The sequence below is a fragment of the Oncorhynchus nerka genome, linkage group LG11 (genome assembly GCF_034236695.1).
Source record: "Oncorhynchus nerka isolate Pitt River linkage group LG11, Oner_Uvic_2.0, whole genome shotgun sequence".
Classification (NCBI taxonomy): Eukaryota; Metazoa; Chordata; class Actinopteri; order Salmoniformes; family Salmonidae; genus Oncorhynchus; species Oncorhynchus nerka.
In genome coordinates this window covers 62999790-63143968 of record NC_088406.1, presented here as the reverse complement: position 1 = coordinate 63143968, position 144179 = coordinate 62999790, and the positions used below count along the sequence as shown (strand labels likewise).

Sequence of the window (144179 nt, the reverse complement as noted above, 5' to 3'; positions counted from 1 at the left end):
TTCACAGATATTGCAGAGCATTTGAATAAAAACATTATTTTTATACAGAACTCCAGAATAACACGACTGCTACTACGACTACCAACACAATGACAGCTGCTCCCACAATTCCCACATATTCCCACACAACAACCACTGCAGCTGCTACGACAACAACCACAGCCATTACAACAACAACCACAGCTGCTCCCAAAACAACAACACATGATCCAACAACAACCACAGCCACACCAATGCCATCTACAGCTGTGGCAACGAAAAGTACAGCTGTGGCAACAACAATCACAGCTGCAAACGAAACAACCACATCGGCATCAATGACAACCACAGCTGTAGCTCCGACAACCACAGCCACAGCTCCGACAACCACAGTTGTACTCACAACAACCACAGCTGCTCCCACAACAACCACAGAAGCACCCACAACAACCACATATTTTCTAACAACTACTACAGCAATTCCAACAACCACAACAGCTTCCTCTTCAACAACCACAGCCACCTCAACAACAACCACAGCTTTCCCCACGACAACCACAGTTGCTGCTACTAAAACAACAGCTGCGGATTCAACAACAACAGATGCACCCACAACAATCCCCAAAAAGTTGACAACAACTACAGCAGCTCCCAGAACCACCACAGCTTCCCCTACAACAACAGCAGCTGTACTCACAACAACCACAGCATCTACCACAAAAACTACAGTAACTGCTGCTACGACAACTACAGCTTTGGCTACAAAAACAACACTTTCTCCAACAAAAATCACAGCAGCACCAACACCGACTACAGCTGCTCCCACAACAACCACACTGCAGACACAAGAAGAAGAGCTGTACCCTCAAAAACCACAGCGGCACCCAGATCATCATAAGCTGAAACATCAACATCATCAGGGGCAACAACACCCTAAACCATGCGAACAACCAACAACCACAGTCGTCCCCACAAAAACCACAGCTGCTCCAACAACAACCACAGCTGCTTCTGCTACGACAACTAAAACTGTAGCTACAACAACAACAGCCATCCAAACAACAACAACAACAGCTGTTCCCACAACAACCACAGCTTCCCCCACAACGACCATAGCTGCTGCTACGACAACAACAGCTGCAGCTACAACAACCAAAGCCATCCCCACAACCACAGATGCTCCCGGAACATCCACGTCTACAATGACAACCACAGCCGTAGCACCGAAAACCACAGCCAGCTCCACATCAACCACAGCTTCCCCCACATCAAACACCGATGCCGCTACGACAACAACAGCCGTCCAGCCAATATCCATAGCTGCTCCCACAACAACCACAGCTTCCCCCACAACGACCATAGCTGCTGCTACGACAACAACAGCTGCAGCTACAACAACCAAAGCCATCCCCACAACCACAGATGCTCCCGGAACATCCACGTCTATAATGACAACCACAGCCGCTGCACCGAAAACCACAGCCAGCTCCACATCAACCACAGCTTCCCCCACATCAAACACCGATGCCGCTACGACAACAACAGCCGTCCAGCCAATATCCACAGCTGCTCCCACAACAACCACAGCTTCCCCCACAACAACCATAGCTGCTGCTATGACAACCAAAGCCATCCCCACATCAACCACAGCTTCCCCCACATCAAACACAGATGCTGTCAAGACAACAACAGCAGTCTCCCCAACATCCACAGCTGTTCCCACAACAACTACAGCTTCCCCCACAACAACCATAGCTGCTGCTACGACAACCACAGCTTTTTACACAACAACCACAGCTTCACCAATGATAACCACAGCTGTAACAACGATAACCTCAGCTTCTGCTACAACAACAACACCTGTTGCCCCAACCAGTGATTCCACTGACCCTCCAACAGCAAATGAAGGTGTACTTATTCTGCATTTCCGGCTGAATAGTACATTTTTGGAAGCCTACAAAAGTCCACAGTCCAATGAGTACCTTAATTTGGCTTCAAATCTGACATCTGAGGTAAATGTTGATAATGGACATAAGTACAAATCTTTAAATGGACATTTATAACAAAACTTGATTGTGAGTTATATTTACTATTTTTCCTGTCCTTTTAATGCTTATTGTGTTCACTGATATTTTTCTACAGTTGAATCAAGGATTCAAAAGAATATATCCTGTAATCTTCCTCAGATGCATCATCATCAGTTTCTGGTATGTTGACTTTCTTTTTGGTCCACATTTATGCAACTTACTTATTTGCAGATAGACAAAGTGTATTAGTCCCATGTATTCTTTAAAAATACTAATTTCGCTATTACTCCTACTAACAACAGTAATACATTTTATTGAATTTCACATCAATTCTGTTCTTTGGTATTTAGGTCTGGTTCTGTGGGTGTGACAACTAACTTGATCTTCACAAGCCAGTCTGTGGTCCCTGACGTTACAAATGTAGAGGTCTCCCTCAAGATTTCCATCGACACGTTCACAGTCTTCTTAAATGTTATTATTGGCAGTATCAAAGCTGGTAAGGATTCATCTAAACTCAACACATAATACAATTCAAACACATTAAGGGAGAAAGAGTAGTTGTCCGAGTTGTCTGGGACTGTGGTGTTCGGTTACCAAACAAATTTAATTCAGCACATTTAACAGATATTGCAGAGCATTTTAATGGTCGTAATAAAACAATGTTTTATACAGAACTCCAGCAAAGCACGACTGCTACTACGCCTACCAACACAACGACAGCTAATCCCACAATTGCCACAGCTTACCACACAACAACCACAGCGGTTTCTACAACAACCCCATCCATGGCAACAACAACCACAACTGCTCCCACAAGAACAACTGCTGTTGCTACATCAACAAAAGCTGCAGAAACAACAACCAACCTCCTGCCCACAACTACATCTGCTCCAACTACAATCACAGATTCACCCACAACAACTACAATTGCTCCCACAACCACAGCTGCTCCCACAACAACCACACCCCTGTCCACTGCAACTAGAGCTCCTGCTACAACATCCGAAGCCCTTCCCTCAACTTCCACAGCATCTCCAACAACAATCACAGATTCACCCACAAAAACCACATCTGCTCCCACGACTAAAGCAGCTCCCACAACCATAATAGCTTCCATTACTACAAGCACAGCTTCCCCCAAAACAACCAAAGCAACATTAATGACATCTACAGCAGCAGCTATGACAAGTACAGCTGTAGCTACAACCACTACAGTTGCACTCACAACAACCACAACCACAGCGGCTCCCATTACAAACACAGCTGCTCCCACAACAACCACATCTGCACCACCTACAACCACAGCATCTCCAATAACATCTACAGCAGAGGCTTCAACAAGTACAGCTGAGGCCACAAAAACTACAATTGCACCAACAACAACCACAACTGAACCACTGCCCACAACAACCACATCTGCTCCCACCACTACAGCAGCTCCCACAACCATAATAGCTTCCATTACTACAAGCACAGCTTCCCCCAAAATAACCGCAGTGACATTACTGACATCTACAGCAGCAGGTTCAACAAGTACAGCTGTAGCTACAACCACTACAGATGCAGCCACAACAACAACAACATCCGAAGACCTTCCCACAACAACTGAACCCCTGCCCACAACAACCACAGCTCCTGCTACAACACCCGAAAACCTTCCCACAACAACTGAACCCCTGACCACAACAACCACAGCTCCTGCTACAACATCCGAAGACCTTCCCACAACAACTGAACCCCTGCCCACAACAACCACAGCTCCTGCTACAACATCCGAAGACCTTCCCACAACAACTGAACCCCTGTCCACAACAACCACAGCTCCTGATACAACATCCGAAAACCTTCCCACAACAACTGAACCCCTGCCCACAACAACCACAGCTCCTGCTACAACATCCGAATACCTTCCCACAACAACTGAACCCATGCCCACAACAACCACAGCTCATGCTACAACATCCGAAGACCTTCCCACAACAACTGAACCCCTGCCCACAACAACCACAGCTCCTGCTACAACATGCGAAGACCTTCCCACAACAACTGAACCCCTGTCCACAACAACCACAGCTCCTGATACAACATCCGAAAACCTTCCCACAACAACTGAACCCCTGCCCACAACAATCACAGCTCCTGCTACAACATCCGAAAACCTTCCCACAACAACTGAAACCCTGCCCACAACAACCACAGCTCCTGCTACAACATCCGAAGACCTTCCCACAACAACTGAACCCCTGCCCACAACAACCACAGGTCCTGCTACAACATCCGAAGACCTTCCCACAACAACTGAACCCCTTTCCACAACAACCACAGCTCCTGCTACAACATGCGAAGACCTTCCCACAACAACTGAACCCCTGCCCACAACAACCACAGGTCCTGCTACAACATCCGAAGACCTTCCCACAACAACTGAACCCCTGCCCACAACAACCACAGCTCCTGCTACAACATCCGAAGACCTTCCCACAACAACTGAACCCCTGTCCACAACAACCACAGCTCCTGATACAACATCCGAAAACCTTCCCACAACAACTGAACCCTGCCCACAACAACCACAGCTCCTGCTACAACATCCGAAGACCTTCCCAACAACTGAACCCCTGTCCACAACAACCACAGCTCCTGATACAACATCCGAAAACCTTCCCACAACAACTGAACCCCTGCCCACAACAACCACAGCTCCTGCTACAACATCCAAAACCTTCCCACAACAACTGAAACCCTGCCCACAACAACCACAGCTCCTGCTACAACATCCGAAGACCTTCCCACAACAACTGAACCCCTGTCCACAACAACCACAGCTCCTGATACAACATCCGAAAACCTTCCCACAACAACTGAACCCCTGCCCACAACAATCACAGCTCCTGCTACAACATCCGAAGACCTTCCCACAACAACTGAACCCCTGCCAACAACAACCACAGCTCCTGCTACAACATCAGAAAACCTTCCCACAACAACTGAACCCCTGCCCACAACAATCACAGCTCCTGCTACAACTTCCGAAGACCTTCCCACAACAACTGAACCCTGCCCACAACAACCACAGCTCCTAGTACAACATCCAAGACCTTCCCACAACAACTGAACTCCTGCCCACAACAACCACAGCTCCTGCTACAACATCCGAAGACCTTCCCACAACAACTGAACCCCTGCCCACAACAACCACAGCTCCTGCTACAACATCCGAAAACCTTCCCACTACAACTGAACCCCTGCCCACAACAATCACAGCTCCTGCTACAACTTCCGAAGACCTTCCCACAACAACTGAACCCCTGCCCACAACAACCACAGCTCCTAGTACAACATCCGAAGACCTTCCCACAACAACTGAACTCCTGCCCACAACAACCACAGCTCCTGCTACAACATCCGAAGACCTTCCCACAACAACTGAACCCCTGCCCACAACAACCACAGCTCCTGCTACAACATCCGAAAACCTTCCCACAACAACTGAACCCCTGCCCACAACAATCACAGCTCCTGCTACAACATCCGAAGACCTTCCCACAACAACTGAACCCCTGCCCACAACAACCACAGCTCCTGCTACGACATCCGAAGACCTTCCCACAACAACTGAACCCCTGCCCACAACAACCACAGCTCCTGCTACGACATCCGAAGACCTTCCCACAACAACTGAACCCCTGCCCACAACAACCACAGCTCCTGCTACAAAGTCCGAAGACCTTCCCACAACAACTGAACCCCTGCCCACAACAACCACAGGTCCTGCTACAACATCCGAAGACCTTCCCACAACAACTGAACCCCTGTCCACAACAACCACAGCTCCTGATACAACATCCGAAAACCTTCCCACAACAACTGAACCCCTGCCCACAACAATGACAGCTCCTGCTACAACATCCGAAAACCTTCCCACAACAACTGAAACCCTGCCCACAACAACCACAGCTCCTGCTACAACATCCGAAGACCTTCCCACAACAACTGAACCCCTGCCCACAACAACCACAGGTCCTGCTACAACATCCGAAGACCTTCCCACAACAACTGAACCCCTGCCAACAACAACCACAGCTCCTGCTACAACATCCGAAAACCTTCCCACAACAACTGAACCCCTGCCCACAACAATCACAGCTCCTGCTACAACTTCCGAAGACCTTCCCACAACAACTGAACCCCTGCCCACAACAACCACAGCTTCTGCTACAACATCCGAAGACCTTCCCACAACAACTGAACCCCTGCCCACAACAACCACAGCTCCTGATAAAACATCCGAAGACCTTCCCACAACAACTGAACCCCTGTCCACAACAACCACAGCTCCTGATACAACATCCGAAAACCTTCCCACAACAACTGAACCCCTTTCCACAACAACCACAGCTCCTGCTACAAAGTCCGAAGACCTTCCCACAACAACTGAACCCCTGTCCACAACAACCACAGCTCCTGATACAACATCCGAAATCCTTCCCACAACAACTAAACCCCTGCCCACAACAACCACAGCTCCTGCTACAACATCCCAAGACCTTCCCACAACAACTGAACCCCTGCCCACAACAACCACAGCTCCTGCTACAACATCCGAAGACCTTCCCACAACAACTGAACCCCTGCCCACAACAACCACAGCTCCTGCTACAACATCCGAAAACGTTCCCACAACAACTGACCCCCTGCCCACAACAATCACGGCTCCTGCTACAAAATCCGAAGACCTTCCCACAACAACTGAACCTCTGTCCACAACAACCACAGCTCCTGATACAACATCCGAAAATCTTCCCACAACAACTGAACCCCTGCCCACAACAACCACAGCTCCTGCTACAACATCCGAAGACCTTCCCACAACAACTGAACCCCTGCCCACAACAATCACAGCTCCTGCTACAACATCCGAAGACCTTCCCACAACAACTGAACCCCTGCCCACAACAACCACAGCTACTGATACAACATCCGAAAACCTTCCCACAACAACTGAACCCCTGCCCACAACAATCACAGCTCCTGCTACAACATCCGAAGACCTTCCCACAACAACTGAACCCCTTCCCACAACAACCACAGCTCCTGCTACAACATCCGAAGACCTTCCCACAACAACTGAACCCCTGTCCACAAGAACCACAGCTCCTGATACAACATCCGAAATCCTTCCCACAACAACTGAACCCCTGCCCACAACAATCACAGCTCCTGCTACAACATCCGAAGACCTTCCCACAACAACTGAACCCCTGCCCACAACAACCACAGCTCCTGCTACAACATCAGAAGACCTTCCCACAACAACTGAACCCCTGCCCACAACAACCACAGCTCCTGATACAACATCCGAAATCCTTCCCACAACAACTAAACCCCTGCCCACAACAACCACAGCTCCTGCTACAACATCCCAAGACCTTCCCACAACAACTGAACCCCTGCCCACAACAACCACAGCTCCTGCTACAACTTCCGAAGACCTTCCCACAACAACTGAACCCCTGCCCACAACAACCACAGCTCCTGCTACAACATCCGAAAACCTTCCCACAACAACTGAACCCCTGTCCACAAGAACCACAGCTCCTGATACAACATCCGAAATCCTTCCCACAACAACTGAACCCCTGCCCACAACAATGACAGCTCCTGCTACAACATCCGAAAACCTTCCCACAACAACTGAAACCCTGCCCACAACAACCACAGCTCCTGCTACAACATCCGAAGACCTTCCCACAACAACTGAACCCCTGCCCACAACAACCACAGGTCCTGCTACAACATCCGAAGACCTTCCCACAACAACTGAACCCTGCCAACAACAACCACAGCTCCTGCTACAACATCAGAAAACCTTCCCACAACAACTGAACCCCTGCCCACAACAATCACAGCTCCTGCTACAACTTCCGAAGACCTTCCCACAACAACTGAACCCCTGCCCACAACAACCACAGCTTCTGCTACAACATCCGAAGACCTTCCCACAACAACTGAACCCCTGCCCACAACAACCACAGCTCCTGATAAAACATCCGAAGACCTTCCCACAACAACTGAACCCCTGTCCACAACAACCACAGCTCCTGATACAACATCCGAAAACCTTCCCACAACAACTGAACCCCTTTCCACAACAACCACAGCTCCTGCTACAACATCCGAAGACCTTCCCACAACAACTGAACCCCTGCCCACAACAACCACAGCTCCTGATACAACATCCGAAATCCTTCCCACAACAACTAAACCCCTGCCCACAACAACCACAGCTCCTGCTACAACATCCCAAGACCTTCCCACAACAACTGAACCCCTGCCCACAACAACCACAGCTCCTGCTACAACATCCGAAGACCTTCCCACAACAACTGAACCCCTGCCCACAACAACCACAGCTCCTGCTACAACATCCGAAAACCTTCCCACAACAACTGAACCCCTGTCCACAAGAACCACAGCTCCTGATACAACATCCGAAATCCTTCCCACAACAACTGAACCCCTGCCCACAACAATCACAGCTCCTGCTACAACATCCGAAGACCTTCCCACAACAACTGAACCCCTGCCCACAACAACCACAGCTCCTGCTACAACATCCGAAGACCTTCCCACAACAACTGAACCCCTGCCCACAACAACCACAGCTCCTGCTACAACATCCGAAAACCCTCCCACAACAACTGAACCACTGCCCACAACAACCACATCTGCTCCCACCACTACAGCAGCTCCCACAACCATAATAGCTTCCATTACTACAAGCACAGCTTCCCCCAAAAAACACAGCAACATTAATGACATCTACAGCTGTAGCTACAACCACGACAGATGCAGCCACAACAACCACAACCACAGCTGCTGCTACAACAATAACAACAGCAACAACACCCAAAACCTCGCCTTCATCAACCACAGCTGACGATACAACAACAACAACCATAGCTACAGCAACAACACCCAAAACCTCACCCACAACAACCACAGCTGCTCCCACTACAAACACAGCTGCTCCCACAACAACCACATCTGCACCAACCACAACCACAGCATCTCCAATAACATCTACAGCAGAGGCTTCAACAAGTACAGCTGAGGCCACAAAAACTACAATTGCACCAACAACAACCACTTCATCTTCCACAACAACAACAGCTGCTCCCACAACAACAACTGCTGTTGCTACAACAACAAAAGCTACAGCAACAACAACCAATATCCCGCCCACCTCAACCACATCTGCTCCAACTACAATAACAGATTCACCCACAATAAACACAATTGTTCCCACAACAGCAGCAGATCCACCAACTGAAGTTTTTCCCACAACCACAGCTGCTATGACAACAAAAGCTGTATCCACAACAACCACAGCAACTCCAACAACAATCCCAGCTGTTGCTACAACAACATTTGTGGCATCAACACCCAAAACTCTACCCACGACAACCACTGCTGCTCCCACAACAAACTTAGCTGCTCCCGCAACAACCACATCTTCACAAATCACAACCAAAGCAACACCATCTAAGGCTGAGGCTTCAACAACCACAGCTGCATCAACAACAACCACAGTTTCTCCCACAACAACCACAGGTGCTCCCACAACCACAACAGCTTCCCTTACAACCACAGCTGTTTCCACAACAACTACCGCTATCCCCATAACAACAGCTACACCCAAAACAACCACAGCTGCTCTCACAATAACCACAGCTGTCCCCTCAACAAACACAGCTGATCAAACAACAACCACATTTACACAGATGACAACTACAGCTCCTGTTAAAACAACAGTGGCTCCCACAACAACAGGAGCTCCCACAACAACCACAGTTGCTCCCTCTACAACAACAGCTGCCATTACAACAACAGCAACAACAAAAGCTTCTGTAACAACCATCACTACTAGCCCTACCACAATTACAGCTAACCTCACAACAACCACAGGTGCTCCAACGACCACCACAGCTGCATCCACAGCTACCACAGCTGCATCCACAACCACAACATTTGCACTAACAACATCCCCAGCTGCTGCTATGACAACAACAGCCACCCCTACAACAACTACAACTGCTCACACAACAACCACAGCAGTGCCAACATCAACCACAGCAGCTCCCACTACACTCACAGCTTCACCATCGACAACCACAGTTGCTGCAAAGACCACCAACACCCACCACACAACAACCATAGTTTCAGCCACAACAACCACAGCTGCTGTAACTACCACAGCTACAGCTGCACCAACGTCAACTACAGCTGCTAAGACAACAACAACTGTTTCCCCAACCACCGCATCCACAAACCCTCCAACGTCAAATGAAGGTGTACTTATTCTAATGTTCCGGTTGAACCGTACGTTTATGGAAGCCTACAAAGATTCAAATTCCTTGGATTACATTACTTTGGCTTTAAATGTCACAACTGAGGTAAAAGTTGATCATTAATATAAATATTGAAATGGACATATACAAAAATATCTTGCTTGAGAGTTATTAGTAACTACGACACATTTTTTGTCCTTAAAATACTAATTCGGCCCTCTGATATCTTTCTACAGTTGACTCGAGGATACAAAAATGTATATCCTGTGATCTTCCTCAGATGCATCATCATCAGTTTTTGGTATGTTCAGTTTTCATTTTGGTCCATATTTCTACAAATTACTTGCAGCTAGAACAAGTGTGTTATTTACGTTTACCATGATTTAATCATACTGATACTACTACAACCAATAATAATAACTTTTATCCCATTTCACATACATTCTACTTCTTTGATTTTTAGGTCTGGGTCTGTGGGTGTGACAACCAACTTGATCTTCACACGCCAGTCTGTGGTCCCTAACGTTACAAATGCAGTGGAATCCCTCAAGACATCCATGAACACGTCCACAGTTTTCTTAGATGTTATTCCTGGCAGTATCAAAGCTGGTAAGGATGAATCTTAACACAATAGTTATGAAAATTCGTACAGTACAGATGATTGTTTGAATCAATATTCCCGTCTGTGTTGTTTTTTATGCTCAAAGCTTATTTACCAGCTCTGGTTTCATCAGTTGTGACCAAATTACATCATACTTGAAACACTGTACCTCATTTAAAGGTCTATCTTTTCATTTCATAACCATTTCAATCATGGTAGTCTCTTATAAGACTATCTTTACCCGTAGATGTGAGCAAAAATGATTCTGGTTCTCTGGTTTGCATCACTGATTATTTGAATCAGGAATGGAGAACTTTGATGGAGTTGGGGGCAACAAAAAAACGTGAGAGGTTGCAGTGGCTGGTGGGTCTTCATACCCACATGCCACATTTGCCATTGGGCGTAACAAAATTGTTACAATTGCAAGTTTGCTGCAAATGTACACATTTTGCCATGGGACAGATCGTTTTTTTAGAAGTTTTACACCTTGTATATTCTATTATTCTAACGCTCAACAGTAAGTTGAGACCCTGACTGAGTCCCTAAATATATATACTGTGTATATATCTACAGTGCATTCAGAAAGTATTCAGACCCCTTGACATTTTCCACACTTTGTTATGCTACAGCCTTATTCTAAAATGCAGCAGTGGGGTCAAACTGTAGAACCCAGTTCTTACATTTGATTATAAACAGGGATTTTATCAAACAAAAGTGGCTACATTTTATGTCTGGGACACTCAGGATGACAAATCAGAGCAAGATTAATGAATGTAACTACATTTTCTACCTTCAGAGGTGAATGTATCGAACCATGTTCTATGATAAAAGTGTTTTGTTGTTGTGGACTATCCTCAAAATAATAGCATGTAATTTTTTGCTGTAATAGATGCTGTAAATGGGACACTGCAGTTCGATGAACAACAATTTAAGATTTCTGCCCATATTAGACATGTCGATGTCTCGGATTTGGCTTTTGTTTACAACGTCATTCTAGTCACATTATTGCATATTGAGCGAAAACTGTCCCAATTTAGGGACACCGATCCCATAGAGGTTAAATCACTTTTTCCACCTGATCAATCTTCACACAATACCTCATAATGACGAAGCAAAAACGGGTGAAGAAAGTTTTGCAAATGTTTTAGAAGTAAAACACTGAATATTACATTTACATACGTTTTCAGACCCTTTAATCAATAATTAGTTGACGCACCTTTGGCAGCAATTATAGCCTCGTGTCTTCTGGGGTATGGCTCTACAAGCTTGTCACACCTGCATTTGGAGAGTTTCCGCTGCTGCTGAAAAACATCCCCATAGCATGATGCTGCCACCACCATACTTCTCCATAGGGATGGTGTCAGGTTTCCTCCAGACAAGACATTTGACATTATGGCCAAAGAATACAATATTGGTTTCATCAAACCAGATAATCTTGTTTCTCATGGTTTGAGAATCTTTAAGTGCTTTTTGACTAACTCCAAGTGGGCTGTTTTACTGAGAAGTGGCTTCCTTCTGGCCACACTACCATAAAGGCCTGATTGGTGGAAAGCTGCAGAGATGGTTGTCCTTCTGGAAGGTTCTCCCATCTCCACAGAGGAACTATAGAGCTCTGTCAGAGTGACCATCATGTTCTTGGTCTCCTCCCTGACCAAGGCCCTTTTTCCCCTGATTAGTCAGTTTGGCCGGGCAGCCAGCTCCAGGAAGAGTCTTGTTGCTCCAAACTTCTTCCATTTCAGAATGATGGAGGCCACTGTGTTCTTAGGGATCTTCAATGCTGCAGAAATGTTTTGGTACCCTTCCCCTGAGTTGTGCCTAGACACATCCCTGTCTCAGAACTATACGGATAATTCCTTCGACCTCATGGCTTGGTTTTTGCTTTGACATGCAGTGTCAACTGTGGGACCTTATATAGGTGTGTGTTTTTACAAATCATGTCCAATCAATTGAATTCAACACAGACATTTACATTTACATTTAAGTCATTTAGCAGACGCTCTTATCCAGAGCGACTTACAAATTGGTGCATTCACCTTATGACATCCAGTGGAACAGCCACTTTACACTTCACAGGTGGACTAAAAGTTGTAGAAACATCTCAAGGATGATCAATGGAAACAGGATGCACCTGAGCTTAATTTCATGTCTCATAGCAAAGGGTTTGAATACTTATGGAAATAAGGTATTTCTGTTTTTATTTTTACATTAAATATCTAAAAACCTGTTTTTGATTTGTCATCATGCAGTTTTGTGAGTAGATTGATGAGGGAAAAAAACTGTTAAATCAATTTTAGAATAAGCCTGTAACGTAACAAAATGGGGAAAAAGTCAAGGGGTCTGAATACTTTCTGAATGTACTGTATAATATACTAAAGAGATGCTGCTGGACACCAGTTGATCATCCCTGATTTGGATAAATCATTATTTTGTTCAGGTGGTCTACAGCATATCTTTTATTTTTTTGCAAGAATCTAGACTTTGGGAAGGCTTTGCAGAGGCTTTTAAATGGTCAAAATCTCTTTTTTTTTTTTTTACAGAACTCCGGAACTCGACGACTGATGCTACAACTGTTGCTACGACTACAACTACGACTACTGCTACGACTACTGCAACCACCACGACAGTCACGCCAGCAGCAACCACAAACACTACAGAGGGTTCACATACCTCCAGCAGCGCAATGGCAAGAAACAGACCTCAAGAAATGGTCACTATATTACTTGCTTCAATACTGATCTATTTCTTCTGAACAGAATAACTCTACGACTCAATTAAACCCATTAAGCTGATAATGTAATGAAGCTAATTCTGCCACAATACCAGAAAATGTATCATTGTGAAATTGTGTGATGTTTTGCTATTTAATATTTACATTTTGTTTGAGTATATTGCAATAGCTTATGAATAATGTAAAATCATTTAAATGAAATTAACCAATTAAATTATGAAATAAGCATGTAAACCTAATTGTCTATTCTGTCATCTATATTTTTCCTTATTGTAACCCAACTCCAGCCATATGTTGTAATCTTTGGAAATTACTTTGAAAACCCTTGAATAAATATTGCCATATAAAACCATATACCAATAAACATGTATTAACAAATAGCCTTTAGATAGTTGATGTATTGTAATAACACTGAAATAAACTAAAATGAATCTTATCAATGTTGTTGCAGTCTACATACTACATTATACAGACTGTACTCATCTGAGATATTGAGTGCCATGAACATGAAAATGTTCAACAGTCGGTAAATCACTAAATTGTACATTTCTGAAATGCCTGACAAACAAAATATTGTCGGGAGGAAGTATCAGCAAGTGAGATCTCATAACAGATATACACTACCTTCAGGAAGTATTCACATCCCTTGATTTTTTCAGAAAGAAAATGTTACAGCCTATTTAAAATGTATTCAATTAAGATTTTGTGTCAGTGGTTTACACACAATACCCCATAATGTCAAAGACAAGTGACGTTTTTTAGACATTTTATAAATTAATAGAAAAAGAACATCTGAAATGTCTTAAGTTAATAAGTATTCAACCCCGTTGTTATGGGAAGCCTAAATAAGTCCAAGAGTACACATCTGCTTCAGCCTTGTGATGTCTTAAGGGTCATACATTTCCCCTTAAAGCCACTATGTTTAAAAGAAGAGAAATTAGGGATCTTTTTCAACTTGACATTTTATGACTTTTCCTAGACTGACCCCAACATTAGAAAAAGTGAAGCATTGTCTTTGTTCATATTTCCATGAAAGCTGAACACCACCAGGGTACAAAGATTGTCTTAGGGTCCCAGGTTATAAAGTAATTTACACACTGTGGTGAAACACCAAAGGGATCTCCTCTGTGTGTCTCCCAACCCCCCCCCCCCCCCCCACCCGTTTTTGAGCCTCCAGAAACATCTGAACTACCTGACTGGACACAATCACCTGAGTATGCCACCAGCTCACCTCCTAACTCAACCTCCTGGTACCAAGAAACTCCTGCTCCACCCCTCAACGACACCTCTGAGGAATGGGAAAAACTGTTAGAATCATTGTTGCTAGAGTAATAGGCTCTGTCATAAACAGAGGCCCATATATGCACTGTAAGAAAAGTGTTTCCTGTTGTAAGATGTGCCATCACCCTCTCTGCTACTGGAAAGGATGACTCAATATGCTTCAGGAAAGAGCGACTCGAGATCATGGTTAGTCTGAGACGATGGGACGAGCAGCGGATCCGGTGCAGAGAAACAAAAGGTATAAAAAGAGAAATTGCCATTACTTTGGCGCTGACTTCTTGAATTCTGAATTCATTTAGACAACCATTTGAATTCGGGTAATTGCCACCTGACTCAAATTATCTATAGATTCTAACTTGCTGTAACTCAGGTTTGTGCCGCTTACCTATCGGACAGTTGTACTTGTCGCCATTTGCCCTGTGCTCGGTTTATCTTGATGCAATAATATCTTAACTGATTGAGCTCACCATTCCGGCTGGGTATTTTCGCCACAGACACTGCGGTAGATCAACGGTGAACCTCTGATCTCTCCAGACTAACTTGAATCTCGAAATTTAGGTGAACCACCGATCTCTCATAGGAGGAATCGATACCGAAACTAAATTCTCAGAACTCTGACCGATTGAAACTCTGCTCCTGATCTCGTGGGTCTCCTCGTCATCTCTCAAAGGTAATTAAAAAGCTATTACAAGCATTAATATAGAGATAAGTGTCATCATTGTACCAGGCTTTATAGAGCATTAAGGCATTGGCATGTTTTTGATTAACGATGTGTGTGACCAAGTAACAAATTGTGTATTTTGAAGTGTGTTTGATTGTAAAAGACAAAAAAACTGAGTGTTTCCAAAAATAAACGGTAGTCTTGCTTTGTCGCGAGTATACGCCCTCCCAAGACAGTTAACGGCACGGGAGATAACAACTTTGACACTCCCCTCTACCGGGACACTGGAAACGGAGACCAATACTCTGTGATTGAGTGAGTTACCATTAAAAGACAAAGAGGAAGGTGCGTCCAGTAGTGATTCATTAATTGTCTTATCGATATATCTAAGTTTTATTATCCAAGCGATACATAGCCGATGGGCAGAGTAGCGGGACTAAGTTGACTAAAGGTCTTCACACTTTAAACTAGATACATCACAGAAGGGAAATACTCAACCTGAGGGAAATCATATAGAGACTGGTAGGACTAGTGCTTAATAACAACTCAAGGATCAATTAGTGGTGAAACAAAGAGTCTAGAGGATAAACGTGGGGTACACACATCCCAGCTAGAGCTAGACCGTTGAGAGTGACAAGGCAAAAGACCTCCCTGCGCGGACAACGTATCGATATAGCAAGAGAGGCAGGGCTACGCGAGCGGTCCTGGTTATACCGAGATCACCTGAAGTATCTATAGTGCCCTGTCCAATCCAGGGAACGGGACGCTAACCACCTCTAGCACCCCGCTGCCGGCCAAGGGGCGGGGCTGAAGGTTTCGTATCGCGACAACACCACAATAACCACAAAGACACACACACGCACTGTCACGCCCTGACCATAGTTCCTTTTTTATGTCTCTATTTTGGTTTGGTCGGGGTGTGAGTTGGGGTGGGAATTCTATGTTGTTTTTCTATGTTTTCTTTTCTCTGTGTTTGGCCTGGTATGGTTCCCAATCAGAGGCAGCTGTCTATCGTTGTCTCTCATTGAGAACCATACTTAGGTAGCCTTTTCCCACCTGGTGTTTGTGGGTAGTTGTTTCCTGTTTTGTGTTTTCATCTTTCAGGACTGTTTCGATTTTCATTTCTTACATTCACTTTGTTATTTTGTATTTTCGTGTTCTGTGTTAATAAATGATCATGGACACTTACCACGCTGCGTTTTGGTCTGATCCGTCCTACTCCTCATCCGATGAAGACGAAGATCGTTACAGAACTACCCACCACCAACGGACCAAGCAGCGTGGTAAGGAGGAGCAGAGGGTTCGGGACTCCTGGACTTGGGAGGAGATACTAGATGGTAAGGGACCCTGGAGTCAGGCTGGGGAATATAGCCGCCCGAAAGCTGAAATGGAAGCGGAGATATGAGGTAAGGCAGCGCAGCACGAGAGGCATTTTTTGGGGGGCGACACACAGGCAGATTGGCGGAGTCAGGCGATAGACCTGAGCCAACTCCCCGTGCTTACCGGAAGCAGCGTAGTACTGGTCAGGTACCGTGTTATGCGGTGAAGCCCGGAGTGCTATAGGCCAGCCCCCCGCAAGTGCCATGCGAGAGTAGGCATACAGCCAGGGCGGATTGTGCCAGCCCAGCATGTTTAGTCTCCGGTGCGCCGTTTCGGCCCAGGGTATCCTGCGCCGGCTCTGCGTACCGTGTCTCCGGGGCGCTGGAAGGGTGCTGTTCGTCCTATGCCTGCTCTCCACCCGTGCCGGAAATTGAGAAATTGAGATTGTGTGCTACTGATTGAACTCAGGCAAAACTAAAACTTTCTTGTGCATGTGCAGCATCTCCCCTCCCCTCCACAGACAAAAAAAAATAATCAGAAAAAACAAAATTCAGACAAAATAAACATTTCTTGAAAGCATTGTTTATTAATGGGGAATGCAGTCAGAGGCTATAAAGGTGCTGCAGATGACCGTCCCCAGAGTTCTCTCTTTCCTGAAGCCATGAATGCAAGTCTCAGTGCCTGATTTTTTTCAGATGTCCATGAGGAACAAGAGAACAATGATTTAGAAGAGGAGGGGGTATCTGGAGAAGAAGATCGGGAAGAATACTACAACCCAGAGCACGATGCATCATCATCAGATGAAGAGGAAATCCTCCAAACTGAAAGAGATCCATTTTTGTCAAAGAACAGCACAATAACATGGTCCTTGTCGCCATATGACAACCAGGGCATGATGGCAGCACAAAATGTCATAAGGATGACCCAAGGGCCCACAATACATGCATTTGCCCATGCTGAGGACATAGCCTCAACATTCTACATGTTCATCACAAAAGCCATTGAAAAAATAATCCTGGGGATGACAAATTTGGAGGGTTTCCGTAAATATGGAGACAACTGGAACAGGATGGATGAGATTGACCTGCATGCCTACATAGGGCTGCTACACTTAGTGGGTGTGTATAGGTCCCGAGGCGAGGCTACATGTAGACTCTGGGATGCAGAGAGTGGAAGGGCGATTTTCTGTGCTATGATTCCACTGAAAGTCTTTCAAACTTTCTGAAGAATGCCACGATATGATAACAGTGAGTCAAGACCCAACGGCAGACTCAACAGCCTTGGTTTCTCAAATGACTGCCTCGCCAGGTTCTCCAACTACTACTCAGACAGAGTTCAGTGTGTCAAATCGGAGCGCCTGTTGTCCGGACCTCTTTCAGTCTCTATGGGGGTGCCACAGGGTTAAATCATCGGGCCAACTCTTTTTTCTGCATACATCAATGATGTCGCTCTTGCTGCTGGAAATTCTCTGATCCACCTCTACGCAGACGACACCATTCTGTATACTTATGGCCCTTCTTTGGACACAGTGTTAAATAACCTCCAGACGAGCTTCAATGCCATACAACTCTCCTTCAGTGGCCTACAACATCTCCTAAATGCAAGGAAAACTAAATGCATGCTCTTCAACCGATCGCTGCCCACACCTGCCCGCCCGTCCAACATCACTACTCTGGATGATTCTGACTTAGAATATGTGGACAACTACAAATACATAGGTGTCTGGTGAGAATGCAAACTCTCCTTCCAGACTCACATTAAGCATCTCCAATCCAAAATTAAATCTAGAATCGGCTTCCTATTTTGCAACAAAGCATCCTTCACTCATGCTGCCAAACATACCCTCATAAAACTGACTATCCTACCGATCCTTGACTTCGGCGATGTCATTACAAAATAGCATCCAAAATTCTATTTAGCAAATTGGATGCAGTCTATCACAGTGCCATTCATTTTGTCACAAAAGCCCCATATACTACCCACCACTGCCACCTAAATGCTCTCAATGGCTGGCCCTCGCTTCATATTCGTCACCAAACCCACTGGGTCATCTATAAGTCTTTGCTAGGTAAAGCCCCGTCTTATCTCAGCTCACTGGTCACCATAGCAGCACCCACCCGTAGCACGCACTTCAGCAGGTATATTTCACTGGTCCTCCCCAAAGCCAATTCCTCCTTCGGCCGCCTTTCCTTCCAGTTCTCTGCTGCCAATGACTGGAACGAACTGCAAAAATCACTGAAGCTGGAGACTCATATCTCCCTCACTAGCTTCAAGCACCAGCTGTCAGAGCAGCTCACAGATGACTGCACCTGTACATAGCCCATTTGTAAATAGCCCACCCAACTACCTCCTCCCTATATTGTTATTTATTTTGCTCCTTTGCACCCCAGTATCTCTACTTGCACAATCATCTTCTGCACATCTACCATTCCAGTGTTTAATTGCTATATTTTAATTACTTCGCCACCATGGCCTATTTATTGCCTTACCTCTCTTATCCAACCTCATTTGCACACACTTTATATATACTTTTTCTACTGAATTGTTGACTGTCTGTTTCTTTATTCTATGTGTAACTCTGTGTTGTTGTTTGTGTCGCACTGCTTTGCTTTATCTTGGCCAGGTCGCAATTGTAAATGAGAACTTGTTCTCAACTAGCCTACCTGGTTAAATAAAGGTGAAATTAAAAAATTAAAATAAAAGACCTTCAAGACATGTGAGAGACAAACTGGAGGCCTTAAGAGAGGTCTGGGAGAAGTGGGTGGAGCTTCTGCCATACCTCTACAACCCTGGGCCTGAAGTAACAGTGGATGAGCAACTGGTTCCATTCAGAGGTTAATGTTTATTTTCATATCTGTAATATAAGTAATTTTCACTGTTAATTTGATTATGTATTGCTGTAATATCATTGATTTAGGGGATTGTATTTTGTGACACGGATACTAATTACTGATAGTAATCTCTTTGGTCAAAAGGTTGCTGTCCTTTCCGGCAGTATATGCCCAGTATGGCATCAAGATATGGGTGGCCTGTGACGCACAATCCAGCTACACTTGGAAGACGTAAGTCAACACAGGGAAGCCGACCAGTGGAGGCCCAGGGAAGAACCAGGGGATGCAGGTTGTGCTTAATGTGACAGATGGACTGAGGGGGCATAACGACAATTTCTTCACCTCTTATGACTCAGCCAGCAGCTCCTGAAGAGGAAGACCACCATGGTTGGCACAGTTAGAAAAAACAAGCGTGACTTCCCCCCTGCATTCCTTGCAACAAGGGGGAGAGAGGCATTCTTATCAAAATTTGCCTTCACCCCCACCACCACTCTAGTTTCTTATCTCCCAAAGAGGAACAAGAATGTGGTTCTCCTGCGCACACTGCACACAAAGGCTGAGATCAGTGATTTTGAGGACAGGAAGCCAGCCATTGTCCTGGACTACAACCATAAGAAAGGAGACTTGGACAACCTGGACAAGGTGATTTAAACTCACAGCTGCAGGAGGATGACTGCCCGCTGGCCCCTGGACATCTTCCATAACATCTTTGATGTGTCCTCATACAATGCCTTCGTGATATGGAACAAGATCAACCCTACCTGGATGCCTGATAAGCGAAACAAGAGAAGGGTGTTCCTGGAGCAGCTGGGAAAGGCACTTGTAACCCCACACATTCACAACGGATCGCATCCCCCGCACAGCAGCCTCTCACCTGTTCAGGTGGCTGAATCTTGTCTTGATCCACCTGAGGCTGCAGCTGGGGCAGGCAAGAGGAGGAGATGCCAATTCTGCCCCACAAGGAAGGACTGTAAAAACAAATTCTAAGTGCTGCACATGTGAGAAATACATCTACAAAGTCCATGCACACACATTTGCATACTGTCCTACATGTGATAATTAGAGTTGATTGATTTATGTTCTTCACGTTTTTGTTTTGTATCTATCATCTTATTTTATTCTTATTTACTGTTGTTGTTTATACACCTTGTGGGTGGGGGCAATGGATAACAAAATGGGAGAAGACTTTTATTTTGTAGTAGAATTCCTCATTGTAGAGTATATAAGAATATATCACTATATTGCCAAAAAAAGTTCAAGACTGTTATTGTTACTGTTCAATAAAATGCATTCAAAACTACTTTCTTTGCTACATTCTTAGAAAATACAAGTTCTATCTCTTGCAAATAAATGTGTATGTTTACACCTATACAGTACCTTTAGCAATAGTAATAATAATATACCTCTACTTTAGTAAAGAAAACAATTATGACAGGTTTGTAATTTTTAATTGATTTTTAATTTCACCTTTATTTAACCAGGTAGGCAAGTTGAGAACAAATTCTCATTTACAACTGTTACCTGGCCAAGATAAAGCAAAGCAGTGTGACAAAAACAACAGTTAAACATGGGATAAACAAACGTACAGTCAATAACACAATAGAAGAATCTGCAAAAAAGAGTGGTGTCCACTGATTAAAAGCAGTCTTTCTGCATTGTGAAGAGGGAAAACCCAGACATTCACAAATTTTGTGATGAACGACATGCAAAATAGATTTAAAACCTCATACCTTATGATGACTTTTTTGGCTGTTTTTTCCATCTATGAAGGTGTTATTTAATGTGTTCCTATGGGCTATAGTCGTAAAGGCCAAATTCAATATTCTATCAAATATATTTTATATATTTTTGGTATAACTAAAGGAGTCTACAATTCAAAATCAAAGCTAAATTACCATTTAATTTATTGTGAATGTAATTTATTTGGGTAACAGACATATAGTACAAGTCAAAAGTTTGGAGACACCTGCTCATTCAAATGAAATCAAATCAAATTGTATTTGTCACATGCGCCGAATACAGCAGGTGTAGACCTCACATTGAAATGCTTACTGACATACCCTTAACCAACAATACTTTAACAAGTTAAGAAAAGAAAGTCTTAAGTAAAAAATGAAAAATAAGTACAATAATTAAACAGCAGCAGGAAAACAACAATAGTGAGGTTATATAAAGTACAGGGGGAAGAGGTACAGAGTCTGTGTGTGGGGGCATGTAGGTAGAGTTAAAGTGACTATGCATAGGTAATAAACAGAGAGAAGCAGCAGCGTAACAGAGGGGTCTGGCTAGCCCTTTGATTAGCTGTTCAGGAGTCTCATGGCATCAAATGAAATAAAATAAAATGTTATTGGTCACATACACATGGTTAGAAAATGTTCATTCAAGTATAACGAAATGCTTGTGCTTCTAGTTCTGACATCGCAGTCATATCTAACAAGCAATCTAACAATTTCACAACTACCTAACACACACAAATCTAAAGGGGTGATTGAGAATATGTACATATTATTACATGGATGAGCGATGGCCGAGCGGCATAGGTAAGGTGTAATAGATGATAAAAAAATACAGTATATGGAGCTGAAGTCGGAAGTTTACATACACCTTAGCCAAATACATTTAAACTGAGTTTTTCACAATTCCTGACATTTGATCCTAGTAACAATTCCCTGTCTTAGGTCAGTTACAATCACCACTTTATTTTAAGATTGTGAAATGTCAGAATAATAGTAGATAGAATGATTTATTTCAGCTTTTATTTCTTTCATCACATTCCCAGTGGGTCAGAAGTTTACATACACTCAATTAGTATTTGTAGAACTGTCTATAAATTGTTTAACTTGGGTGAAACGTTTCGGGTAGCCTTCCACAAGCTTCACACAATAATGTGAATTTTGGCCCATTACTCCTGACAGAGCTGATGTAACTGAGACAGGTTTGTAGCCTCCTTGCTCGCACACGCCTTTTCAGTTCTTCCCACACATTTTCTATGGGATAGAGGTCAGGGCTTTGTGATGGCCATTCCAATACCTTGACTCTGTTGTCCTTAAGTCATTTTGCCACAACTTTGGAAGTATGCTTGGGGTCATTGTCCATTTGGAAGACCCATTTGCGACCAAGCTTTAACTTCCTGAATGATGTCTTGAGATTTTGTTTCAAAATATTCACAATTTTCCTGCATCACGATGCCATCTATTTTGTGAAGTGCACCAGTCCCCCCTGCAGCAAAGCACCCCCAGAACATGATGCTGCCACCCCCGTGCTTCACGGTTGGGATGGTGTTCTTCAGCTTGCAAGCCTCCCCCTTTTCCTCCAAACATAACAATGGTCATTATGGCCAAACAGGTCTATTTTTGTTTCATCAGACCAGAGGACATTTCTCCAAAAAGTATTGTCTTTGTCCCCATGTGCAGTTGCAAACCGTAGTCTGTCTTTTTTTATGGCAGTTTTGGAGCAGTGGCTTCTTCCTTGCTGAGCGGCCTTTCAGGTTATGTCGATATAGGACTCATTTTACTGTGAATATAGATAATTTTGTACCTGTTTCCTCCAGCATCTTCACAAGGTCCTTTGCTGTTGTTCTGGGATTGATTTGTATTTTTCGCACCAAAGTATGTTCATCTCTAGGAGACAGAACACATCTCCTTCCTGAGCGGTGTGACGGCTGCGTGGTCCCATTGTATTTATACTTGCCTACTATTGTTTGTACAGATGAGCGTGGTACCTTCAGGTGTTTGGAAATTGCTCACAAGGATGAACCAGACTTGTGGAGGTCTACAACTTTTTTCTGAGGTCCTGACCGATTTCTTTTGATTTTTCCAAGATGTCCAGCAAAGAGGCACTGCGTTTGAAGGTAGGCCTTGAAATACATCCACAGGTACACCTCCAATTGACTCAAATTATTTCAATTAGTCTATCAGAAGCTTCTAAAGCCATGACATTTTCTGGAAGTTTCCAAGCTGTTTAAAGGCACAGTCAATTTAGTGTATGTAAACTTCTGACCCACTGGAATCGTGATACAGTGAATTATAAGTGAAATAATCTGTCTGTAAACAATTGTTGGAACATTTACTTGTGTCATGCACAAAGTAGATGCCCTAACCAACTTGACAAAACTATAGTTTGTTTAACAATACATTTGTGGAGTGGTTGAAAAACAAGTTTTAATGACTCCGACATAAGTGTATGTAAACTTCCGACTTCAACTGTATATCTTCAAAATATGTAAATCATTGCAACTTACAGTGTTGCTATAATTTGAAACAGTATTTGATAATGTTTCATTTGCATGTATGATTCTATCATTTAATATCGTATACTTGTCAAAATGCCTTTATGCCACTAGAGTCAAAAGATGAGATGCTTTCAAATTAACATCAACATGGATTTGTTCAGGAATTTGAAGAATCTGGGATTCTTGGCTGATGAAACAGCAAGCATGTTTTAATATTATATCAGGGAGGACAGTGAAATTGTACTATTTTGGTTTCTTTTTTCCCATAACTCAAATCATGTCTTTATTTCAGTTCTCACTCTAATTAGCGGAGCCACAACCAAAACTCCCACGGCAATTACAGAAACACAATCAGCTTCCACAGCAACCACGTCTGGGTCAACATTATTTGGTTCTCCCAACTCACTTACTGGTTCTACAGTGACATCTTCTGGAACAAGTTCAGTATCAACAACAAATCCTGTAGACTACAGCAACCGGTTCCACAGCATCAAATGCACCATCCACTACAACAACTGGTGCTTCGGCAGCCATCACTAACATAACTACAACCCATGTTAGTTCAGCCACAACAAATGCTGCTTCCACTGCAAAATCTCCTCCTACAACTTTAACCTCTACAATTGTGCTGGCAGACTAAACAGCAGAGCCCACTGGAGAAGAGGGGTCACTGAAATTTGAATTCAGAATGGCGCTTCCCTTCATAAGTGACTACATTTACATTTACATTTAAGTCATTTAGCAGACGCTCTTATCCAGAGCGACTTACAAATTGGTGCATTCACCTTATGACATCCAGTGGAACAGCCACTTTACAATAGTGCATCTAAATCTTTTAAGGGGGGGTGAGAAGGATTACTTTATCCTATCCTAGGTATTCCTTAAAGAGGATTCAGACAGTTTATTCTGGGCACCTTATTCATCCAAGCTACTCAATACTACCCCCAGCCATAACAAGTTTTAAAGCACCTCACCTGAAAATAAATACGACATCCCTTTGACTGTATCTTTTTATACAGGAGTGGCTCAGTGATTGTCGACATGACACTTATTTTCAAGAATGAGACTGTGGTTCCAAATGCAACCAGGGCAGAGCAGGGATTGACTGAATCTCTGTCTCAGGGGAACACCTTCCTCGCTGTTGATAAAACCTCTATTACTGCAACTAGAATAAGCCATCATTGAGAACCCCGTTGTCAATGTCATCACTTTCAACACTGACACATGACACTTATATAGAGTAGATTTCTATGAGTTAACTTCTGTGGTGTTACAGGGACTACAGCTACAGCTGCCACAACTACCAAGGCCACCCCAGATGCTCCAACAACAACCACAGCTTCCACCACGACAACAACAGCTGCTGCCACAACTACAGCTGCACCAACAACAACTACAGCTGCACCTACAACAACTACAGCTGCAGGTACATCAACCACAACAGCACTCAAAACAGTCACAGCTGCCCCTATAACAACCACAGCGGAAGCTACAACAACCACAACTGCTGCCACAACAACAGCTACTTCCAAATGAAACACTTCTGCAGCAACAACAAACACAGCTGCTGCTACGACAACCTTAGCTGGTTCTACTACCACAACAGCTGCTCCTACAACAACAACAGTCGCAGCAGCAACATCTACATTTTCTCCCACAACAACCACAACTACAGCAGCAACGACAGCAAATGAGGGATCACTGGGAATATGATTCAGAATGATCCATACATTCCTAAGTGACTATTTGGACTGGTCCACAACCGCATTTCAGGAATTGGCAGCAAATGTGACCAAAGAGGTGAGCAACCCTTCCTTCTTTGAACAATAATGTGTCTGTGGTTTCACAGTTGAAATAAAGGATGGAATTATTGACACTAATGTACTTTTTTAAATTTCAGGTAAATCGTGGATACATAATAATATATCCTTAATATGAAAGAATATGCGATATAAGGTGCATGGTGAATGTTTCCACACCCTTCGCACAGTTTAAAACATGTTAAATTAAATTAAATTAAAATCTAACAATAGACACAATTGGGATTTTCCCACAGATCTACCTAAATTAACTCCACACTTTCAGAGTGAAAGAGAAATTATAGAAATTTTCTCACAGTAATGAAAACAAACAAAGTATTGATTGCCTAGGTCTTCACACCCCAGGGTTCATATTTGGTGGAAGCACCATTTGGCAGAAATTACAGGTGTGGAATTTTTTAAATAAGATTACATCAACTTTTGCAGAAACATCTAACCATTGTTCTCGGCAAACTTGCTCAACCTCAGTCAAGTTAGTTGGGGATCACTGAAGTCTTGTCTTTGATTTTTTTAAGACTAGCCCACTCAGAAACACAATTGTGTGGAAACCCATTCTGGTGTGTATTTGGCAATTTGAGTAATTGAAGCCCTGAAAAATACAACTACTTTTGATCCTGACTAACTCTCCAGTCCCTGCTGGTGACAAGCATACCCATGACTCTGATTTTCAAGCAGATTTAAGTCTGGACCTAGACTAGCACCCTCAGAAACACTCAACACCATGTGGAAAACCATTTAGTAATTTAGCAGACACTCTTATTCAGAGTAACTTTTACAGTTAGTGAATTCAGGTACGAGAACCACAACTCACAGTCATAGTAAAGAAACCTTACACCTGCCTCGGTCTTGTGAAGTGTATGGACGCAACCCAGTTGTTCATTCTAAATGTCCCATTGCCATACTCGCTGACAACGTTCTTATCCCTTGCTTGCTAGCAAGCCAACTATGGCTAACTTACAGTCACGTCATAAAGTACAGCCAGAATACCAACAAAGTATTTGCATTTGTTTAAATTGCTTTCTATTGACATCCATAACAATGAGCTAATGAGGTGCGATTTTGCCTGGCAAAGAAAATGTGCTTACTCGTCAGGACACTGTTGTTCAGAGGAGCTAGTGAACAACACAGCTAACATAATCACTTCAAACTGAAGCTGGACAGATGGCAAACTAGCTGCACTTACCTTTTTCAATTGACATTTCTTTGTATATATATCCATGAACTGATTTTGACTGGCTGAGAAAAGCTGCCTGTCTGTCCGTCTCGTCCCTACTCCCGACATGTTCATTACTATGGGACAGCTGGAGATCGAATTTGAAAATTGAAACAATGTTGCAAATGTTGGAGAGACAGAGAGCAAGGGTTTATACAAATCTCCGCTGTTGAAAACTAAAAGAAATGCCTAAAAGAAATGTGAGATAATGTCTAGATGTTTTTTTATAGTGGAGATTAAGTTTGTAAATTGCTTGGCTGGACTGAAGAGATAGTTGGATGGAGCAGTCAGATAGAACAGAGTAAATAGGCATTTTAAGGTCATAGATTTAGCCAGCGGTAATTTGTGGAATAGACACTGTCTGGAATTCGATTTTAACCAATCAGCATTCAGAACAAGACCCACCCGTTATATAATTACACAATGGCCTTGTTGCAATCAACAATTATGATTTGGAATGGAGGCCAGTGTCAAATCAACAATTATGATTTGGAATGGAGGCCAGTGTCATACAGGCCAGTAGGCCTACTTAGAAGTGCCACATCAAGGGTGTGCAGACCTACACAATCAATATATATATTTGGGTTTTTTAAAGCACATTTCTATAATTTTAATTTTGCTTACAAAGTGTGGAGTAGCTTCATTTAATTAATAGATTTTTAGATTTTAATTTAAGGTTGCGCAATGTGAAAAGCTTTTGAAGGGTGTGAAGACGTTCTTGGCATTCTATAATGAAAGAATCCTACTGTGTCTGATGTCCTTTCTTGCTTTCACTTGGTAACCTTCTTGATTGATTTGGTAGATAAACGTGAAGGAGATTTTGGTCACAAGTTTACTTGGCGACAAGATCATTTAATGTGATATTATTGGATTAGGAAACATTTCTCTAAACTGGTGCAATAACACCGTTTTTTGGAGAGGAATTTTGATGTTTGAGTGTTTATTACTGTTTTGTAGTTTAACACGAAATTCTGTCAAATATCAATATTGATGACAAAATTATGAAACATATAGATTTTTGTTGTTGTTGTATATATTGTTTAATTGTGTTAATATTTTGTTTTGATGGATTTGAATTGTTAAACTGTTATTTTTGAAGTTCAGATGTGTGTATAAAGTTTGCACATAAAAAACAATTGTGTTTAAAATGATGAAATGCACAAATATTATCATGACAATGAAATTAGTTGGATAATGATAGATAACTCTATAAAGTAATGCTATAAAATCTAAATCATTAAAAAATCCTAGCATTCTTACACGAAATTCAGTATCTTGCATGTCAATTTCCACTCACCTGAACTTCTTGAAATAATAAATTAAGTCCACATAAAATTATACTCCCAAAGGGTCACAAAGTTATTGTCAGCAGGTATACAGGTCCAAAAGTAGCGCATATCCTCACTCTATCACCTCACGATCATTACTGTCAGTATGGCAGGAGAACCCAGGTATGCTGAATATGAATCTCAGACCATATTTACAGCCTTAATATTTCAATTGCTGATCCACTGGTTGGGTGGCCTCAATGTCAGCCCTTTTGTGTTGTTAGAATGTTCTAAACATTACTCCACCCCGGATAATCCATCTACCCTGCCCCAATGTGCAAATACATCATCAGTGCCATCCGCCTAAATGTTGTTTTTGTTCATTGTCTGATTGCAAAAGAGGTATCGGAACGATTTGCCTTACCAGTTATACCACAAGATAATTGCTTTCTCAGAGACACGTGTGCACATTAATCATGCAGAGGAGTACACAATGCATTCTTTCATACAATATAATAAAATACAATATATATTCAAAAGTATTTCGACACCCATTCAAGTTAGTAGATTCACCTATTTAAGCCACACCCTTGCAGTCTCCATAGACAATCATTGGCAGCAGAATGGCCTTACTGAAGAGATCAGTGACTTTCAACATGACAAGTCAGTTCATCAAATTTCTTCCCTGTTATAGAGCTGCCCCGGTCAACTGTATGTGCTGTTATTGTGAAGTGGAAACATCTAGGAGCAACAACGGCTCAGCCGCAAAGTGGTAGGCCACAGAACCTCACAGAACGGGACCGCCGAGTGCTAAAGTGCATACCGTGAAAAAATAATCTGTCCTCGATTGCAACACTCACTGCAGAGTTCCAAACTGCCTTTGGAAGCAACGTCAGCAAAATAACTGTTCGTCGGGAGCTTTATGAAATGGGTTTCCATGGACGAGCAGCCGCCCACAAGCCTAAGATCACCAAGTGCAATGCCTAGCGTCGGCTAGAGTGGTATAAAGCATGCCACCATTGGATTCTGGAGCAGTGGAAACGTGTTTCTCTGGAGTGATGAATCTCACTTCCTCATCTGGCAGTCCATCGGACTAATCTTGGTTTGGCAGAGGCCAGGAGAACACTACCTGCCCGAATGTTTAGAGCTAACTGTAAAGTTCGGTGAAGGAGGATAATGGTCTGGGGCTGTTTTCATGGTTTGGTATAAGCCTCTTAGTTCAAGTGAAGGGAAATCTTAATACTACAGCATACAATGAGATTCTAGACGATTGTGTGCTTCCAACTTTGTGGCAACAGTTTGGGGAAGGACCTTTCCTGTTTCAGACAATGCCCCCATGCACAAAGCAAAGTCCATACAGAAATGCTTTGTCGAGATCGGTGTGGAAGAACTTGACTGGCCTGCACAGAGCCCTGACTTCAACTCCATTGAAAACATGTGGAATGAATTGGAATGCCAACTGCAAGCCAGTCCTAATTGCACAAATTCAGAGCCCAACCTTACTAATGCTCGTGGCTGAATGGAAGCCAATCCCCACAGCGATGTTCCAACATCTAGTGGAAAGCCTTCCCAGAAGAATGGAGGCTGTTATAGCAGCAAAGGGAGGGACCAACTCCAAATTAATGTCCATGATTTTGGAATGAGATGCTCGACGAGCAGGTGTCCACATACTTTTGGTATGTTATGTAAAATACGAGATTTACAATCATGCATACTGCACATACACTTTACCTCTTAGTTCTCATAACCCATATAGGTGCTGTAATTGCATGTTCACAACCACCACAAGTTTCCAAGATCCGTTCTTTTAGCATTACCTAGTTGCTTAATTTTCCTTTTAAGTATGAAAGTCACAGCATAGTGGTTGCATTAGAAAAATAGATAACTTGTCGGTTTCAAAAATGAAATGGTGTCACTAGGCCTGGATTTCCTGGGTGTCAGCCCCAAACCTGTTGATGGTACAATAAAAACGAATACAGTATTTGATTAATTTTAGTCTGACGAGTTTCCATAACCATGCATCACTTGCGCTATGCATTATAAAAAAAGAAATTTGCTGACACATTTTTCTGACAAAAATGAACAGTACAATATCCTGCACTAGGCAGTAGCAGGCACTGCAAGGAGCCCATGGAGTGATGTGGTGCCTGCTGTGATTTGTTGAGATTTCACAACGCACTGGACCGGTCAATGTCCCTTGGCAGCTCCCGCACCAGTTAGATGTCAATGTCATCACTCAGCAAAACGCCTGTCACTTGGTCAGAGCCTGTAGCATAATACAGAGCAAATATTGATATTCAGAACTTCTTCCTAAAGAGAGCAGGTTGAGCATTAGCAGGCAGCAGTGAATGAGGTGGAGAGGGCAGAACAGAGCTGTTTCCAGAGAATGTAATGTTAATTTCTCTTCCATAATCTGTGTCCAAATGAGAGAATTTGGCAATACGTCCAACTGGTCTCATAACTGCAGACCATGTTTATGGCATCGTGGGGCGGCGGTTAGCTAATGTCAACATTGTCAACAGAGTGCCCCACTGTGGTGGTGGGGTTATGGTATGGGCAAGTGAAAGCTTCAGATAATGAACACAATTGCATTTTATCAATGGCAAGTTAAATGTGCAGCGATACAGTGACGAAATCATGTCGTGCAATTTGTCCGCCGCCATCATCTCATGGTTCAGCATGATGATGCACAGCCCCATGTCGCAAGGATCTGTACACAATTCCTGGAATGTGAAAATGTCCCAGTTCTTTCATGGCTTGCATACTCACCAGACATGTCACCAATTGAGCACGTCTGGGATGCTCTGGATTTACGTGTACGACAGTGTGTTCCAGTTCCCACCAATATCCAGCATCTTCACACAACCATTGAAGAGGAGTGGGACATCATTCCACAGGCCACAATCAACAGCCTGATTAACTCCATGTGAAGATGTGCCGCGCTGCATGAGGTAAATGGTGTAAACACTAGATACTGACTGCTTTTTTGATCCACGCCAATATAATTTTTAAGGTATATGTGACCAGTCATGTGAAACCCATAGATTAAGGCCTAATTCATTTATTTCAATTGACCGATTTCCTTATACGAACGAGAAATCATTGAAATTGTTGCATGTTGTGTTTATATTTTTGTTCAGTGTACATATTTAAGGTGACAAACTGACAACCAGATATTTAAGTTGGAACCGACAAAATGAAATGAAGTTCTTACAACCTATTTCATTCTACAACCTATTTCATGCTTGGTTCTAGTCTGTTATTTTCATATAGACTGTGTAAGTATTTGTAAAAAACGACCTTATTAAATTTGTGTTATTATATAATTCAGTTTTTATTTTTGTTACTCTTTATTAATTTAGCTACTTACCTTTTCTTTTGTTGTTGCATTGTTGAGAGGTGAAACTGCAAGTAAGTATTGCACTGTCTACTCCATGTTGTATATAATGTGATATTAGACAATTAAACAACCTTTGGAATTGAACTTTGAAGGGAAGGGGGAAAGCAAACATAAAGAGAGTGTAAAAGGTAGTCAACTTTGTGGTTAGATTGTAAGGGAACTGTTGCTGAGCGATTAGTTATTAGTCAGTTCGGCTTTGGTCAGATGTTTTAAAAATAATCTCGTTTTTCGATTTCGGTTTTGATAATAAAATAAAATAAATAAGCAATATGCATTGTGTGGATTGAATGCTGTAACAACACAGAATAAAGCAATTAATATAAGTCCCATCCTGGTAGTGTCACGTTCTGACCATTGTTCTGTTATTTTATTCTTTGTTTTAGTATGGTCAGGGCGTGAGTTGGGGTGGGCGGTCTATGTTTGTTTTTCTATGTTGGTTTTTGTGTTCGGCCTTGTATGGTTCTCAATCAGAGGCAGGTGTCGTTAGTGTTCTCTGATTGAGAATCATACTTAGGTTGCCTGGGTTTCACTTTTGGTTTGTGGGTGTTTGTTTCCCTGTGAGTGTTTGGGCCACACGGTACTGTTTCGGTTTTGTATATTTCACGTTTATTATTTTGTTCCAGTGTTCAGTTGTGTTTTTGGAATAAATCAATATGGACACTTACCACGCTGCGTTTTGGTCCGATCCTTACTCCTCCTCAGACGAAGAGGAGAAAATCCGTTACAGAAACACCCACCACAAGAGGACCAAGCAGCGTGGTTTCGGGCAGCAGCAGCGGCCGAAAACACAAGACTCCTGGACTTGAGAGGAGATTTTGGACAGCAAGGGACCCTGGGCACAAGCAGGGGAATATCGCCTCTCTAAAGCAGAGCTTGAGGCAGCGAAAGCGGAGAGGAGCCGGTATGAGGAGGCAGCCCGGCAGCGCGGCAGGAAGCCGGAGAGGCAGCCCCACAAATTTATTGGGGGGCACATCGATCCAGGTGCCATGAAGCCGGCTATACGCATCTGGTCTCCAGCGCTGCCAGAGCCTTCCTCCTGCCCAGCACTGCCAGAGTCTCCCTTCTGTCCTGAGCTGCCAGAGTCTCCCTTCTGTCCTGAGCTGCCAGAGTCTCCCCTCTGTCCTGAGCCGCCGGAGCCGCCAGCCAGCCAGGAGCCGCCGGAGCCGTCAGCCAGCCAGGAACCGCCGGAGCCGTCAGCCAGCCAGTAGCCGCCGGAGCCGTCAGCCAGCCAGGACCCGCCGGAGCCGTCACCCAGCCAGGAGCCGCCGGAGCCGTCAGCCAGCCAGGAGTCTCCCGCCTGTCCGGCGCCACCGGAGTCTCCCGCTTGTCTGGCGCTACAGTTTGGGCTTGATCTGATTTCGCTCTAAAGAAACTGCACACTGAGCTCACAGAAAAAATATATATTAAGTGGAATTAAAAGCTTTTTTTTTAGAATGTGAAATGTCAGAATAATAGTAGAGAGAATAATTTATTTCAGCTTTAATTTATTTCATCACATTCCCAGTGGGTCAGACGTTTGAATACATTCAATTAGTATTTGGTAGCATTGCCTTTAAATTGTTTATAACTTCAATCAAACATTTCGGGTAGCCTTCCACAAGCTTCCCACAATAAGTTGGGTGAATTTCGGCCCATTCCTCCTGACAGAGCTGGTGTAACTGAGTCAGGTTTGTAGGCCTCCTTGCAGCGCACACGCTTTTTCAGTTCTGCCCACAAATTTTCTGTAGGAATGTGGTCAGGGCTTTGTGATGGCCACTCCAATACCTTGACTTGGTTCTTTCCTTAAGCCATTTTGACACAACTTTGGAAGTATGCTTGTGGTCATTGTCCATTTGGAAGACCCATTTGCGACCAAGCTTTAACTTCCTGACTGATGTCTTGAAATGTTGCTTCAATATATACATATACGGTTGGGATGGTGTCTTCAGCTTGCAAGCCTCCGCCTTTTTCCTCCAAACATAACGATCGTCATTATGGCCAAACAGTTCTATTTTTGATCTTTGTCCCCATGTGCAGTTGCAAACCATAGTCTGTCTTATTTATAGCAGTTTTGGAGCAGTGGCTTCTTCCTTGCTGAGCAGCCATTCAGGTTGTCGATATAGGACTCGTTTTACTGTGAATATAGAACTTTTTGGACCTGTTTCCTCCAGCATCTTCACAAGGTCCTTTGCTGTTGTTCTGTGATTGAGTTGTACTTTTCGCACCAAAGTACGTTTATCTCTAGGAGACAGAACGCATGTCCTTCCTGAGCGGTATGACGGCTGTGTGGTCCCATGGTGTTTATACTTGCTTACTGTTGTTTGTACAGATGAAAGTGGTACCATCAGGCGTTTAGAAATTGCTCAGTTTCTAGATGGCTATACAGCTTCCAAAATAAAGGAAACTTTATTACATTAGGGATACAAAGTATGTCAATTGTTTTGAGATCTGGTGACTGAGGAGGCGATGGCACATGGTTCACATCGTGTTTATTTTCATTAAACCATACAGTGACCTATTTGATGGTCGGATGACATGACAGAAAGGTATGTATTCTCAAAAATGAGAAGGAAGATATTTGTATTCAAGTCTGATATGATGTGGTATCATAAGGGCGTTTTGGGTGAAGATTAGTGTTAAAATAATTTTAACAGTTAAATGCATGAATTTGGTGCACTTTGAGATGAACATTAAGACATTAGAACATAGAGAGATTACATAAGTTTCCTGAAATGTGCAACTCCCCCCTGCAACAGCCAACACTGCCAGTACTCAATTACAGTAGCTACTGTGGGTCTCTCTACTCTGGAACACTCTTGACTCTCTACTTTAGAACATATGCATCTACAGTGTATTGCCAAAAACCTCCTTACCACTCAACAACTTCAAACAAACTCTGACCTGCCCAACGAGCCAAACTGGTTGAAGGTGATCACTCAAGTCTGGGCTGGTCTCACCCAACCAGATTGTTCATGGAAAATTAATTTACTTTCAATCAAAACCTAAGATTATTCAGTTTCACTGAAATTATTTCAAATATCTGTGAACTACTGTGTGTTTAATCTGCATTTAAAAAGGTACAATCTCTGATACTATAATCCCGCATTGTAATATGAAAACACATAAAATCCTTTGTTAACCAAACCTGAGTAAGGCCTACATTATGCCTCTCTATTAATTATTATAGTTATTCATATGTTTTGTATTAATGTATTTAGTTAGTTATAATGAACAAAATGATAACCACAATTTCAATGATTTTTATGAATTACAATTTATATAAGGAAACCAGTTAATTGAAATAAATGCATTAGGCCCTAATCTATGGATTTCACATGAGTGGGAATACATCTATGCATCTGTTGATCACAGATACCTTAAAAAAAGTTAGGGGCTTGGATCAGAGAATCCCAAACAAGCTCAATGAGTGACATGTCTGGTGAGTATGCAGATAATGGAAGAAATGGTACATTTTCAGCTTCCAGGAATTGTGTACATATCCTTACATAACGACCCGTCGATTTGAATAGGGGCGTGCGTCCCTCAGTTTCCTGAAGTCAGATCCTTTGTCTTGCTGACTTTGAGGGAGAAGCTGTTGTCCTGGCACCACACTTCCAAGTCTCTGACCTCCTCCCTAAAGGTGAGCTCATTGCCGTTGGTGATCAGGCCTTAACGATGGTGTTGGAGTCGTGTGCGGCCACGCAGTTGTGGGTGAACAGGGAGCACAGGAGAACCCTAAACAAATGCACAGTCACACAAACGCAGACAGTGGTGCGAGCTAGGAGCATTTCAAATTTCCGAAATAGTCAGAACAGCAGAGACAACAACAGCAGCAGCAGCAACCCCCCCCCCCCCCCCCCAAAAAAAAAAACCCATCAAAAGGCAACAACAGGAGAAGAGGAACGGCGACAACAGAGTGTAGAGGCACCAGATGGATCCGACATCTGTGTTTAATGCCACAGGAAAGAGAAAGAGGGAAAGAGAGAGGGGGGGGGGGCTGTCTGATTGTGCCTCCATACACCGCAGAGCAGAGCTGTGAATGGGAGATGGGGCTGTGTGGGGTAAGTTAAATAAGTGAATGGGTTTTGCTATGGTAAGCAGAGCAGTGATTTCCTGGGCAAGGAATGGTACACACACATCTAGAAAGGTTATTTGAGGAAACATTGTTTGTTTCCCTTATGTTTGACGGTAGAGAGGAATGCAGATAAAGAGAGAAATAGACAGAGAGAGAGAGCGGGAGAGTGAGAGAGGGAGAGCAAGGGAGAGTGAGCGAAATAGAGTAAGCGAGAGAGAGAGAGAGAGCAAAACAGAGAGAGAGGAGCTGTGCGTTATCATGCCGAAACATGAGATGACGACGACGGATGAATGGCATGACAATGGGCCTCAGGATCTCGTCACGGTATCTAAGTGCATTCAAATTGCCATTGATAAAATGCAATCGTGTTCATTGTTCGTAATTTATGCATGCCCATACCATAACCCCACCGCCACAATGGGGCACTCTATTCAAAACGTTGACATTAGCAAACCGCTCACTCACACAAATCCAACGTCTATGGTTGTGAGGCTGGTTGAAAGTAATGACAAATTCTCTACAACAATGTTGGAGGCGGCTTATGGTAGATACATTAAAATGAAACGATCTGGCAACAGCTCTGGTGGACATTCCTGCAGTCAGCATGCCAACTGCATACTCCCTTAATACTTGAGACATTGTGTTGTGTGACAAAACTGCATATTTTAAAGTGGCATTTTATTGTCCCCAGCACAAGGTGTACCTGTGTAATAATCATGCTATTAAATCATCTTATTGATATGTCACACCTATCATGTGCATAGATTATCTTGGCAAAAGAGAAATGCTCACTAACAGGGATGTAAACACATTTGTGCACACAATTTGAGAGAAGTACTTTTATTTCAGCTCATGAAACATAGGACCTACACTTTAAATGTTACATTTATATTTTTGTTCAGTGTAGTTATTTATTGGTATTCAATCTGTGAAACTGTTGATTTCATCCTGAAAGTGAGGGTCAGTTATAGGACCTAATCATTTCATGATGCTTAAAGCACACTACCGTTTTAATCCAACCTACCATATTGACTTCACACTAAATCCTAAACCTTTAATCCTTGTATTATGATGGTCCTTACGCTGGTTGTCTGGTGTTCTGGTGTGACCGTCTATAAGTAACTCAAGGGAGTGCTCAGGAATTTATACATTGTTTTCCGGAACACCTCTTGCGACTAAATGAAGCAGATTGTGAATCTTCCTTCCTCTAATGAATAGAAACTGGAATAGCCCGTTTTGTAGCATGCCTCAGATGGTAATACCAATGAAATATATTCAAATCTCAGTAACCAAATCACAGGTGATATTGATTCTTTGGAAACACTTTGTAATTTTGGTGATAAGCCATTATACTTATACAGTTGAAGTCGGAAGTTTACATACACTTAGGTTGGAGTGATAAAATGTCATTTTTCAACCACTCCACAAATGTATTTTTAACAAACTATTGTTTTGACAAGTTGGTTAGGACATCTACTTTGTGCATGACACAAGTCATTTTTCCAACAATTATTTACAGACAGATTATTTCACTTATAATTCACTGTATCACAATTCCAGTGGGTCAGACGTTTACATACACTAAGATGACTGTGACTTTAAACAGCTTGGAAAATTCCAGAAAATTATGTCATGGCTTTAGAAGCTTCTGATAGGCTAATTGACATCATTTCAGTCAATTGGAGATGTACTTGTGGATGTATTTCAAGGCCTACCTTCAAACGCTTCTTTGCTTGAAATCATGGGAAAATTAAAAGAAATCAGCCAAGACATTAGAAAAGAAAGTGTAGACCTCCACAAGCCTGGTTCGTCGTTTGGGTGCAATTTCCAAATGCCTGAATGTACCATGTTCATCTGCACATACAATAGTACGCAAGTATAAACAAAATGGGATGGTCATACCGCTCAGGAAGGAAGTCTCCTAGAGATGGACGTACTTTGGTGCGAAAAGTGTAAATCAATCCCAGAACAACAGCAAAGGACCTTGTGAAGATGCTGGAGGAAACAGGTCCAAAAAGTTCTATATTCACAGTAAAACGAGTCCTATATCGACATAACCTGAATGGCCTCTCAGCAAGGAAGAAGCCACTGCTCCAAAACTGCCATAAAAAAGCCAGACTACGGTTTGCAACTGCACATTGGGACAAAGATTATACTTTTTGGAGAAATGTCCTCTGGTCTGATGAAACAAAAATAGAACTGTTTGGCCTTAATGACCATTGTTATGTTTGGAGGATATAGAGGGATGCTTGCAAGCTAAAGAACACCTTCCCAACCATGAAGCACGGGGGTGGCAGCATCATGTTGTGGGGTGTGTTGCAACATCTCAAGACATCAGTCAGGAAGTTAAAGCTTGGTCGCAAATGGGTCTTCCAAATGGACAATGACCCCAAGCATACTTCCAAAGTTTTGGAAAAATGGCTTAATTAAAAGAACAAAGTCAAGGTATTGGAGTGGCCATCACAAAGCCCTGACCTCAATCCAATAGAAAATTTGTGGAAGTGAAAAATCGTGTGCAAGCAAGGAGGTGTCACGATCATGATGAAAGACGGACCAAGGCGCAGCGTGATTTGAGTTCCACATACTTTTAATCCAATGTGAAACAACAAAAACAATAAACAAACACCAACCGTGAACAAACACAGCACACCTCAGCACTGAACAAAACAATATCCCACAAATGCAGGTGGGAACAGGGACACCTTAAGTATGATCCCCAATTAGAGACAACGAACATCACCTGCCTCTAATTGGGAACCATACTAAGAGCACCAACATACAGTGAGGGAAAAAAGTATTTGATCCCCTGCTGATTTTGTACGTTTGCCCACTGACAAAGAAATGATCAGTCTATAATTTTAATGGTAAGTTTATTTGAACAGTGAGAGACAGAATAACAACAACAAAAATCCAGAAAAACGCATGACAAAAATATTATACATTTATTTGCATTTTAATGAGAGAAATATGTACTTGACCCCTCTGCAAAACATGACTGAGTACTTGTCGGCAAAACCCTTGTTGGTAATCACAGAGGTCAGACGGTTCTTGTAGTTGGTTACCAGCTTTGCACACGTATCAGGAGGCATTTTGTCCCACTCCTATTTGCAGATCTTATCCAAGTCATTAAGGTTTCGAGGCTGACGTTTGTTTGGCAACTCGAAACATCAGCTCCCTCCACGGATATTCTATGGGTTTAAGGTCTGGAGACTGGCTAGGCAACTCCAGTACCTTAATGTGTTTCTTCTTGAGCCACTCCTTTGTTGCCTTGGCCGTGTGTTTTGGGTCATTGTCATGCTGGAATACCCATCCGCGACCCATTTTCAATGCCCTGGATGAGGGAAGGAGGTTCTCACCCAAGATTTGACGGTACATGGCCCCGTCCATCGTCCCTTTGATGCGGTGAAGTTGTCCTGTCTCCTTAGCAGAAAAACACCCACAAAGCTTAATGTTTCCACCTCCATGTTTGACGGTGGGGATGGTGTTCTTGGGGTCATAGGCAGCATTCCTCCTCCTCCAAACACGGCGAGTTGAGTTGATGCCAAAGAGCTCCATATTGGTCTCATCTGACCACAACACTTTTACCCAGTTGTCCTCTGCATCATTCAGATGTTCATTGGCAGACTTCAGACGGGCATGTATATGTGCTTTCTTGAGCAGGGGGATCTTTCGTTGTAGGATCTCAGTCCTTCACGGCGTAGTGTGTTACCAATTGTTTTCTTGGTGACTATGGTCCAAGCTGCCTTGAGATCATTGACAAGATCCTCCCTTGTAGTTCTGGGCTGATTTCTAACCGTTCTCATGATCATTGCAACTCCACGAGGTGAGATCTTGCATGGAGCCCCAGGCCGAGGGAGATTGACAGTTATTTTGTGTTTCTTCCATTTGCGAATAATCGCACCAACTGTAGCCCATTCCAGCCTTGTGTAGGTCTACAATCTTGTCCCTGACATCCTTGGAGAGCTCTTTGGTCTTGGCCATGGTGGAAAGTTTGGAATCTGATTGCTTCGGTGGACAGGTGTCTTTTACAGGGAAGCAGGGTAGCCTGGTGGTTAGAGCGTTGGACCAATAACCGGAAGGTTGCAAGTTCAAACCCCCGAGCTGACAAGGTACAAATCTGTCGTTCTGCCCCTGAACAGGCAGTTTACCCACTGTTCCTAGGCAGTCATTGAAAATAAGAATGTGTTCTTAACTGACTTGCCTAGTTAAATAGAGGTAAAATAAAAATACAGGTACCAAACTGAGATTAGGAGCACTCCCTTGAAGACTGTGCTCCTAATCTCAGCTCATTACCTGTATAAAAGACAACTGGGAGTCAGAAATCTTTCTGATTGAGAGGGGGTCAAATACTTCTTTCCCTCATTAAAATGCAAATCAATTTATAACACTTTTTACATATGTTTCTCTGGATTTTTCTGTTGTTATTCTGTCTCTCACTGTTCAAATTAACCTACCATTAAAATTATAGACTGATCATTTCTTTGTCAGTGGGCAAACGTACAAAATCAGCAGGGGATCAAATACTTTTTTCCCTCACTGTAGAAATGAAAAGACTAGAACACCCCCTAGCCACGCCCTTACCCACAACACCATAGAGAACCAAGGGCTCTCTATGGTCAGGGCGTGACAGGAGGATCCAAACTGACCTAAAACAGGGGATTTTTACAAGGATTAAATGTCAGGAATTGTGAACAACTGAGTTTAAATGTATTTGTCTAGGGTGTAATTTAAACTGACTTCAACTGTACATGTTTGCAACTTCCATCAATACTTATAAATGTTTAAAGTATTTTAGAAAACGTTGCTTATGAATTGTAATGGTTATCATGCTTAGTACATTTTTGCAAATGTTTAAACATTTACACAAATACTGAAATGTCTTAATTATGCATTACTATTTTTAAAAGAGTATTATTGTTTATTGTCATTCTATATGAATTAAATCTCTTTCTGACTGAACCCCTTTTGATTTGAACGCAACCTTCAATATGTTTGCCCATGGTAGAAGTGGTCAGATTGTGACTGATTCAAAGTTCACCCATTTTACACCCCCCACCCTACCATGAGACATATGTCTTCATTACTAAAAAGATTGGGTTTGGTTGAGTTTAATTTCATTTGAAAGCTTTTAAACAAGGTTGTCAAACTGTTTTATAATTTCTTGAAAAATAGTTGCAGCCATTTCTATCATTTAAGAACTTACTGTGATTTTTTTCAATGATAATTGAGAAAAATAAACTAAAATAGCTACTAAGAAAAGAGACATTTCTCAAGGAAGAATTTTGATAAGTCTGTCTGGGAGTGTGGAGAGTAAAACTGAAAACTAGCTGTTATTGACTGAGAGGTTTGGAACTCTCATTCTAATTGGTCTATTAGCTAAAGCTCCCTCCCGCCTAAACAGGCGGTCTTTTAGAGACGGCTGGAAGCTGAAAGTTCACTGGTTTGAATCCCGAGTCGACTAAGTGAGAAGTCTATCGATATTCCTTTAACCCTAATTGCTCCCGTAAGTCGCTCTGGATAAGAGCGTCCGGTAATTGACTAAATTACATCCCACACTAAAATGGCGTTATCCACAATTTCACAGTATTATTCAAACCTCATATTGTGGGAATATACTGAACAAAAATAAAAACAACTTCGAAAGTTTTTGTCCCATGTTTCATGAGCTGAAATAGAAAATCCCAGTATTTTTCCATACACGCAAAAAGCGTATTGGTTTCAAATGTTGTGCACATATTTTTTTACATCCCTGTTAATGAGCATTTATTTGTTTGCCAAGATAATACATCCACCTGATAGGTGGGGCAAGAAGCTGATTAGACAACATGATCATTATACAAGTGCACCTTGTGTTGTGGACAATAAAAGGCCACTCTAAATGTGCAGTTTTGTCACAGAACACAATGTCACAGATGTTTCAAGTTTTGAGGGAGCGTGCAATTGGCATGCTGACTGCAGCAATGTCCAACAGAGCTGTTGACAGAGAATATAATTTGAATTTCTCTCTAGGATTTGGCAGTACATGCAACCAGCCTCACAACCACGTGTAACCATGCCAGCCCAGGACCTCCACATTTGGCTTCTTCACCAGCGGTATCGTCGAATATACAGCTGAATAAACTGTGGGTTTGCACAACTGAAGAATTTCTACACAAACTGTCACAAACCATCTCAGGGAAGCTCTTCTGCGTGCTCATCATCTTCACCAGGGACTTAACCTGACTACAGTTCAAAATCGTAACCGACTTCAGTGGGCAAATGCTCACCTTCGATGGCCACTGGCATGCTGAGAAGTGTACTCTTCACCCAATGAAACCCGGTTTCAACTGTACCGGGCGGTTTACTGATGTCAACATTGTGAACAGAGTGCCCCATGATGGTTGTTAGATTATGGTATGGGCAGAACACACTGGCAGTGACACAGAATGCCCAGCAGCACAGCTGATCAGACTTTGTTAACGTAAGACAACACTTTGAGCATTTTTTTGCTTGAGAAATACAGCACCAAACACCTTAGCTAGATGTAAAATTGTGCGACTAAAACCAAAAACATCCAAATGAGTTACAGATATCTTGAGTTACCTTTGATTCATTCTGATTATTTGTTGGAAGTGATACTGGCTTTGATCCTACGGTGTCTCATGGGGGACAAACATCACTAACTGCCACATCAAACTACACAAAGACTGATCTCTTGTTTTTCTTAATGAGCAACAGAGGAATTGGTGCGTTCCGTCGCCCCTATATGTTTTGGCATTCAGGTCCAAAAAGTCACTTTCTTACCACTTCTACCATGGCTGGAAGGTTTTGTTCAAATCAAAAGGGTGCGGTCAGAAAGTCATTGAAATCACAGGGATCTACCCTGATGATAGTGATTCTAATGTGTTACTTATGCTCATTGCTCACTTCAGAGCCCTATGTAAAACAGTTCCCCAAACTTCCACATTTAATCATTATCCTATTGATATAAAGACCAAAAGAGGTAACACTTTACATTACAGTATGGGTCAAAGTGGTAACTACATGGTAATACTAAATTACATGTAACATGGTAACAACACCTAGCTACAATGTAAATATTATTTACCCAGATTTTAGTATAGTATATTATTGTTTCAGCGCAATCAACTTTGTTGTAAGTGACACGTTTTATGCAAATTGTTTTACCATAGTTTCAAAAGCTTAATGTCTGTTAAGTGCATGGTTGCAATAACGTTTGATTGTATAACCTGTATCTGCAACGTCAATAGCAGGCGTGTATGATATCTATTTTCCCTGCTTCAAATGCGTCACTTGCCTATGAAATCCCTTTTTCATTGTGAACACAAAAATGCTCCGTGACAGCGGCATTGAGGCACGGAAGACAACCTGTTTGGCGGAAATCTTTTCATCGGCTACAGTGTGCTTTGTAATTAACACAAAATAAAAATAGAAACAAGAAAGAAAGACACAATGGATAGAGACACTCTAGCCGATCTGAATGATCGGCTATGAAAATGCCAACTAACATTTACTCCTGAGGTGCTGACCTTTTGCACCATCTACAACCACTGTGATTATTATTATCTGACCCTGCTGGTCACCTGTGAACATTTGAACATCTTGGCCATGTTTGTTTATAATCTCCACCCAGCACAGCCAAAAGAGGACTGGCCACACCTCATAGCCTGGTTCATCTCTCGGTTTCTTCCTAGGTTCTGGTCTTTCTAGGGAGCTTTTCCAAGCCATCCTGCTTCTACACCTGCATTGCTTGCTGTTTGGGGTATTAGGCTGGGTTTCTGTACAGCACTTTATGACATCAGCTGATGTAAGAAGGGCTTTATATATCCATTTGATTTATTGATTGATTGATTGATTGATTGATTGATTGATTGATTGATTGATTGATTGATTGAATGGATGGAATGAGTGAGTGAGCAATTATTATCTCCTAACATCCCAGTCACAATGCGTACTAGCCTTGCTGTTAGATTTACATTGGATAGGCTATTTGACAGGACAAAAAGTCTGCAAAAGAGTTTATCAACTTTCTTGTCCCAGCCTTTTTTAGCTTCTGGAATAACATTTCCCTTTGTTTCAGACTGTAGCCTCAGCCTCTAATTTGTCACGACTTGTAAATCGACCAAAATATGAGTGGTTGGCGTATGGCCCTTTACTTCCCTTCCAAAATGCAAAAATATCAGGATAACAAAAGGATTTCCATGTAAAGGACCCATGAGCAGCAATGTGATGTTCATAGGATCATGTCAAATCGGGTGTCATTTATAACATATCTGCGCCCAAATCTGGCTATATCGGTCCACTAATACAGGACTAGTAAAGGCAAGCTAAAAACCCTGAAAGACAACTGGAAAACTGCTCCCCTCTATCAACTGCCTTTTCCCCTCCACTGTCATATCATGCAAAAGGTTTCTGACAATCTCACGGGCGCTTCATATCGGTGACCCAGAAGTTGATGAGGACAATGAGAAGATGAGAGGCACAGCAAGGTTTGATAGGCTCTTCAAAATAAAACCTCTCTACCCCAGCATCGTTGATGCCTGCAAGACCTATTTTCAGCCCGCCCAGAACCTGTCCATCGATGAGAGGATGGTAGCTTAAAAGGCCAGAATTGGCCTAAAACAATACATGCGTAACGAACCAACTAAATGGGGTTACAAACTAACTTTTGGCTGATTCTGTGTGTGCATACACGTGCAATTTTTTTTGTTTATGAGGGGAAGAGCAGTTTTGCTACCGGTAAGGGACTTAGCTATGACTCCGTTATGCAGTTATTCGATTTTCAACTCCTGGGGAAGGGCTACAAACTTTTTGTGGACAACTTCTACACAAGCCCTACCCTGTTTGCAGACCTGAGGGAGCGGGATGTGTGGGCTTGTGGCACCATTCGGACCAACAGAGTGGGCTTTCCGAAAACAAAGGTAAATGACATGCCTAAGCGGGCTGAGCGGGGGTACCATGAGATGAATTCGCCAAGATGGCCTGCTCTTTGTGAAGTGGATGTATACCAGAGAGGTGGTCATGTGCTCCAGTATCCACAAGTCCTTCAGTGGAGATCACGTCGTCAGGCGTGTGAAGGGCGCTACTGGGGCATGGACCATCAAAAATGGCCAGATTCATCTCTGCAGGCATGAATGTGCCTCAGGGCAAAAAGGACACAGTAGGGAGGCGTCGATGTGCACTTTGTCACAGGAAATGCCCCATCACCTGCACCACCTGTTCAGTAACCCTCTGCTTTACAGCAGAAAGAGACTGCTATTGGGCATGTCATCAGAAGCACAATATTGTATAGAGGACTGAGGGTCTTCACAATATTGTACATTATACATTGAATGTGTGAAAATAGTTACCCTTGTTATTGAATTTTTTTTCAAATTTTAATATTTTTAATTTAAAAAAAATTTGGGGGGTGTGTTAGAATTGCATTTGAGTATTTTGTAAATAGTAATTTACTTGTATCACTGTATCACTGTACCACTGTACCAATTCGGCCACTTGGTACAAGGCCCTTCCTCGTTCACCATTCATGACTCCGTACTGCTACTTCCTGTTTACAGGCAGAATCTCAAACAGGAAGTGACTTGTGCCATTGAGAAATGGTCATCAGAATCGGAGATAATGCTACAAGACTGCTTGACAGCGCATTTTGAAATATGCTCACGTTCCGCCAATTATGTCGACGAGCTAACAACCTCCATCACTGGTTTCACAAGGAAATGCATCGGCGACATTGTACCCACAGTGAAGGTCTACTTCTTCGCCAATCAAATGCCTTGGATTAACAGAGGTTTGAGCAAAGCTAAAGGACAGGGCTTCCAAACACCAGGCTGTTGCAGATAACCCTGAGGCTGTGGCTGAGGACAGGAATAAGTACAAGAAGTCTCGCTACAACCTGATCTGATCTGCTGATTAGCTGATCTGGGACTGAACCCGTACCTCTGCAACTGTATCCGGGTCTTCCTGACAGGCTGACCCCATGTGGTGAGGGTAGGCAACATCACCTCCGCCACGCTGACCATCAACACGGCCACACTAACTATCCCCTCCTGTAATCCCTGTTCACCCACGACTGTGTGGCTACACACATCCCTGTAAACACATGACTCCAACATCATTATTCATTTTGCTGACAACATTATGGTGGTTGGCCTGATCACAAATGACGATGAGATAACCTATAAGGAGGAGGTCATTGACCTGGCAGTGTGGTGCCAGGACAACAACTTTCCCTCAACGTCAGCAAGACAAAGAGCTGATCGTGGACTAAAGGACACGGAGGGCAGAGCAGGCCCCCATCAACATCGAAGGGGCTGTAGTGGAGATAGTCAAGAGCTTCCTCGGTGTCCACATTACACACACCAACACAGTCGTGAAGAAGGCATGACAATGCCTCTTTCCCATCAGGAGGCTGGAAAAATTTGGCATCGACATTCAGATTATCAAAACGTTCTCCAGCTGCACCATTGAGAGCATTTTGACTGGCTGCATCACCCCTATGGTATGGTAACTGACTGGCCTCTGATTGCAGGGCTCTACAGAGGGTGGTGTGTATGGCTCAGCACATCACTGAGGCGGAGTTTCCTGCCATCCATGACGTCTATACCAGGCAGTGTCAAATGCCCTAAATATTGTCAAAGACTCCAGCCACCCACGTCATGGACTGTTTTCTCTGCTACCGCATGGCAAGGGGTACTGATGCACCAAGTCTAGAATTAACAACACCCTGAACAGCTTCTACCCCCAAGCCATAAGACGGCTAAATAGTTGTTTTCCTTTTCACATATGCTGCTGTTACTGTTTATTATCTATCCTGTTGCTTAGTCACTTTATCTCTATTTATACAGTGCTGTGAAAAAGTATTTGCCCAATTTCAAATTTTTGATACTGAATGTTATCAGATCTTCAACCAAAACCTAATATTACAAAAAGGGAACCTGAGTGAACAAATACCACAACAATTACATACTTATTTCATTTTTTTCAAAAACTAAGTTATGCAACACCGAATGCCCCTGTGTTAAGTTAAAAAGTACACTCAATAACTGGTTGTGACACATTTAGCTGCAATGACTCTAACCAAATGCTTCCTATAGTTGTTGATCAGTCTCTCACATCACTCTGGAGGAATTTTGGCCCACTCTTCTGTGCAGAACTGCTGTAACATTTGTGGGTTTTCAAGCATGAACTTCTCGTTTCAAGTCCTGCCAAAACATCTCAATTGGGATTAGGTCTGGACTTTGACTAGGTCATTCCAAAACTTCAAATGTGTTGCTTTTTAACCATTTTCATGTAGACTTGATTGTTTTGGATCATTGTCTTGCTGCATGACCGAGCTGCTCTTCAGCTCACAGACGGATGGCCTGACATTCTCCTGTAGAATACTCTGATATAGAGCAGAATTCATGGATCCCTCTATTAAGGCATGTCGTCCAGGTCCTGAGGCAGCAAAGCATCCACAAACCATCCCACTTCCACCACCATGCTTGACCGTTGGTATGAGGTTCTTACTGTGGAATGCAGTGTTTGGTTTTCGCCAGGTATAATTTAACCCGAGGAAATCCCAGGACCTTACTTTTTTCACTATCAGTCACCTCCTCACCCTACAGATTTGCCGAGTTTGAAAGGTTAAAAATCAACACCATCCGACAGACTACTGTATCTGTCACGGCAGATTTCCTCATCTTCCTCTGTAGAGGTGTAGCAAGGATCGGACCAATACGCAGCGTGGTAGGTGTCCATGTTTTTAATAGGGAAAAAACTGAACACACTTTACAAAATAACAAACGTGGCAAACCGAAACAGTCCTATCTGGTGCAGAGAAAACAAAGACAGGAAACAATCACCCACAAAATACCCAAAGAATATGGCTGCCTAAATATGGTTCCCAACCAGAGACAACGATAGACAGCTGCCTCTAATTGAGAACCAATCTAGGCAACCATAGACATAAAATCCCCTAGAAAGGAAACAGCCCCATAAACTTACAAAACCCCTAGACAAGTCATACACCCTAGATGAGACAAAAACCATACATCACCCATGTCACACCCTGGCCTAACCAAAATAATAAAGAAAACAAAGAAAACTAAGGCCAGGGTGTGACAGTATCTTCCAACCTTAGCCCCACTCCGTATCTCTCCTTCAATGGCCACATTAGTCCGGTCTGTAAAACATAATTCTTTCACCTGAACAACATCTACCAGCTAAGATCCTCTCATCAAATCTGACGCAGAAAAGCTAATCCATATATTCATTTTCTCCCGAATTTATTATGGGAACACAGTACTTGGACATCTGCCTGTAAATTAAATTAATAAACTACCGCTCATCCAAATTAGTTCCGCAAGGATTCTGACACAAACAACAAAGTCTGTCCACATCACTCCTATCCTTGTTGATCTCCTGTTCCTCAAATAATTGACTATAACATTCCCTACCTCTTCTATAAAGCCCTAAACGGCATCGGATTTGGGGGTGGGGAGTGGAGGGGGAGTTTTTGGGGGGGGCTGTGGTAGGGTCTCGGATGGTTGAGGGGCGGCTCTCGGGGGAACTGTGGGGGGATCTTGGATGGTTAGTGCCTGGAGGTTGTGAGTTTGGGACGGTGGCCGAGAGGCTGCTGGTTCGGGTCCCCGATTTGACTTAGTGAGAGATCTGTCATTGTGCCATTGGGCGGGGCGCATGACGTTGGTAGCTCCTTTGGGTTGCTCTGGATGGGAGTGTCTGCTAGATGACTGAATGTAATGTCAATGTTGAGCTACGTCACTTCAGGTAGATTGTATGTTTTAAAGGATTGGACCCTTTTTTTCCATTTTCGTGACCTACCCAAATCTAACTGGCTGTAGCTCAGGACCTGGAGCAAGGATATGCATATTCTTGATAACATTTGAAAGGAAACACTTTGAAGTTTGTGGAAATGTGAAATTAATGTAGGAGAATATAACACATTAGATCTGGTAAAAATAAAATATATTACAAACAAAAAAACGTGTTTTATTTAAATGTTTTTTTTTCATCATCCTAGAATGGCAAGAGAAGGCAATAATGTATTATTGCATTTAAATTCCAGATTGATCCAATGAAGCATTTCAATACTGGATAATATTTTGTATCACATCTGCCCAATTAGACATATTCGATTTAATTTCCAATTAATGTGCAGTTGTAATGTTTTTTCTGACAGAATATAATTTTACAAGATTGGGCATGTGCCAATTTGATGGATTAATTGTACATAGGGTGCACTATGTAACCTACTGAAGGGTACCTTTTTAATTGTACATAGGGTGCACTATGTAGCCTTCTGAAGGGTAATGGTGATATACACTTTATTCAGAAAGTATTCAGACCCCTTGACTTTTTTCGTATTTTGTTACATTACAGCCTTATTCTAAAATGGATTTAAAAAAGAATCAATCTACACACAATACCCCATAATTACAAAGTGTGCATTCTGTTTCCATTGATCATCCTTGAGATGTTTCTACTTGTGTGTAGATTGTGTAGATGAGTCCACCTGAGGGAAACACCTGAGGGAAATTCAAATAATTGGACATGGTAGCCTATAGCCTACTAGAGTGTAGGCTATAGGCTATCAAATGGTATGACATCTAGGCCTTATATTGTGATTAAATGGAGATATACACTGAGCATACCAAACATCATGAACACATTCCTAATATTGTGTGAATTGTCTCAATTGTCTTAAGGCTTAATAATCCTTCTTTAAAATTTCTTCAAGATAGTGTCTATTTTTACTCAGGACCATTATACGCATATAATTAGTAGCATTGGATAGAAAACATTTTGAAGTTTGTAGAAATTATTAAATAATGTATGAGACTATAACACAATTGATATGGTAGGACAAAATCCAAAGAAAAACCAACCAGAATGATTTTTTTGAGATCTCATGCTATTATCATGGAGAGCTATGGGTCCTATGCAATTCCAGCTCCCAGATTGCAATTCCTAGGCCTTCAACTAGATGTCAACAGTCTTTGTTCAAGGTTTCAGGCTTGTTTCTTCCCAAACTAGGGAGAATTTTGAATTTTGTCAAAGTTGAAAATCAGTCGGTGTGCACGCGGCGACGAGGACGCGCACTTGCTAATTTTACTTTTATGTTGAACATACTTCTTTCCATATGAAATATTGTAGTTTATTTACATTTTAGGGTACCTGAGGACAAAAAAAAACAATTTAGTTTGACTTGTTTTAACAAAGTTTAGCGGTAGCGTTTTGGATTCCTTTGTCTGCAAGTTGATTACTGAAATCGATGGCGCCAACTAAACTGACTTTTTGGCATTTGATTAAAGAAGGATTTTATCTAAGAAAACAACCATGCATGTAGTAGCTTGGACCCTTTTGGATTGCAAACAGAGGAATAATTTCAAAAAGTATGTGATTATTTAATCACAATTTGTGATTTTATGAAGCCTGTGCTGGTTGAAAAATATGTTCATGTGGGCGCCGTCCTCAAACAGTCACATGGTATGCTTTCGCTGTAATAAATCAGACAATGCAGTTAGATTAATAAGAATTTAAACTTATTACCGATAGATGAAGGCTAGGCGTCCCGCTAGCAGGACACCTGTCGACCAAATCCGTTGTATGACTTAAATGTTTAATGTTACGATTATTTATTTGAATTGCGGGCCCTCCAATTTCACCGGATGTTGTCGACAGGTGTCCAGCTAGCGGGACACCTAGCCTTCTTGTCTCCTACCCTTCATCTACACTGATTGGAAGTTACATCAATAAGGGATCATAGCTTTCAGCTGGATTCACCTGGTCAGTATGGCATGGAAAGAGCAGGTGTTCATGTTTTGTATGCTCAGTGTAGATCGACCATTTAGAAATATTCTAATTTTGGGGGGTTTTACAGTGCAATTAATAATGCAGTTGTTATGTTGTTTTTGAAAGAATATAATTTTGGGGTGTAGGTGAATTTAATGGAATCCGGCCCGTCAAGATCAGTCACAAGTACAAATGTGCTGCTGTCAAAGTATCTTCTTTAATTAAGGGGTGAGTCAGTGTCATTCATGTTCAGAACATTATAAGCTCCTGAGTCATCCATGCATTTGTAACATAGTCTACCTACAGTAACATAGTCAACATCGTATCTACACTAGGGAGTGTCCTATTTGTCACAAGACAGTTATTCAAAAAAGCAATTTAGAAATTTGATAAATATGGACCATATAATGTAATGCCACAATTCCCTTTCTCAAGCAGTTCATTTAAGTCTAAGACATTTGATTAATTTGACTCCACACTGGACACACACACACACATTGTGAAAAAGATGTTGAATTGTCTGTACACAGTGGGCTGATAATTTACTTTCACAACAATAATAATTTTACATTAATCTATTTGCAACACATTATAAAGCGTGTGAGACAAAGGAAGTTTGACCGCTTCTAGTCAGTTTTTATTCTTGCAATGGCTCCATCACCACCCGTCAACTTACACTGCATGACCAAAAGTATGTGGACACCCATTGAAATTAATGGTTTTGTCTGTTTCAGCCACACCGCTTGCTGACAGGTGTATAAAATCGAGGACACAGCAATGCAATCTCCATAGACAAACATTGGCAGTAGAATGTCCTGTACTGAAGAGCTCAGGGACTTTCAACGTGGCACCGTCATTGGATGTCACCTTTCTAAACAAGTCAGTTCGTCAAATTTCTGCCCTGCTAGAGCTATTCTGGTTAGCTGTTAAGTGCTTTTAGGTGTAAAGTGGAAACATCTAGGAGCAACAATGGCTCGGCCACGAAGTGGTAGGCCACACAAGCTCACAGAACGGGACCGCCGAGTGCTAAAGCGTAGCGAGTAAAAATCGTCTGTCATCGGCTTCAACACTCACTACCAAGTTCCAAACTGCTTCTGTAAGCATAAGAACGGTTTGTCAGGAGCTTCATGAAATGGGTTCTCTTTCAAGTGTTCGTTTTGGTATTTCACTTATTACACAACGTATTCATCAGAAGCCTTACTACAATACGCCAGCCATGATTGGCTGGATGTCGAGACGTGTGCTTTGGGGAAGGATGTCCTTCCTACCCTATAAAGGGCCAAATGCAGCTTCTATGAGTAATTCAAACACATCTTCTCACTTTTCATCATGAAGCTTACCTTGACACGACTGCATTTTCCTGAAATAGCTAAACTGTCCACAGACGTGAGCTTACAACTCGCTCGCCGGGCACTATTCTCATGATTGTGCGGTGGTGACTATTTTCCTTTCCCTTCAACATAGCTAGAGAAATATTGTTTGAGGTAGGAACGGGTAGACCTGTGACACGGCTAATCCGTTCACGATCAAGTTAGCTGTATCCTAACAGTGACTAGTCGTCGGAAAGCTAGCCACCACGCCAGCTGGCTTTAGTTTTTTTTACTTCAAAAAGAAACGTTTTTACTAGCTACATCAAGCTATCTTTTCTAACCTGTCCTTTCGGAAACGGAAACTGATTGGAGACGGAATCATCGGATGGAGACATCCTTCATCCCCTCAGGCCAAGCCTCCTGCCGGGGAATCCAAAACCGAACTTGGTGTGGACCTGCAGGACATGTGCAAATGCACTGCAAAACTGGTGATTCCATGATCCAATGCAGTAACAGAGACCATGTCCCGCTACGAGGGTAAGATGCTACCCAAAGCCAAAATAGGCAGCCAGGCAATTACTATCATTGTTCCTAGAATGCCTGGAGGAGGTTACCCATACATGGAAGTACACCTGTTTTCTCCAAGAACACTCCAAGGTGGGTCAATGTTGGAATGTGTTGATATGAAGGGGATTGGACTGGCCCCCATTTCCCCCATAGAACCCCTGGTGGCTTCTCATCTACACCCCAGCCAGAAGTCCTCCATGACCTTGACTGGCCCCACCTTACTAAACAAGTATGAGCGCTTCCAGTCCCTCTTCAACGAAGGTCTACAGGTTGGTCGCCACAGCGGTGAGGGCTCTCAGTACCGCCTCCATGCTCTCGGCATACCAAGCTGAGCTACAGGATGAGCTAGCGGTCACACCGGAGCCTGGTCTATGGGATGAGATCTATTTTACCACAGACCTTAATCTGCGTCTGCTCAAAGCTGCTGTCCAGGCGTCAGGGAGAGCCATGGGACTCTAAGGAGAGATCTTGATGGCTCAACCTATCCTCGGTGTCTGATAGTGTGAAGCTGAACATCCTGGATGCTCCAGTAGACCCTAAAGGCCTTTTCTGTCCCTTCTTTGAGATGATGCAGACGTCTTTGTCCGGACAATTAATATTGTCATAAAATGGAGATACAGCAAGGCAGTTAATAAATGTTTTACATGTTTCTCTTTTTATAAGACACAATTAATGTGCATTTTGACTGTCGTATTTGGCAGAATCTAATTTTACAAGCTTGGGTGTTTGCCATTTTGAAGGATTCATTGTACATTGTAGCCTACTGTAGGGTAATGGAGATATACAGTGCATTCGGAAAGTATTCAGACCCCTTGACCCTTTTCACATTTTGTTTCTTTACAGCCTTATAATAAAATTGATGAAATTTAACATGTTCCTCATCAATCTACACAAAATACTGCATATTGACCAAGTGAAAATAAGGTTTACATTTTTTTTGCATTATTATTAAAAATGAAAAACTGAAATACCTTATTAGTATTCAGGCAAGTAATTGAGCTCAGGTGCATCCTGCTTCCATTGATAATACTTGTTTCGACTTGATTGAGCCCACCTATGGGAAATTGAAATGATTGGACATGATTTGGAAAGCCACAAACCTGTCTATATAAGGTTCCATAGTTGACAGTGCATGTCAGAGCAAAAACCAAGCTATGACCTCGAGGGAATTGTCCATAGATCTCCGACACTTAATTTTGTCGAAGTACACATCTGGGGAAGGGTAGCAAAACATTTCTGCAGCACTGAAGGTCGCCAATAACACAGTGGCCTCCATCATTCTTAAATGGAAGAAGTTTAGATTCAACATGACTCTTCCTAGAGCTGGCCGCTCTGCCACACTCTGCAAGTGGGGGAGAAGGCCCTTGGTCAGGGAGGTGACCAAGAATCCTTTGGTAACTCTAACAAAGCTCCAGAGTTTGTCTGTGGAGATAGGAAAACCCTCTCTGCAGCACTCCACCAATCAGGCCTTTATGGTAGAGTGGCCAGACGGAAGTCACTCCTCAGTCAAAGGCACATGACAGACCGCTTGGAGTTTGTCAAAATGCACCTAAAGGACTCTCAGACCATGAGAAACAAGATAAGATACTCTGGTCTGAAGAAACCAAGATGAAACTGTTTGAACTGAATGCCAAGCATCACGTCACGTCTGGAGGAAACCTAGCGCCATCCGAACGGTGAAGCATGGTGGTGGCAGCATCATGTGGTGTTTTTTTTTCAGTGGCAGGGATTGGGAGGCTAGTCAGGATTGCGGGCAAAATGAACGGACCAAAGTAGAGATCCTTGATGAAAACCTGCTCCGGAGCACTCAGAATCACAAAGTAACATAAAGGTTCACCTTCCAACAGGAAAACAACCCAAAGCAAACAGCCAAGACAACACAGGAGTGGCTTCGGAACAAGTCTCTGAATATCCTTGAGTGGCCCAGCCAGAGCCCGGACTTGAACACTATCGAACATCTTCGTAGAGACCTGAAAACAGCTGTGCAGTGACTTTCCCCATCCAAGCTGACAGAGATTGAGAGGACCTGCAGAAAATGTGAGAAACTCCCTAAATACAGGTGTGCCAAGCTTGTAGCGTTATACCCAAGAAGACTTGAGGCTGTAATCACTGCCAAATGTGCTTACACAAAGTACTGATTAATATGCAACACTTATGTAAATGTGATATTTCAGTTTTTAATTTTTAATAAAAGCTTGCCAATTTGATGGATAATTATACATCTTTATGGCTCTATGTATCTTATCGTCGTGTAGCCTACAGCCTATTATGCCTATGCAAATGGTGTGACAACTAATACTGTGATTAAATGGAGATATAGATAGACCATTTTAAACAATTGGAATTGTTTCTGGGATTATAATGCACAATTCATGTGTAGTTATGTCATTTTTGACAGAATACTATTTTTAGGCGTGTGCCAATTTAATGGAATTCAGCTTCCAAGTTCAGTCAAACGTGCTATTGTCAGGCATGTCTTTATTTTTAGATCAATTGTTTTATTATACATTCAAGCTATAGGCAAAACACAATTAGATTGTCAGCCCACGTCGGACATAAACCATGATTATCAATAACACAATTTACATGTTAAATTCATAATACATGGACCTAATAAATGCATGGGCCTAGCAAGCAACAATAGATGCTATGCTAACTGATTCCACTATTGAAAGGAAAAAATATATAAAAAAATAAACCTTACATGATACCCAACCTTTTCCTCCCACCCAAGTGACCAGTTTGATTTAACTCCTTATAGTAAGAGACCTAACAATCTCAGCTGCATCTGACCACGTTGTTAAAAGTATTTCATTAGTGCCATGCGAGCCAGCAGTAGAAAAAGAACAATATCCAAAAAAGAGAGAACCCATTACAGCCATGTCAGAATATATGGAGGCTTCCATCTTAAAGGGCAATTCCACCCCTTTTCAGCTTCCTATTCATTATCTCCAGCGTCAAACCAGTGCCTCCATATAGTGCATTCGTAAAGTATTCAAAAAGTACTGTTTCCACATTGTGTTATGTTACAGCCTCTAAATTGGATAAAATGAATGTATTTCCTCATCAATCTACACACAATACCCCATAATGACAAAGTGAAAGGGGTTGTTAGACATTTTTGCAAACTTAATAAAATATATTAAGTAAATGTGATATTTCCTTTTTATTTTCAATAAATGTGCAAAAAAAATCGAAAATGCTGTCAGTCGTGTGTATAGGTGGCAGGGAAGTCAGGCGCAGGAGAATCAAACTAAGTGTAATGAAGTTATTTAATAACGATAAATGAAACATACTCCAAACACTAAATGTAACCAATAAACAAAGCGGGTATGAGGACCCCGTTGCGCACCAATACAAAAAACAACACAACACTGAATAACAAATCTCTGACAAAGACATGAGGGGAAACAGAGGGTTAAATAGACTCTCACAGTGCAGGTGCATTTATACGGAGACTTGATTACACACAGGTGGATTGTATTTATCATCATTAGTCATTTAGGTCAACATTGGATCATTCAGAGATCCTCACTGAACTTCTGGAGAGAGTTTGCTGCACTGAAAGTAAAGGGGCTGAATAATTTTGCACGCCCAATTTTTCAGTTTTTGATTTGTTAAAAAAGTTGAAATATCCAATAAATGTCGTTCCACTTCATGATTGTGTCCCACTTGTTGTTGATTCTTCACAAAAAAATACAGTTTTATATCTTTATGTTTGAAGCCTGAAATGTGGCAAAAGGTCGCAAAGTTCAAGGGGGCCGAATACTTTCGCAAGGCACTGTAACATAGTAATCTTTTACCAAACTTTACAGTTGGCACTATGCATTCGGGCAGGTAGTGTTCTCCTGGCCTCCGCCAAACAAGATTAGTCCGTCGGACTGCCAGATGGTGAAGTGTGACTCATCACTCCAGAGAAACTCGTTTCCACTGCTCCAGAGTCCAATGGTGGCGAGTTTACACCACACCAGCCGATCTTAGGCTTCTGTTCGGCTGCGGCTGACATACTTTTGTATATATGGTGTATTTTATCATATTGTATGAACGAATGCATTGTGGTGTGCTCCTCTGCATGATACATTTGCACGTGTCTCTGAGAAAGCAATTATCTGTGACTTGTGCTATAACTGGTAAGGCAAATCATTCCGATACCTCTTTTCCTATCAGACAATGAACAAAAACAACATTTAGGTGGATGGCACTGATGATGTATTTGCACATTGGGGCAGGGTAGATGGATTATCCGGGGTGGAGTAATGTTTAGGAACATTCTAATTTATAAAGAGGGCCTAACAACACAAAAGGGTTGACATTGAGTCCACCCAACCAATTGATCAGCAATTGTAATTACTAAGGCTGTAAATATGGTCTGAGATTCATATTGAGCATACCTGGGTTCTCCTGCCATACTGACAGTAACGATCGTGAGGTGATAGAGTGAGGATATGCGCTACTTTTGGACCTGTATACCCGGCTGACAATAACTTTGTGACCCTTTGAGAGTCTAATTTTATGTGGGCTTTATTTATTATTTCAAGAAGTTCAGGTGAGTAGAAATTGACATGCAAGATACTGAATTTCGTGTAAGAAGGCTAGGATTTTTTATGATTTAGATTTTATAGCGTTACTTGAAAGAGTTATCTATCATTATCCGACAAATTTCATTATCATGATAGTATTTGTGCATTTCATCAATTTAAACGCAATTGTTTTTTATGTGCAAACTTTATACACACATCTGAACTTAAAAAATAACCGTTTCTCATTTCAAATCCATCAACAGAAATTAGAAACAAAATTAAACAATTTAAACAAAGTAAACAAAATTGTTTACATAACGATATTTCATGTGAAATTAAAAAACAGTAATAAAAACTATGCACCAGTTTAGAGAAATGTTTCCTAATCCAATAATATCACATGAAATTATATTGTAACCAAGTAAACCTGTGGCCAAAAAATCCTTCATGTATCTCTGCCAAATCAATCAAGACGTTTACTATGTTAAATCAAGAAAGAAAAACAGACAAAGCAGAATTCTTTCATTATACAATGCCTAAAGCGTATTCACACCTTTTTCAAGGTTTTCACATTGTGCAGCCTTAAAATTAAATCTAACAATGAATTAATCAAATGAACCTACTCCATACTTTGTAAGTAAAATGAAAATGATAGAAATGTGCATTAAATTACAAAAAAACAGGGGCGACTCTGTCGCTCCGACATTTGAAACATTGTTTCAATATTCAAATGAGATCTCAAGATGTTCAAGATGTTCCATATTAATGAACTTGTCCGGAGTCGGGACGAGACGACCAGAAAGGCAACGTTTCTCAGCCAGTCAAATGAAACAAGGTGGAGCTAGTTTGCAGTCTTTCCAGTTTCAGTTTGAAGTGATTATGTTAGCTGTGTTGTTCGCTAGCTCCTCTGAACAACAGTGTCCAGACGAATGAGCACATTTTCTATGCCAGGCGATTAGGTCATTGTTATGGATGTAAGCAAGTAAAGGTCACTATGAAAACAGCTTAAACAAATGCAAATGCCGATACTTTGCTGTTATTCTGGCTACACTTTTTGATGTGACTGTAAATTAGCCGTAGTTGTCTAGCTTGCAAGCAAGGGATAAGAATGCTGCCAGCCAGTATAGCAATGGAACATTTAGAATGAACAAATGGGTTGCATCCATACACTGGTGTGAATGTCTTCACAAGACTGAGGCAGGTAAAAGGTTTACTACTATGACTGTGAGTTGTGGTTCTCGTACCTGAATTCACTAACTGTAAAAGTCACTCTGAATAAGAGTGTCTGCTAAATTACTAAATGGTTTTCCACATGGTGTTGAGTGTTTCTGAGGGTGCTAGTCTAGGTCCAGACTTAAATCTGCTTGAAAATCAGAGACATGGGTATGCTTGTCACCGGCAGGGACTGGAGAGTTAGTCAGGATCAAAAGTAGTTGTATTTTTCAGGGCTTCAATTACTCAAATTGCCAAATAACAACACAATGTCATATACAGATAGCCTAGTCAAATAATTAACATCCAATCACATTAACCGTTACTCTCTCACAGGAATTGTATCGAAACGTAGCTGCAGCTTGAAAGACGTTTTGGACACAGTGAAAATGGTTAACTTTGTTAATGCAAGGCCCTGAACTCTTGTGTGTTTTCTGAACTATGCAATGATAGGGGCAGCGATCATGTTACAGTTGAATGACTAGTCTTGACCTGCTGATTTGGATACAAGAAGGTCATTCAGTGATGGCCAAGGACGGCACGTTCAGAGAAAGAAGGGCTACTGGATTGGAGGGATCAGTGAGGTTTTTCAGCTTCTGGACAATGATAGGGGCAATGATAGGAGAGGTTGTTACAACACGCAGAAGTCACACGCAGAAGTGTGCAGGTTATCAACGGGCAATGTATTGACATGTTTTTTTTTAATGAGAGACGACCTTAACATTTTCTTCACTGACCATTTTCACTTGTCTGACCACTTGCATGATGACGAGTTTTTCACACGACTGGCCTATCTGGGTGATTTCTTTTCTCACCTGAATGATCGGAATCTAGCATTACAGGGACTCTTCGCAACTATATACTATCTTTTAACCTTTCGGTTACTAGTCTAATGCTCTAACCACTAGGCTACCTGCCAACTCATGGCCATTGGCTCAAATTATCCCATGGCAAACATATTTACTAAAATAGCAGACACAGCTACAAGGATGCGCTTTAATGCTAGGTTTAGGACCTCATATTGAAGCTGATGTATAGACCAATCTTAAAATGATCTACTTTGGTTTATATACAAGCATCATGAAACCTCCAACACTATAACTGTATTTGATTCATTGAAAATCAGTTTTTTGGATGTCTTGCTTACCACTTTTTCCATGTGGTTTCTTCCTTTATAGAATCCATGTGTCACACCCTGACCATCGTTTGCTTTGTATGTTTCTATGTTTTGGTTGGTCAGGGTGTGATCTGAGTGGGCATTCTATGTTGGATGTCTTGTCTATTTCTATGTCTGGCCTGATATGGTTCTCAATCAGAGGCAGGTGTTAGTCATTGTCTCTGATTGGGAACCATATTTAGGTAGCCTGGGTTTCACTGTGTGTTTGTGGGTGATTGTTCCTGTCTCTGTGTTTTGCACCAGATAGGGCTGTTTTTGGTTTTCCACGTGTATTGTTTTTGTTCGTTTATTTATGTCTAGTGTCTTTATTAAAAAACATGAATAACCACGACGCTGCATTTTGGTCTGCCTCTACTTCACCTAAAGAAAACCGTTACACCATGAAATGATGACCTCTTCCTAATATTTGGGCAAATTATTCATTTTGTGTATGGTTTCCTAGAAACAACGGTGGCTCAACTAATCCGTTTGGCTCAATTTACCCCACAAGCTTAATTTCCGATGCAATGTATGTACTCAGAGTTTAAAAGACATTATGAAACATTTTTGTGGTGAAAAATAATTGTACAAAATCTCAAATTACCATGAACATAATTATAATCTGACACCGTGATTTAATCTGTCACACCTGCTCCTGCTCTTCCTCACCGGCGCTCAAGGGCCCTAGGCATAACTGCCTTCCCCCATCACACATCAGTGATTATGGAACTCACCTGGACTCATTCACCTCTGTCATTACCTCCCCTATATCTGTCTGTTCCCCCGCTCTGTTCCCAGCTTCAGCATTGATTGTCATATGACCTTGTTTCTGTCTTGTTTCCATGTCTGTTCCAATGAAATATTTGACTCCCCGTACCTGCTTCTCTATTTCAGCGTCGAGAGGTTTCTTGCCTCGGATGGCTCTGAAGGCGCCCATCCCACGTCAGGCCTCAGCCTGATAGTCAGGTTTTTATGCCCAGCCGGCTCGTCAGGCTGCTAAGCCTCCGCCGGATCATCGGGCTCCCACACCTCAGCGGGATCGACAGGCCTTCATGTCTCAGCTGGATCGACGGGCCTTCATGTCTCAGCTGGATCGACGGGCCTTCATGTCTCAGCGGGATCGACGGGCCTTCATGTCTCAGCGGGATCGACAGGCCTTCATGTCTCAGCGGGATCGACAGGCCTTCATGTCTCAGCGGGATCGACAGGCCTTCATGTCTCAGCTGGATCGACAGGCCTTCATGTCTCAGCGGGATCGACAGGCCTTCATGTCTCAGCGGGATCGACAGGCCTTCATGTCTCAGCTGGATCGACAGGCCTTCATGTCTCAGCGGGATCGACAGGCCTTCATGTCTCAGCGGGATCGACAGGCCTTCATGTCTCAGCGGGATCGACAGGCCTTCATGTCTCAGCTGGATCGTCAGGCTCCTATCCCTTAGCCGGCTCGCCAGGCTCTCACGCTTCTGCCGGTTCTTCGGGATTTCACTCCCAGCCAGGTTGTCCAGCGCCCGATTGGTGCTTCAGAGTAGCCCGTCACACTCGCCCAGGTGGGATGCCAGGTGGCACCTCTGGGGGGGGGTGTACTGTCACGCCTGCTCCCGCTCTTCCCCCTGGCACTCAGCATTAATTGCTGACGCTGTTCCTGTCTTGTTTCCATGTCTGTTCCAATTAAATGTTTGACTCCCCGTACCTGCTTCTCTGCTTCAGCGTCAGTCCTTACTTAATCTGAATATTGTCTTCAATAAATGTGTGCTATAAAGATGCTATTCATGTATTGCTCAGTATACTAAAATTTTGTTAAATAAGTGCCTCCTTATAATGCATTGTTGATAAAGTTTCTAATTAAAACACCCTTGGAGATTATGATAAAGTTTACAGTATGTTTCCACTACAATTCTTCCCAATTCTTTTCCACTACAAAAAATGTCACCAATAGGATCTTAAACATGCAGCTACGAGAAGTCACTAATAATTGTCTGATCAATGCATAGTCACACAAACATGTTGTATCAAACATTGATTGAAAATGAGCTCTACATTTCACCTGATGTCAACCATAAGGTTTTTCAGCTCATTAAATTGTTAGCGATCAATCAAGGGTTGTGGTTGTTCAACATAGCATCAATTCAATCAGCCAACAGAAATGATATTAATCTGTTCATTATCACTCTGGCAGAGAATTTTTCTTTTTTACAAAAAAGAAAACAACTGAATTCAACCAATCTGTGAGGTGTTTTAACAACAACAGCATCAATATTTATACTCAATTATCAAATTCTTCCTCTCTCAGTGGTAGATAAACATTGCACTTTTCTGAATAAAGCGATTTATACCGCTCACCATGGTGATGCGAAGCAATCATTTTTGGGCCAAAATGGTAGCAACAAATTTACTGTCACGGTGGGGAGGTGAGAACTACAGTATTTGTGCCAATTTTAAGGTGGGGATGACAAAAATAGCCATTGCAATGTTGTTTGGGACTCCAGAATGTGTAATTAGTAAGCAATATGGTAGTAGCTCTGATTTTCAATATGAATTTGTTGTCATATTGCTTAGACCTATCTGTATAGCGTATACCATTTGTCTGCAAGTGCAAAGGGTATACGGACTAATACTTTTTGCATGGCAGTGCCATTGAGGTAACCTTATTTTAGAGAGAAGAGTGTCCTCTACTGGCCCTCCAACACAACTTCCATGTACAACAACTGTATTATTCTAGGGAGTTCCTGTTCCAGGTATATGACCAGGCCCAACCCTGCTTAACTTGAATTATTATTAGATTTTTATTTAACTAGGCAAGTCAGTTAGGAACAAATTCTTATTCAAAATGACAACCCACTGTTCCACGGTAGGCTAACTGCCTCGTTCAGGGGCAGAACAACAGATTTTTGCCTTGTCAGCACTGGGATTAAATACAGCAACCTTTCGGTTATTGGCCCAACACTCTAACCACTAGGCTACTTGCCGCCCTGTCCTGGCTTTTAAGCTGAAAGCTAAAAAAATCCAAGGTGATATGTTGGATGGCAAATGATAAGAAACACGAACCTCCATCACCTTGAATCTCAATTAATGTCTTTATTGATCTTAAAAGTTGAGGTGGTTGAATTGACTACACCTGTACCATCAGTCTGGAACTTTCATGATGAGTAATCAGCAGATTGAGGTTTACTCTGGAAGCAATGGCTACTGTAATGGCCAGTCTTGCATTTCACCCACTATTAAACATACCTGTAGGATTTGGGGAGCAGTGAAGGAAAAAGTACCCAATTGTCATACTTGACAAAAAGTAAAGAATTGAAGAACAATAATAGAAAATGATTCAAGTAAAAGTTGAAAGTCACACAGTAAAATACTGCTTCAGTAAAATCCTAAAACAAATTAGTTTTAAATATACTTATGTATCAAAAGTAAATGTAATTGCTAAGTTACAGTGCATTCGGACTTTTTCAAAATGTTGTTACGTTACAGCCTTATTCTAAAAAGGATGATATTTTATTTTATTTTTACATTTACGTAAGTGTTCAGACCCTATACTCAGTACTTGTTGAAGGACCTTTGGTGGCGTATTTGGGGAGTCTATCCCAGTCTTTTCTGCAGATCCTCTTAAGCTTTGTCAGATTGGATGTAGAGCGTCACTGCATAGCTATTTTCAGGTCTCTCCAGAGATGTTCGTTAGGGTTCAAGTCTGGGCTCTGTCTGGGCCACTCAAGGATATTCAGAGACTTGTCCGGAAGCCACTCCTGCGTTGTCTTGGCTGTGTGCTTAGTGTCGTTTAACTGTTTGAAGGTGAACCTTCACCCCAGTCTGAGGTCCTGAGCACTGTGGAGCATGTTTTCATCAAGGATCTCTCTGTACTTTGCTCTGTTCATCCTTCCATCGATTCTGACTAGTCTCCCATTGCCTGCCGCTGAAAAGCATCCCCAAAGCGTAATGCTATCACCACCATGATTCACCATAGTGACGGTGCCAGGTTACCTCCAGATGTGACGCTTGGCATTCATGCCAAAGTGTTCAATCTTGGTTTCATCAGACCAGAGAATCTTGTTTCTCATGGTCTGAAAGTCCTGTAGGTGCCTTTTGGCAAACTCCAAGCGGGCTGTCAAGAAGCCTGATTGGTGCTTCAGAGATGGTTGTCATTCGTGAAGGTTCTCCCATCTCCACAGAGGAACTCTGGAGGTCTCTCAGAGTGACCAGCGGGTTCTTGGTCACCTCCCTGACCAAGGCCGTTCTCCCTCAATTGCTCAGTTTGGCCAGGCGGCCAGCTCCTTGAAGAGTCTTGGTGGTTCCAAACGTCTTCCATTTAATAACGATGGAAGCCACTGTGTTCTTGGGGACCTTCAATGCTGCAGAAATGTTTTGGTACCCTTCCCCAGATCTGTGCTTCAACACAATCCTGTCTCGGAGATCTACAGACAATTCCTTCCACCTCATGGCTTGGTTGTTGCTCTTACAACCGTGGCACCTTATATAGACAGTTGTTTGACTTTCAAATCATGTCCGATCAATTGAATTTACCACAGGTGGATTCCAATCTAGTTTTAGAAACATCTCAAGGATTACCAATGGAAACAGGTGTCCCTACTTCCGCTGAAGTCGGCTCCTCTCCTTGTATGGGCGGCTTTCGGCGGTCGGCATCACCGGCTTTCCAGCCATCGCCGCTCCATTTTTCATTGTTCCATTTGTTTTGTCTTGTTCCCTGCACACCTGGTTTACATTTCCTCATCACACTGCATGTATTTATCACTCTGTTCCCCTCCATGTCTTTGTGTGAAATTGTTTATTGTTATGTGGTTATTTTGATGCGCCAGGCTATGTTTCCATGTTCCGTGATTTATCACGTCAAAGGGTCTGTATACCTATGTAAAGAAGGCATTTCTGTTTTTAATTTAACCACGCATCAACATGCAATGTTGTGCAATTATGGATGACTAAATAGATATATTAACCATTATTTTCTTATCTCATTTTAATGGGAATGTAGTAGAAGATGTTTTTCACCATTTTCAATGACTATTCATGCTTAGCCCTACCAATTAGGTGCGCTCCAGCTGTCCTTATGTGCACTCCTCAAGTTTTGATAGAATAAACTGCTTTATTCTCTTCTCAAACAGGAAACTCATCATGCTTTTCACATTTCCTTGACTTGACATAAGGTTATTGACTCCCTTAATGATAAAGATATATATTTTTAACCAATAACCTGCTGATGAAAGCTTATGTGAGAAGGGCTTCCGAGTGGCACAGCGGTCTAATCCACTGCATCTCAGTGCTAGAGGTGTCCCTACAGACCCTTGTTCAATTCCAGGCTGCATCACAAACTGGCCTGATTGTAAGTCCATAGGGTGGCGCGCAATTGGCCCAACATCGTCCGGGTTAGGGTTTGGCTGGGATAGGCAATCATTATAAATAAGCATTTGTTCTTTACTCACTTGCCAAGTTAAAAAAAGGTTAAATAAAAAAGTATCTATTAGGTCAATTAAGGCATAAGTCTAATGATGTCATACATATCATTTTCAAACATTAATTTACTTGTTTATGCATTATGAACTAGAGAAGACAATGGCCTGTGCTTAAACATTGCTTTATTCTCGATCATCAGTTTACATTGTGTTACTTTCATCCCATCTGTCTCTTCTGTAACTCCTACCAGGCTAGCACCCAAGACTAGCTAGCATAATAATTCAACACTATGCTGTCATAGATGGGTTAGTCACTAGATGAATTAAGAAAATGACATACAGTGCATTCGGAAAGTGGTCAAACCCCTTGACTTTTCCCACATTTTGTTACGTTATAGCCTTATTCTAAAATTGAAAAATACACACAATACCCCTTAATGACAAAGTGAAAACAGGTTTGTACACATGTTAAATAATTTCATAAAAATTAAGAACTGAAATGCCTTATTTACATAAGTATTCAGACCTTTTGCTATGAGACTTCAGTTCGTCAGTTGCATCCTGTTTCCATTGATCATCCTATGAGATGTTTCTACAACTTGATGGGACTCCACCTGTGGTATATTCAATTGATTGGACATGATTTGAACCTCTTGAAGCTAGGGGGCACTATTCTTATTTTTGGAAAAATAACGTTCCCAAAGTAAACTGCCTATTTCTCAGGGCCAGATGCTAGAATATGTATATAATTGACAGCTTAGGATAGAAAACTGTTCCCAAAACTGTAAACATATTGTCTGTGAGTATAACAGAACTGATATTGAGATATTGAGAAAAATCCAATCAAGAAGTGACTCTTATTTTGAAAACCTTGTCTTTCTATGCATCCCTATTGCCCATTGAAAGGGATATCAACCAGATTCATTTTTCTGTGGCTTCCCTATGGTGTCTACAGCCTTTAGATGTAGTTTCAGGTCTTTATTTTGAAGAATGAGCGTAAACGTTCACATTGCGTAACTGGTCAGTTGTTGGCTCTCAGTGTGATTTTTGCGCTAAACAGAGAGGTAGCCATTTTTCCTCCCGGTCCTAGTGAAAAGGGCAACTGTCCCGGTTGATATATTATCTAATAGATATTTGAAAAACACATTGATGATTGATTATAAAAAAATGTTTGCCATGTAAATGTTGATATTATGGATATAATTTGGAATGTTTGTCTGCGTTGTCAAGACCGATTCCTAGGCATAACGCATCAAACTAACAGAGGTATTTGGTTATAAAAAAACAAAAGAACAAAAGGAACATTTGCTGTCTAACTGGGAGTCTCGTGAGTGGAAACATCCGAAGCTCATCAAAGGTAAACGATTCATTTGATTGCTTTTCAGATTTTTGTGACCAAGTTACCTGCCGCTAGGTGTACATAATGTTTTTCTAATATATAGATAAACTTACACAAACGCTTGTATTGTTTTCGCTGTAAAGCATCATTTCAAAATCGGAGACGACAGGGTGATTAACAAAAGGCTAAGCTGTGTTTCGTTATATTTCACTTGTGATTTCATGAATATGAATATTTTCTAGTAAGATTATTTGACCGTTGCACTATGCTATTTAGCGAAGTTGATGACAATTATCCAGGATCCGGTGGGGGGGTGGTTCCAAGAGGTTAACTAGACGATACTACAGTGGTAGGCTTTATTAAAAATATTGATGAGACGGCCTACAGGGAGGAGGTGAGAGCCCTCGGAGTGTGGTGTCGGGAAAATAACCTCACAATCAACAAAACAAAGGAAATCATTGTGGCCTTCAGGAAACAGCAGAGGGAGCACCCCCTTATCCACATCGACGGGACAGTAGTGGAGAAGGTGGAAAGTTTTAAGTTCCTTGGCGTACACATCACGGACAAACTGAAATGGTCCACCCACACAGACAGCGTGGTGAAGAAGGCGCAACAGCGCCTCTTAATCCTCAGTAGGCTGAAGAAATTTGGCTTGTCACCTAAAAACCCTCACACACTTTTACAGATGCACAATCGAGAGCATCCTGTTGGGCTGTATCACTGCCTAGTGAGGTCTGCACAACGCATCACCGGGGGCAAACTACCTGCCCTCCAGGACACCTACACCACCCGATGTCACAGGGAGGCCAAAAAGATCACCAAGGACAACAATCACACGAGCCACTGCCTGTTCACCCCGCTATCATCCAGAAGTCGAGGTCAGTACAGGTACATCAAAGCAGGGACTAAGAGACAGAAAAACAGCTTCTATCTCAAGGCCATCAGACTGTTAAACAGCCATCACTAACATTGAGTGGCTGCCGCCAACATACTGACTCAAATCTCTAGCCACTTTAATAATTACTAATTGGATGTAATAACTTATCACTAGTCACTTTAAACAATGACACTTTATAAAATGTTTACATACCCTACATTACTCATCTGATATGCATATACTGTACTCTAAACTATCTACTGCATCTTGCCTATGCTGCACGACGACCGCTCATCAATATATTTAAATGTAGATTTTCTTATTCATTCCTTTACACTTGCGTGTATAAAATAGTTGTTGTGAAATTGTTAGATTACTTGTTAGATATTACTGCACGGTCAGAACTAGAAGCACAAGCATTTCGCTACACTCGCAATAACATCTGCTAACCATGTGCACGTGACCAATAAAATTGGATTTGATTTGATTTGAAGAGGCACACACCTGTCTATATAAGGTCCGACAGTAGACACTGCATGTCAGAGCAAATACCAAGCCATGAGGTCGAAGAAATTGTCCGTATAGCTCCGAGACAGGATTGTGTTGAGGCACAGATCTGAGGAAGGGTACCAAAAAATGTCTGCAGCATTGAAGGTCCCCAAGAACACAGTGGCCTCCATCATTCTTAGATGGAAGAAGTTTGGAACCACCAAGATCTTTATAGAGCTGGCCGCCCGGCCAAACTGAGTAATCGGGGTTGAATGGCCTTGGTCAGAAAGGTGACCAAGAACTCGCTGGTCACTCTGAAAGAGCTCCAGGGTTCCTCTTTGGAGACGGGAGAACCTTCCAGAAAGACAACCATCTCTGCAGAACTCCACCAATCAGGCCTTTATGGTATAGTGGCCAGATGGAAGTCACTCCATAGGAAAAGGCACATGACAGCACGCTTGGAATTTGCCAATAGATACCTAAAGGACTCTTAGACCATGAGAAACAAGATTTTCTGGTCTGATGAAGCCAAGTGTCACGTCTGGTGGAAACCTGGCACCATCCCTACAGTGAAGCATGGTGGTGGGAGCAGCATTATTCTGTGGGGATGTTTTTCACCGACAGGGACTAGGAGATTAGTCAGGATCGAGAGAACGATGAAAAGAGCAAAGTACAGAAAGATGCTTGACGATAACCTACTCCAGAGTGCTCAAGACTGGGGCGATGGTACATATTCCAACAGGACATCAACCTTAGCACACAGCCAAGTTAGTGCAGCATTGGCTTCGGGTCAAGTCTCTGAATGTCCTAGAGTGGCCCAGCCAGAGCCCGTACTTGAACCCTATCGAACATCTCTGGAGAGACCTGAAAACAGCTGTGCAGCGACGCTCCTCATCCAACCTGACAGAGTATGAGAGGATCTGGAGAGAAGAATGGGATAATACTTTCTGAATTCACTGTATGTTTGGAACCATAAACAACTAAACACAACTCTACAACTGAAAACACTTCAGAGTCTGTTTTTTACATACATTGCTAACTTTGAAAAGGCTGTGTATACACGCTAACATACAGTTGAAGTCGGTTACATACACCTTAGTCAAATTCATTTAAACTCAGTTTTTCACAATTGCTGACATTAAATCCAAGTAAAAATTATCTGTCTTAGGTCAGTTAGGATCACCACCTTATTTTAAGAATGAGAAATGTCAGAATAATAGTAGAGAGAATGATTTATTTCATCTTTTATTTATTTCATCACATTCCCAGTGGGTCGGAAGAATACATACACTCAATTAGTATTTGGTAGCATTCCCTTCAAATTGTTTGGGTCAAACGTTTAGTGTAGCCTTCCATAAGCTTCCCACAATAAGTTGGGTGAATTTTGGCCCGTTCCTCCTGACAGAGCTGTTGTAACTGAGTCAGGTTGTAGGCCTCCTTTCTCGCACTTGCTTTTTCAGTTCTACCCACACATGTTCTATAGACTTGAGGTCAGGCCTTTGTGATGGCCACTACAATACCTTGACTTTGTTGTCTTTAAGCCATTTTGCCACAACTTTGGAAGTATGCTTGGGGTCATTGTCTATTTGGAAGACCCATTTGCGACCAAGCATTATATTCCTGACTGATGTTTTGAAATGTTGCTTCAATACATCCACATAATTTTCCTGCTTCATGATGCCAACTATTTTGTGAAGTGCACCAGTCCCTCGTGCAGCAAAGCACACCCACAACATGATGCTGCCATCCCCGTGCCTCACGTTTGGGATGGTGTTCTTCGGCTTGCAAGCCTCTCCCTTTTCCCTCCAAAAATAGCGATGGTCATTATGACCAAACAGTTCTATTTTTGTTTCCTCAGACCAGAGGACATTTCGCCAAAAAGTACAATCTTTGTCCCCATTTTCAGTTGCATACCGTAGTCTGGCTTTTTTTATGGCGGTTTTGGAGCAGTGGATTCTTCCTTGTTGAGCGGCCATTCAGGTTATGTTGATATAGGACTCATTTTACTGTGGATACCTTTTTACTTTTATACCTGTTTGCTCAACATCTTCACAAGGTCCTTTGCTGTTGTTCTGGGATTGATTTGCACTTTTCGCACCAAAGTACGTTAATCTCTTGCAGTCCGAACGCATCTCCTTCCTAAGCGGTATGACAGCTGCGTGGTCCAATGGTGTTTATACTTGCGTACTATTATTTGTACAGATGAACCTGGTACCTTCAGGCGTTTGGCAATTGTTCCAAGGATGAACCAGACTTGTGGAGGTCCACAATTTTTTTCTGAGGTCTTGGCTGATTTCTTTTGATTTTCCCATGATGTCAAGCATAGAGGCACTGCTTTTGAAGGTAGGAAATGAAATACATCCACAGCTACACCTCCAATTGACTCAAATGATGTCAATTATACTATCAGAAGCTTCTAAAGCCATGACATATTTGTATTTATTTTACAAGCTGTTTAAAGGCACAGTCTTTGTGTATGTAAACTACTGACCCACTGGATTTGTGATACAGTGATTTTTAAGTGAAATAATCAGTCTGTAAACAATTGTTGGAACAATTACTTTTGTCGTGCACGAAGTAGATCTCCTAACCGACTTGCCAAAATTATAGATTTTTAACAATACATTTGTGGAGTGGTTGAAAATGAGTTTTAATGACTCCAACCTAATTTTATGTTAACTTCCGACTTCAACTGTAGATGTGGCTGGGTTGGTTATAGCATTTCTTTCACATGACCCATACATTTATTAAATTGTGTCTGAGTAAGCATCATCTAATAATTTAAAATATTTACAGAATATTTTGATCTTGACACTTCAGAGTTTTTATATTGCTACTAAACCATTTCACACCTTCTGTATTATTTGCATGTGACAAACAAAACACACATTTATTTGATATAGTCTGTGTTTACCAGAGACGATAATGTGAAGAACAACATGACCTGCACCAAAGTCAGATTAGGATATAGGCCACAGACTAGATATAGTGTATTTATACCTGGAGTTGTTCCTTATTGTAGGCTACTACTTTCACCACTTTTAGTCTCGAAATCTTTGGTTGTTTACAACACTACCTTACTCGCTCTGTTTAACATGTCCTCACATGTGAATCCTTAAAGAGATGGGAGGGGCTAAAGCTTAAGAGGGTGTGAACGATGCTGAATAGGTGTAGAAGAGGAGCTCTCCAGTATGTGTACCAAAACATTAATGGGCAATTTAAAAGTGGGGATACAAGTTTATCAACTTTTAAAGTGGAATGTCTTTCCCATTGTTCCTCAACTGCAGTGTAACATTTACGATCTCTGTCTCTACTTTTCTATAACAACAATGCATTCGGAAAGTATTCAAACCCATTGACCTTTTCCAGGTGTGTTACCTAACAGCCTTATTCTAAAATGGATTAAATAGTTTTCCCCCTCATCAATCTACACACAATACACCACAATGACAAAGAAAAAAACAGGTTTTTCAATTTTTTTGTGAATTTAAAAAATAATGAAATATTACATTTAAGTAAGTATTCAGTCCATTTACTCAGTACTTTGTTGAAGCACCTTTGGCAATGATTATTGCCTTGAGTCTTCTTGGGTATGACGCTACAAGCTTGACACACCTGTTTTTGGGGAGTTTCTCCCATTCTTCTCTGCAGATCCTCTCAAGCTCTGTCAGGTTGGATGGGGACTGTCGCTGCACAGCTATTTTCAGATCTCTCCAGAGATGTTCGATAGGGTTCAAGTCCAGGCTCTGTCTAGGCCACTCAAACTAGGCCACTCAGAGACTTGTCTATAAGCCACTCCTGCATTGTCTTGGCTTTGTGCTTAGGGTTGTTGTCCTGTTGGAAAGGGAATAAGGGCGCTCTGGAGCAGGTTTTCATCAATGAACTCTCTGTACTTTACTATTTTCATCTTTCCCCTCACTCCTAACTAGTCTCCCAGTCCCAGACGCTGATAAACAGTCCCACAGCATAATGCTGCCACTGCCATGCTTCACCGTAGGGATGCATAACATTCAGTTCAAAGAGTTAAATCCTGGTTTCATCAGACCAGAGAATCTTTTTTCTCATGGTCTGAGAGTTCTTTAGGTGCCTTTTGGCAAACTCCAAGCGGGCTGTCATGTGCTTTTTAGTGAAGAGTGGAGTCCATCTGGCCACTCTACCATAAAGACCTGATTGGTGGAGTGCTGCAGAGATGGTTGTCAAACCTGGAATGTTCTCCCATCTCCACAGAGGAACTCTGGAGCTTTGTCAGACTGACCATTGGGTTCTTGGTCACCTCCCTGACCAAGGCCCTTCTCCCTGGATTGCTCAGTTTGGCCGGATGGCCAGCTCTAGGAAGAGTCTTGGTGGTTCCAAACTTCTTCCATTTAAGAATGATGGAGGCCACTGTGTACTTGGGTTACTTCAGTGCTGCAGAAATGTTTTGATACCCTTCCTCAGATATGTGCCTCAACACAATCCTGTCTCGGAGCTCTACAGACAATTCCTTCCACCTCATGGCTTGGTTTTTGCTCTGACATGCACAGTCAACTGTGGTACCATATACTGACAGGTGTGTGCCTTTCCAAATCAAGTCCAATCAATTGAATTGACCAGAAGTGGACTCCAATCAATTGATATAAACATCTCAAGGATGATCAATAGAAACAGGATGCACCTGAGCTAAATTTCCAGTCTCATAGCAAAGGGTCTGAATCCATAGGTAAAAAAGGATTTTCTGTTTTTTCTGTTTATATATTTGCAAAAGTTTCTAAAAACTTGTTTTCGCTTTGTCATTTTGAGGTATTGTGTGTAGATTGACGAGAAAAACATTTAATTGAATCAAATTTAGAATAATGCTGTGATGTAACAACATGTGGAAAAACTCTAGGCATCTGAATACTTTCTGAATGCACTGTATATGGAGACTTTTTAGTGCCAAAAATAAGGGGTTAATTACAAATGTTTACTGTTTATTATTCTTCCAGATATACGACAGACACTTCCTTTAGATCATTTTTGGGCCTATCTGTCGTTCCTTGTAGTAAATCTGTTATTCAACGCGTTTGTATGGGCTAATAGCAGTAACGAACAAGAAGGCCCGCACACTGTCAAAGCTCCCAATTCACCACTTTATCTTTATTGACAACGTTTTGACCTGAAACGGAACTTCATCGGGTCAAACAAACAAACTGAGTGCTCACATCCCAAAAAATGACACTTTTCACCTAACATGACCATTACACAAATGACGCATGGTGAGTGAAAAAACTATGTGTATCTCTAATAATTTGATGCTCAATGAGATTGGCACATGTGGTAGTTCCATAAAATTATACACGTTTACAAAATGACCAATACTAATAGCAGTAAGGCCCCAAATCATTCTTCATAAAAAAAATGTATATATTTTTTGGTTATATGCCAAGGGGCCTTAAAATTCAAATGATCCTTGGTATGACCTTTTTAAAACAAGCCTGACCTAGAGTCTAATGTGCTTTTGAATGACATCGGCAGAATGGTTGAGGCTAGAAACAAAACATGCATGGGATCGTTCAGCAGACTCTCCCGATGAACGCAAGCCTAAATCTGAACATGGGAAATGAACTCTTCACAGTGAAAACTTGGTCCCACAGACAACAAGGCGTTCCTCCATAGAAAAGCATTACATACAGCCCTCAAAAAACCATATCACCCCCGTTTACTGCGATCTCCCGTTGACTAGCTATCCATCCTGGCACACATCCAATCGTGACCTTATAGGGATGCCCTGTTTTGAAGTTCAGCTTCCTGTTTATGAGGCAAAACAAGCACGTTTAGTGTAGATAATCATTGGGCCATCTAAACTGCTGTTAAATGTATTTTCCATAACCAAACATATTGGTGATTATTGTGGGAAGAGCTGTCATTGTTATAGGGGAAGCTGTTGAGGTATTGGGAGATGCTGTAGTTGTTGTGTGAGAAAATGTGGTTGTTGTGGTTGTATCTGTGGTTGTTTTGGGAACAGCTGTGGTTGTTGTCAGGCTGTCTATGGTTGTTGTACAGGAAACTGTTGTGGATGTTGTAGATGCTGTAGTTGTTGTCGGAGAAGATGTGGTTGTTGTGGCTGTACAGTGCCTTGCAAAAGTATTCATCCCCTTTGGCTTTTGACCTATTTAGTTGCATTACAACCTGTAATTTAAATTGATTTTTGTTTGGAATTCATGTAATGGACACACACAAAATAGTCCAAATTGGTGAAGTGAAATGAAAAAAAATGACTTCTTTCAAAAAATGTGTATGGCATTATTTATTCAAGGGTTTTCAAAGTAATTTCCAAATATTTCAATGTACGCCAATAGTTGGGTTACAGTAAGGAAGAAAATATATATATTACTGAATACGTTTTTGAAGATCATTTTCTAATATAATGAGTTAATATCATATGATACTAATATTACTACTATTAATACTATATTACATTATTCATAAGCTATTGCGATATACTAAAACAAATATAAATATTAAATATCAAAACACAACACATTTACTTTCATTCACACAATAATCCAGTTTCTGGCATTAGCAGAATTAGCTTCATCACATTACCAGCATTATTTAGTGATTTATTTTCTATTGAGGTCAATTTTGTACAAAACAAAATAGACTAACAGTTTTAAACATAATCATAATGATAAGGAATTACTTTAACTAAGCCAGTGTTAGCTTAGTTTCTTAACATGTTTCTTAACATCTCTTAATCTTAATAGCTGAATTTAGATATGCCTTTATTGTGGAATATCTTATACTCAATGGGTTTAATTGAGTCCTAGAGTTATTCTGTTCAGAAGAAATAGATCAGCATTAAAGCAAGTAGTAAAGTGACCATTTCTTGAGGTCTGTTTCTTCCCATAGCGCTGCTGCCTGTATGTGAACCCTCTGTAGGTTTCGTGGCTGCTGCTGGCGTGGTGGTTGCAGTAGTCGTAGCAGTGGTCGTAGCAGTGGTCGTAGCAGTGGTCGTAGCAGTGGTCGTAGCAGTGGCCGTAGCAGTAGTCATGGCATTAGTCGTGGTACTAGTCGTAGGAGTAGTCGTGTCATTAGTCGTAGAATTAGTCGTATCATTAGTCTTATCAGTAGTAGTAGCATTAGTCGTAGCATTAGTCGGGGAGTTCCGGATTTCTGTAAGAAAAAAATCAGATTTGGACCATTTAAAAGCCTCTGCAAAGCCTTCCCCAAAGTCTATCTTCTTGCAAAAATATAAAAGATGTAAAACTTCACATTTTATATCTCCGTCCCATGGCAAAATCTGTAGGTTTGCAGCAAACTTGCTTTAATGGCAAATGTGGGATGTGGGTATGAAGACCCACCAGCCACTGCAACCTCTCACGTTTTTTTGTGGCCCCCAACTCAATCAAAGTTGCGCATTCCTGATTCAAATAATCAGTGATGAAAACCAGAGAACCAGAATCATTTTTGCTCACATCTACGGGTAAAGATAGTCTTATAAGAGACTACCATGATTGAAATGGTTTTGAAATAAAAGATAGACCTTTAAATGAGATACAGCATTCAAGTATGATGTAATTTGGTCACAACTGATGAAACCAGAGCTGGTAAATAAGCTTTAAGCATCAAAAGCAGCAAAAACATGGTGTCACGGACGGGAAAATTGCTTCAAACAATCATCTGTACTGTATGAATTTTCCTAAATATTGTTTTAAGATTCATCCTTACCAGCTTTGATACTGCCAGGAATAACATCTAAGAAAACTGTGGACGTGTTGATGGTTGTCTTGAGGGATTCCACTGCATCTGTAAGGTTAGGGACCACTGACTGATTCGTGAAGATCAAGTTGGTTGTCACACCCACAGATCCAGGCCTAAAAAAATCAAAGAAGTAGAATGTATGTGAAATGGGATAAAAGTTATTATTATTGGTTGTAGTAGTGTTAGTACTATTAAATAATGGTAAATGGAAATAACACACTTGTTCTAGCAGCAAGTAAGTTACAGAAATATGGACCAAAATGAAAACTGAACATACCAGAAACTGATGATGATGCATCTGAGGAAGATTACAGGATATATATTCTTGTATCCTCGAGTCAACTGTGGAAAGATATGAGGGCATAATGAGTATTTTAAGGACAAACAAATGTGTACTAGATACTAATAACTCTCAAGCAAGATATGTTTGTAAATGTCCATTTCAATATTTCTATTAATGATAAACTTTTACCTCAGTTGTGACATTTAAAGCCAAAGTAATGTAATCCAAGGAATTTGAATCTTTGTAGGCTTCCATAAACATACGGTTCATCCGGAACATTAGAATAAGTACACCTTCATTTGACGCTGGAGGGTTTGTGGATGCGGTGGTTGGGGAAACAGTTGTTGTTGTCTTAGCAGCTGTAGTTGACGTTGGTGCAGCTGTAGCTGTGGTAGTTACAGCAGCTGTGGTTGTTGTGGCTGAAATATTGGTTGTTGTGTGGTGGGTGGTGCTGGTCTTTGCAGCAACTGTGGTGATCGATGGTGAAGCTGTGAGTGTAGTGGGAGCTGCTGTGGATGATGTTGGCACTGCTGTGGTTGTTGTGTGAGCAGTTGTAGTTGTTGTAGGGGTGGCTGTTGTTGTCATAGCAGCAGCTGGGGATGTTAGTGTAAATGTTGTGGTTGTGGAAGCAGCTGTGGTTGCTGTTGAGGCAGCTGTGGTTGTCGTTGGTGCAGCTGTGGTTGACGTTGGTGCAGCTGTGGTTGTCGTTGGTGAAGCTGTGGTTGTCGTTGGTGAATATGTGGTTGTCTTGGGAGCAGCTGTGGTAGCTGTGGATGCAGCTGTGGTGGTCGTTGGAGCACCTGTGGTTGTTGTGAGGTTAGCTGTAATTGTGGTAGGGCTAGTAGTGATGGTTGTTACAGAAGCTTTTGTTGTTACATTTGTTGTTATGGCAGCTGTTGTTGTAGAGGGAGCCACTGTGGTTGTTGTGGGAGCTCCTGTTATTATTGTGAAAACAGCTGTGGTTGTTCTGGGAGTAGCTGTTGTTGCTGTAGGTGCAGCTGTGGTTGTCAAGGGTGAAGCTGAGGTCATTGTGGAGGTGGCTGTTGTCGCTGTAGGTGGAGCTGTGGTTGCCGTTGGTGCAGCTGTAGCTGCTGTGACAGCAGCTGGGGTTGTTGTTTGATCAGCTATGGTTGTTGTGTGAGTAGCTGTGGTTGTTGTGTGAGTAGCTGTGGTTGTTGTGGCAGAAACTGTGGTCATTGTGAGGGCGGCAGTGGTGGCAGTAGCAGCAGCTGTGGTTGTTGAAGATGATGCTGTGGCTGTTGTGGGAGCAGCTGTGGTCATTGTAGCTGGAGCTGTGGTTGTAGTTTGTGAAGATGTGGTTGTTGTGGGAGCAGCTGGGGTTGATGTTGGAGCAGCTGCTGTTGTAAGAGCCATTGCAGTTGTTAAAGGAACTGTAGTTGTCGTTGGTGCAGCAGTGGCTGTGGCTGTCGAATGTGAATATGAGGTCATTGTGGAAGTGGCTGATGTCGATGCAGGTGGAGCTGTGGGTGTCGTTGGTGCAGCTGTGGTTGTTGTAGGAGCAGGTGGGGTTGTTGTTGGTGCTTCTGTTGTTGTTGGAGCCATTGTTGTTGTTGGAGCCATTGTTGTTGTAACAGGAACAGTTGTTGACGTTGGTGCAGCTGTGGTTGTTGTGGGAGAAGCTGTTGCTGTAGGTGCAGCTGTGGTTGTCAAAAGTGAAGCTGAGGTCATTGTGGAAGTGGCTGTTGTCGATAAAGGTGGAGCTGTGTTTGTAGTTGGTTCAGCTATCCTTGTTGTAGGAGCAGCTGGTGTTGTTGTTGGGGCTTCTGTTGTTGTTGGAGCTGCTGTTGTTGTTGGAGCCATTGTTGTTGTAATAGGAACGGTTGTTGCCGTTGGTGCAGCTGTGGTTGTTGTGAGAGAAGCTGTTGCTGTAGGTGCAGCTGTGGTTGTTGAAGGTGACGCTGAGGTCGATGTGTTAGCATCTGTGGTAGCTGTAGGTGGAGCTGTGGTTATTGTTGGTGCAGCTGTTGTTGCTGTGGGAGCAGCTGGGGTTGTTGTTGAAGTTGCTGTTGTTGTAGGAGCTACTGTAGTTGGAACAAGAGCTGTAGTTGCCGTTGGTGCAGCTGTGGTTGTCGACGGTGAATCTGAGATTGTTGTGGAAGCAGCTGTGGTTGCTGTAGGTGGAGCTGTGGTTGTCGTTGCTGCAGCTGTGGTTGCTGTGGGAGCAGCAGGGGTTGTTGTTGGTGCTTCTGTTGTTGTTGGAGCCATTGTTGTTGTTGGAGCCATTGTTGTTGTAACAGGAACAGTTGTTGACGTTGGTGCAGCTGTGGTTGTTGCTGGAGAAGCTGTTGCTGTAGGTGCAGCTGTGGTTGTCGAAAGTGAAGCTGAGGTCATTGTGGAAGTGGCTGTTGTCGATAAAGGTGGAGCTGTGTTTGTAGTTGGTTCAGCTATCCTTGTTGTAGGAGTAGCTGGTGTTGTTGTTGGGGCTTCTGTTGTTGTTGGAGCTGCTGTTGTTGTTGGAGCCATTGTTGTTGTAATAGGAACGGTTGTTGCCGTTGGTGCAGCTGTGGTTGTTGAAGGTGACGCTGAGGTCGATGTGTTAGCATCTGTGGTAGCTGTAGGTGGAGCTGTGGTTATTGTTGGTGCAGCTGTGGTTAATGTGGGAGCAGCTGGGGTTGTTGTTGAAGTTGCTGTTGTTGTAGGAGCTACTGTAGTTGGAACAAGTGCTGTAGTTGCCGTTGGTGCAGCTGTGGTTGTCGACGGTGAATCTGAGATTGTTGTGGAAGCAGCTGTGGTCGCTGTAGGTGGAGCTGTGGTTGTCGTTGCTGCAGCTGTGGTTGCTGTGGGAGCAGCAGGGGTTGTTGTTGGTGCTTCTGTTGTTGTTGGAGCCATTGTTGTTGTTGGAGCCATTGTTGTTGTAACAGGAACAGTTGTTGACGTTGGTGCAGCTGTGGTTGTTGCTGGAGAAGCTGTTGCTGTAGGTGCAGCTGTGGTTGTCGAAAGTGAAGCTGAGGTCATTGTGGAAGTGGCTGTTGTCGATAAAGGTGGAGCTGTGTTTGTAGTTGGTTCAGCTATCCTTGTTGTAGGAGCAGCTGGTGTTGTTGTTGGGGCTTCTGTTGTTGTTGGAGCTGCTGTTGTTGTTGGAGCCATTGTTGTTGTAATAGGAACGGTTGTTGCCGTTGGTGCAGCTGTGGTTGTTGTGAGAGAAGCTGTTGCTGTAGGTGCAGCTGTGGTTGTTGAAGGTGACGCTGAGGTCGATGTGTTAGCATCTGTGGTAGCTGTAGGTGGAGCTGTGGTTATTGTTGGTGCAGCTGTGGTTGCTGTGGGAGCAGCTGGGGTTGTTGTTGGAGTTGCTGTTGTTGTAGGAGCTACTGTAGTTGGAACAAGAGCTGTAGTTGCCGTTGGTGCAGCTATGGTTGTCGACGGTGATTCTGAGATTGTTGTGGAAGCAGCTGTGGTCGCTGTAGGTGGAGCTGTGGTTGTCGTTGCTGCAGCTGTGGTTGCTGTGGGAGCAGCAGGGGTTGTTGTTGGTGCTTCTGTTGATGTTGGAGCCATTGTTGTTGTTGGAGCCATTGTTGTTGTAACAGGAACAGTTGTTGACGTTGGTGCAGCTGTGGTTGTTGCTGGAGAAGCTGTTGCTGTAGGTGCAGCTGTGGTTGTCGAAAGTGAAGCTGAGGTCATTGTGGAAGTGGCTGTTGTCGATACAGGTGGAGCTGTGTTTGTAGTTGGTTCAGGAGCAGCTGGTGTTGTTGTTGGGGCTTCTGTTGTTGTTGGAGCTGCTGTTGTTGTTGGAGCCATTGTTGTTGTAATAGGAACGGTTGTTGCCGTTGGTGTAGCTGTGGTTGTTGTGAGAGAAGCTGTTGCTGTAGGTGCAGCTGTGGTTGTTGAAGGTGACGCTGATGTCGATGTGTTAGCATCTGTGGTAGCTGTAGGTGGAGCTGTGGTTATTGTTGGTGCAGCTGTGTTTGATGTGGGAGCAGCTGGGGTTGTTGTTGAAGTTGCTGTTGTTGTAGGAGCTACTGTAGTTGGAACAAGAGCTGTAGTTGCCGTTGGTGCAGCTGTGGTTGTCGACGGTGAATCTGAGATTGTTCTGGAAGCAGCTGTGGTCGCTGTAGGTGGAGCTGTGGTTGTCGTTGCTGCAGCTGTGGTTGCTGTGGGAGCAGCAGGGGTTGTTGTTGGTGCTTCTGTTGTTGTTGGAGCCATTGTTGTTGTTGGAGCCATTGTTGTAACAGGAACAGTTGTTGACGTTGGTGCAGCTGTGGTTGTTGTGGGAGAAGCTGTTGCTGTAGGTGCAGCTGTGGTTGTCGAAAGTGAAGCTGAGGTCATTGTGGAAGTGGCTGTTGTCGATAAAGGTGGAGCTGTGTTTGTAGTTGGTTCAGCTATCCTTGTTGTAGGAGCAGCTGGTGTTGTTGTTGGGGCTTCTGTTGTTGTTGGAGCTGCTGTTGTTGTTGGAGCCATTGTTGTTGTAATAGGAACGGTTGTTGCCGTTGGTGCAGCTGTGGTTGTTGTGAGAGAAGCTGTTGCTGTAGGTGCAGCTGTGGTTGTTGAAGGTGATGCTGAGGTCGATGTGTTATCATCTGTGGTAGCTGTAGGTGGAGCTGTGGTTATTGTTGGTGCAGCTGTGGTTGCTGTGGGAGCAGCTGGGGTTGTTGTTGAAGTTGCTGTTGTTGTAGGAGCTACTGTAGTTGGAACAAGAGCTGTAGTTGCCGTTGGTGCAGCTGTGGTTGTCGACGGTGAATCTGAGATTGTTGTGGAAGCAGCTGTGGTCGCTGTAGGTGGAGCTGTGGTTGTCGTTGCTGAAGCTGTGGTTGCTGTGGGACTAGCAGGGGTTGTTGTTGGAACTGCTCTTGTTGTTGGAGCCATTGTAGGTTTAACAGGAATTGTTGTTGTCGTTGGTGCTGTTGTGGCTGTTGTTGGAGAAGCAGCTGGTGCTGTAGATGCAGCTATGGTTGTCGAATGTGAAGCTGAGGTTGTTGTGGAAGTGGCTGTTGTCGCTGTAGGTGCAGCTGTGGTTGTAGTTGGTTCAGCTATGGTTGTTGTAGGAGCAGCTGGTGTTGTTGGAGTTGCATTTGTTTGAGTCATTGTTGTTGTAATAGGAACTGTGGTTGCCGTTGGTGCAGCTGTGGTTGTTGTGAGAGAAGCTGCTGTTGCTGTAGTTGCTGTTGTGGTTGTTGAAGGTGAAGCTGAGTTCAATGTAGAAGCATCTGTGGTAGCTGTAGGTGGAGCTGTGGTTATTGTTGGTGCAGCTGTGGTTGCTGTGGGAGCAGCTGGGGTTGTTGTTGAAGTTGCTGTTGTTGTAGGAGCTACTGTAGTTGGAACAAGAGCTGTAGTTGCCGTTGGTGCAGCTGTGGTTGTCGACGGTGAATCAGAGATTGTTGTGGAGGCAGCTGTGGTCGCTGTAGGTGGAGCTGTGGTTGTCGTTGCTGCAGCTGTGGTTGCTGTGGGAGCAGCAGGGGTTGTTGTTGGAACTGCTCTTGTTGTTGGAGCCATTGTAGGTTTAACAGGAATTGTTGTTGTCGTTGGTGCTGTTGTGGCTGTTGTTGGAGAAGCAGCTGGTGCTGTAGATGCAGCTATGGTTGTCGAATGTGAAGCTGAGGTCGTTGTGGAAGTGGCTGTTGTCGCTGTAGGTGCAGCTGTGGATGTAGTTGGTTCAGCTATGGTTGTTGTAGGAGCAGCTGGTGTTGTTGGAGTTGCATTTGTTGGAGTCATTGTTATTGTAATAGGAACTGTGGTTGCCGTTGGTGCAGCTGTGGTTGTTGTGAGAGAAGCTGCTGTTGCTGTAGTTGCTGTTGTGGTTGTTGAAGGTGAAGCTGAGTTCAATGTAGAAGCATCTGTGGTCGATGTAGGTGGAGCTGTGGTTATTGTTGGTGCAGCTGGGGATGTTTTTGGAGCTTCTGTTGGTGTTGGAGCCATTGTTGTTGTAACAGAAAATGTTATTGCCGTTGGTACAGCTGTGGTTGTTGTGGGATAAGCTGTTGTTGCTGTAGGTGCAGCTGTGGTTGTCGAAGGTGAATCTGAGCTCATTGTGGTAGTGGAAGTTGTTGCTGCAGGTGAAGCTGTGGTTGTCGACGGTGAAGCTGAGGTCAATGTGGAAGTGGCTGTTGTCGCTGTAGGTAGAGCAATGGTTGTCGTTGGTGCAGCTGTGGTTGTTGTGGGAGCAGCTGGGGTTGATGATGGAGCTGCTGTTGTTGTTGGAGCAATTGTTGTTTTGACAGGAACTGTTGTTGCCGTTGGTGAAGCTGTGGCTGTTGTTGATGAAGCTGTTGTTTCTGTAGGTGAATCTGTCGTTGTAGTTGATGAAGCTGTGGTTGTTGCGGGAGCAGCAGAGGTTGTTGTTGGAGAAGCTGTTGTTGCTGTAGGTGATTCTGTGGTTGCCGTTGGTGTAGCTGTGGTTGTTGTGGGAGCCGCAGGGGTTGTTGTTGGAGCTGCTGTGGTTGTTTCAGCCATTGTTGTTGTAACATGAACTGTTGGTGCCGTTGGTGTAGCTGTGGTTGTTGTGGGAAAAGCTGTTGTTGCTGTAGGGGCAGCTGTGGTTTTTGAATGTGACACTGAGGTCGATTTGGAAGCATCTGTGGTTGCTGTAGGTGGAGCTATCGTTATTGTTGCTGCAGCTGTGGTTGTTGTGGGAGCAGCTGGGGTTGTTGTTGAAGCTGCTGTTGTTGAAGGAGCCATTGTAGTTGTAACAGGAACTGCTGTTGCTGTTGGTGCAGCTGTGGTTGTAGTGGGAGAAGCTGTTGTTCCTGTAGGTGAATCTGTGGTTGTCGTTGGTGCAGCTGTGTTTGTTGTTGGAGAAGCTGTTGTTGCTGTAGGTGAAACTGTGGTTGTCGTTGGTGCAGCTGTGGTTGTTGTTGGAGTTGCTGTTGTTGTAGGAGCAACTGTAGTTGCTCCTACAACTGTAGTAACAAGAGCTGTATTTGCCGCTGGTGCAGCTGTGATTGTCGACGGTGAAGCTGAGGTTGTTGTGGAAGTGTATGTGGTCGCTGTAAGTGTAGCTGTGGTTGTTGTTGAAGCTGCTGTTGTTGTTGAAACCATTGATGTTGTAACAGGAACTGTTGTTGCCGTTGGTGCAGCTGTGGTTGTTGTGGGAGAAGCTGTTTTTGCTGTAGGTGCAGCTGTGGTTGTCAAAGGTGAATCTGAGCTCATTGTGGTAGTGACAGTTGTCGCCGTAGGTGGAGCTGTGGTTGTCGTTGGTGCAGCTATGGTTGTTGTAGTAGCAGCTGGTGTTGTTGTTGGGGCTTCTGTTGTTGTTGGAGCTGCTGTTGTTGTTGAAGCCATTGTTGTTCTTACAGGAATTGTTGTTGCATCTGTAGTTGTTGTGAGAGAAGCTGTTGTTGCAGTAGGTGCAGCTGTGGTTGTTGATGCCAGAGCTTCGGTTGTTGTTGCTGCAGCTTTTGTTGTTGTAGCTGCAGCTGTGGTTGTTGTGGGAGAAGCTGTGGTTGTTGTGGGAGAAGCTGTGGTTGTTGTGGGAGAAGCTGTGGTTGTTGTGGGAGATGCTGTGGTTGTTGTGGGAGAAGCTGTTGTTGTAGTTTGTTCAGCTGTGGTTGTTGTTGGAGCAGCTGTGGTTGTTGAGGCCAGCACTTCGGTTGTTGTTGCTGCAGCTGTGGTTGTTGTAGCTGCAACTGTGGTTGTTGTGGGAGAAGCTGTGGTTGTTGTGGGAGAAGCTGTGGTTGTTGAGGCCAGCACTTCAGTTGTTGTTGCTGCATCAGTGGATGTTGCATCTGCAACTGTGGTTGTTGTGGGAGAAGCTGTGGTTGTTGTGGGAGACACTGTGGTTGTTGTGTGAGAAGTTGGGAATGTTGTGGGAGAAGCTGTGGTTGTTGTGGGAGAAGCTGTGGTTGTTGTGGGAGATGCTGTGGTTGTTGTGGGAGAAGCTGTTGTTGTAGTTTGTTCAGCTGTGGTTGTTGTTGGAGCAGCTGTGGTTGTTGAGGCCAGCACTTCGGTTGTTGTTGCTGCAGCTGTGGTTGTTGTAGCTGCAACTGTGGTTGTTGTGGGAGAAGCTGTGGTTGTTGTGGGAGAAGCTGTAGTTGTTGTGGGAGAAGCTGTTGTTTCAGTTTGTGCAGCTGTGGTTGTTGTTGGAGCAGCTGTGGTTGTTGTTGTGGGAGAAGCTGTGGTTGTTATGGGAGAAGCTGTGGTTGTTATGGGAGAAGCTGTTGTTGTAGTTTGTGCAGCTGTGGTTGTTGTTGGAGCAGCTGTGGTTTTTGAGGCCAGCACTTCGGTTGTTGTTGCTGCAGCAGTGGATGTTGTAGCTGCAACTGTGGTTGTTGTGTGAGAAGCTGTGGTTGTTGTGGGAGAAGCTGTGGTTGTTGAGGCCAGCACTTCAGTTGTTGTTGCTGCAGCAGTGGATGTTGCATCTGCAACTGTGGTTGTTGTGGGAGAAGCTGTGGTTGTTGTGGGAGACACTGTGGTTGTTGTGTGAGAAGTTGGGAATGTTGTGGGAGAAGCTGTGGTTGTTGTGGGAGAAGCTGTGGTTGTTGTGGGAGATGCTGTGGTTGTTGTGGGAGAAGCTGTTGTTGTAGTTTGTTCAGCTGTGGTTGTTGTTGGAGCAGCTGTGGTTGTTGAGGCCAGCACTTCGGTTGTTGTTGCTGCAGCTGTGGTTGTTGTAGCTGCAACTGTGGTTGTTGTGGGAGAAGCTGTGGTTGTTGTGGGAGAAGCTGTGGTTGTTGAGGCCAGCACTTCAGTTGTTGTTGCTGCATCAGTAGATGTTGCATCTGCAACTGTGGTTGTTGTGGGAGAAGCTGTGGTTGTTGTGGGAGACACTGTGGTTGTTGTGTGAGAAGTTGGGAATGTTGTGGGAGAAGCTGTGGTTGTTGTGGGAGAAGCTGTGGTTGTTGTGGGAGATGCTGTGGTTGTTGTGGGAGAAGCTGTTGTTGTAGTTTGTTCAGCTGTGGTTGTTGTTGGAGCAGCTGTGGTTGTTGAGGCCAGCACTTCGGTTGTTGTTGCTGCAGCTGTGGTTGTTGTAGCTGCAACTGTGGTTGTTGTGGGAGAAGCTGTGGTTGTTGTGGGAGAAGCTGTAGTTGTTGTGGGAGAAGCTGTTGTTTCAGTTTGTGCAGCTGTGGTTGTTGTTGGAGCAGCTGTGGTTGTTGTTGTGGGAGAAGCTGTGGTTGTTATGGGAGAAGCTGTGGTTGTTATGGGAGAAGCTGTTGTTGTAGTTTGTTCAGCTGTGGTTGTTGTTGGAGCAGCTGTGGTTTTTGAGGCCAGCACTTCGGTTGTTGTTGCTGCAGCAGTGGATGTTGTAGCTGCAACTGTGGTTGTTGTGTGAGAAGCTGTGGTTGTTGTGGGAGAAGCTGTGGTTGTTGTGGGAGAAGCTGTGGTTGTTGTGGGAGATGCTGTGGTTGTTGTGGGAGAAGCTGTTGTTGTAGTTTGTTCAGCTGTGGTTGTTGTTGGAGCAGCTGTGGTTGTTGAGGCCAGCACTTCGGTTGTTGTTGCTGCAGCTGTGGTTGTTGTAGCTGCAACTGTGGTTGTTGTGGGAGAAGCTGTGGTTGTTGTGGGAGAAGCTGTAGTTGTTGTGGGAGAAGCTGTTGTTTCAGTTTGTGCAGCTGTGGTTGTTGTTGGAGCAGCTGTGGTTGTTGTTGTGGGAGAAGCTGTGGTTGTTATGGGAGAAGCTGTGGTTGTTATGGGAGAAGCTGTTGTTGTAGTTTGTGCAGCTGTGGTTGTTGTTGGAGCAGCTGTGGTTTTTGAGGCCAGCACTTCGGTTGTTGTTGCTGCAGCAGTGGATGTTGTAGCTGCAACTGTGGTTGTTGTGTGAGAAGCTGTGGTTGTTGTGGGAGAAGCTGTGGTTGTTGAGGCCAGCACTTCAGTTGTTGTTGCTGCAGCAGTGGATGTTGCATCTGCAACTGTGGTTGTTGTGGGAGAAGCTGTGGTTGTTGTGGGAGACACTGTGGTTGTTGTGTGAGAAGTTGGGAATGTTGTGGGAGAAGCTGTGGTTGTTGTGGGAGAAGCTGTGGTTGTTGTGGGAGATGCTGTGGTTGTTGTGGGAGAAGCTGTTGTTGTAGTTTGTTCAGCTGTGGTTGTTGTTGGAGCAGCTGTGGTTGTTGAGGCCAGCACTTCGGTTGTTGTTGCTGCAGCTGTGGTTGTTGTAGCTGCAACTGTGGTTGTTGTGGGAGAAGCTGTGGTTGTTGTGGGAGAAGCTGTAGTTGTTGTGGGAGAAGCTGTTGTTTCAGTTTGTGCAGCTGTGGTTGTTGTTGGAGCAGCTGTGGTTGTTGTTGTGGGAGAAGCTGTGGTTGTTATGGGAGAAGCTGTGGTTGTTATGGGAGAAGCTGTTGTTGTAGTTTGTGCAGCTGTGGTTGTTGTTGGAGCAGCTGTGGTTTTTGAGGCCAGCACTTCGGTTGTTGTTGCTGCAGCAGTGGATGTTGTAGCTGCAACTGTGGTTGTTGTGTGAGAAGCTGTGGTTGTTGTGGGAGAAGCTGTGGTTGTTGAGGCCAGCACTTCAGTTGTTGTTGCTGCAGCAGTGGATGTTGCAGCTGCAACTGTGGTTGTTGTGGGAGAAGCTGTGGTTGTTGTGGGAGACGCTGTGGTTGTTGTGTGAGAAGTTGTGAATGTTGTGGGAGTAGCTGTGGTTGTTGTGGGAGAAGCTGTGGTTGTTGTGGGAGAAGCTGTAGTTGTTGTGGGAGAAGCTGTTGTTGCAGTTTGTGCAGCTGTGGTTGTTGTTGGAGCAGCTGTGGTTGTTGTTGTGGGAGAAGCTGTGGTTGTTTTTGTTTGAGAAGCTGTGGTTGTTGTTATGAGAGAAGCTGTGGTTGTTGTGGGAGAAGCTGTGGTTGTTGTGGGAGAATCTGTGATTGCTGTTGGAGCAGCTGTGGTTGTTGAGGCCAGCACTTCTGATGTTGTTGCTGCAGCTCTTGTTGTTGTCGCTGCAACTGTGGTTGTTGTTGGAGAAGCTGTGGTTGTTGTGGGAGAAGCTATGGTTGTTGTGGGAGAAGCTGTAGTTGTGGGAGAAGCTGTTTTTGTAGTTTGTGCAGCTGTGGTTGTTGTTGGAGCAGCTGTGGTTGTTGAGGCCAGCACTTCGGTTGTTGTTGCCTCAGCTGTGGTGGTTGTAGCTGCAACTGTGTTTGTTGTGGGAGATTCTGTGGTTGTTGTTGGAGATTCTGTGGTTGTTGTGGGAGAAGCTGTGGTTGTTGTGTGAGAAGTTGTGAATGTTGTGGGAGAAGCTGTGGTTGTTGTGGGAGAAGCTGTGGTTGTCGTTTGTGCAGCTGTGGTTGTTGTGGGAGAAGCTGTGGTTGTGGGAGATTCTGTGGTTGTTGTGGGAGAAGCTGTGGTTGTTGTGGGAGAAGTTGTGGTTGTTGTGGGAGAAGCTGTGAATGTTGTGGGAGAAGCTGTGGTTGTTGTTGGAGCAGCTGTGGTTGTTGAGGCCAGAACTTCGGTTATTGTTGTTGCTGCAGCTCTTGTTGTTGTAGCTGCAACTGTGGTTGTTGTGGGATAAGCTGTGGTTGTTGTGGGAGATGCTGTGGTTGTTGTGGGAGAAGCTGTGGTTGTTGAGGCCAGCACTTCAGTTGTTGTTGCTGCAGCAGTGGATGTTGCAGCTGCAACTGTGGTTGTTGTGGGAGAAGCTGTGGTTGTTGTGGGAGACGCTGTGGTTGTTGTGTGAGAAGTTGTGAATGTTGTGGGAGAAGCTGTGGTTGTGGGAGAAGCTGTGGTTGTTGTGGGAGATGCTGTGGTTGTTGTGGGAGAAGCTGTTGTTGTAGTTTGTTCAGCTGTGGTTGTTGTTGGAGCAGCTGTGGTTGTTGAGGCCAGCACTTCGGTTGTTGTTGCTGCAGCTGTGGTTGTTGTAGCTGCAACTGTGGTTGTTGTGGGAGAAGCTGTGGTTGTTGTGGGAGAAGCTGTAGTTGTTGTGGGAGAAGCTGTTGTTGCAGTTTGTGCAGCTGTGGTTGTTGTTGGAGCAGCTGTGGTTGTTGTGGGAGAAGCTGTGGTTGTTGTGGGAGAAGCTGTTGTTGTAGTTTGTGCAGCTGTGGTTGTTGTTGGAGCAGCTGTGGTTTTTGAGGCCAGCACTTCGGTTGTTGTTGCTGCAGCAGTGGATGTTGTAGCTGCAACTGTGGTTGTTGTGGGAGAAGCTGTGGTTGTTGTGGGAGACACTGTGGTTGTTATGAGAGAAGCTGTGGTTGTTGTGGGAGAAGCTGTGGTTGTTGTTGGAGCAGCTGTGGTTGTTGAGGCCAGAACTTCGGTTATTGTTGTTGCTGCAGCTCTTGTTGTTGTAGCTGCAACTGTGGTTGTTGTGGGAGAAGCTGTAGTTGTTGTGGGAGAAGCTGTTGTTGCAGTTTGTGCAGCTGTGGTTGTTGTTGGAGCAGCTGTGGTTGTTGTTGTGGGAGAAGCTGTGGTTGTTTTTGTTTGAGAAGCTGTGGTTGTTGTTATGAGAGAAGCTGTGGTTGTTGTGGGAGAAGCTGTGGTTGTTGTGGGAGAATCTGTGATTGCTGTTGGAGCAGCTGTGGTTGTTGAGGCCAGCACTTCTGATGTTGTTGCTGCAGCTCTTGTTGTTGTCGCTGCAACTGTGGTTGTTGTTGGAGAAGCTGTGGTTGTTGTGGGAGAAGCTATGGTTGTTGTGGGAGAAGCTGTAGTTGTGGGAGAAGCTGTTTTTGTAGTTTGTGCAGCTGTGGTTGTTGTTGGAGCAGCTGTGGTTGTTGAGGCCAGCACTTCGGTTGTTGTTGCCTCAGCTGTGGTGGTTGTAGCTGCAACTGTGTTTGTTGTGGGAGATTCTGTGGTTGTTGTTGGAGATTCTGTGGTTGTTGTGGGAGAAGCTGTGGTTGTTGTGTGAGAAGTTGTGAATGTTGTGGGAGAAGCTGTGGTTGTTGTGGGAGAAGCTGTGGTTGTCGTTTGTGCAGCTGTGGTTGTTGTGGGAGAAGCTGTGGTTGTTGTGGGAGATTCTGTGGTTGTTGTGGGAGAAGCTGTGGTTGTTGTGGGAGAAGTTGTGGTTGTTGTGGGAGAAGCTGTGAATGTTGTGGGAGAAGCTGTGGTTGTTGTGAGCAGCTGTGGTTGTTGAGGCCAGAACTTCGGTTATTGTTGTTGCTGCAGCTCTTGTTGTTGTAGCTGCAACTGTGGTTGTTGTGGGATAAGCTGTGGTTGTTGTGGGAGATGCTGTGGTTGTTGTGGGAGAAGCTGTGGTTGTTGAGGCCAGCACTTCAGTTGTTGTTGCTGCAGCAGTGGATGTTGCAGCTGCAACTGTGGTTGTTGTGGGAGAAGCTGTGGTTGTTGTGGGAGACGCTGTGGTTGTTGTGTGAGAAGTTGTGAATGTTGTGGGAGAAGCTGTGGTTGTGGGAGAAGCTGTGGTTGTTGTGGGAGATGCTGTGGTTGTTGTGGGAGAAGCTGTTGTTGTAGTTTGTTCAGCTGTGGTTGTTGTTGGAGCAGCTGTGGTTGTTGAGGCCAGCACTTCGGTTGTTGTTGCTGCAGCTGTGGTTGTTGTAGCTGCAACTGTGGTTGTTGTGGGAGAAGCTGTGGTTGTTGTGGGAGAAGCTGTAGTTGTTGTGGGAGAAGCTGTTGTTGCAGTTTGTGCAGCTGTGGTTGTTGTTGGAGCAGCTGTGGTTGTTGTGGGAGAAGCTGTGGTTGTTGTGGGAGAAGCTGTTGTTGTAGTTTGTGCAGCTGTGGTTGTTGTTGGAGCAGCTGTGGTTTTTGAGGCCAGCACTTCGGTTGTTGTTGCTGCAGCAGTGGATGTTGTAGCTGCAACTGTGGTTGTTGTGGGAGAAGCTGTGGTTGTTGTGGGAGACACTGTGGTTGTTATGAGAGAAGCTGTGGTTGTTGTGGGAGAAGCTGTGGTTGTTGTTGGAGCAGCTGTGGTTGTTGAGGCCAGAACTTCGGTTATTGTTGTTGCTGCAGCTCTTGTTGTTGTAGCTGCAACTGTGGTTGTTGTGGGATAAGCTGTGGTTGTTGTGGGAGATGCTGTGGTTGTTGTGGGAGAAGCTGTGGTTGTTGAGGCCAGCACTTCAGTTGTTGTTGCTGCAGCAGTGGATGTTGCAGCTGCAACTGTGGTTGTTGTGGGAGAAGCTGTGGTTGTTGTGGGAGACGCTGTGGTTGTGGGAGAAGCTGTGGTTGTTGTGGGAGATGCTGTGGTTGTTGTGGGAGAAGCTGTTGTTGTAGTTTGTTCAGCTGTGGTTGTTGTTGGAGCAGCTGTGGTTGTTGAGGCCAGCACTTCGGTTGTTGTTGCTGCAGCTGTGGTTGTTGTAGCTGCAACTGTGGTTGTTGTGGGAGAAGCTGTGGTTGTTGTGGGAGAAGCTGTAGTTGTTGTGGGAGAAGCTGTTGTTGCAGTTTGTGCAGCTGTGGTTGTTGTTGGAGCAGCTGTGGTTGTTGTTGTGGGAGAAGCTGTGGTTGTTGTGGGAGAAGCTGTTGTTGTAGTTTGTGCAGCTGTGGTTGTTGTTGGAGCAGCTGTGGTTTTTGAGGCCAGCACTTCGGTTGTTGTTGCTGCAGCAGTGGATGTTGTAGCTGCAACTGTGGTTGTTGTGGGAGAAGCTGTGGTTGTTGTGGGAGACGCTGTGGTTGTTATGAGAGAAGCTGTGGTTGTTGTGGGAGAAGCTGTTGTTGTTGTGGGAGACGCTGTGGTTGTTGTGTGAGAAGTTGTGAATGTTGTGGAAGAAGCTGTGGTTCTGGGAGAAGCTGTGGTTGTTGTGGGAGATGCTGTGGTTGTTGTGGGAGACGCTGTGGTTGTTGTGTGAGAAGTTGTGAATGTTGTGGGAGAAGCTGTGGTTGTGGGAGAAGCTATGGTTGTTGTGGGAGATGCTGTGGTTGTTGTGGGAGAAGCTGTGGTTGTGGGAGAAGCTGTGGTTGTTGTGGGAGATGCTGTGGTTGTTGTGGGAGAAGCTGTTGTTGTAGTTTGTTCAGCTGTGGTTGTTGTTGGAGCAGCTGTGGTTGTTGAGGCCAGCACTTCGGTTGTTGTTGCTGCAGCTGTGGTTGTTGTAGCTGCAACTGTGGTTGTTGTGGGAGAAGCTGTGGTTGTTGTGGGAGACGCTGTGGTTGTTATGAGAGAAGCTGTGGTTGTTGTGGGAGATGCTGTGGTTGTTGTGGGAGATGCTGTGGTTGTTGTGGGAGAAGCTGTTGTTGTAGTTTGTTCAGCTGTAGTTGTTGTTGGAGCAGCTGTGGTTGTTGAGGCCAGCACTTCGGTTGTTGTTGCTGCAGTTGTGGTTGTTGTAGCTGCAACTGTGGTTGTTGTGGGAGAAGCTGTGGTTGTTGTGGGAGAAGCTGTAGTTGTTGTGGGAGAAGCTGTTGTTGCAGTTTGTGCAGCTGTGGTTGTTGTTGGAGCAGCTGTGGTTGTTGTTGTGGGAGAAGCTGTGGTTGTTGTGGGAGAAGCTGTGGTTGTTGTGGGAGAAGCTGTTGTTGTAGTTTGTGCAGCTGTGGTTGTTGTTGGAGCAGCTGTGGTTTTTGAGGCCAGCACTTCGGTTGTTGTTGCTGCAGCAGTGGATGTTGTAGCTGCAACTGTGGTTGTTGTGGGAGAAGCTGTGGTTGTTGTGGGAGACGCTGTGGTTGTTATGAGAGAAGCTGTGGTTGTTGTGGGAGAAGCTGTGGTTGTTGTTGGAGCAGCTGTGGTTGTTGAGGCCAGAACTTCGGTTATTGTTGTTGCTGCAGCTCTTGTTGTTGTAGCTGCAACTGTGGTTGTTGTGGGATAAGCTGTGGTTGTTGTGGGAGATGCTATGGTTGTTGTGGGAGAAGCTGTGGTTGTTGAGGCCAGCACTTCAGTTGTTGTTGCTGCAGCAGTGGATGTTGCAGCTGCAACTGTGGTTGTTGTGGGAGAAGCTGTGGTTGTGGGAGAAGCTGTGGTTGTTGTGGGAGATGCTGTGGTTGTTGTGGGAGAAGCTGTTGTTGTAGTTTGTTCAGCTGTGGTTGTTGTTGGAGCAGCTGTGGTTGTTGAGGCCAGCACTTCGGTTGTTGTTGCTGCAGCTGTGGTTGTTGTAGCTGCAACTGTGGTTGTTGTGGGAGAAGCTGTGGTTGTTGTGGGAGAAGCTGTGGTTGTTGTGGGAGAAGCTGTTGTTGTAGTTTGTGCAGCTTTGGTTGTTGTGGGAGAAGCTGTGGTTGTTGTGGGAGAAGCTGTAGTTGTTGTGGGAGAAGCTGTTGTTGCAGTTTGTGCAGCTGTGGTTGTTGTTGGAGCAGCTGTGGTTGTTGTTGTGGGAGAAGCTGTGGTTGTTGTGGGAGAAGCTGTGGTTGTTGTGGGAGAAGCTGTTGTTGTAGTTTGTGCAGCTGTGGTTGTTGTTGGAGCAGCTGTGGTTTTTGAGGCCAGCACTTCGGTTGTTGTTGCTGCAGCAGTGGATGTTGTAGCTGCAACTGTGGTTGTTGTGGGAGAAGCTGTGGTTGTTGTGGGAGACACTGTAGTTGTTATGAGAGAAGCTGTGGTTGTTGTGGGAGAAGCTGTGGTTGTTGTGGGAGAATCTGTGATTGCTGTTGGAGCAACTGTGGTTGTTGAGGCCAGCACTTCGGTTGTTGTTGCTGCAGCAGTGGATGTTGTAGCTGCAACTGTGGTTGTTGTGGGAGAAGCTGTGGTTGTTGTGGGAGACGCTGTGGTTGTTATGAGAGAAGCTGTGGTTGTTGTGGGAGAAGCTGTGGTTGTTGTGGGAGAAGCTGTTGTTGTAGTTTGTTCAGCTGTGGTTGTTGTTGGAGCAGCTGTGGTTGTTGAGGCCAGCACTTTGGTTGTTGTTGCTGCAGCAGTGGATGTTGTAGCTGCAACTGTGGTTGTTGTGGGAGAAGCTGTGGTTGTTGTGGGAGACGCTGTGGTTGTTATGAGAGAAGCTGTGGTTGTTGTGGGAGAAGCTGTTATTGTTGTGGGAGACGCTGTGGTTGTTGTGTGAGAAGCTGTTGTTGTAGTTTGTTCAGCTGTGGTTGTTGTTGGAGCAACTGTGGTTGTTGTGGGAGAAGCTGTGGTTGTTGTGGGAGACGCTGTGGTTGTTGTGTGAGAAGTTGTGAATGTTGTGGGAGAAGCTGTGGTTGTGGGAGAAGCTGTGGTTGTTGTGGGAGATGCTGTGGTTGTTGTGGGAGAAGCTGTTGTTGTAGTTTGTTCAGCTGTGGTTGTTGTTGGAGCAGCTGTGGTTGTTGAGGCCAGCACTTCGGTTGTTGTTGCTGCAGCTGTGGTTGTTGTGGGAGACGCTGTGGTTGTTGTGGGAGAAGCTGTAGTTGTTGTGGGAGAAGCTGTTGTTGCAGTTTGTGCAGCTGTGGTTGTTGTGGGAGAAGCTGTGGTTGTTGTTTGTGCAGCTGTGGTTGTTGTGGGAGAAGCTGTAGTTGTTGTGGGAGAAGCTGTTGTTGCAGTTTGTTCAGCTGTGGTTGTTGTTGGAGCAACTGTGGTTGTTGTGGGAGAAGCTGTGGTTGTTGTGGGAGACGCTGTGGTTGTTGTGTGAGAAGTTGTGAATGTTGTGGGAGAAGCTGTGGTTGTGGGAGAAGCTGTGGTTGTTGTGGGAGATGCTGTGGTTGTTGTGGGAGAAGCTGTTGTTGTAGTTTGTTCAGCTGTGGTTGTTGTTGGAGCAGCTGTGGTTGTTGAGGCCAGCACTTCGGTTGTTGTTGCTGCAGCTGTGGTTGTTGTGGGAGACGCTGTGGTTGTTGTGGGAGAAGCTGTAGTTGTTGTGGGAGAAGCTGTTGTTGCAGTTTGTGCAGCTGTGGTTGTTGTGGGAGAAGCTGTGGTTGTTGTTTGTGCAGCTGTGGTTGTTGTGGGAGAAGCTGTAGTTGTTGTGGGAGAAGCTGTTGTTGCAGTTTGTGCAGCTGTGGTTGTTGTTGGAGCAGCTGTGGTTGTTGTTGTGGGAGAAGCTGTGGTTGTTTTGGTTTGAGAAGCTGTGGTCATTGTTATGAGAGAAGCTGTGGTTGTTGTGGGAGAAGCTGTGGTTGTTGTGGGAGAATCTGTGATTGCTGTTGGAGAAGCTGTGGTTATTGTGGGAGAAGCTGTGGTTGTTGTGGGAGAAGCTGTTGTTGTAGTTTCTGCAGCTTTGGTAGTCGTTGGTGCAGCTGTGGTTGTTGAGGCCAGTCCTTCGGTTGTTGTTGCTGCAGCTCTTGTTGTTGTAGCTGCAACTGTGGTTGTTGTGGGAGAATTTGTGATTGCTGTTGGAGCAGCTGTGGTTGTTGAGGTCAGAGCTTTGGTTGTTGTTGCTGCAGCTTTTGTTGTTGTAGCTGCAACTGTGGTTGTTGTGGGAGAAGCTGTGGTTGTTGTGGGAGAAGCTGTGGTTGTTGAGGCCAGCACTTCGGTTGTTGTTGCTGCAGCTGTGGTGGTTGTAGCTGCAAATGTGGTTGTTGTGGGAGATTCTGTGGTTGTTGTGGGAGAAGCTGTTGTTGTTGAGGTCAGAGCTTTGGTTGTTGTTGCTGCAGCTTTTGTTGTTGTAGCTGCAACTGTGGTTGTTGTGGGAGAAGCTGTGGTTGTTGTGGGAGAAGCTGTGGTTGTTGTGGGAGAGGCTGTGGTTGTTTTGGGAGAAGCTGTGGTTGTTGTGGGAGAATCTGTGGTTGTTGTGGGAGAAGCTGTTTTTGTAGTTTGTTCAGCTGTGGTTGTTGTTGGAGCAGCTGTGGTTGTTGAGGCCAGCACTTCAGTTGTTGTTGCTGCAGCTGTGGTGGTTGTAGCTGCAAATGTGGTTGTTGTGGGAGATTCTGTGGTTGTTGTGGGAGAAGCTGTTGTTGTTGTGGGAGAAGCTGTTGTTGTAGTTTGTGCAGCTGTGGTTGTTGTTTGAGCAGCTGTGGTTGTTGAGGCCAGCACTTCGGTTGTTGTTGCTGCAGCTGTGGTGGTTGTAGCTGCAACTGTGATTGTTGTGGGAGATTCTGTGGTTTTTGTGGGAGAAGCTGTGGTTGTTGTGTGAGATGTTGTGAATGTTGTGGGAGAAGATGCGGTTGTTGTGGGAGAAGCTGTGGTTGGTGAGGCCAGCACTTCGGTTGTTGTTGCTGCAGCTGTGGTGGTTGTAGCTGCAACTGTGGTTGTTGTGGGAGATTCTGTGGTTGTTGTGGGAGAAGCTATGGTTGTTTTGGGAGAAGTTGTGAATGTTGTGGGAGAAGCTGTGGTTGTTGTGGAAGAAGCTGTTGTTGTAGTTTGTGCAGCTGTGGTTGTTGTTTGAGCAGCTGTGGTTGTTGAGGCCAGCACTTCGGTTGTTGTTGCTGCAGCTGTGGTGGTTGTAGCTGCAACTGTGATTGTTGTGGGAGATTCTGTGGTTTTTGTGGGAGAAGCTGTGGTTGTTGTGTGAGATGTTGTGAATGTTGTGGGAGAAGATGCGGTTGTTGTGGGAGAAGCTGTGGTTGGTGAGGCCAGCACTTCGGTTGTTGTTGCTGCAGCTGTGGTGGTTGTAGCTGCAACTGTGGTTGTTGTGGGAGATTCTGTGGTTGTTGTGGGAGAAGCTATGGTTGTTTTGGGAGAAGTTGTGAATGTTGTGGGAGAAGCTGTGGTTGTTGTGGGAGAAGCTGTTGTTGTAGTTTGTGCAGCTGTGGTTGTTGTTTGAGCAGCTGTGGTTGTTGAGGCCAGCACTTCGGTTGTTGTTGCTGCAGCTGTGGTGGTTGTAGCTGCAACTGTGGTTGTTGTGGGAGATTCTGTGGTTGTTGTGGGAGACGCTGTGGTTGTTGTGTGAGAAGTTGTGAATGTTGTGGGAGAAGCTGTGGTTGTGGGAGAAGCTGTGGTTGTTGTGGGAGATGCTGTGGTTGTTGTTGTGGGAGAAGCTGTGGTTGTTGTGGGAGAAGCTGTGGTTGTTGTGGGAGAAGCTGTTGTTGTAGTTTGTGCAGCTGTGGTTGTTGTTGGAGCAGCTGTGGTTTTTGAGGCCAGCACTTTGGTTGTTGTTGCTGCAGCAGTGGATGTTGTAGCTGCAACTGTGGTTGTTGTGGGAGAAGCTGTGGTTGTTGTGGGAGACGCTGTGGTTGTTATGAGAGAAGCTGTGGTTGTTGTGGGAGAAGCTGTGGTTGTTGTGGGAGAAGCTGTTGTTGTAGTTTGTTCAGCTGTGGTTGTTGTTGGAGCAGCTGTGGTTGTTGAGGCCAGCACTTTGGTTGTTGTTGCTGCAGCAGTGGATGTTGTAGCTGCAACTGTGGTTGTTGTGGGAGAAGCTGTGGTTGTTGTGGGAGACGCTGTGGTTGTTATGAGAGAAGCTGTGGTTGTTGTGGGAGAAGCTGTTATTGTTATGGGAGACGCTGTGGTTGTTGTGTGAGAAGCTGTTGTTGTAGTTTGTTCAGCTGTGGTTGTTGTTGGAGCAACTGTGGTTGTTGTGGGAGAAGCTGTGGTTGTTGTGGGAGACGCTGTGGTTGTTGTGTGAGAAGTTGTGAATGTTGTGGGAGAAGCTGTGGTTGTGGGAGAAGCTGTGGTTGTTGTGGGAGATGCTGTGGTTGTTGTGGGAGAAGCTGTTGTTTTAGTTTGTTCAGCTGTGGTTGTTGTTGGAGCAGCTGTGGTTGTTGAGGCCAGCACTTCGGTTGTTGTTGCTGCAGCTGTGGTTGTTGTGGGAGACGCTGTGGTTGTTGTGGGAGAAGCTGTAGTTGTTGTGGGAGAAGCTGTTGTTGCAGTTTGTGCAGCTGTGGTTGTTGTGGGAGAAGCTGTGGTTGTTGTTTGTGCAGCTGTGGTTGTTGTGGGAGAAGCTGTTGTTGCAGTTTGTGCAGCTGTGGTTGTTGTTGGAGCCGCTGTGGTTGTTGTTGTGGGAGAAGCTGTGGTTGTTTTGGTTTGAGAAGCTGTGGTCATTGTTATGAGAGAAGCTGTGGTTGTTGTGGGAGAAGCTGTGGTTGTTGTGGGAGAATCTGTGATTGCTGTTGGAGAAGCTGTGGTTATTGTGGGAGAAGCTGTGGTTGTTGTGGGAGAAGCTGTTGTTGTAGTTTCTGCAGCTTTGGTAGTCGTTGGTGCAGCTGTGGTTGTTGAGGTCAGAGCTTTGGTTGTTGTTGCTGCAGCTTTTGTTCTTGTAGCTGCAACTGTGGTTGTTGTGGGAGAAGCTGTGGTTGTTGTGGGAGAAGCTGTGGTTGTTGTGGGAGAGGCTGTGGTTGTTTTGGGAGAAGCTGTGGTTGTTGTGGGAGAATCTGTGGTTGTTGTGGGAGAAGCTGTTTTTGTAGTTTGTTCAGCTGTGGTTGTTGTTGGAGCAGCTGTGGTTGTTGAGGCCAGCACTTCAGTTGTTGTTGCTGCAGCTGTGGTGGTTGTAGCTGCAAATGTGGTTGTTGTGGGAGATTCTGTGGTTGTTGTGGGAGAAGCTGTTGTTGTTGTGGGAGAAGCTGTTGTTGTAGTTTGTGCAGCTGTGGTTGTTGTTTGAGCAGCTGTGGTTGTTGAGGCCAGCACTTCGGTTGTTGTTGCTGCAGCTGTGGTGGTTGTAGCTGCAACTGTGATTGTTGTGGGAGATTCTGTGGTTTTTGTGGGAGAAGCTGTGGTTGTTGTGTGAGATGTTGTGAATGTTGTGGGAGAAGATGCGGTTGTTGTGGGAGAAGCTGTGGTTGGTGAGGCCAGCACTGTGGTTGGGTTGTTGTTGCTGCAGCTGTGGTGGTTGTAGCTGCAACTGTGGTTGTTGTGGGAGATTCTGTGGTTGTTGTGGGAGAAGCTATGGTTGTTTTGGGAGAAGTTGTGAATGTTCTGGGAGAAGCTGTGGTTGTTGTGGGAGAAGCTGTTGTTGTAGTTTGTGCAGCTGTGGTTGTTGTTTGAGCAGCTGTGGTTGTTGAGGCCAGCACTTCGGTTGTTGTTGCTGCAGCTGTGGTGGTTGTAGCTGCAACTGTGATTGTTGTGGGAGATTCTGTGGTTGTTGTGGGAGAAGCTGTGGTTGTTGTGTGAGAAGTTGTGAATGTTGTGGGAGAAGATGTGGTTGTTGTGGGAGAAGCTGTGGTTGTTGAGGCCAACACTTCGGTTGTTGTTGCTGCAGCTGTGGTGGTTGTAGCTGCAACTGTGGTTGTTGTGGGAGATTCTGTGGTTGTTGTGGGAGAAGCTGTGGTTGTTGTGTGAGAAGTTGTGAATGTTGTGGGAGAAGCTGTGGTTGTTGTTGGAGAAGCTGTGGTTGTCGTTTGTGCAGCTGTGGTTGTTGTGGGAATAGCTGTGGTTGTTGTGGGAGAAGCTGTGGTTGTTGTGGGAGAAGCTGTGGTTGTTGTGGGAGATGCTGTGGTTGTTGTGGGAGAAGCTGTTGTTGTAGTTTGTTCAGCTGTGGTTGTTGTTGGAGCAGCTGTGCTTGTTGAGGCCAGCACTTTGGTTGTTGTTGCTGCAGCTGTGGTTGTTGTAGCTGCAACTGTGGTTGTTGTGGGAGAAGCTGTGGTTGTTGTGGGAGACGCTGTGGTTGTTATGAGAGAAGCTTTGGTTGTTGTGGGAGAAGCTGTTGTTGCAGTTTGTGCAGCTGTGTTTGTTGTTGGAGCAGCTGTGGTTGTTGAGGCCAGCACTTCGGTTGTTGTTGCTGCAGCTGTGGTGGTTGTAGCTGCAACTGTGGTTGTTGTGGGAGATTCTGTGGTTGTTGTGGGAGAAACTGTGGTTGTTATGGGAGAAGTTGTGAATGTTGTGGGAGAAGCTGTGGTTGTTGTGGGAGAAGCTGTGGTTGTTGTGGGAGAAGCTGTGGTTGTTGTGGGAGAAGTTGTGGTTGTTGTGGGAGAAGCTGTGGTTGTTGTGGGAGAAGCTGTGATTGTCGTTTGTGCAGCTGTGGTTGTTGTTGGAGCAGCTGTGGTTGTTGTTGCTACAGCTCTTGTTGTTGTAGCTGCAACTGTGGTTGTTGTGGGATAAGCTGTGGTTGTTGTGGTAGGAGCTGTGGTAGTTGTGGGAGAAGTTGTGGTTGTTGTTGGAGAAGCTGTGGTTGTTGTGGGAGAAGCTGTAGGTGTTGTGGGAGAAGCTGTTGTTGTAGTTTGTGCAGCTGTGGTTGTTGTTGGAGCAGCTGTGGTTTTTGAGGCCAGCACTTCGGTTGCTTCGGTTGTCGTTGCTGCAGCAGTGGATGTTGTAGCTGCAACTGTGGTTGTTGTGGGAGAAGCTGTGGTTGTTGTGGGAGACGCTGTGGTTGTTATGAGAGAAGCTGTGGTTGTTGTGGGAGACGCTGTGGTTGTTGTGGGAGAAGCTGTGGTTGTTGTGGGAGAAGCTGTGGTTGTTGTGGGAGAAGCTGTGGTTGTCGTTTGTGCAGCTGTGGTTGTCGTTGGTGCAGCGGTGGTTGTTGAGGCCAGTGCTTCGGTTGTTGTTGCTGCAGCTGTGGTTGTTGTAGCTGCAACTGTGGTTGTTGTGGGAGAAGCTGTGGTTGTTGTGGGAGATGATGTGGTTGTTATGAGAGAAGCTGTGGTTGCTGTGGGAGAAGCTGTGGTTGTCGTTTGTGCAGGTGTGGTTGTTGTTGGAGCAGCTGTGGTTGTTGAGGCCAGCACTTCAATTGTTGTTGCTGCAGCTCTTGTTGTTGTAGCTGCAACTGTGGTTGTTGTGGGATAAGCTGTGGTTGTTGTGGTATGAGCTGTGGTTGTTGTGGGAGAAGCTGTGGTTGTTGTGGGAGACGCTGTGGTTGTTGTGGGAGACGCTGTGGTTGTTATAAGAGAAGCTGTGGTTGATGTGGGAGAATCTGTAATTGCAGTTGGAGCAGCTGTGGTTGTTGAGGCCAGCACTTCGGTTGTTTTTGCTGAAGCTCTTGTTGTTGTCGCTGCAACTGTGGTTGTTGTTGGAGAAGCTGTGGTTGTTGTGGGAGAAGCTGTGGTTGTTGTGGGAGACGCTGTAGTTGTGGGAGAAGCTGTTTTTGTAGTTTGTGCTGCTGTGGTTGTTGTGTGAGAAGTTGTGAATGTTGTTGGAGCAGTTGTAGTTGTTGTGGGAGAAGCTGTGGTTGTTGTGGGTAAGGCTGTGGTTGTTGTGGGAGAAGCTGTGGTTGTCGTGGGAGAAGCTGTGGTTGTTGTGGGAGAAGCTGTTGTTGTAGTTTCTGCAGCTGTGGTTGTCGTTGGCACAGCTGTGGTTGTTGAGTCCAGCGCTTCGGCTGTTGTTGCTGCAGCATCTGTTGTTGTAGCTGCAACTGTGGTTGTTGTGGGAGAAGCTGTGGTTGTTGTGGTAGGAGCTGTGGTTGTTGTGGGAGAAGTTGTGGTTGTTGTGGGAGAAGCTGTGGTTGTTGTGGGAGAAGCTATGGTTGTTGTGGGAGACGCTGTGGTTGTTATGAGAGAATCTGTGGTTGTTGTGGGAGAAGCTTTGGTTGTTATGGGAGAAGCTGTTGTTGTAGTTTGTGCAACTGTGGTTGTTGTGGTAGATGCTGTGGTTGTTGTGGGAGAAGCTGTGGTTGTTGTGTGAGAAGTTATGAATGTTGTTGGAGAAGCTGTGGTTGTTGAGGCCAGAGCTTCGGTTGTTGTTGCTGCAGCTTGTGTTGTTGTAGCTTCAAATGTGGTTGTTGTGGGAGAAGCTGTGGTTGTTGTGGGAGAAGCTGTGGTTGTAGTTTGTGCAGCTGTGGTTGTTATTGGACCAGCTGTGGTTGTTATTGGAGCAGCTGTGGTTGTTGAGGCCAGCACTTCGGTTGTTGTTGCTGCAGCTCTTGCTCTTGTAGCTGCAACTGTGGTTGTTGTGGGATAAGCTGCGGTTGTTGTGGGATAAGCTGTGGTTGTTGTGGGAGAAGCTGTTGTTGTTGTAGCCACATCTGTGCTTGTTGAAGCCGTAGGTGTAGATGTCATTGGTGTTGTTGTGGGTGTTGTTGTGGTTGTGGTTGTTGTGGGCACGACTTTGGTTGTTGTAGGGGAAGCTGCTGTGGTTGTGGGATCTGCTGTAGCCTTCTTGGGAGAAAAAGTTGTTGTTTTGGGTGTATCTGTGGTTGTTTTGGGGGCAGATGTGGTTGTTGTAGGGATGAATTTGGTTGTTGTAGCCGCAGCTGTGGTTGCTGTAGGGGAAGCTGTTGTTGGAGCTGCTGCAGTTGTTGTGGGAGACACTGTGGTTGTTGTGGGTGCATCTATGGGTTTTTTGGGAACAGCTTTCGTTGTTGTTGGGACGGCTGTGATTGTTTGTTGATGGCAGGGTTCTGGGGGTTGTTGCACGTGATGTTGTTTTTCTTGCCGCTTGTGATGTTGTGGAGGCAGCTGTGTTTTCTTTTGCGACTTCTCTTCTCGTCGTATCCGCAGCTGTGGTTGTTGTGGGTGCAGCTTTGTTTTTTCTTGCCTCAGCTCTTCTTTTCGTACCCACAGCGTGGTTGTTGTGGGAGCAGCTGTAGTCGTCATTGCTGCGGCTGAGGTTGTTGTGGGAGCAGCTGTTGTTGTTGCGGGCTCAGCTGTGGTTGATTGTGCTGACACAGTTGTCAAGATTGTTGTTGCCGTAAGTACTGTTGATGGAATCGACATTATCATTGTTATTTTCATAGTTGTTATTTTCATAGTTGTTTTATCACCCCCCCCCCCTTAAAAGATTTAGATGCACTACTGTTCCACTGGATGTCATAAGGTGAATGCACCAATTTGTAAGTCGCTCTGGATAAGAGCGTCTGCTAAATGACTTAAATGTAAATGTAAATGTAATCATGCCCAGCACATTTAAGGGGGCATTGGAAGTGTCTGTCCTATATCTGAGAGAAATACGAAAGATCAGGAAAAAATTACTTTAAAAATAACAACGTATTTAACCCCTTCTTTTGACACTGAACTACTTCCATACAAACATCCATAACTTGTTTTAACTGCTAACCGGGCTTGCCTTCAGTTCAGTCTTGTGAGGATTGGTGGCGTCCTAGAGCAAAACAGTCGACATGTATGTGTTTATGAGAGACTCACCTTTTCATAGAGGGTTCAATAGTTTGTAAACCATTCGGACGCTACAGAGTTTCTTTTTTAGAATAATTTTTGGGATGTTTTATGCTCTGTAGCTCTGCCACCTTTCACCGCAGATGTGAAAGGCCGATATCAGCGGACGCGGTCGATTGAGACACAGCCCATCCAAAAATACTTCTCTAGCTTAAAACTTCTTGATGCTACCCATCCCTTAAGCGGGATAATTGTCATCAGCAACCGCTGAATAGCATAGCGCCTCAGTCAAATAATATTACTAAAAATATTCATATTCATGAAATCACAAGTGCAATATTGCAAAACACAGTTTAGCCTTTTGTTAATCCACCTGTCATCTCAGATTTTGAAATTATGCTTTACAGCGAAAGCAATCCAAGCGTTTGTGTAAGTTTATCGATCGCATGACAAAACATTAAATACACTTAGCATCAGGTAGCTTGGTCACGAAAATCAGAAAAGCAATCAAATTAATAGTTTACCTTTGATGATCTTCGGATGTTTTCACTCACGAGACTCCCAGTTACACAACAAATATTCCTTTTGTTCCATAAAGATAATTTTTATATCCAAAATTCCTCCGTTTGTTTGGAGTATTATATTCAGAAATCCACAGGATTTTTTATAATCAATCCTCAGGTTGTTTTTAAAATATATAATCGGTAATATATCAACCGCAAATCTCTTTCACAGTAGGAGAGGGAAAAGCAATACCCATCCAAACTCTGTTGCGCGAGCAAAACAGACCACTTGATGCGATGTTATCGTTCTGGCTCATTTTTCTAAATAAAAGCCTGAAACTATGTCTGAAGACTGTTGACACCTTGAGGAAGCGATAGGAAAAGGAATCTGGTTGATATCCCTTTAAATGGAGCAATGGGAGGCTTTGGAACATGGAGTTTTCAAAATAGAAGCCACTTCCTGGTTTGATTTTTATCAGGGTTTCACCTGCAATATCAGTTCTGTTATCCTCACAGACAATATTTTGACAGTTTTGGAAACTTTTGTGTTTTCTATCCTAATCTGTCAATTATATGCATATTCTAGCATCTGGTCCTGAGAAATAGGCCGTTTACTTTGGGAGCGTTATTTTTCCAAACATAAAAATAGTGCCCCCTAGCTTCAAGAGTTAATGGGTCTTGAGACAGGAGCCATAGCCATTTATCATTAACCATGCTACTTGCTATTCATCCTAGTTCATGCGCACCCTCTGCTGTTTGAGTCTTTGGTACTGCAATAATTACAAAAAAATGTTCACATTTTCACAGTATTGTTCCAACCTCATATTGTGGAAATATATATAAAAACACAGGAAAATCACGTTTTTGATTAAGCTGGAATTTTAACGATTTGATAATCTACACTTTTTTTACACTGTGTTTTTTGTAAGACATATTCTCATATGAACATCAGGAACTATTTAATCTCACAGAAGTTAAACATGTTCTGCTTTCATTTCTCACCTGTTAGGCAGAGCAGTGTAGCTCTGCATCTCATCTTGATTGTAGCCATATCTCCACCACCTAAGAGAGAAAGATGATATCAAGTTTTCTACACATAAATGTTGGAACTATAATTTGATATTCTGCCTCGTACAATATATGTACATTCTGGCATGTGGATATGTTTACACACTCACCCCAATGGTTGTCGATACCCTGAGATATCAAATCTTTCATTACATAATTCACATACTGTCATAAAGGAAATGATTTGCACCATTGATAAAGATGAGTCGAAAAGACTGTATAAATAAATAACACAAATACTATTGCATAGTATTTTTTGAAGATGATATAATAATACTACTAATACAATTGCTCAGAGAAAAATATTTTGTTTAAGAAGTAATCCTTTTTTCTCCAAAGGTTTCAATACACTAGCACCCTCCCCTTGCGTGAATAACTGCACTGAGCCTTTTTCTAAAATGATTTATGGTATTGGAGAACACATTGGGAGGAATCCATTTTGAAAAGGCTTGGAGACCAAAGGTAAACACCTTGTCCCTCCCCCTGGAATGCTATTCCTTAGAGCAGTGAATCACCTTCTGTGACTGTGTTACTTTACACAATCGAATCATTTCCGATATAAACCCTGGGGCGATGTGTTTGGTGTGTTCGATACCATTCCATTGATTCCGTTCCAGCCATTACTATGAGCCCATCCACCCTAATAAAGGAGCCAACTGCCGCTTGTGCCACATTTCATTGGGGGAAAAACAACCTGCGTTTTAACCACAAATAACAACTGTTATTTTGCCTCTCATGCAAGTACAGCACGATTTTATAGTCACATATTTGAGTTTCCAAATCTCAGTTAGTTAGGGGATATTCTAAGGGATATTCTCTCTATGTTAGCAAAAACCCTCTAGGAGCCTTTTTAGCATGTCTTGGTGTTAGTTAGGAGAACATTCCCTTAAAATGTCTAGCAGAACGTATCTAGAATGTGGTTAAAATGTTCTCTGAATATAATATATTAAAGTTCTAGACACGTTTCATGGGACGTTGCAAGAACATTCATGTCCAGTTTTCTGAGGGTTCTGAGATTATTCCACCAACGTCCCACCAAACATACACAGAACAGCGTTGCCATGTTCTCAGAATATACGATATTAACGTTCTAGACACGTTTTTTATTTTTTTATTTTACCCCCTTTTTCTCCCCAATTTCGTAGTATCCAATTATTAGTAGTTACTATCTTGTCTCATCGCTACAACTCCCGTACGGGCTCGGGAGAGATGAAGGTCGAAAGTCATGCGTCCTCCGAAACACAACCCAACCAAGCCGCACTGCTTCTTAACACAGCGCGCATCCAACCCGGAAGCCAGCCGCACCAATGTGTCGGAGGAAACACCGTGCACCTGGTGACCTTAGTTAGCATGCACTGTGCCCAGCCCACCACAGGAGTCGATGGTGCGCGATGAGACAAGGATATCCCTACCGGCCAAACTCTCCCTAACCCGGACGACGCTAGGCCAATTGTGCATCGCCTCATGGACCTTTCAGTCGCAGCCGGCGCGAACCCAGAGTCTCTGGTGGCACAGCTAGCGCTGCGATGCAGTGCCCTAGACCACGGCTCCACCTGGGAGGCCCTATGTTCTAGACACATTTGATGAGAACGTTGCAAGAACATTCCTGTCTGAGGGTTAGGAGAATATTCCATGAATGCCACATCATACATACACAGAACATGGTTGCCATACTCACAGAAGATAATAACCTTTTTTGACATGTTTAATAGGACGCTGCAAGAACAGTGGCGGCTTCATGTTATGGGTATGCTTGTCATTGGCTAGGACTAGAGAGTTTATAGGATAAAAATAAATGGAATACAGCTAAGCACAGGCAAAATCCTAGAGGAAAACCTTGTTCAGTCAGCTTTCCAACAGACACAGGGAGGAAAATTCACCTTTCAGCAGGACAATTACCTAAAACACAAGGCAAAATATACACTGGTGTTTCTTACTAAGACGAAATGTAATTTTCCTGTGCAGCCGAGTTACAGTTTTGACTTAAATGTTCTTGAAAATCTATGGCAAGACTTACATAAATATTGTACATTCCCAATATTGTACGTTCCAGGTGTACAGACTTACCCAGAAAGACTGATTCTAAGATGTATTGACTCAGGGTTGTCAATACTTCTGTCAATGAGTTTTCATTTTGTTATTATGGGGTATTGTGTGTAACACAACAACATGTGGAATAAGTCAAGGGGTATGACTAATTTCGGGAAGGCACTGTATAATAAAATCCTATTACCGTCTGATGTACATTCTTGAACTGACTTGGTAACCTTCTGGATTGATTTGGCAGATATAAATTAATGATGTTAGGGGCTACAGGTCTACTTGGTGGAAAGATCATTTCATGTGATATTATTGGATTGGTGAAATATCACTCGCTGCTTTTGAGAGGAGATTCAATGTTTGAGTCTTCATTACTGTTTTGTATTTTCAAATTACATTCTGTCAAATACCTATTTTGATGACAACATCATGAACCGTCTTGGTGTTTAAGAATGTTTGCTATTTCTCACTCAACTATTATTTTTGTTCAGATACATGTGTGTATAAAGTTTGCAGATAAAAAAAATGTTGGATAATGATAAATAACTTTATAAAGTAATGCTATAAAAGCTAAATCATAAAAAAAATCCTAGCATTCTTTTACTAAATTCAGTATCTTGCATGCCCATTTCCACTCACCTGAACTTCTTGAAATAAATAAATGAAGTCCACTTGAAATTTTACTTCCAAAGATTCACAAGGTGATCGTCAACCAGGTATATAGGTCCGAAAGTATAGCTTCTTCTCTCTCTATCACCTCACAATTGGTAATGCCAGTATGACAGGAGGATGCAGGTATGCTCAATATGATTCTCAGACTGTATTAGCAGCTTTAATATTGCAATTGCTTATCAACTGGTTGGGTGGCTTCAATGTGTGTTGTTAGGCCCTTTTTATAGATGAGAACATTCCTAAACATTCCTCCACCCCGGAAAATCCATCTACCCTAATCCACTGTCTAAAGACATCATCAGTGCCATCCTCCTATCTTTTGTTTTTGTTAATTGTCCAATTACATAAGAGGTATTGAAATGATTTGCCCTACCGGTTTTACCTCGAGTCACTGATAATTGCACATGACTTGAAATACAGATATGCAACTGTTGGTCACAGATACCTTTGAAAAAAGGTTAAGGGCGTGGATCAGAAAAACCAGAGTCTGGTTTTACCACAATTTGCCTCAGGCAGCGCGACACATCTCATTCGCATAGAGTTGATCAGGCTGTTGATTGTGGCAGGTTGAATTCTGATGTTTTATTTGATGAATTTATTATTTCATTCCAAGTCATCATCTCATCACTTAGGTTAGATCTTTTTTATTTTCAGGTGGAGATACGTCACGAAGCAACTGCTGCCCTTCCCTTTCGATGTGCTTTCTTCTGTCTCTCATCTCTCACCCTCTCCATGTCTGCCCCACACCAGAGAGGAAGGGGCGAAGCAAGATTCTTGAGCACCTCTTCATGATACCCATCGACTGTACAAGTAGGCACTTAATGGATTATGGTCATTGTAGTTATTTACCACGTTTTCTGTGCTAAACTATTTAGAATATTGGCCTGTTGGAAACTACAACTCCCTACTGCATCGCACAGTTTGGGCTTGATCTGATTTCGCTCTAGAGAAACTGCACATTGAGCTCACTGAAGAAAAAACATTGACTAAGTGGAATTGAAATAATTCAACCGACATCAGACAATTCAATTGTTTAAAAACCCGATAAATAACCGACATTTCGATGAATCCCTCTGGGTGAACAAAATATTGAAAATACATGGGCCCTTAATATTAAGTTATGTGTCCTCAAGGCATGTGTCCTCGAATGTTATTTAGTATAAGAATATCACATCAGCTGGTAGAACTGACTAAATTAAATGAATCTTATAACTTATTCCATTTCACAGGTATTTTTGGGGTTCATGTCTTTTAATATTCATGCGGACAAGGGGCTATATCGATTATTATCTGTCATGTTGTGTGGACACTTGCATTTCTTTACAGCTGAGTTACCCTGGTCGTGTCAGTACACAGTCATTTTTTAATTAATAACATCATGCAACTTTACCTCGCTACATCTCCAAAGAGGAGAACAAAGAGAACAGCAGGCCAGTAGATCCCTTAGAACAGCAGCAGCCAGGAGAAACTGGTAGGCAAGTGGATGATTTAGGTGACCCCGACACAGGCTCAAAACAAGTTAAGCTACACAAGTATCCCCTTGACCGTTTTGGATTGCAAAACTAAAGAGACACACCAGAAGAGAACCCAGAAACAGCAGCTGAAGAGTAGATGATTGAGATAGACACCAGACAAAACACAGATTCAGCAACTGAAAAGTAGGATATGATGGAGAGAGACACACCACACCGAGGCTCCCGAGTGGCGCAGCGTTCTAAGGCACTGCATTTTAGTGCAAGAGGGGTCACTACAGTACCTGGTTCGAATCCAGGCTGAGTCACATCCAGCCGTGATTAGGAGTCCCATAGGGTGGTGCACAATTGGCCCGGTGTCGTCTGTGTTTGGCAGGGGTAGGCCGACATTCTAAACAAGACTATGTTAGCGGAACCCCGTCCCCAGACAGGTTAACTGACTTATCAAGTTAAATGAAAGTTAAATGATACATAAAAACGAAATAAAAACACAGCAATAGAATAACAGGATTCCAGAAGAACAAGGCCACAAGCATAGACGAAGGAGACAGCAACAAAGAAGTACCTCGGACAGCAACAGACAAGACACAGAGAAAGTCACAGAAGAAGGCAGATGGAGAGAAAACAGAGGTAGGTTGAGCACAGAGTGGACTGTAATCACTTCACACTGCTCTAGAGATTCTATGTAGTTTTATTTGCACAAATTATAACAAGTGAATTATTAACAGTGACAAAGTAAAACATGTTTTACAAAGAATTTGCAGGTGAGGTGAAAAAATATTATGAAATTACTTTTAAAACAATTGCTGAAAATTCATTTTGGCGGGATTTAGTTGGTGAGATTGAGATTTTTTTCATAAATGGAAAATACATTTTGTAACCTCCTTGGTGGATATATTTATGGACAGACGGACATGCTGATTGATGCATGTTGTTATATGGAGAGATGAATAGAGAGGGTGCAGTCAGAGATCTAAGGGTTTTTGAGTCATTAAATGCTTCTCTATTATGGCAGCAGAATGTGTCAACTTATCTACTCTCTCACCTGACTCACCAAGCGTGGTTATTTTAGGATGGGTCTAAGGACTGAGCACTGGCACCTGTAGTTGTAGACTTTGGATGGGTGATACAAAGTCAGGTACACTGTAATTACAGTGTAGTTAAACATTGTTGTTAGTTTACAACTGTGAAATCTACAGAGTGTGCAAATATGTCATCAAGGCAAAGGGTGGCTACTTTGAAGAATCGCTCTTGCACTGAGCTATTTCAAATATATTTTGATTTGTTTAACACTTTTTTGGTTACTAGATTATTCCATAGGTGTTATTTCAAAGTCTGGATGTATACACTATTATTCTACAATGTAGAAAATAGTTTAAAAAAATAAAGAATAAACCTGGAATGAGTATGTGTGTCCAAACTTGACTGGTATTGTATGTGTAATTACATATAACACAAATTTTGGTAATTAAATATCATTAAACCACACCTGCATGTATTATATAGGAAACAATATCACCTAACTTCTGGTCACAGCTGCCAAAATAAAGGAAACTTTAATAAATTAGGGATAATAAGTATTTCAATTGTGTTGAGATCTGGTGACGAAGACGGCGATGGCATACGATTTACATCGCTTTAATTTTCATACAACCATACAGTGACCACTTTGCCCTGATGATGGGGGCATTTTCATCCTGGAAGAGACCCTTCCCACCAGGATGGAACTGCTTCAGCAGAGGTTGAAGGTGATCACTCAGAATGGATGTGTAGTTATTGACATATACCTGGCCCTGTAAGGGGTTGAGTGGACTTAAACTATGCAGGGAAATGCACCACACACCATAACAGAGACACCTGAATCCTTCTCCTGCTTTCAATATACGTTGTGTCCCTCATTTATTCAAGTGTTTCCTTGATTTTGTCAGTTACCTGTATCTCTGTTGATAAACTGGGCTAGATTACCCAATAATAGGATACGTGAGTTAAAGTTTGTGAAGACAAAAGCCAAATCTGTTACGTAAAGTTCACAAAGCAAATTTAGCTTGTAACTATTACATGACCTGCACATCATGATCAAATGCAAATACATTTTAGTTGGCCAAAGGTTTGCTCAACTTGTGATGAAGTCCTCAAAAACAAAAAAATCAGAAGCAGCAAGATTACAATAATGGGAAATGCAACCACAATGCACTTCAACTTTGACATGTTGAAGGATAACTATAGGGAGAAGCACTGTAATATTAACGTTAACCTCTGGTAACACCACATTAAAACAGTGCACATGTTGTTTCAGGACGACGGACAGTTACAGAGTCAGCACAAAGTTCATCAGCGCGGTCTCTGCTATTTTAACACCATCAGTTGGACACTGCGCCTAGTATCTCAACGAGCACATTCACACTCATCACGATATGCAATGAACCTGTGAAGAATATATACCTACAGTTTGGTCCAGAATAGATACAGTAGTTATTCCAAATTGCAGCAAAGATGGCAGCAAATATTGGAATATTTGTACCCAAAATAAGATGTTTCATTTAACTAAAAGGTATTTGAGTCCATCAAAGGAAATGTAAAACAGTTAACCGAAAAATGAAATAGCACTCCAATGACATGTACTGTAGCCTAAACTTTATTTTGTAAAACAAACCTTCAGAAAATAATTGTTAAGGGGATTCCAATTGTTAGCACTGCTCACTGTGAAACCCTAAATCTCGAGTACAGCCTATCATACAGAATTTAGGAACACCAGAAAAAATGTGTGGATTCAGTGCAAAACTTGAAAAACGTTTGGTTGTCACGGTGAAGTGAAACGAAGACAATGTATCGACTTTCTCGCCTGTGTGATTACAATGTAGTCTAACAAAATTGCTTGAAAAAGGCACAGATTTGAGTTTTTTGTTAATAGAAGCATTGATTCTCTTGCACATCAAACTATTTAATGGCGAATCAAATGGTCTGCTGTGCCGATAACCAGGGTTACTATTTAGCAAGATGGAAATGGGAAAATAAGGGACCCGTGAAAAATATTGAAATAGTGTAGCACCCCAATACCATGTGATGTATAGGCTATATTTAATTTACTATTTGAATTGTGACCACAAACTAATCTGCATAAATGGGAGGGAAAAGTGTGAGCTGAACCCAATTAAGCTATAAGGCCTGAGGGGGTGTGGTATATGGCCAATATACCACAACTAAGGGCTGTTCTTACGCATGACGCAACGCTGAGTGCCTGGATACAGCCCTTAGCCGTGGTATATTGGCCATATACCACCAACCCCTGAGGTTCCCTATTGCTTATCCCTATTATTAACTGGTTAGCAACATAATTAGAAAAAACAGATGTTTTGTCATGCCCATGGTATGCGGTCAGATATACCACGGCTTTCAGACAATCAGCATTCAGGGCTCAAACCACCCAGATTGGAAATACATTCAGGAAATAAATACGAACCACTGGGCACACACTGGTTGAATAAACGGCATTTCATGTTCAATTCTTATATCCAACTGACTTTGAATGGAATAGATTCCAACCATAACAATAATGTAGTAGTGTTAGCCTTTTATGTAAAACTGCCGTTTCCTATCATTGTTGTGGGCATGTATGCAGTCTGCTAAAGTTACAGTTCAAATCAAATCAAATGTATTTGTCACATGCATTGTAGATAACAGGTGTGGACTATGTGAAAAATATGAAAACGAAAGCTTCCTCAATATCGTGACACCTGTCTTTTTTCTCAGTGTGTTCTCCGAGGTGCAAAATGAGACGTCCAGAATGAGAGCGATCCTCAGAATGGATCGCTCTTATTCTGGACGTCTCATTTTGCACCACGGCTTTCAGAAAATCAGCTTTCAGGGCTCAAACCACCCAGATTGGAAATAAATATGATGATTAATCAATCACATTCATTTACAAAGCCCTTTTTACATACGCTGATGTCACAAAGTGCTGTACAGAAACCCAGCATAAAACCCCAAACAGCAAGCAATGCAGGTGTAGAAGCACGGTGGCTAGGAAAAACTCCCTGAAAAGGTCAGAACCTAGGAATAAACATAGAGAGCAACCAGCCTACGAGGGGTGGCCAGTTCTCTTCTAACTGGGCCGGGTGGAGATTATAACAGAACATGGCCAAGACATTCAAATGTTCATAGATGACCAGCGGGGTCAAATAATAATAATCACAGTGGTTGTCGAGGGTGCAACAGGTCAGGACCTCAGGAGTAAATGTCAGTTGGCTTTTCATAGCCGATCATTCAGACTATCTCTACCACTCCTACTGTCTCTAGAGATTTGAAAACAGCAGGTCTGGGACAGGTAGCACATCCGGTGAACAGTTGAAGGTTCCAGAGCCGCAGGCAGAACAGTTGAAACTGGAGCAGCAGAACGACCAGGTAAACCCGGGACAGCAAGGAGTCATCAGACATGTTAGTCCTGAGAAAGAGGGAAACAAAGAAGGTGGAAAATGATAATTCAGGACAGAAGGCTGGGCTGATCTCACGGAACAAGATGTACCCTGCTCATGGACAATAATTGACGTTCAAATATTTGTGAACTACTGTGTGGTTAATCTGCAATTAAAAAGGTACAATATCTGATATTATATCATTTATTTAGTTAATTATTTAGACTGAAAGAAAAGATGAATGCAACATGCAACAATTCCAAAGATTTTACTAAGTTACAGTTTATATAAGGAAATCAGTTCAATGAAATACATTCATTAGGCCCTAATCTATGGATTTGACATGACTGGGATTACAGATATGCATCTGTTGATCACAGATACCTTAAAAATTGGTAAGGGAGTGGATCAGAGCATCCCAAACAAGCTCAATGGGTGACATGTCCCGTGAGTATGCAGGCCATGGAAGAACTGGGACATTTTCAGCTTCCAGGAATTGTGTACAAATCCTTGCAAAATGGGGCTGTGCATTATCATGCTGAAACATGAGGTAATGGTGCCGAATGAATGGCATGACAATGGGCTTCAGGATCTCATCACGTTTTCTCTGTGCATTCAAATTGCCATTGATAAAATGCAGTCGTGTTTATTGTCCGTAGTTTATGCCTGCCCATACAATAACCCCACTGCCACCCACACAACTACCATACACGTGGTCTGTAGTTGTGAAGCCGGTTGGATGTACTGACAAATTCTCTAAAAAGACGTTGGAGAGGGCTTATGGTAGAGAGATGTACATTCAATTATTTGGCAACAGCTCTGGTGGACATTCCTGCAGTCAGCATGCCAATTGCATGCTACCTCAAAACTTGAGAAATTGTGTTGTTTGACAAAAAAACATTTTAAAGTGGCCTTTTTTTCCCCCAAGCACAAGGTCCACCTTTACAATAACCACGCTGTTTAATCAGCTTGCTGATATGTCACACCTATCAGGTGAGTAGATTATCTTGGTAAAATAGAAATGCTCACTAACAGGGATATAAACACATTTGTGCACAACATTTGAGAGAAGTATGTTTTTTGTGCATATGGGATATTTTCGGGATCTTTTATTCCAGCTCATGAAACATGGGACCACCACTTGGTATTGGTACCACTTAGACATTACATTGATATTTTTGATCAGTGTATTTATTTATTGAGATTCAATCTGTGAAACTGTTGATTTTATCCTAAATGTGAGGGTCTGTTATAGGACCTATACATTTCCTAATGCCTACGTCACAATACCCTTTGAATCCAACCTACCCTTACGCTGGTTGTCTGGTGAGTACGTCTATAAGTAACTCAAGGTAGTGCTCAGGAATGCATACAATGTTTTCCGGCACACCTTTTATACTATATAATCCAGATCGGGAGTCTTCCTTCTTCAGATAAATAGAAACTGGATTAGCCAGTTTTTTGCCATGCCTCAGAAAGTAATAGCAGTGAAATCTATTCAAATCTCGGTATCAAATCTCAAGCGACAATGATTCTTTTGAAACACCTTGTAATTTTCACGATACGCCATTATGCTTATACAGTACATGTTTACCACTACTATAAAATGTTGAATATATTATTGTAAATGTAATAAGTCGTATGATTTGTAATGTTTACAAAGTTTATAAATGTTTGCAAATGTTTAAACATTATCACCGATAATGAAATGTAGTACTTATGCATTAACATTTGTAAAAGTTATGAATGGATTTTATGTGGTCGTTCTACATGAATTAAATCACTTTCTGGCTACACCCCTTTTGATTTAATCAAAACCTTTCATAAGTTTGCCCATGGTAGAATTGGTCACATAGTGACTGTTTCAAAGTTCACCTATTTTACACACCCCACCTTGACATGAGACATATGTCTTCATTACTGAAAATATTGATTTTGGTTAAGTTTAATGTCATTTGAAAGTTACAAACAAAGTCAAACTATTTTATAATTTCTTGAAAATTGTTGCAGCTAATTGTATCTCAACATTGAATCATATCTGTGTAACATTTAATTAAGTACCCATTTAAGTAAATATTTGTTTTTAAATCTAATATAGGATGAAGGTTACAACGATTGAAGGTGGTTCTCACTATTAGCACAAGCAGTTTGCAGTTTACACAATAGAAAGTGGCAGGGAGGAGGCTGGCTCATAATAACGTCTGGAAAGGATATAATGGAATGTTATCAAACATTCCATTTTTAAGGGATCTGTGTCCAACACATGTATATCCATATGCCCAGTCATGTGAAACCCATAGATTAGGGCCACATGGAAGCCAGGTGTTTGATGTGTTCGACACCATTAAATTGATTCCGTTCCAGCCATTACCGAGATGCATACAAAGCTCTCCCTCGCCCTCCATTTGGCAAATCTGACCATAATTCTACCCTCCTGATTCCTGCGTACAAGCAAAAACTAAAGCAGGAAGTACCAGTGACTCGCTCAATATGGAAGTGGTCAGATGACAGGGATGCTACGCTATAGGACTACTTTGCTAGCACAGACTGGAATTTGTTCCGGTCATCCAATGGTATTGAGTAGTATACCACCTCAGTCATCGGCATAATCAAAAAGTGTATCGACGATGTCGTCCCCACAGTGACCGCACATAAATATCCCAACCAGAAGCCATGGATTGCAGGCAACATCCACACCAAACTAAAGGCTAGAGCTGCCGGTTTCAAGGAGTGGGACACTAATACAGACGCTTATAAGAAATCCTGCAACGCTCTCAGACAAACCATCAAACATGCAACGCGTCAATTCAGGATTAAGATTGAATCCTACTACACCGGCTTTGACATTCGTCGGATATGGCAAGGCTTGTAAACTATTACGGACTACAAAGGGAAACCCAGCCGCAAACTGCCCAGTGACACGAGCCTACCGAGAGACAGAAAAACAGCTTCTATCTCAAGGCCATCAGACTTTTAAACAGCCACCACTAACATTGAGAGGCTGCTGCCTAAACACTGACTCAACTCTAGCTCACTTTAATTATGGAAAGTGATGCAAATTGATGTATAAAATGTATCACTAGCCACTTTAAACAATGCCACTTAGTATAATGTCTACATACCCTACATTACTCATCTCATATGTATATGTATATACTGTACTCTATATCATCTACTGAATCTTTCCATCTTTATGTAATACTTGTATCACTAGCCACTATGCTACTTTTATGTTTACATACCCTACATTACTCATTTCATATGTATATACTGTACTCGATACCATCTACTGCATCTTGCCTATGCCGTTCTGTGCCATCACTCATTCATATATCTTTATGTACATATTCTTTATCCCTTTACACTTGTGTGTATAAGGTCGTAGTTGTGGAATTGTTAGATTAGATTACTCGTTGGTTATTACTGCATTGTCGGAACTAGAAGCACAAGCATTTCACTACACTCGCATTAACATCTGCTAACCATGTGTATGTGACAAATACATTTGATTTGAACACGACAGTCATTGATAAAATGCTGTCGTGTTCATTGTCCGTAGTTTATGCCTGCCCATACAATAACCCCACTGCCACGATGGGGCACTCTGTTCACAACGTTGATATTAGCAAACCGTTCACCCACACAACAACCATACACGTGGTCTGTGGTTGTGAAGCCGGTTGGATGTACTGACAAATTCTCTAAAAAGACGTTGGAGGGGGCTTATGGTAGAGAAATGTACATTCAATTATTTGGCAACAGCTCTGGTGGACATTCCTGCAGTCAGCATGCCAATTGCATGCTACCTCAAAACTTGAGAAATGGTGTTGTTTGACAAAAAAAAACATTTTAAAGTGGCCTTTTTTTTCCCCAAGCACAAGGTCCACCTTTACAATAACCACGCTGTTTAATCAGCTTGCTGATATGTCACACCTATCAGGTGAGTAGATTATCTTGGTAAAATAGAAATGCTCACTAACAGGGATATAAACACATTTGTGCACAACATTTGAGAGAAGTATGTTTTTTGTGCATATGGGATATTTTCGGGAGCTTTTATTCCAGCTCATGAAACATGGGACCAACACTTGGTATTGGTACCACTTAGACATTACATTGATATTTTTGATCAGTGTATTTATTTATTGAGATTCAATCTGTGAAACTGTTGATTTTATCCTAAATGTGAGGGTCTGTTATAGGACCTATACATTTCCTAATGCCTACGTCACAATACCCTTTGAATCCAACCTACCCTTACGCTGGTTGTCTGGTGAGTACGTCTATAAGTAACTCAAGGTAGTGCTCAGGAATGCATACAATGTTTTCCGGCACACCTTTTATACTATATAATCCAGATCGGGACTCTTCCTTCTTCAGATAAATAGAAACTGGATTAGCCAGTTTTTTGCCATGCCTCAGAAAGTAATAGCAGTGAAATCTATTCAAATCTCGGTATCAAATCTCAAGCGACAATGATTCTTTTGAAACACTTTGTAATTTTCACGATAAGCCATTATGCTTATACAGTACATGTTTACCAACTACTATAAATACTTAGAAATGTTGTATATATTATTGTAAATGTAATAAGTGTATGATTTGTAATGTTTACAATGTTTATAAATGTTTGCTAATTTTTTAACATTATCACCGATAATGAAATGTAGTACTTATGAATTAACATTTGTAAAAGTTATTATTGGACTTTATATGGTCGTTCTACATGAATTAAATCACTTTCTGGCTACACCCCTTTTGATTTAATCAAAACCTTTCATAAGTTTGCCCATGGTAGAATTGGTCACATAGTGACTGTTTCAAAGTTCACCTATTTTACACACCCCACCTTGACATGAGACATATGTCTTCATTACTGAAAATATTGATTTTGGTTGAGTTTAATGTCATTTGAAAGTTACAAACAAAGTCAAACTATTTTATAATTTCTTGAAAATTGTTGCAGCTAATTGTATCTCAACATTGAATCATATCTGTGTAACATTTAATTAAGTACCCATTTAAGTAAATATTTGTTTTTAATCTAATATAGGATGAAGGCTACAACGATTGAAGGTGGTTCTCACTATTAGCACAAGCAGTTCGCAGTCTACACAATAGAAAGTGGCAGGGAGGAGGCTGGCTCATAATAACGTCTGGAAAGGATATAATAGAATGTTATCAAACATTCCATTTTTAAGGTATCTGTGTCCAACACATGTATATCCATATGCCCAGTCATGTGAAACCCATAGATTAAGGCCACATGGAAGCCATGTGTTTGATGTGTTCGACACCATTAAATTGATTCCGTTCCAGCCATCACCGAGATGCATACAAAGCTGTCCCTCGCCCTCCATTTGGCAAATCTGACCATAATTCTACCCTCCTGATTCCTGCGTACAAGCAAAAACTAAAGCAGGAAGTACCAGTGACTCGCTCAATATGGAAGTGGTCAGATGACAGGGATGCTACGCTATAGGACTACTTTGCTAGCACAGACTGGAATTTGTTCCGGTCATCCAATGGTATTGAGTAGTATACCACCTCAGTCATCGGCATAATCAAAAAGTGTATCGACGATGTCGTCCCCACAGTGACCGCACATAAATATCCCAACCAGAAGCCATGGATTGCAGGCAACATCCACACCAAACTAAAGGCTAGAGCTGCCGGTTTCAAGGAGTGGGACACTAATACAGACGCTTATAAGAAATCCTGCAACGCTCTCAGACAAACCATCAAACATGCAACGCGTCAATTCAGGATTAAGATTGAATCCTACTACACCGGCTTTGACATTCGTCGGATATGGCAAGGCTTGTAAACTATTACGGACTACAAAGGGAAACCCAGCCGCAAACTGCCCAGTGACACGAGCCTACCGAGAGACAGAAAAACAGCTTCTATCTCAAGGCCATCAGACTTTTAAACAGCCACCACTAACATTGAGAGGCTGCTGCCTAAACACTGACTCAACTCTAGCTCACTTTAATTATGGAAAGTGATGCAAATTGATGTATAAAATGTATCACTAGCCACTTTAAACAATGCCACTTAATATAATGTCTACATACCCTACATTACTCATCTCATATGTATATGTATATACTGTACTCTATATCATCTACTGAATCTTTCCATCTTTATGTAATACTTGTATCACTAGCCACTATGCTACTTTTATGTTTACATACCCTACATTACTCATTTCATATGTATATACTGTACTCGATACCATCTACTGCATCTTGCCTATGCCGTTCTGTGCCATCACTCATTCATATATCTTTATGTACATATTCTTTATCCCTTTACACTTGTGTGTATAAGATCGTAGTTGTGGAATTGTTAGATTAGATTACTCGTTGGTTATTACTGCATTGTCGGAACTAGAAGCACAAGCATTTCACTACACTCGCATTAACATCTGCTAACCATGTGTATGTGACAAATACATTTGATTTGAACACGACAGTCATTGATAAAATGCTGTCGTGTTCATTGTCCGTAGTTTATGCCTGCCCATACAATAACCCCACTGCCACGATGGGGCACTCTGTTCACAACGTTGATATTAGCAAACCGTTCACCCACACAACAACCATACACGTGGTCTGTGGTTGTGAAGCCGGTTGGATGTACTGACAAATTCTCTAAAAAGACGTTGGAGGGGGCTTATGGTAGAGAAATGTACATTCAATTATTTGGCAACAGCTCTGGTGGACATTCCTGCAGTCAGCATGCCAATTGCATGCTACCTCAAAACTTGAGAAATGGTGTTGTTTGACAAAAAAAAACATTTTAAAGTGGCCTTTTTTCCCCCAAGCACAAGGTCCACCTTTACAATAACCACGCTGTTTAATCAGCTTGCTGATATGTCACACCTATCAGGTGAGTAGATTATCTTGGTAAAATAGAAATGCTCACTAACAGGGATATAAACACATTTGTGCACAACATTTGAGAGAAGTATGTTTTTTGTGCATATGGGATATTTTCGGGATCTTTTATTCCAGCTCATGAAACATGGGACCAACACTTGGTATTGGTACCACTTAGACATTACATTGATATTTTTGATCAGTGTATTTATTTATTGAGATTCAATCTGTGAAACTGTTGATTTTATCCTAAATGTGAGGGTCTGTTATAGGACCTATACATTTCCTAATGCCTACGTCACAATACCCTTTGAATCCAACCTACCCTTACGCTGGTTGTCTGGTGAGTACGTCTATAAGTAACTCAAGGTAGTGCTCAGGAATGCATACAATGTTTTCCGGCACACCTTTTATACTATATAATCCAGATCGGGAGTCTTCCTTCTTCAGATAAATAGAAACTGGATTAGCCAGTTTTTTGCCATGCCTCAGAAAGTAATAGCAGTGAAATCTATTCAAATCTCGGTATCAAATCTCAAGCGACAATGATTCTTTTGAAACACTTTGTAATTTTCACGATAAGCCATTATGCTTATACAGTACATGTTTACCACTACTATAAAATGTTGAATATATTATTGTAAATGTAATAAGTGTATGATTTGTAATGTTTACAATGTTTATAAATGTTTGCAAATGTTTAAACATTATCACCGATAATGAAATGTAGTACTTATGCATTAACATTTGTAAAAGTTATTAATGGATTTTTATGGTCGTTCTACATGAATTAAATCACTTTCTGGCTACACCCCTTTTGATTTAATCAAAACCTTTCATAAGTTTGCCCATGGTAGAATTGGTCACATAGTGACTGTTTCAAAGTTCACCTATTTTACACACCCCACCTTGACATGAGACATATGTCTTCATTACTGAAAATATTGATTTTGGTTAAGTTTAATGTCATTTGAAAGTTACAAACAAAGTCAAACTATTTTATAATTTCTTGAAAATTGTTGCAGCTAATTGTATCTCAACATTGAATCATATCTGTGTAACATTTAATTAAGTACCCATTTAAGTAAATATTTGTTTTTAAATCTAATATAGGATGAAGGTTACAACGATTGAAGGTGGTTCTCACTATTAGCACAAGCAGTTTGCAGTTTACACAATAGAAAGTGGCAGGGAGGAGGCTGGCTCATAATAACGTCTGGAAAGGATATAATGGAATGTTATCAAACATTCAATTTTTAAGGGATCTGTGTTCAACACATGTATATCCATATGCCCAGTCATGTGAAACCCATAGATTAGGGCCACATTGAAGCCAGGTGTTTGATGTGTTCGACACCATTAAATTGATTCCGTTCCAGCCATTACCGAGATGCATACAAAGCTGTCCCTCGCCCTCCATTTGGCAAATCTGACCATAATTCTACCCTCCTGATTCCTGCGTACAAGCAAAAACTAAAGCAGGAAGTACCAGTGACTCGCTCAATATGGAAGTGGTCAGATGACAGGGATGCTACGCTATAGGACTACTTTGCTAGCACAGACTGGAATTTGTTCCGGTCATCCAATGGTATTGAGTAGTATACCACCTCAGTCATCGGCATAATCAAAAAGTGTATCGACGATGTCGTCCCCACAGTGACCGCACATAAATATCCCAACCAGAAGCCATGGATTGCAGGCAACATCCACACCGAACTAAAGGCTAGAGCTGCCAGTTTCAAGGAGTGGGACACTAATACAGACGCTTATAAGAAATCCTGCAACGCTCTCAGACAAACCATCAAACATGCAACGCGTCAATTCAGGATTAAGATTGAATCCTACTACACCGGCTTTGACATTCGTCGGATATGGCAAGGCTTGTAAACTATTACGGACTACAAAGGGAAACCCAGCCGCAAACTGCCCAGTGACACGAGCCTACCGAGAGACAGAAAAACAGCTTCTATCTCAAGGCCATCAGACTTTTAAACAGCCACCACTAACATTGAGAGGCTGCTGCCTAAACACTGACTCAACTCTAGCTCACTTTAATTATGGAAAGTGATGCAAATTGATGTATAAAATGTATCACTAGCCACTTTAAACAATGCCACTTAATATAATGTCTACATACCCTACATTACTCATCTCATATGTATATGTATATACTGTACTCTATATCATCTACTGAATCTTTCCATCTTTATGTAATACTTGTATCACTAGCCACTATGCTACTTTTATGTTTACATACCCTACATTACTATTTCATATGTATATACTGTACTCGATACCATCTACTGCATCTTGCCTATGCCGTTCTGTGCCATCACTCATTCATATATCTTTATGTACATATTCTTTATCCCTTTACACTTGTGTGTATAAGGTCGTAGTTGTGGAATTGTTAGATTAGATTACTCGTTGGTTATTACTGCATTGTCGGAACTAGAAGCACAAGCATTTCACTACACTCGCATTAACATCTGCTAACCATGTGTATGTGACAAATACATTTGATTTGAACACGACAGTCATTGATAAAATGCTGTCGTGTTCATTGTCCGTAGTTTATGCCTGCCCATACAATAACCCCACTGCCACGATGGGGCACTCTGTTCACAACGTTGATATTAGCAAACCGTTCACCCACACAACAACCATACACGTGGTCTGTGGTTGTGAAGCCGGTTGGATGTACTGACAAATTCTCTAAAAAGACGTTGGAGGGGGCTTATGGTAGAGAAATGTACATTCAATTATTTGGCAACAGCTCTGGTGGACATTCCTGCAGTCAGCATGCCAATTGCATGCTACCTCAAAACTTGAGAAATTGTGTTGTTTGACAAAAAAACATTTTAAAGTGGCCTTTTTTCCCCCCAAGCACAAGGTCCACCTTTACCATAACCACGCTGTTTAATCAGCTTGCTGATATGTCACACCTATCAGGTGAGTAGATTATCTTGGTAAAATAGAAATGCTCACTAACAGGGATATAAACACATTTGTGCACAACATTTGAGAGAAGTATGTTTTTTGTGCATATGGGATATTTTCGGGATCTTTTATTAGAGCTCATGAAACATGGGACCAACACTTGGTATTGGTACCACTAGACATTACATTGATATTTTTGATCAGTGTATTTATTTATTGAGATTCAATCTGTGAAACTGTTGATTTTATCCTAAATGTGAGGGTCTGTTATAGGACCTATACATTTCCTAATGCCTACGTCACAATACCCTTTGAATCCAACCTACCCTTATGCTGGTTGTCTGGTGAGTACGTCTATAAGTAACTCAAGGTAGTGCTCAGGAATGCATACAATGTTTTCCGGCACACCTTTATACTATATAATCCAGATCGGGACTCTTCCTTCTTCAGATAAATAGAAACTGGATTAGCCAGTTTTTTGCCATGCCTCAGAAAGTAATAGCAGTGAAATCTATTCAAATCTCGGTATCAAATCTCAAGCGACAATGATTCTTTTGAAACACTTTGTAATTTTCACGATAAGCCATTATGCTTATACAGTACATGTTTACCAACTACTATAAATACTTAGAAATGTTGTATATATTATTGTAAATGTAATAAGTGTATGATTTGTAATGTTTACAATGTTTATAAATGTTTGCTAATTTTTTAACATTATCACCGATAATGAAATGTAGTACTTATGAATTAACATTTGTAAAAGTTATTATTGGACTTTATATGGTCGTTCTACATGAATTAAATCACTTTCTGGCTACACCCCTTTTGATTTAATCAAAACCTTTCATAAGTTTGCCCATGGTAGAATTGGTCACATAGTGACTGTTTCAAAGTTCACCTATTTTACACACCCCACCTTGACATGAGACATATGTCTTCATTACTGAAAATATTGATTTTGGTTGAGTTTAATGTCATTTGAAAGTTACAAACAAAGTCAAACTATTTTATAATTTCTTGAAAATTGTTGCAGCTAATTGTATCTCAACATTGAATGATATCTGTGTAACATTTAATTAAGTACCCATTTAAGTAAATATTTGTTTTTAATCTAATATAGGATGAAGGCTACAACGATTGAAGGTGGTTCTCACTATTAGCACAAGCAGTTCGCAGTCTACACAATAGAAAGTGGCAGGGAGGAGGCTGGCTCATAATAACGTCTGGAAAGGATATAATAGAATGTTATCAAACATTCCATTTTTAAGGTATCTGTGTCCAACACATGTATATCCATATGCCCAGTCATGTGAAACCCATAGATTAAGGCCACATGGAAGCCATGTGTTTGATGTGTTCGACACCATTAAATTGATTCCATTCCAGCCATCACCGAGATGCATACAAAGCTGTCCCTCGCCCTCCATTTGGCAAATCTGACCATAATTCTACCCTCCTGATTCCTGCGTACAATCAAAAACTAAAGCAGGAAGTACCAGTGACTCGCTCAATATGGAAGTGGTCAGATGACAGGGATGCTACGCTATAGGACTATTTTGCTAGGACAGACTGGAATTTGTTCCGGTCATCCAATGGTATTGAGTAGTATACCACCTCAGTCATCGGCATAATCAAAAAGTGCATCGACGATGTCGTCCCCACAGTGACCGCACATAAATATCCCAACCAGAAGCCATGGATTGCAGGAAACATCCACACCGAACTAAAGGCTAGAGCTGCCGGTTTCAAGGAGTGGGACACTAATAAAGACGCTTATAAGAAATCCTGCAACGCTCTCAGAGAAACCATCAAACATGCAACGCGTCAATTCAGGTTTAAGATTGAATCCTACTACACCGGCTTTGACATTCGTCGGATATGGCAAGGCTTGTAAACTATTACGGACTACAAAGAGAAACCCAGCCGCGAACTGCCCAGTAACACGAGCCTACCGAGAGACAGAAAAACAGCTTCTATCTCAAGGCCATCAGACTTTTAAACAGCCACCACTAACATTGAGAGGCTGCTGCCTAAACACTGACTCAACTCTAGCTAACTTTAATAATGGAAATGGATCCAAATTGATGTATAAAATGTATCACTAGCCACTTTAAACAATGCCACTTAATATAATGTCTACACACACAACATTACTCATCTCATATGTATATGTATATACTGTACTCTATATCATCTACTGAATCTTTCCATCTTTATGTAATACTTGTATCACTAGCCACTATGCTACTTTTATGTTTACATACCCTACATTACTCATTTCATATGTATATACTGTACTCGATACCATCTACTGCATCTTGCCTATGCCGTTCTGTGCCATCACTCATTCATATATCTTTATGTACATATTCTTTATCCCTTTACACATGTGTGTATAAGGTCGTAGTTGTGGAATTGTTAGATTAGATTACTCGTTGGTTATTACTGCATTGTCGGAACTAGAAGCACAAGCATTTCACTACACTCGCATTAACATCTGCTAACCATGTGTATGTGACAAATACATTTGATTTGAACACGACAGTCATTGATAAAATGCTGTCGTGTTCATTGTCCGTAGTTTATGCCTGCCCATACAATAACCCCACTGCCACGATGGGGCACTCTGTTCACAACATTGATATTAGCAAACCGTTCACCCACACAACAACCATACACGTGGTCTGTGGCTGTGAAGCCGGTTGGATGTACTGACAAATTCTCTAAAAAGACGTTGGAGGGGGCTTATGGTAGAGAAATGTACATTCAATTATTTGGCAACAGCTCTGGTGGACATTCCTGCAGTCAGCATGCCAATTGCATGCTACCTCAAAACTTGAGAAATTGTGTTGTTTGACAAAAAAACATTTTAAAGTGGCCTTTTTTTCCCCCAAGCACAAGGTCCACCTTTACAATAACCACGCTGTTTAATCAGCTTGCTGATATGTCACACCTATCAGGTGAGTAGATTATCTTGGTAAAATAGAAATGCTCACTAACAGGGATATAAACACATTTGTGCACAACATTTGAGAGAAGTATGTTTTTTGTGCATATGGGATATTTTCGGGATCTTTTATTAGAGCTCATGAAACATGGGACCAACACTTGGTATTGGTACCACTAGACATTACATTGATATTTTTGATCAGTGTATTTATTTATTGAGATTCAATCTGTGAAACTGTTGATTTTATCCTAAATGTGAGGGTCTGTTATAGGACCTATACATTTCCTAATGCCTACGTCACAATACCCTTTGAATCCAACCTACCCTTACGCTGGTTGTCTGGTGAGTACGTCTATAAGTAACTCAAGGTAGTGCTCAGGAATGCATACAATGTTTTCCGGCACACCTTTTATACTATATAATCCAGATCGGGAGTCTTCCTTCTTCAGATAAATAGAAACTGGATTAGCCAGTTTTTTGCCATGCCTCAGAAAGTAATAGCAGTGAAATCTATTCAAATCTCGGTATCAAATCTCAAGCGACAATGATTCTTTTGAAACACTTTGTCATTTTCACGATAAGCCATTATGCTTATACAGTACATGTTTACCACTACTATAAATACTTAGAAATGTTGTATATATTATTGTAAATGTAATAAGTGTATGATTTGTAATGTTTACAATGTTTATAAATGTTTGCTAATTTTTTAACATTATCACCGATAATGAAATGTAGTACTTATGAATTAACATTTGTTAAAGTTATTATTGGATTTTATATGGTCGTTCTACATGAATTAAATCACTTTCTGGCTACAACCCTTTTGATTTAATCAAAACCTTTCATAAGTTTGCCCATGGTAGAAATGGTCACATAGTGACTGTTTCAAAGTTCACCTATTTTACACACCCCACCTTGACATGAGACATATGTCTTCATTACTGAAAATATTGATTTTGGTTAAGTTTAATGTCATTTGAAAGTTACAAACAAAGTCAAACTATTTTATAATTTCTTGAAAATTGTTGCAGCTAATTGTATCTCAACATTGAATCATATCTGTGTAACATTTAATTAAGTACCCATTTAAGTAAATATTTGTTTTTAAATCTAATATAGGATGAAGGTTACAACGATCGAAGGTGGTTCTCACTATTAGCACAAGCAGTTTGCAGTTTACACAATAGAAAGTGGCAGGGAGGAGGCTGGCTCATAATAACGTCTGGAAAGGATATAATGGAATGTTATCAAACATTCAATTTTTAAGGGATCTGTGTCCAACACATGTATATCCATATGCCCAGTCATGTGAAACCCATAGATTAGGGCCACATGGAAGCCAGGTGTTTGATGTGTTCGACACCATTAAATTGATTCCGTTCCAGCCATTACCGAGATGCATACAAAGCTCTCCCTCGCCCTCCATTTGGCAAATCTGACCATAATTCTACCCTCCTGATTCCTGCGTACAAGCAAAAACTAAAGCAGGAAGTACCAGTGACTCGCTCAATATGGAAGTGGTCAGATGACAGGGATGCTACGCTATAGGACTACTTTGCTAGCACAGACTGGAATTTGTTCCGGTCATCCAATGGTATTGAGTAGTATACCACCTCAGTCATCGGCATAATCAAAAAGTGTATCGACGATGTCGTCCCCACAGTGACCGCACATAAATATCCCAACCAGAAGCCATGGATTGCAGGCAACATCCACACCAAACTAAAGGCTAGAGCTGCCGGTTTCAAGGAGTGGGACACTAATACAGACGCTTATAAGAAATCCTGCAACGCTCTCAGACAAACCATCAAACATGCAACGCGTCAATTCAGGATTAAGATTGAATCCTACTACACCGGCTTTGACATTCGTCGGATATGGCAAGGCTTGTAAACTATTACGGACTACAAAGGGAAACCCAGCCGCAAACTGCCCAGTGACACGAGCCTACCGAGAGACAGAAAAACAGCTTCTATCTCAAGGCCATCAGACTTTTAAACAGCCACCACTAACATTGAGAGGCTGCTGCCTAAACACTGACTCAACTCTAGCTCACTTTAATTATGGAAAGTGATGCAAATTGATGTATAAAATGTATCACTAGCCACTTTAAACAATGCCACTTAGTATAATGTCTACATACCCTACATTACTCATCTCATATGTTTATGTATATACTGTACTCTATATCATCTACTGAATCTTTCCATCTTTATGTAATACTTGTATCACTAGCCACTATGCTACTTTTATGTTTACATACCCTACATTACTCATTTCATATGTATATACTGTACTCGATACCATCTACTGCATCTTGCCTATGCCGTTCTGTGCCATCACTCATTCATATATCTTTATGTACATATTCTTTATCCCTTTACACTTGTGTGTATAAGGTCGTAGTTGTGGAATTGTTAGATTAGATTACTCGTTGGTTATTACTGCATTGTCGGAACTAGAAGCACAAGCATTTCACTACACTCGCATTAACATCTGCTAACCATGTGTATGTGACAAATACATTTGATTTGAACACGACAGTCATTGATAAAATGCTGTCGTGTTCATTGTCCGTAGTTTATGCCTGCCCATACAATAACCCCACTGCCACGATGGGGCACTCTGTTCACAACGTTGATATTAGCAAACCGTTCACCCACACAACAACCATACACGTGGTCTGTGGTTGTGAAGCCGGTTGGATGTACTGACAAATTCTCTAAAAAGACGTTGGAGGGGGCTTATGGTAGAGAAATGTACATTCAATTATTTGGCAACAGCTCTGGTGGACATTCCTGCAGTCAGCATGCCAATTGCATGCTACCTCAAAACTTGAGAAATGGTGTTGTTTGACAAAAAAAAACATTTTAAAGTGGCATTTTTTTCCCCCAAGCACAAGGTCCACCTTTACAATAACCACGCTGTTTAATCAGCTTGCTGATATGTCACACCTATCAGGTGAGTAGATTATCTTGGTAAAATAGAAATGCTCACTAACAGGGATATAAACACATTTGTGCACAACATTTGAGAGAAGTATGTTTTTTGTGCATATGGGATATTTTCGGGAGCTTTTATTAGAGCTCATGAAACATGGGACCAACACTTGGTATTGGTACCACTTAGACATTACATTGATATTTTTGATCAGTGTATTTATTTATTGAGATTCAATCTGTGAAACTGTTGATTTTATCCTAAATGTGAGGGTCTGTTATAGGACCTATACATTTCCTAATGCCTACGTCACAATACCCTTTGAATCCAACCTACCCTTACGCTGGTTGTCTGGTGAGTACGTCTATAAGTAACTCAAGGTAGTGCTCAGGAATGCATACAATGTTTTCCGGCACACCTTTTATACTATATAATCCAGATCGGGACTCTTCCTTCTTCAGAAAAATAGAAACTGGATTAGCCAGTTTTTTGCCATGCCTCAGAAAGTAATAGCAGTGAATTCTATTCAAATCTCGGTATCAAATCTCAAGCGACAATGATTCTTTTGAAACACCTTGTAATTTTCACGATACGCCATTATGCTTATACAGTACATGTTTACCACTACTATAAAATGTTGTATATATTATTGTAAATGTAATAAGTGGTATGATTTGTAATGTTTACAAAGTTTATAAATGTTTGCAAATGTTTAAACATTATCACTGATAATGAAATGTAGTACTTATGCATTAACATTTGTAAAAGTTATGAATGGATTTTATGTGGTCGTTCTACATGAATTAAATCACTTTCTGGCTACACCCCTTTTGATTTAAACAAAACCTTTCTTAAGTTTGCCCATGGTAGAAGTGGTCACATAGTGACTGTTTCAAAGTTCACCTATTTTACAAACCCCACCTTGACATGAGACATATGTCTTCATTACTGAAAATATTGATTTTGGTTGAGTTTAATGTCATTTGAAAGTTACAAACAAAGTCAAACTATTTTATAATTTCTTGAAAATTGTTGCAGCTAATTGTATCTCAACATTGAATCATATCTGTGTAACATTTAATTAAGTACCCATTTAAGTAAATATTTGTTTTTAATCTAATATAGGATGAAGGCTACAACGATTGAAGGTGGTTCTCACTATTAGCACAAGCAGTTCGCAGTCTACACAATAGAAAGTGGCAGGGAGGAGGCTGGCTCATAATAACGTCTGGAAAGGATATAATAGAATGTTATCAAACATTCCATTTTTAAGGTATCTGTGTCCAACACATGTATATCCATATTTCCAGTCATGTGAAACCCATAGATTAAGGCCACATGGAAGCCATGTGTTTGATGTGTTCGACACCATTAAATTGATTCCGTTCCAGCCATCACCGAGATGCATACAAAGCTGTCCCTCGCCCTCCATTTGGCAAATCTGACCATAATTCTACCCTCCTGATTCCTGCGTACAATCAAAAACTAAAGCAGGAAGTACCAGTGACTCGCTCAATATGGAAGTGGTCAGATGACAGGGATGCTACGCTATAGGACTACTTTGCCTGTACAGACTGGAATTTGTTCCGGTCATCCAATGGTATTGAGTAGTATACCACCTCAGTCATCGGCATAATCAAAAAGTGCATCGACGATGTCGTCCCCACAGTGACCGCACATAAATATCCCAACCAGAAGCCATGGATTGCAGGCAACATCCACACCAAACTAAAGGCTAGAGCTGCCGGTTTCAAGGAGTGGGACACTAATACAGACGCTTATAAGAAATCCTGCAACGCTCTCAGACAAACCATCAAACATGCAACGCGTCAATTCAGGATTAAGATTGAATCCTACTACACCGGCTTTGACATTCGTCGGATATGGCAAGGCTTGTAAACTATTACGGACTACAAAGGGAAACCCAGCCGCAAACTGCCCAGTGACACGAGCCTACCGAGAGACAGAAAACAGCTTCTATCTCAAGGCCATCAGACTTTTAAACAGCCACCACTAACATTGAGAGGCTGCTGCCTAAACACTGACTCAACTCTAGCTCACTTTAATTATGGAAAGTGATGCAAATTGATGTATAAAATGTATCACTAGCCACTTTAAACAATGCCACTTAATATAATGTCTACATACCCTACATTACTCATCTCATATGTATATGTATATACTGTACTCTATATCATCTACTGAATCTTTCCGTCTTTATGTAATACTTGTATCACTAGCCACTATGCTACTTTTATGTTTACATACCCTACATTACTCATTTCATATGTATATACTGTACTCGATACCATCTACTGCATCTTGCCTATGCCGTTCTGTGCCATCACTCATTCATATATCTTTATGTACATATTCTTTATCCCTTTACACTTGTGTGTATAAGGTCGTAGTTGTGGAATTGTTAGATTAGATTACTCGTTGGTTATTACTGCATTGTCGGAACTAGAAGCACAAGCATTTCACTACACTCGCATTAACATCTGCTAACCATGTGTATGTGACAAATACATTTGATTTGAACACGACAGTCATTGATAAAATGCTGTCGTGTTCATTGTCCGTAGTTTATGCCTGCCCATACAATAACCCCACTGCCACGATGGGGCACTCTGTTCACAACGTTGATATTAGCAAACCGTTCACCCACACAACAACCATACACGTGGTCTGTGGTTGTGAAGCCGGTTGGATGTACTGACAAATTCTCTAAAAAAGACGTTGGAGGGGGCTTATGGTAGAGAAATGTACATTCAATTATTTGGCAACAGCTCTGGTGGACATTCCTGCAGTCAGCATGCCAATTGCATGCTACCTCAAAACTTGAGAAATGGTGTTGTTTGACAAAAAAAAACATTTTAAAGTGGCATTTTTTTCCCCCAAGCACAAGGTCCACCTTTACAATAACCACGCTGTTTAATCAGCTTGCTGATATGTCACACCTATCAGGTGAGTAGATTATCTTGGTAAAATAGAAATGCTCACTAACAGGGATATAAACACATTTGTGCACAACATTTGAGAGAAGTATGTTTTTTGTGCATATGGGATATTTTCGGGATCTTTTATTCCAGCTCATGAAACATGGGACCACCACTTGGTATTGGTACCACTTAGACATTACATTGATATTTTTGATCAGTGTATTTATTTATTGAGATTCAATCTGTGAAACTGTTGATTTTATCCTAAATGTGAGGGTCTGTTATAGGACCTATACATTTCCTAATGCCTACGTCACAATACCCTTTGAATCCAACCTACCCTTACGCTGGTTGTCTGGTGAGTACGTCTATAAGTAACTCAAGGTAGTGCTCAGGAATGCATACAATGTTTTCCGGCACACCTTTTATACTATATAATCCAGATCGGGAGTCTTCCTTCTTCAGATAAATAGAAACTGGATTAGCCAGTTTTTTGCCATGCCTCAGAAAGTAATAACAGTGAAATCTATTCAAATCTCGGTATCAAATCTCAAGCGACAGTGATTCTTTTGAAACAATTTGTAATTTTCACGATAAGCCATTATGCTTATACAGTACATGTTTACCACTACTATAAAATGTTGTATATATTATTGTAAATGTAATAAGTGGTATGATTTGTAATGTTTACAAAGTTTATAAATGTTTGCAAATGTTTAAACATTATCACTGATAACGAAATGTAGTACTTATGCATTAACATTTGTAAAAGTTATTATTGGATTTTATATGGTCGTTCTACATGAATTAAATCACTTTCTGGCTACACCTCTTTTGATTTAATCAAAACCTTTCATACGTTTGCCCATGGTAGAAGTGGTCACATAGTGACTGTTTCAAAGTTCACCTATTTTACACACCCCACCTTGACATGAGACATATGTCTTCATTACTGAAAATATTGATTTTGGTTAAGTTTAATGTCATTTGAAAGTTACAAACAAAGTCAAACTATTTTATAATTTCTTGAAAATTGTTGCAGCTAATTGTATCTCAACATTGAATCATATCTGTGTAACATTTAATTAAGTACCCATTTAAGTAAATATATATTTTTTAATCTAATATAGGATGAAGGCTACAACGATTGAAGGTGGTTCTCACTATTAGCACAAGCAGTTCGCAGTCTACACAATAGAAAGTGGCAGGGAGGAGGCTGGCTCATAATAACGTCTGGAAATGATATAATAGAATGTTATCAAACATTCCATTTTTAAGGTATCTGTGTCCAACACATGTATATCCATATGCCCAGTCATGTGAAACCCATAGATTAGGGCCACATGGAAGCCATGTGTTTGATGTGTTCAACATCATTAAATTGATTCCGTTCCAGCCATTACCGAGATGCATACAAAGCTCTCCCTCGCCCTCCATTTGGCAAATCTGACCATAATTCTACCCTCCTGATTCCTGCGTACAAGCAAAAACTAAAGCAGGAAGTACCAGTGACTCGCTCAATATGGAAGTGGTCAGATGACAGGGATGCTACGCTATAGGACTATTTTGCTAGCACAGACTTGAATTTGTTCCGGTCATCCAATGGTATTGAGTAGTATACCACCTCAGTCATCGGCATAATCAAAAAGTGTATCGACGATATCTGCACGTAAATATCCCAACCAGAAGCCATGGATTGCAGGTAACATCCACACCGAGCTAAAGGCTAGAGCTGCCGGTATCAAGGAGTGGGACACTAATACAGACGCTTATAAGAAATCCCGCAACTCTCTCAGACAAACCATCAAACAGGCAACGCGTCAATTCAGGATTCTGATTGAATCCTACTACACCGGCTTTGACATTCGTCAGATATGGCAAGGCTTGTAAACTATTACGGACTACAAAGGGAAACCCAGCCGCAAACTGCCCAGTGACACGAGCCTACCGAGAGACAGAAAGACAGCTTCTATCTCAAGGCCATCAGACTTTTAAACAGCCACCACTAACATTGAGAGGCTGCTGCCAACATACTGACTCAACTCTAGCTCACTTTAATAATGGAAATGGATGCAAATTGATGTATAAAATGTATCACTAGCCACTTTAAACAATGCCACTTAATATAATGTTTACATACCCTACATTACTAATCTCATATGTATATACTGTACTCGATACCATCTACTGCATCTTGCCTATGCCGTTCTGTGCCATCACTCATTCATATATCTTTATGTACATATTCTTTATCCCTTTACACTTGTGTGTATAAGGTAGTAGTTGTGTAATTGTTAGACTAGATTACTCGTTGGTTATTACTGCATTGTCGGAACTAGAAGCACAAGCATGTTGCTACACTCGCATTAACATCTGCTGAGTTACAGTTTATATAAGGAAATCAGTTCATTAAAAATACAGTCATTAGGCCCTAATCTATGGATTTGACATGACTGGGAATACAGATATGCATCTGTTGATCACAGATACCTTTAAAAAAAAAGTAAGGGCGTGGATCAGAGCATCCCAAACAAGCTCAATGGGTCACATGTCCGATGAGTATGCAGGCCATGGAAGAACTGGGACATTTTCAGCTTCCAAGCTGCAACACTGAAGCATGCATGAGAGCACCAGATGGTCTGGATAACTGTGTTATAACGCTCTCGGTAGCCGATGTTAGCAAGACCTTTAACCAGGTCAACATTCACAAAGCCACGGAGGCCAGACGGATTACCGGGACGTGTACTCAAAGCATTTGCAGGCCAACTGGCAAGTGTCTTCCTGTACTCCCTGTTCACCCACGACTCTATGGCCAAACATGAAACCAACACCATCATTAAGTTTTCTGATGACACAATAGTGGTAGGACTGATTACCGAAAACAATCACACAACATATTGTGAAGAGGTCAGAGATCTGGCAGCGTGGTGCCAGGACAACAACCTCTCCCTCAGTGTGAGCTAGACAAAGGAGCTGAGCATGGACTTCAGGAAAAGGCGGGCCGAACAGTACCCCATTAAAATCGACGGGGCTGTAGCGGAGAGGATCGAGAGTTAAGTTCCTTTGTGTCCACATCATCAACGAGCTATCATGTTCAAAACACACCAAGACAGTTGTGAATAGCGCATAACAACACATTTTCCCCCCAGGAGACTGAAAAGATTTGGTCCTCAGATCCTCAAAAAGTTATACAGCTGCACCATCGAGAGCATCCTGACCGATTGCATCCCCGCCTGGTATGGCAACTGCCGCTACAGATGGTAGTACTGTATGTACGGCCCAGTACATCACTGGGGCCAAGCTTGCTGCCATCCAGGATCTATATACTAGGCAGTGTAAGAGGAAAGCCCAAAAAATTGTGGAAGACTCCAGTCACCCAAGTCATAGACTGCTCTCTCTGCTACCGCACTGCAAGTGGTACCAGAGCGCCAAATTCTAGGACCAAAAGGCTCCTTTACAGCTTCTACCCCCAAGCCATAAGACCTAATCAAATGGCCAGCCTGACTATTTACATTGACACCCCCCCCATTTGTGTTTACATTGCTGCTATGTTAGCAGTGTTAAGGTCTGTTGTAATCGGCGGATGTGACAAGTAAAGTTTATTTGATTTGATTTAAAAAATCTACTGAGAAGCTTTTTAGCACAAACATTCCCTTTAACCTCTTTTTGGATCAACTTTGCTCATACACTACTGCCATTTAGTGGCCAAAATTGAATTGCACCTGGGCTGGAATAATACATTATGGCCTTTGTCTTGCAGTTGAAAGATGATGGTAAAAAAAAAAAAAATGTTTGTTTGACATACCTTTTAGTGTGAAAAATTGTAGTCTCAGCCCAATTCCATTGCATGGCATTTCCCCAAACTAATTAACCTATTCAATAACGCTTAATGAGTTCTGTGTGGTTCATTTGGGTTTTCGGGGTCTGTAAGCCTATCTGAAGCCTATACTTGCCTACGAAACATGACAATTATTTTTAATATTTTTTACATTAAATGTACATGTAGACTATTTGCAACATTTCAAACATATTTATTGTTTTACAATGCACAATTATTAATGTGCAGTTAAATCATTATTGACTGAAAATAATTTTACAAGCTTGGGCGTGTGCCATTCGAAACATGGGGGACTTTATATAATGGGGCACTATGTAACCTACTGTAGTGTAGCCTATAGCCTAACAAATGGTGTGACCAATCAAATAAAACTGCATTACATGCACCGAAAACAACAGGTGTGCCTTACAGTGAAATGCTAACTTACGAGCCCCTAACCAACAATGTTTAAATAAAATACGATTAAGAATAAGAAATAAAATTTAAAAAAGTTATATTTTGGTTTCATCTGACCATATGACATTCTCCCAATCTTCTTCTGGATCATCCAAATGCTCTCTAGCAAACTTCAGACGGGCCTGGACATGTACTGGCTTAAGCAGGGGGACAGGTCTGGCACTGCAGGATTTGAGTCCCTGGCGGCATAGTGTGTTACTGATGGTAGGCTTTGTTACTTTGGTCCCAGCTCTCTGCAGGTCATTCACTAGGTTCCCCCCGTGTGGTTCTGGGATTTTTGCTCACCGTTCTTGTGATCATTTTGACCCCACTGGGTGAGATCTTGCGTGGAGCGCCAGATCGCGGGAGATTATCAGTGGTCTTGTATGTCTTCCATTTCCTAATAATTGCTCCCACAGTTGATTTCTTCAAACCAAGCTGCTTACCTATTGCAGATTCAGTCTTCCCAGCCTGGTGCAGGTCTACAATTTTGTTTCTGGTGTCCTTTGACAGCTCTTTGGTCTTGGCCATAGTGGAGTTCGGAGTGTGACTGTTTGAGGTTGTGGACAGGTGTCTTTTATACTGATAACAAGTTCAAACAGGTGCCATTAATACAGGTAACGAGTGGAGGACAGAGGAGCCTCTTAAAGAAGAAGTTACAGGTCTGTGAGAGCCAGAAATCTTGCTTGTTTGTAGGTGACCAAATACTTATTTTCCACCATAATTTGCAAATAAATTCATTAGAAATCCTACAATGTGATTTTCTGGATTTTTTTTTCTCATTTTGTCTGTCATAGTTGAAGTGTACCTATGATGAAAATTACAGGCCTCTCTCATATTTTTAAGTGGGAGTACTTGCACAATTGGTGGCTGACTAAATACTTTTTTACCCCACTGTATGTACGGTCACTGTAGGGACGATGTCATCGATGCACTTATTGATGAAGCCAGAGACTGATGTGGTGTACTCCTCAATGCCATTGGAGGAATCCCAGAGCATATTCCAGTCTGTGCTAGCAAAACAGTCCTGTAGATGATCATCTGCTTCATCTGACCCCTATTTTATTGATCGAGTCAGTGGTACTTCCTGCTTTAATTTTTGGTTTGAAAATCAGGAATCAGGAGGATATAACATTTAACATGCTGATAGAAATTTGGTAAGACAGATATAAGTTTCCCTGCAATTAAGTCGGCCTCTAGGTGAGCATTTTCCTGTTTGCTGATGGCGGTATACAGCTCATTCAGTGTGGTCTTAGTGCCAGCATCAGTCTGTGGTGGTATGTAGACAGCTACAAAAGTACAGATGGAAACTCTCTAGTGTGGCAGACCAGGGGGTTTGGTCAAGACGTTTACCCAGATCAGACACGGACAGAGAAGGATTAGCTCAGTTTCAAGGGTTTTTATTTAAATAATAGATCAAAAAGAAAATGATAGGTCTCCCCCATGAAACCCTCTCCGGGATACCGTCTTCTGGGTTCTGGGTCTGGCTGTATCCTGTCGGGCACAAAACTGAACTCCCTCTTGTTAGCTCTGTAACCGTCAACAATAACACGGGAGTCCTTTCTTCCCCCACCCCTATGTGCTGCCCTTCTGGCAGCTTTACGGGCCTTGCACAGCTGGTGAGCAATCCGTCCTTGATTACTCACCAGCTCCCAATCAGCCCGTCGAGACCTGGCACATCCAGCAGATGGAGCCATTGCCTCGTGATGTATACTCTATCTGTTAACAGGCCTCGACGAGTCTCCCCCTGGTGGCTGACCTGCTGTACGCCACACTAGGGAGATAGTGTGGTCTACAGTTTATCATGAGATACTCTACCTCAGGTGAGCAAAACCTAAAGACTTCCTTAGATATCGTGCACCAGCTGTTATTTACAAAAATAAGTAGTTTGCAGCCCCTTGTCTTGCCAGAAGTTTAATCTTCCGCGTAGGTCATTGATTTTATTTTCCAAAGATTGCACATTTGTTAGCGGAATGGAAGGAAGTGGGGGTTTATTCGATCCCCTATGAATTCTCAGAAGGCAGCCCACTCTCTGGCCCCTTTTCCCTGCCTTATCTTCACGCAAATGACAGGGATCTGGGCCTGTTCCCGGGGAAGCGGTACACCATTCACATCGGACTAATTAAAGGAAAAAAATGATTCTGACAGTACCTGGTGAGTAATCGCAGTTCTGATGCCCAAAAGTTATTTTCAGTCATTCGAGACGGTAGCAGCAACATTATATACAAAATAAGTTACAAACAACACAAAGAAATTAACAAAATAAAGACGCCGGAGAACTAGGCCTTATATTGTGATTAAATGGAGATAAACACTGATTACACCAAACAATTGTCTCAATTGTCTCAAGGCTTAAAAATCCATCTTTAACCTTTCTCCTCCCCTTCCTCTACTCCTGTTGGAAGTAACATTAATTAGGGATCATAGCTTTCATCTGGATTCACCTGGTCTGCCTGTCATGGAAAGAGCATTTGTTCTTAATGTTTTGTATACTCATTGTAGATCGACCATTTAGAAATATTCAAACATTTTCTGGTTTTATAATACACAATTAATGTGCAGTTGTAATGTTGCTTATGAAATAATGTTATTTTGGTGTGTCAATTTAATGGAATCTGGCCCGTCAAGTTCAGTCACAAGTAGAGAAGTGCTGCTGTCAAGCATGTTCCTTGATTATAATGTAAGGGGTGAGTCAGTGTCATTCATGTTCAGAACATTATAAGTTCCTGACTCATTCATGCATTTGTAACATAGCATACCTATAGTAACATAGCCAACATCTTATCTACGCTAGGGAGTGTCCTGTTTGTCACAAGATAGTTATTTCAAAGAACGACTAAGTACTTTTATAAATATTGGCCTTATAATGTAATTCCAAAATTATCTGTCTGAAGCAGTTAATTTAAGTCTAAGACATTTGATTAATTTGGCTCCACACTGGACACACACTGGTTGAATCAACATTGTTTCTATGTCATTTCAATGAAATCACGTGGAACCAACGTGGAATATCAAATCAAATAAAATCAAATCAAATTGTATTTGTCACATACACATGGTTAGCAGATGTTAATGCGAGTGTAGCGAAATGCTTGTGCTTCTAGTTCCGACAATGCAGTGATAACCAACAAGTAATCTAACTAACAATTCCAAAACTACTGTCTTATACACAGTGTAAGGGGATAAAGAATATGTACATAAGGATATATGAATGAGTGATGGTACAGAGCAGCATACAGTAGATGGTATCGAGTACAGTATATACATATGAGATGAGAATGTAGACAAAGTAAACAAAGTGGCATAGTTAAAGTGGCTAGTGATACATGTATTACATAAGGATGCAGTCGATGATGTAGAGTACAGTATATACGTATGCATATGAGATGAATAATGTAGGGTAAGTAACATTATATAAGGTAGCATTGTTTAAAGTGGCTAGTGATATATTTACATCATTTCCCATCAATTCCCATTATTAAAGTGGCTGGAGTTGGGTCAGTGTCAATGACAGTGTGTTGGCAGCAGCCACTCAATGTTAGTGGTGGCTGTTTAACAGTCTGATGGCCTTGAGATAGAAGCTGTTTTTCAGTCTCTCGGTCCCAGCTTTGATGCACCTGTACTGACCTCGCCTTCTGGATGATAGCGGGGTGAACAGGCAGTGGTTCGGGTGGTTGATGTCCTTGATGATCTTTATGGCCTTCCTGTAACATCGGGTGGTGTAGGTGTCCTGGAGGGCAGGTAGTTTGCCCCGGTGATGCGTTGTGCAGATCTCACTACCCTCTGGAGAGCCTTACGGTTGAGGGCGGAGCAGTTGCCGTACCAGGCGGTGATACAGCCCGCCAGGATGCTCTCGATTGTGCATCTGTAGAAGTTTGTGAGTGCTTTTGGTGACAAGCCAAATTTCTTCAGCCTCCTGAGGTTGAAGAGGCGCTGCTGCGCCTTCTTCACGACGCTGTCAGTGTGAGTGGACCAATTCAGTTTGTCTGTGATGTGTATGCCGAGGAACTTAAAACTTGCTACCCTCTCCACTACTGTTCCATCGATGTGGATAGGGGGGTGTTCCCTCTGCTGTTTCCTGAAGTCCACAATCATCTCCTTAGTTTTGTTGACGTTGAGTGTGAGGTTATTTTCCTGACACCACACTCCGAGGGCCCTCACCTCCTCCCTGTAGGCCGTCTCGTCGTTGTTGGTAATCAAGCCTACCACTGTTGTGTCGTCCGCAAACTTGATGATTGAGTTGGAGGAGTGCGTGGCCACGCAGTCGTGGGTGAACAGGGAGTACAGGAGAGGGCTCAGAACGCACCCTTGTGGGGCCCCCGTGTTGAGGATCAGCGGGGAGGAGATGTTGTTGCCTACCCTCACCACCTGAGATTGCATCGTCTGTGGACCTATTTGGGCGGTAAGCAAATTGGAGTGGGTCTAGGGTGTCAGGTAGGGTGGAGGTGATATGGTCCTTGACTAGTCTCTCAAAGCACTTCATGATGACGGAAGAGTGCTACGGGGCGGTAGTCGTTTAGCTCAGTTACCTTAGCTTTCTTGGGAACAGGAACAATGGTGGCCCTCTTGAAGCATGTGGGAACAGCAGACTGGTATAGGGATTGATTGAATATGTCCGTAAACACACCGGCCAGCTGGTCTGCGCATGCTCTGAGGGCGCGGCTGGGGATGCCGTCTGGGCCTGCAGCCTTGCGAGGGTTAACACGTTTAAATGTCTTACTCACCTCGGCTGCAGTGAAGGAGAGACCGCATGTTTTCGTTGCAGGCCGTGTCAGTGGCACTGTATTGTCCTCAAAGCGGGCAAAAAAGTTATTTAGTCTGCCTGGGAGCAAGACATCCTGGTCCGTGACTGGGCTGGGTTCCTTCTTGTAGTCCGTGATTGACTGTAGACCCTGCCACATGCCTCTTGTGTCTGAGCCGTTGAATTGAGATTCTACTTTGTCTCTGTACTGACGCTTAGCTTGTTTAATAGCCTTGCGGAGGGAATAGCTGCACTGTTTGTATTCGGTCATGTTGCCAGACACCTTGCCCTGATTAAAAGCAGTGGTTCGCGCTTTCAGTTTCACGCGAATGCTGCCATCAATCCACGGTTTCTGGTTAGGGAATGTTTTTATCGTTGCTATGGGAACGACATCTTCAACGCACGTTCTAATGAATTCGCAAACCGAATCAGCGTATTCGTCAATATTCTTATCTGACGCAATACGAAACATGTCCCAGTCCACGTGATGGAAGCAGTCTTGGAGTGTGGAGTCAGCTTGGTCTGACCAGCGTTGGACAGACCTCAGCGTGGGAGCCTCTTGTTTAAGTTTCTGCCTGTAGGCAGGGATCAACAAAATGGAGTCGTGGTCAGCTTTTCCGAAGGGGGGGGGCGGGGCAGGGCCTTATATGCGTCGCGGAAGTTAGAGTAACAATGATCCAAGGTTTTACCACCCCTGGTTGCGCAATCGATATGCTGATAAAATTTAGGGAGTCTTGTTTTCAGATTAGCTTTGTTAAAATCCCCAGCTACAATGAATGCACCCTCCGGATAAATGGTTTCCAGTTTGCAAAGAGTTAAATAAAGTTCGTTCAGAGCCATCAATGTGTCTGCTTGGGGGGGGGGGGATATATACGGCTGTGATTATAATCGAAGAGAATTCTCTTGGAAGATAATGCGGTCTGCATTTGATTGTGAGGAATTCTAAATCAGGTGAACAGAAGGATTTGAGTTCCTGTATGTTTCCTTCATCACACCATGTCTCGTTAGTCATGAGGCATACGCCCCCGCCACTCTTCTTAGATGTTGAATTGACGTCTGTACACAGTGTGCTGATAATTTAGTGCAACAATAATAGTTTTATATTAATCTATTTGTATCTCACTATAAAACATGTGAGACAAAGGAAACTTGAATTCTTACATTCAGTTTTTATTCTTGCAATGGCTCCACCACCACCTGTAAACGTACACTACATGACCAAAAGTATTTGGACACCCCTTCAAATTAGTGTATTTGGCTATTCCAGCAACACCAGTTGCTGACAAGTGTATATAATCGAGCACACAGCCATGCAATCTCCATAGACAAACAATTACATTAGATTGGCCCATACTCAAAAGCTCTGTCACTTTCAGTGTCGCACCGTCATAGGATTCCATGTTTCCTGCAAGTCAGTTCTTCAAACTTCTGCCCTGCTAGAGCTGTCCCGGTCAACTGTAAGTGCTGTTACTGTGAAGAGGAAATGTCTATGAGCAACAATGGCTCAGCCACGAAGTGGTTAACCCACACAAGCTCACAGAATGGGACCACCGAGTGCTAAATCGTACCACGTAAGAATCGTCTGTCATCGGTTGCAACACTCACTACCGAGTTCCAAACTGCTTCTGGAAGCAACGTCAGCACAATAACTATTGGTAGAGAACTTTATGAAATGGGTATACAACACACAATGCCAAGCATTGGTCGGCTGGAGTGGTGTAAAGCTCGCCTCCATTGGACTCTGGAGCAGTGGAAACACATTCCTTGGAGTGATGAATCCCACTTCACCATCTGGCAGTCCGACAGATGAATCTGGGTTTGGTGGATGCCTGGAAACCGCTACCTGCCCCAATGTATAGTTCCAACTGTAAAGTTTAGAGTTGGAGGAATAATCGTCTGGTATGGGGCTGTTTTTCATGGTTCGGGCTAGGCCCCTTAGTTCTAGTGAAGAGAAATCTTTATGCTACAGCATACAATGACATTCTAGACGATTCTGTGCTTCCAACTTTGTGGCAACAGTTTGGGGAAGGCCCTTTCCTGTTTCAACATGACAATGCCCATTTGCACAAAGTGAGGTCCATAGAGAAATGGTTTTCAAGATCGCTGTAAAAGAACTTGACTGGCCTTCACAGAGCCCTGACCACAACCCCATCGAACACCTTTGGGATTAATTGGAACGCCGACTGCGAGCCAATCCTAATCGCCCAAAATAAGTGCCCGACCTCACTAATGCTCTTGTGGCTAAATGGAAGCAAGTATCCACGGCAATGTTTCAACATCTAGTGGAAAGCCTTCTCAGAAGAGTGGACAAGCTTGGTCATATAGCACTACTTCGGTAGGCTGTTAAATCCCTTAAATAGGCCTACTCCAAATTCAAATAAAAGCATGTATTTCCGAATATTATTATTGATATTAATAATGTTATCAATAGGATTAATGCAATATAAATGATTTTGCTTTAAGAATAGGATCCTGAAATAATACATGAATTGATTGTTCACCTGAATATTTTTGTTGATGTGATACGGTAGAAATGAAACCACTGAAACTCCTAGGGTTTCACAGCTTCCGTAATGGTTTTATATAGGCATGTCTGCACTAACAGAGGGAAAACAGAGAACTATTTAGAACAGACAACAGTTAGTTCTACGGTACCATTTAAGTGGCCCCAGGACTGTAACTATGCTTTTGAGTCCGATAAAGCACTACCTTGTATTGTGCCAGTGCTTGCCGCCCCCAACTTTGACAAACCTTTTAAGTTTGGAGGTAGACGCTAGTATAGTGGGGGTGGGTGCGGTTCTCTTGGAGGAAGATGAAGGGGATCGGCCTGTCAGTTTCTTCTTCTGTATTCAACTCGTGTCAGTCAAGGTACTCCACCATTGAACAAGAGACCCTGGTTTTATTGCTAGCCTTACAGTTCCTTGAAGTACATGCGGGCTCCAGTGCCTTGCCTTTACTGGTCTTCACGGACCATAATCCTTTGGTGTTTTGAAGCAAATGTACAATCAGAACTGCTGCCTTATGCGATTGGCTCTGACTGTACAAGGATACGATGTACAGATAAAGAATGTGAAGGGCTCGGCAAATGTGGTCGCCGACGCGTTATCACGGGTTTAGTAACTAGGGATGCGTTAGGTTTTGTTATTGCAAACTGTAAGTTTGCATGTTTTGTGGTAGGTGTGTTACATTCCCCAGTTTCTGTGTTGTGGTTTTGTTTGTATGTGAAATTCCCCCCAAGCAGCTGATTGGTATGTCCTATGTTGGTTGTTGCTGAGAGAGAGAGAGCTGATTGTTATGTTCTGTGTTAGTTTGTTGCTCAGACAGAGAGATGGTTATAAATCCTGTATTGGTTGTTTCTCAGAGAGAGATGATTCGTAAGTCCTGTGTTGGTTTTTACTGAGAGACAGGTTTATTGTTGATAACTCGACCTACATGTACTGTAACGGTTTTGACATGAGGTTAGTATTTATAGGGGTGCCAGGTAGGTTGTGCCTACCAGAGAAAACATTGGTTTCTCATTTTGGTTTGGGAGGGAATGAGTCCCATCTGGTCCATCAAGTCTACACCAATACAAAGCACTTATAAAAAAGTTAGGATGGCAATACACTTTTCATAAACCCTTAAACATTGGACATAAGTTCAAAAACAACTGTATTGTTTTGCGTGGGTTGTATTACCAAGATAAATGATTACACACACACATAATAATATAACACAATGGTTCCTCCAGAAATGTCCTGTACCTCGGGACTAAAAAGAGTCCAGCCCGGTAAAGAAGTTCAGGGAACTCAAGTGACCTTAGTCACGCAATGTTTGTCCGTTCCTACAAGGGTAGCGTACACCCAGTATCAAAGAGTGGATCCGATCCTGGGTAAACTCTATTAGGCTACAAAACACACGTTTAAAGGCAACAAAACAAACAGAATAGAGAAACTTCGGAACTGAGGGTTGAACACATCCTCATTCACGACTCCATCACAACCCCACTTTTGCACAGCCGATGCTGGCTATTTAATTGGGAATTAAAGGTAAAGCACCCTATTGGAAGGAGAAGCACTGAGACGGTTCAGACAAATTCAGGGCCATCACACACCCCCTCCCCTGGAAAAAGCCGACCATTGCACTGGAAGGCACATCTTGGTCGGGGAAACCGAGAAAGTTCTCCTCCTCACTTTCCTCTACAAAAATATGAATTACTTTTTGGCGCTTTGCTCCTCAGCTGGGGGGTCACAGGCCTTAAGGTGTGAGACTTCTGGGTCTGGGAATCCGAGAAAGGTCTCCTCACTTTCCTCTTCAAAGATATCCAGGACCTTGCGGCCCTCAATTGCCTCCAATTCCTCAGCCAAGGGGTAACAGGCCTTAAGGCGTGAGACATGGACAACGCGCATATCTTCATATCTGTCCTCTTTCACCACTCGGTAGTTCTGCTCCACAATCCTATACGGTCCTTCCCATTTAGGAGCGAGCTTGGCCGAGAAGAATTGTTCAGCTTTCGAGTAAGGATGAGCGCGAAGCCACACCCGATCACGAAGCTGAAACATGCATTTCTCGTCTGTTCTTATCATAATTTCTCTTCTGCTTGAGTCGAGCCTGGATCATGTTCTTTGAGACAAGAGCTCTCAAGTCGTGGAGATGGACTACTTGGTCATAGCATGCAGAGTCTGGAGCACCATATCCAAGGGTCCTCGGAGGGGATGACTTAGGTTCAGCTCTGCAGGTGTGACTCCAGTGGACTCTTGCAAGGTAGAATTCGGGGCAAATCGATACTCGTGAAGGTGCTTGTCCCAGTGTTTGTGCCTACATAGGAAGCAATCATTGTCTTCAAGGTTCGATTTACTCTTTCAGTGAGGTTGGTCTGTGGGTGATAGGCCGTGGTCAACTTCTGTCTCAGGTTCCATCTTTGGCAGGTCTCCTCAAAGAGTTCAGAGACAAATTGGGAACCTCGATCAGACAGGATGTAGTCAGGCACTCCCCAGCAAGTCAGGAACTCTTTCGTAAAGGTTATTAGAGACGGTCCTTGCTGTGGCCTGACGCAGGGAAAGAGCTCCACCCACTTATAATAGTAATCAACAAAAACAATCATGTACACATTCTGATTGGAGCTTCTAGGAAATGGACCCATCAAATCCACTCCTAACATTTCCCAAGGTCGGGTAACCACCGTTTGCTGCAACTTGCCAGCAGGCTTTCTACCTTCTGGTTTGTAAATTTGACAAACCTGACAGTTTCGGATGTGTGACTTCACATCCATGCTCAGATGTGGCCAGTACAGTAATGCTTGCAACCGCTTGTAGGTTTTGAACCTGCCCAAATGAACAGTTAATGGGTCTTCATGGAAATGTTGCAGCAGTTGAAGGCGTAGAGTTTCAGGTATGTACATTTGGTAGAGGGTTCTGTGAGATAGTTGTACAACACGGTAGACTTTGTCTTCAATGATGGT

The 144179-nt window shown here is 42.7% G+C and overlaps 3 protein-coding genes across 3 annotated transcripts; 1 reads left to right on the top strand and 2 right to left on the bottom strand.

Moving 5' to 3' along the window:
* Positions 1–56674: 56674 nt before the first annotated feature.
* On the top strand, positions 56675–61087 carry LOC115137302 (uncharacterized). Its single transcript, XM_029673549.2, has 2 exons — positions 56675–56981; positions 60218–61087. The coding sequence occupies exon 2, from the start codon at positions 60376–60378 to the stop codon at positions 60760–60762; it is 387 nt and encodes a 128-aa protein (XP_029529409.2). The 5' UTR covers positions 56675–56981; positions 60218–60375; the 3' UTR covers positions 60763–61087.
* A 12592-nt stretch (positions 61088–73679) lies between these two features.
* LOC115137300 (mucin-2-like) lies at positions 73680–80473 on the bottom strand. The gene is made up of 4 exons (XM_029673543.2): positions 75622–80473; positions 75427–75491; positions 75117–75262; positions 73680–74561 (listed from the first exon to the last, which is right to left on the bottom strand). The coding sequence occupies exons 1-4, from the start codon at positions 80470–80472 to the stop codon at positions 74227–74229; spliced, it is 5397 nt and encodes a 1798-aa protein (XP_029529403.2). The 5' UTR covers position 80473; the 3' UTR covers positions 73680–74226.
* A 567-nt stretch (positions 80474–81040) lies between these two features.
* On the bottom strand, positions 81041–135695 carry LOC135573895 (mucin-3B-like). Its single transcript, XM_065024101.1, is given in 18 exon segments — positions 81041–81818; positions 81865–81875; positions 81938–82862; positions 82967–86735; positions 87216–88115; positions 88745–89271; positions 89376–89394; positions 89501–90123; positions 90228–90312; positions 90461–91809; positions 91851–93074; positions 97055–97374; positions 97514–98216; positions 98258–99326; positions 99412–99551; positions 99639–100115; positions 102402–102461; positions 135463–135695. Coding segments are annotated over 18 exon segments (13212 nt in total).
* Positions 135696–144179: the final 8484 nt, after the last annotated feature.

Coding starts and splice junctions, on each gene's coding strand:
- LOC115137302 (XM_029673549.2), top strand. CDS start 60,376: ATGTCTCAGCTGGATCGACGGGCCTTCATGTCTCAGCTGGATCGACGG.
- LOC115137300 (XM_029673543.2), bottom strand. CDS start 80,472: ATGACTCAAACAAATGCAACTCCAACAACACCAGCTGCTCCTACAACA. Junction 75,263..75,426: donor TGCATCATCATCAGTTTCTG/GTATGTTCAGTT, acceptor TGATTTTTTTAG/GCCTGGATCTGTGGGTGTGA. Junction 74,562..75,116: donor TCCTGGCAGTATCAAAGCTG/GTAAGGATGAAT, acceptor TTTTTCTTACAG/AAATCCGGAACTCCCCGACT.